Here is a 124,701-nt window from a genome sequence, read left to right on the forward strand (position 1 = left end):
TGTTAATACATGATTTCATGTCAATTGGTCACAACTCACAACTAAAGATTGTGATAATAGAAATACCCGTCGAAATTATTTTATAGAATTAAGTCTATCCATAAAAAGTGTTAATTGGTCCATTAACTAGTCCTCCTCCTAAAACCCTAATATCATATGTACATACCATTATAGGTGGAAAAGACAAGTTTTTCTATTCCAGATAATAACGGTTAGGGTTTATGACAAAATATCTTTGAGCAAATATAATATCTAAGCCTTGAAAATCAAGAAATTCTTTCGATTATCAATTAACTCAAGTCATGGTTGCTGCAAATTAGCTTTCACTAAAGAGAAATTCACAAATTCAACTTTACTAATGAGAAATTCATAAGTCTTATATATAATATTTTTTTATTTAAATATTATAATATCCTTCATATTTATCAGAGATTTTGAATTGAAACTAATAACAAATGCTATTTTACCCTTATATTATATTATGTATGTGCGACTTCAAATTAATTAATATCAAACACGATTAAGTCTTAATTGGTGGATATACAAAAAGCACTTTATCTTTTTTCACCCTCTATTCTCTCTTAGTACACATGTCCATTAATATGCTACATCCATTATAACCCTTTACAAGGCCTATCTATCACCCATTGTTACTAGTAGACCTACCTTTTTTGACAAAATATATTTCCAATTTCTAGAAGTTTTATACTCTTAGATGAACAGTTTATTAACAATATTTATAGCATATTACTTAATTACTTATTAAATCAAGACAGAATTAAAAAATTTAATTTTACTTCTATAATACGATCTTTGAAAGTTTACACAAATGTTGAAGAGACTAATTGATATGAACAAAGGACAAAATAATAAAGTTGGTCAATTTATTAATAATTTGTTAATTATCGTGTAAAATAAAAAATATCTATCTGATATGAGACGGAGAGTCTCTCTCTACTTCACAGTTTCTCTCTCTAACTCCCTGTCAAGCAGCTGTCACTATCTTTTCATTATCTGATCATCTTTTATCATTTTCATATCTTTATGTATCTTTCAATTATCAAATCATTGATCACTCTCTATTCCTCCAAAATTATATTATACTCCTATAATAATAATACCCCCATAAAGTTTTCCAAAGATTTTATTATTTTTTATATGGTTAAACTATGTATGGTTGCAACTTTCATCATCATGATATTGCAACAGTGGCACAAGAAAATTATCAAAAGCAATGTTTCCCCAAATTGAATTTATTAATATCTATATTACTATTTTTTACTATAATAAAAATAGCTATAAGCAATAATAAATATGTGCATTAATAAAAAGTGTTAAAATCTGTATTATTATTAGATTCATGCTATAAGCTTTAGTGACATTAACAAAGAGTACTAAAATATAATTATGACTGGTAATTGCTTCTAAAAAATATATTTGACGGCAATTACGCTATTGTCGTAGTAACGCTAAAGATCACTTTAGTATAGTATCTATAAGATAGCAGTGATGGAGCTACAGTGTACTCATGTTGTCCAAGTGGACAAATTACATTGTATATACAAGTAAAATGATATACTAAATAGTTAAATAACATAGTTTGGACACCCTTGAAGCAAAGAGGTGTTGTAGCCTAATGGTTTCTAGCGCATGGGGAAAGTTCAAGCTTTAGGGGGGTCGTGAGTTTGAGTCTTAACTTATTTTTAAACATGAATATTAAAATAAAATTTCTAACTCTGTCACGCTAAAATAACGATAAAATCTATATTATACTATTCTTTTCATATCTCACTTGTTGAATTTCACGAAATTTTTGTTGTTGTTGAATTAATTAGTTTGAATTTGTTGTTATGCTATCTTTTTGGCTTTATTAATGTAAGTATTTTAATATTTAATACCATAAAAAGGGTCTGTCAATTTTTTATATGGTCGTCCAACTAAGGTAATCCAAGGACCGTATTATTTTACTTTTATTATTTTTGTTTGTTTGTTTATCATTTGTCTCATTGTCTGCAAAAAAATAATTTTGAAAGTGATGACTTTTATATTAAAGATATATATAGAAGTCGTCTCTCCTTTAATAAATCAATGATTAACCAAATGAAAGAAAATAAATGTATTACGATATGGCCTTTCTGACCACGCAACCTGGGGTCTCTTTTTACAACTTTTTTTTTTAAAAAAATTGGGATATAAAAGTAAATAAAAGAAGGAATATATATTTAAATATAATTTGAAGTTTCAGTTTCACTTCGTTATTACACAATTTTCAATAGTTGGGTAGCTATATTTCCATTGTTTTATTTTAGTTGACTCATATATTAAAAATAAATATTTTATTTGATTTGTTAAATTTAGTAAATTAAGAAAATTTTATGATTTTTCTTATAGTAATCAAATTTAGAATTCTGAATTTTAGAAAAATTACATCTCTGATCAAAGTTTTTTTAAAAAAAAAGGTGTGTCAGGTCAACAAGGATCAAACATTATGAAACGGAGGGAGTAGAATTGAATTAAAGTTGCGCTCTTTTATCTACCGGATAATTGCTCTTAACATTAAATTTTGGATTAAAAATGCTCCTTATTTGGAAGAATTAATGATCAAAAACAAATATCAAAGTATCACATTTTTGTTAGTTTCCAACTCAAACTATTAGGTGAATGTTCACTTTTTCTATTTGAATTATCACCAAAAATATTTATCGAAACACATCTCAACTAATTATTGTTCTCTTTTCCTACCTGGAATATTATCGTGATCATTCTGGTCGGAAAAAGAAACAACTAATTGTTGGTGTGTGTTTTAATAAATAACTAGTGATAGTTTAAGTATGAAAAGTGAACACCTGATAGTTCAATTAGGAAACTCACGAAAACGTTGCAAAGTGAACACCTGATAGTTCAAGTATGAAACGTGAACACCTGATCGCGTAGAAATGAATTGGTCTAGAGGATTTCTACATAAATATATGATTTTACTATCGGATCATTGAATTGAACTAGGAAAGAGCATCATAAGGTGTGCGAGTTGCAAATATTTTTGGAAAATTTGAACTTTGATGAGGATTTACTTTGTACATGATATCAAAATCGAAACGGATTAATTCATGAGGATTAGAAGTAAGTAATTGGCTTTTGTTGATTGAAAATTGATGATAATCATGATGGTTAATGATGCTAAAAATTAGAGCTTTTAACCAAATAGTACCTGATTTTGGCAAAGTTGCTAAGATTATGAAGCCATTAATATTCTCATAATTGGATTGTAATTGGAATTTATTTTCACTGGAAACTAAAGGTAGAACCAATCTTGTTGGACACCAAAATCCTTTGTATTTGTGTAGCAAACGACCATCCCTTATGTGTTATTTTTGGATTTTGTATATGTAAAATTGAGAATCTCTTGTAAAAAGACCATAAAATTAAAAATAAATTTGTAATGAACTATACAAAATCGATCTCAGTCTTGATTGTTGGTCTTAGTTTTTAGTCCCTTAGAACTTTGTTTCTAATTTTATACTCCCTCCGTCTCTTTTTATATGTCATATTTTTACTTTGCACCTGCATTAAGAAATAATGTAACTTTACCCTTGTACCCCTATTATTTTTTTTTGGAACTCAAGTTTTCAATCAATGAATATGAATTAATTTAATTTATTTTGATTAATTAATTTAACCAATGAACATGAATCCTTTACTTAGCTTTCTAAAGTTGGTCAAATGTATATTTTCAAGGTTAATAACTCACAAGGGTAAAAAAGGAACAATATGATAATTTATGCATTGATTTTATAAAATGACAAGTATTATGAACCAACTATTTATAAAAGGGAAAAAGGACAAATATACCCTCGAACTATCGTAAATGGTATGTAGATACCCTCCGTTATACTTTTGGGACATTGGTGCCCCGGCCGTTCAAAAACTAGAGCATATATACCCTTTATAATAACAGACATACACATGTCACAATCCTATCCAACAACCCGACATTTATTAAATATCAGATCAATGGACAAGATTGTGTCACGTGTCCCTATATAGCCTTCCGTTAGAGTGAAGGGCATATATGCTCTAGTTTTTGGACGACAGGGGCACCAATGTACCAAAAGTATGACGGAGGGTATATGTATACCATATACGATAGTTTTGGGGTATATTTGTCCTTTTTCCCTTTATAAAAAGGGATGACATATAAATAGGGACGAAGGAAATTTTTATTTATTTTTAAAAAAAAAAACTAAAAATCCAAAGGGCCAGATTTTATTAATCAAAATAAGAGCAATATACATCAAATGATCAGGCCCAAGTCAGCAGGCTCAATCAATAAAGGAAGGAAAGAAAGAAAACAATAAACAAACAAATAAAGAGAAATTAGAAATGAAAATAATTAAAATCTGGAATTAACAGAACTAAAAGTGGAAAGAGGAAAGTGAAGAGTTGTCCTCTTCAAAACTTCATCCACATCTCCACCATCAATCCACCATTTCACCTCTAACCCGTCCGAAAGCTTGTTCTTCAAGAGGCGAAACTGCTCCAATCATAGACGGAGGAAGTATTTGCTTATAATTAAGAGATCTAAAAATAACACATAAAAATATAAAAAGAAAAAATATTTTATTATATTTAAAATAATAAATGGTCACAGAAGATCATTTCCTCGTTTAAGTTTTATGCCAAAATTGAAAACATCTAATAATTGGATTCAATTTTTTTTTAAAAAAGACAAAGACCCTCTAATTGTTTTGCAGACAAAAATCAATGATTGACCGGCCATTATAAAATGTTAGCAACAACTTCCTTGGAATTTACAATAATTTCTTTTTTTGTCTATAAGGACACAAATTACCACCTAGTCAATTTTATTCTATTTATTACGGTTGTTATTTTCATTTTATATTTTATAAAATTAATCTATTTAATTGGTATTTTAATAAATTGAATCACTTGTATTTTAGTTGAATGTATATGAATTTCAGTCTATTTTTATCTTATAAAAAGTATAAACAAATATGGACAAAATATGAATATTCATATACTAAACTCACTTTTTAGTAAATAGGGGAAAATCTTTTTTTTTTCTTAGGAAAAACATTTTTTGAATCAATAAAAACACACCAATGCATTCCCCATCCCACCCCCATCTCCACTTAACCCCACCTTGTAACTCCCACCTCCCACCTACCCTACCCCACCTCAAGTCAAGGATTGAGTATAGGGTCGGAGACTCGGAGTCGAGGTTGAGAATTAGGTTTTGAGTTGACATCAAGGACAAGAGTCCGATCGTGAGTCGAATTCGAGTCAAGTCAGGTCTAGGATCGAGGTCAGGTTAAGTCTTAGTTCGAGGTCGGATTCTAGTGAAGAGTTGAGTTCTGAGTAACAGTTAGGGTCATATATATATAGGATCCTGAGTTGGGGTTCCGAGGCGGAGCTGAGAGTTGGGTCCTGGGTCTAGATTTAGATATGTTCTTTAGTCGGGATCAGGTCTTAGGTGGGGTCCCAAGTTAGGAGTCGGGTCCCTGAATGATGTCGGGGTCAAATCTCAAATCGGGTCTGGGTGGATTAGGTGGTGAGATTGAAAGAGAGTTTTCAAAACTGTTTTTCTTACTTTAGGTAGGCAAGTCATTTTTCATAAATTTGTAATAGTTCATGACTTTATTATGACCACTCGATGAGGGGTGGATTACTGTTTGACTACGTATAGAGAAAAATAAAGTAGTTTTCTTTGTTGAAACTCAGAGAGAGAAATTTGATTTTACATTATATGATCTCACTAATTATGTAATTTCCTTAAGAAAAAGTGGACAAGATAAAGAAAAAATCAAAACTTTAAGTTTATGAATTTAGTATTTTAAAAAGATAACTCACTAGTTCTAGGTAAATTATCATACACAAGTGATTTCTATAATAGAAATACAGAGTTTCCACTAAATTATTGAATTTTATCAAATCTATAATTAGAATTTTAGCTCTACCTCAATACTGAGATAATGTATATTTCATTAAAGGGATACAATAAGAAGTTTTAGGATTTCAAATTGTAATTTAGGTACGCAACTACACATATATATCAAATGTGTAAAATGATTGATAGTAAGGTTTTGATATTTCTTCTAAAACTGTGTTTTTTAGACAAGTCTATGATTCCTGTCCATAAAAAAAAATGATTCCTGTCCATCCAATTTTTATGTGATCCTAAATATATCTATTTTAAAATTTGTTGTACATAAATAGCAAGTAGAAGGAACTATTGAAATAATAATTGAAAGTGTAATTTTCTTGCAGAAGACGTCGTATCAAAAACTTTGGATCTTGCCATTATTAATAAAAATGAATTTGAACTTGTCAAACTTGTGATAGTTATATAAAGCAGTAATGTATGATAGGGAGCTAGTAGGACTACTCATGATAAATACATTTTGGGATTTTTTTTGTGTGGTTGAACAAACCAACCACTCACCTTTTTGATGAGTGATTCACCTAACGTATCATGTGCACATCATCATCTTCAAAAATCAAAAGATTGTCAACTTAAAAACTTGACCGGGGAATATTGACTCAACTCATATTTGTCACAACCTAAGTTCATGACACGTATTGTCTGCTTTGGACCTAGGCCCACATGAATTTGTCTGTCAGATTAGGCCACATCAACCCTCAAATACCATGTGAACCCAAACTATGCCCCAAATACTATTTGTCCTTACAGATGAGGTGGACACATCTGTAGAGGTTTACTAGCCTAGAAGTTTGCTAGTCCGTTTAACTCATCCACATCAGCCCGCCCTGTGGCACGGTGTCACCTAACCCATGTTTTAGTTGATGCATATTGCACAAACTAATGTGTTTCCCATATATATGAATATTCATGAATTTTATCCTCTTATAAAGATTTATGTTACGTCACCCAAAAACTAATATTTTAGAAGTAACTTGATTTCAAACATGTTATCAGATTGATCATGTTATAACAATTTGTTTCTTTTCAAGACTTGAGTTTGTTAATTTTCCCTTAATCTTCAAATTCAAGATTGATTTCCTTAAATGCAACAAGGACAAACAAAACAAAACAAAACAAGTGTAATCCGGCAAGTGAGGTCTGGTGAGGGTAGTGTGTACGTAGACCTTATCCCTACATTAAGGAGCTACATGATCAATAGTAAACGTAGCAGCAAACACGTGACGCATTTAACTTCTTGCTTTAACAGAAAACTAGCACAACTTACATCTCTTATTTAGTAGATAATTCAACACTGCATAAAACTGAGATTCATGAGAAACTACAAGTTGTAGCAACTCTACAGAAACACTTTTAGGATGAACAAACGGTAAATATAGCAGAAGCTCTTGTTTCAACTCCTTGCTTTACAAAAAAACTAGTACAACTTCCATCTCTTATTATTAGATAATTTTACGCTGTAAAAAGCCAAAGATTGAGGCAGCATCAGTATAGCAACTCCACATACTCCTTAAATCTTAAGAGGTGAACAGGATGACCGGAGTTTGAAATGCATGCCCAGATTATGTACCATTCCTACTTAGAAAACTTCTCTCGATCATGTGGAGAGGAATAGTCGATATTTGGACCCTGGGGAATGATTCCAAAAGGATTGATGCCAGGATGGCTCCCATAGTAATGTTTTTTGATGTGTTCCATGTTGACAGTACTGCTCATGCCGGGTATTTGGAAAATATCTTTGGTGTAATTAAACAGATTTGGATATTCACGTAGTAACTTCTTATTGCACTTGAAGTGGACAGCATACACCTGTAATTATCAAACACCACTTGGATCAACACACGAAGAAAGGGATGAACGCCCAACATCAGTTAATTTGGCCACAGTAAAGTATTTGCCCCATGCTCATGCAGTCATAAAATTTATATTCAGAGACAAACTTCTCAACGCGTATTCTGAATGTTCTTTATAAACATTTTATAGAAAAGAGATCTGTTTTATTATGTTCTCTCTGTGGCGAAGTCATTAATCATACACGAGATGAGTGAGGTCCTTTGTCCCGTCTCATTGTCTCATTGTCATAACAAAGCTAGTCTCATTGTCTCAGACATAAAACTTAACAGGAAATAACTCAAACATAAAACTTGTCTTTCTCATACACAACACTAGTATCAATCTTCTATTTCAATCTCCCTATAGCATGCCATTCTTTTGAAAGACCGAGCCTAGATTTCTGAATTTTCAGCATAGATATTACAATTCCGTCTAATTTCACTTCACTTTCATCATTATTATAGAGCATATGCTTGCAGTGTATATGTTCTCACTTACTGCTCCGTACTACTTAGTTCCACCTTCTAATTGACCAATAGCAAGTATTGTCAATTTAACACTAAATAGCATTTACATGAAACTTCAATTTCTATATTATTGGTTAGCTCTTCCATAATTTGGATAAACAAGTATCGGCTCAACACAAGTCCCCGGTATAAACTAAGGGCTATGAGAAATCCATGGTTATCTCCATATGAATGATGAAACAATCCGACAACCTAACCTAAGGGTTTAAATGTTTTAGTCTAACACTAAGCCTTTAATTGAAGCTCTTAATTTTTTGGTTAGCTTACGAGTCAAAGGGAGCCTCTGACTTAGCTAGGTGAATTTATGTAATAATGAATTTATGTCTGGAAATCTTGAGTCCTCTCTTAGTGAATGCTAGACACAATTCCTAAGGAATGGGAGATCCTTTTTCAGACCACTGTAAAGGCCTATCGTTTAATCACTTTCCAAGACCTTACCATATGACTACTTGACAGATACATGTCTCGTCTTCTACAGCAGGGTTACAATGTGAGGTGATCAGTGATCTAGTGGTTTTTTTGATCATATAATGGACTTCCGAACGGTTCAGATTTTTGGGAAGGATGCACTGATGTGATTTGCTCATTATGAAGGGGATGACTTCCACACTAACAAATTTGGAAGTTGCAGTAGAAAGGAGGAATCCAAAGCTTTAGCATTTACAGTCCATGAGCATAAATTCAGAGGACTAATATATTGAAATCTTTTATTCTCTGTTTCCTTCTTGGTGGAAAGAATTGTTCTATCGAAGATTAATAATTTCATTACAGCTACTAATTCTTTTCAGACTAATGCAAGGGCAATACTATTTGAAGGCCTGTTTTCGAACAACTAGTGTGACTACTTGACAAACATCTGGCTACTCTTTCACAGATAAGTTGCAGTGATGAGAAGATTAACTGGTTTTAGTGATTAATTATCAATGCACTTCAGGGAGGGTAAGTCCTGAAGTAGCACACTATAAGGGGAAGACTGCCACATTAATAAATTTTGAAGTTGTAGGAAAAAGAAGTGTATGAAGCTTTAGCATTTTCAAACAACTCCAGGCTAAATTTGGAATGATTATTACTCCATCTTTCTGTAGTGTTGCTGTCTCTTCGAACATATCGGATTAAACTACATAGCTCATGCCAATTGATCACTAATGACAATGCAGTGATAATACCAGACACAAAACAATATGCATAAAAGCAATCTCCTTCCTTAATATCCCCTCCGAATTTTCCCTTTTGGTATATTTCTTGTTTTTTAATTCCAAAGGGTACCTGCTATCTCCCACCATAGGTACCGAGTAAACTCTGTCCACCAAAGCCCAGACAAATAGGAAGAAATCACCAAGCGGTTTTGCCCCCTCTGGGATTTGAACCTAAGACCTCGTGATTTTCAACCCACTATATTGACTACTAGACCACATCCTTGGATGCCTCCTTTGGTAATATTTCTAAGACAATAATTTAGTTTTGACCATAAGGGAACATTCACTTACCTCATCAAACCTAATCAGGGTGACAAACAAGCGAATATCTGCTTCAGTCACTTGATCTCCACATATGTATCTCTGCTTGCTCAGTATCTCCTCACATTTGTCCAAAGCTTTGTATACTTTTTGCACCGCCTGCAAGGACAGAAAGGTAATCACTTTTCCTCGGATAGAACTGATTGAAAGTCTTTAAGGTTTAAGATGTTTAGCAAATGGCTCCTTCGAGTTCTGTAGTCTCTTTGTGATTACCTCATCATAAGGCTCTTGCTTCTTTGCAAAACCACATTGATATACTCCATTGTTTATTCCATCATATATCCAGTCATTTGTTTCATTGATTTGGGATTGCAAATGAGGAGGATAAAGGTCCAAAGCTGCATTCTCAGCTATATCATTAAATTCACTATTAAACATGCGTATTATTTCTGCACTCTCATTGTTCACGACTGTCTTCAGTTTCTTATCCCAAAGAACCTATTAGAGAAAAACCAGACCATCAATCAACAAAAATATGAACAGAGCAAACAAATAAATTTACTAAAGATTCTAATTATTGATAAACAATACCGGAACGGTGTATTTCCCAGAATAGTTTGTACTTGCAAGTTCATACAGCTCCCTTATGCTTTTGGCTCCATTAATAGGATCAAGATCAGCTCCTGCTTCCTCAGTGCTTGATGAAGCAAAAACCCATCCCATGTGCTCATCGCTGTCCTTCGTCCTCTCCCAAATAGGTTTAACAGACTGCAAGCCAAACGCAAAGGAAAGAGATCGTTAGGGGTCCAAACTTGAGTCCAAGATACAAGTTCATTCAACTTCTTACTGTGAAATCAATGGCTTGGTCAAGGCCTTTAATCTTCAAGTAAGCCAGGCACCTTGATGCCCACGGGCAAGCATATGATATGTAGAGGTGGTACCTCCCAGATTCCACTGGAAAAACGGAGCTGGGGTCCCTTGAGACTATATTACGGAAGGTTGAAGCAGTTCTCTCAAAAGCACCCGTTGCTGACATCTCATCCAGAGCGGAACGAGCCATTCGTATACTTTGCTGGAAGTGACCAGTAAGTTCAGAGAGTTAGTATAATCACTCATCCTCTTTCACCAGAATCATAATTGAACATGATACTACATCTCAAGAAGATGTCATTTTTTCAACAAAACACGCGCTACGTTCACTAAAATATTTAGAGAAAATGTAAATGATGCAGTCAATATATCCAATTGAATAATACTAACATATGCACCATGTTCCTGTTTGTACAGAGAAATATACCTACTGTGTAGAAAATAGACAATACAGTTTCCGTTTCGTTATATTAGTTACAGCATTGCTTGTTGTATTTATCTTTTCTGTTTCGAAAAATTCCTTCTCATTCTTGCTCAGAGCCTCAGACACATTTCTTTGTTCATCACATGAACTAATAATCTGGCAAAACACTATAAATTCAGAATCCCAATTCCCTTTCTTATCCTTTTCTCTTTATGAGACCCTGCTCAAATTGCTGAAAAAGGGCACCAAGAAATTCGAGTTGATTTCTAAGATGGTCATTCAAATAATAGTTATTATCTTAGAAAAGGTAACTTTCTGAGATAATAAACTATAACTAGTGGCCATATGAGAAATCAACCTCAAGAAACTCAAAAACAGTAAACCCTACCAGACTCTTCACAAAATAAACAATCAGCTAAAGCTCTGAACCAAAATCACACGAGGAATCTTAGTAGCTTAGTTGATTGACTACCTGAACTTCCTCCTCGAGGGTTCGACTCCCCCATTTCCCCTTCCCCTACACACATTTTTTTTAAGTACCAGAATCACAAGTTATACAAAAGAACATAAAAATCCATTATTTCTTCATTTTTCTTGATCACCATACAAACCTATCTAAGACTAGTAAACCACAAACTCAAGAATTCCTTTAAGATCATGAATTAGCCATCTTGTATAAAAAGTTTCAAAAATCACAAAACCCTCAAACACAGAGAAGAAAAGCAGAAACACCCCCTTCCCCCATAACTCCAATCAACACATATTAAAGTGCATATAAACACATATACCCCATATGGGGGTAGCAGCTGGAAAAATGATAAGAACTGAAATGAACTTAATTTACCTTGAAAGAAAGCTGTTGGAATACACAAGTGTGCCTCAGTGTTTGTAGTTGGATTGATCTGTTTATAAAAGGAAAATTCATACTTATATATAGATGAAAAATGATCAAATAAAAATTGCAAAGTACTACCTGTTAGTCTATTTTATTGCTAATTATTGTTGATACTATGAATCTTGAAAATTGGCACTTTAGTCATGATCTTGTCTCTATACATTCATAGAGAGTAATAAGTGGGAAAATGTTATGTTGTTTTTGTTCTTTTTCTCTTGGTTGGTGACATAATTTCTAGTATTATTTTTTTCTCTTTTTGGACCAAGGATTGGAAATATTAATCTTTTGCCAAAATGGGTATTACTAATGCATTTTTTTCTCTTTTTGGACCAAGGATTGGAAATATTAATCTTTTGCCAAAATGGGTATTACTAGCATTTGAAGGTAGATTGTGGATCAAAATTTAAAAAATTTGGTCATAAAATTTTGATCAGATTTTGAAAATTTATCTTCAAAAATTTTCAAGTTGGTTTCCCATTTAGTGTGCATGAGAATCCGATTAAATTTAAATTTGTGCTGGAAAGCCTCACATCGACCATAAAATGATATGACTCCGTATTTTGAAATGCTTGAATCTATCATCTCCGATTAAGAATGAAGAGTATTTTGTTTCGCATATAAAATTTTATTTTGAGAAGTTATTTAATCATCTTTCGACTAATTTTGAAGAATGAGTAGACTTGACTTTGAAAGTTTTACTAGGGTGTTTTGAAATTCGTATTTTTAGTAAAAAAGAATTAATTTCTTAGCAAACTTGAAATCATAAATATATTTCTTTGTTTATTGAGTTTGGTCAAATTTGATGGCAAATTTAGTTGGTGATAATTAAATAAATAATGATGTGTGGCAAATGTATGATGACGTAATGGAGTATGTATTAAGTTAGACAAAAGCTATAGAATACCAAAGTTTTATTTTGCTTTATATGGCACATCATTAGTGATCACATGCTTTGTTTAATTACCACTATCATCTCATTTTGTCCTATAGTGTTTTAGTAATACATCGTTATATTGAGGATTTAGTAAAATAATATCTTATCTCACAAAAATAAGATAAATTTGTGTACAAGCATTCTCAAGTTCTCAGCCAATTTAATTAGCCTTCTTTACTATAGACATAAAGTCTTCTTATAGTTTTTTTGTATCGTCTAATTTATCTTGACCATGATTTGCAATTATTAACTTTCAGATGAAGCCTTTGATATTTTGTCCCAACAATATTTTCCCAAGTGAAGGTCAAAGATCAAGCCTCCTCTCGTCGAAAAAGTGATACATGGTGTTCTTAACAGTACCAAAAAGGAAGAATGAAATGAATAAAGATAAAACAATACAACATTCGTAAGGCAATGTAATGATACCTTTTATATACATTCCAAGTACCTTTTGCCTAACAATTTTCCCAGTATGATGATTGAGAGGCTCAACTAGTTTTGAATTTTTCATTTACGACATACAATTGATAGTCACCAATCTTGGTAAAATGCTTGTTCCCAAACTCGGTGAGAGACGGAGAAAGAACTTATGGTTGGATTGTCAGTTAAGAAATGGAGGCAAGATTGAGATCCATGATACCTAAATAGCTTGAACATGCTATGGATTGTTGGACTGGAGACGTTTCATGTGTTGACAAATGCGGTGGCAGTTTGATGTTGCCTGCAATGCATACCACCTCTGTCAACAAAAATGTGGTAATGTGCAATCTCAAGAATCTGCAATGACGACACCAGAGGACTTTCTCTAACCATGATCTTGCGGAAGAGGTTTATGCATCAAAATTTAAATGACGAGAAACCAAAACCACAATCTGTACAAGCAGCTATACGGTCCTGGATCTCCTTCCATTGCATATGAGTAGACAGCTTCATAGTGAGCTAGCCAACATCTTCGTACGTTAAAAAGAAGGGAAGTACTAATGTGATTGCTATTTGCTGTCAAATAACTGTACCCTAATCAATCTCTCCCGCTGTATAATAGTTTTTTGACAACTTTTGTCCTCATCTCCCAATCTTGTCTGAACAATGATTGTGTGAATATTAAAGGAAAAGAAAGATACCTGATTTTCCTACTGTGAACATTTCTGTAATTGTCAACTTCCTTTTAATATCAAGGGAGGTTTGTAAGAGCTTCTCTTTCAAGCACGTCATTGCTGTAAAGAATTCCATTCAACAACTTGCCCTGGAAAAGAATCTTCCTCAGCTTGGCCATTTGCGTCAACGCAAGATCTACAAGATAAAAAACAAATAGACATGACAAATCAGATTAGGACTGTTGGAGCTGGGTTTCATTTCTTTAAGCACAATCCAGTTGGGCAAAAATTGCAGCAGCATGGTATGTCCCACTTTTCTACATTTTATTGTTTACAATACAAGTTGGAGTATTCAGTATTAAGACTAATTTATTTTTTATCAACTGATTTTACTACTTCATTTCTCTTCACATTGACCTAAAAACTCAGCAGGCACTGCATCAAGCCATTTCAATTGTAAGTCTGTCAAGTTCAAACTAGGCAAAGGTGAAACAGAACGGTACACATCCTGGCACCAACACTCTAAATGAAAAACCGAGTGTAAGCTTGGCGAAGATAGTTCCACATATTGCTTTCAGATCTGATCCAGTGTTTTCACATCTTATCATACTGCTCACATTGTCTTAGTGTTTTTGGTTTTTCCAAGGAACTGTTCTAATGTGTAGCTGTAAATATTTAGCACCATCTTAGTGCTTCCCTCATTTTAATGAAATGTTACTACTGATAAGAGAAAAACATAGTTTAACCTAACTAACTATGGCTTTTTCTTGAAAAAACCAAAAACACGATTTCAGGAACATCAAATCGATTTAAGGGAAACAACACTATATCCAACAGTGTACACTGCAGAAGAGGGTCCTCTACAAACTACATTAGAATAACTAAATTATTAACATGACAATGCATAAGAAGGAAGAGTAGAGGTCACCATTCCACAGGCAGCTAGTTTCCACATAGCCCAAACAATAGAGACTTTTGAGAAAGCTACACGCTTCTGTTCAAATCAGTAAATTAACCCAGCGCTTGCTTCTTACTTTTGGCATTACCCAAATCAAGAAGTAGTGTGAGGGGACAGCTTTAATGCTCTATCTGCAAATATCAGCATTGCTGAATTACATGTACTGAAGATAAAAAAAATTAAGTGTTTGAAATGCCAAAGTAAAAGCGGAGTAGGTAAGGTTAAATCCCAATGTCATATTAAAAAGGTGAAAATGGTTTCTCCTGTATTTCTTTTCATAAGCATGCTCAATTAGAGTGAACACTGAACAGCACAAACTTGCTCAAAAATAAGATTTCTTTTGCTCCCTCCACCAAAATGACTTGGCATCCTTTCTAAATCAGTTAGTCCCAAATTACTTGACATCATTCTGTCAATGACTCAACACCAAATCTCCATAAAGTCAAGCTGATATAGACTAATATCCCTCTGTCCGAATGAATGATGTGACGTGAAGTAGGAGAGTCAACCGCCCAATATTCAAGTTGAATTTTTCATTTTTACGAACTAAAGATAGCATATGGAAAACCTAAATGAATAAAAAGTTTATATAGCTATAAAATCACAATAGAAGAACTCATATTGTATAAAAAAATAACAAACTACTTTTACTATATTAATTCGAATTTTCATTTGACATTTTTCCCAGGTGAACTCTAATTATTACTACATATATTCACGCAACTGAAAAATAACAATATGTTCAAAAAATCTGTTTCTCAAAAACATTGCGACAATGAAGTTAGATTATCAAATTGGATGGTAGATGAGTAGAGCATAATTTTAGTTTTCTTTTAGGTTTCCGTTGAAAAGATGATTCCACTAAGTAGTGTTCTGAAATTCCCATAAGAAACAAAAACATTTGAAGCCTTACAACAATTAGCAAAAGAATGCTACCAGTACCTTTTCTATCACAATAGCTTAGGAGAACCATTATTCAAGAAACACGCAATTTAAAAGATAGAAATGGTAACTAGAAGAATCAAGGAACTAAAATGATACCACATGATGGATGGTGGAAGGATCTTTTCATTATAGGCTCTCTAAATTCTTGCTGTTGTGTTGATTAAATCTAATCTGACATAGATTAGTGCAGAAAATTGATCCTCATTTATGGGAATTACAGAGAGATTCTAACCTTAAAGAGGATAAATCAATCATTTTAACTTGCTACTTGCACACCTGCCAAATAGCCTTTTGGTTGTTGTACAGTAAATCACAAGGTCACTCTACCGTAGATTCTCCTGGGTAAGTGAAAATCACAATTAATATGCTGAATATAAACAAAATCAATTCAAAATAAAAAGTTTTAGCATGAAAAGAGGCCAAAATAATTGCAATACTAATGCAAAGAGTGCAAGTAATTTGGCACCCACATAAAGCAAGGCACCCCAAGAATATGGACAGCAAAACAAGTGAAATAAAAAGCATACGGGTCTTACCAAAATCTTTTGTTATCCTCTCATTCATACTGGAGACAAGGTCATAGTTATTGCTTTCATAGCACGCCGACATAAATGCTGCAAGGGTTACTCGATCCACACTCTGCTGTTTGTCTAGCAGTTTATGGAAAAATAGAGCAGCTACATCCACATTCTTTTCACTGCAAAGCTTCCTGACTAGGGTAGATACGGTTCGAATCCAAAGTTTTTTTTCTAATCTATCTAAGAGGCCCATCGCGATGGTTGGTTCATTGTTCTTGCAATACTCATAAGCTACAGTCAGCCGTGTAACTTCACATGGGAGAATACCTTTATCAACCATTGAATTGTAAAGGTCTCTAGCCTCATCCAACTTTGACTCCTTACAAAGCCCACTAATCAAAGCACCATAAGTGAGGCTATCAGGTACACAACCATATTCTCCCATCCTCTGGAAGTACTTCTTGGCCATGGCCACATTTTTATCTCTACAATATCCACATATCATGGAAGTACAAGTCTCTTTGGTAGGTATCAAACCTAAAATTACAGCATCATCAAAGAGCTTTTCACTGTCTTTCATTTTCTTTTGCCTACACAAGGCAGCAATTAATGTGGTGTATGTATGCATATCAGGGCTGATACCAGCTTTAACCATCTTGCTGAAAAGAGCAAAAGCTTGTCCATTATCTCCTAGTTTGCAGCTCTGAGACATTAGAATGGTGTAAGTCACTAAATCTGGCGAAATTCCAATTTGCATACCTTTCTTCAGCATCTGATAAGCCTCTTGAACCCTTCCCTTTTTACACAGGCCATCAATGACCGCGTTATACGTAAAAATGCTTGGCGCCAAGCCTTTTTCATCCATCACACGCAATAATTTATATGCAACATCAAAGTTTCCTACTTTACAGTACCCATCAATGAGAGCAGTGTAGGTGTTGGCATTAGGGACCAACTCTTGTTCTTGCATTCTGCTCAGAAGCATCTCTGCTCGATTCAATTTTTCCTGTTTGCAGTATCCAGCTATCATGGCTGTATATGTATGCACATTAGGCTTGTAATTGTCACTCTTCACAAGTTTTAAGAATAGTCTAAAAGCCTTATCCATCCAGCCTTTCTTACAAAGACCATCAATCAATACAGTATGAGTGAAAACATTTGGTTTCAAACCTTTTCTAACCATTTCCTCTAACAACTCGAACGCATGCTTAATAATGCCTTTCTTACACAATCCATTTATCAAACACGTATAATTGATAACATTTGGAGCCAACCCCAATTCAATCAGTTTATTAAAAATCCACAACACTCTATTAACAGACCCCTTATCACAGAAAACACTCATTATTAAAGTGCAAGTCGCATTATCAACAAGAAACCCCCTTTCTAGCATTGCACTCAGCCACCTATCAGCCTCTACAACTCTTCCCATCCTGCAATAAGCAACAACCATAGACTCGAAACAAAATGAATCAGGACACACCCCTCTGTCACACATTTCACCAAACACCTTCTCTGCCATCTCAACATGCCCCATCTCAGTAGCAACACTAACAACAGAATTCAAACTCCCAGCATTCAAAACCAAACCTTGATTTTGCATCTCAAAAACCATATCTACAGCCTCCTTTAACATACCAACTTCACAAAAATTCCTCAACATAAAATGCATCACTTCATGGGTTCTCTCAAAGTTTCCATTTTTAATCAAATAAATAGCTAAAACAATATAAAGCCTCATAAAATGCCTGAATTTCACATACCCAATTGCCCAATAAAAGAAACTCAATGCCAGCATGGACCCTCCCTCATCTGCAAGAGAAGCAACAACAGTTATAGCCTGTTCTTGAGTCAAATACTCAGAATCTATAGGCAATTTCAACTTGGGATGTCTAGATTTGAAATGGGTATTTTCTTGAACTTTACAATATGATTCAGATACTAAAGAACAGACCCTTTTGACAACTGAATCAAAATCAGAAGACAATGGGTTTGTTGTAAAAGAACTGAATTGGGTATAGCGCCAAAAGGGGTTACTATTAAAGTTGAAGAAATGGTAAGGATGGGAGAAAAGGATGCCATTGAGGAGTGTGGTAGAAGCTGTAAAATGGTGAAGTCTGTAGAGACGATGAAATGTAAAGGAAATCATGAAAATTGCTTTACTTTGAGAGATTGTTGGAACAACAGATTCAAATTTCAATAGCGCAAATTAGATGTTGCAACGTTCGCTTCGCGCTGAGCATGCGCCGAAAATCGAGGACACAACAGGGCGCGATACATAGAGTGTTTGGATTTATTTATTGTTTCCACCGCGTCTCATAGCCACATTGGAGCTTGATTAAATTTGGATTAGTATTGGAAAGTCACACATTGCAGGTAAAACATCTCTTGATGGTTGTTTGTAGGGGTGTTTCACTGGACGGTTTGAATCGGTTATTGGTCAAAATTAAAACCAAACCCAAACCAACTTAATCGATTTTAAAATTATCAAAACCAAACCAAACCAAACCAAATATAGTATATATTTATCGGTTTCGATTCGGTTTGATTTGGTTATTCGGTTATTAGCTATAGACAAAAATAAAATAAACAATTCATTCAAAACGTGAAAAAAGTGACAACAATCCATTTAAAACGAAAATAGTTAGAATGACTGACATTAAAAAACTTTCAATAATTGAATTTACTATGAATAAAACTTCAAAATTCATTATTTTGTCCTAGAAGAAAAAGACAGTGATATTTTTAATCTTATAAATAATTGTCATAGACACACTCATATACATAAAACCAATAAAAAAAATATTCTCACCTTACACATTTTTTCTTTCATAAGTAAATTATAAATAAATTTTGATGAAAACACATATAAGATCTTTAAAGTTGTTTATAAAAATAATATATTATGTATGTATGATAATAAATATATGTATATAATTCGTCGGTTCGGTTTGGTTATTTCTTTGATTTTTTTCGAAAAAACCATAACCAATCCATATATTATCGATTTTCAAAAATCTAAAACCAAACCAAACCACACCTAATCCAAATAAAAATCAATTTATTTAATCAGCTTGGTTCAGTTTTTCGGTTTGAATCGATTTTTATCCAAATCGTGAACATCCCTAGTTGTTTGGATGATTGTTAGGTATTGTTTCATAATGTGTTGTATTGTATTGTAATTTCTAGGTATAACATGTCTTGTTTTAATGAATACAATATCCTAATAGATTGTATCGTTCTTTGTATTATATAATGTCACACGTATGGGACTTTCTGTCGTTACCTAATGATGGATTTAAACGATATGATACACTAAGATTTAAGTAATAATCAAAACATGCATAATAAGTGTCACCTTATAAATTCAACAAAAAATTAGTATTATGTTTTTATAACTATACCCTTATACTCCATCTATTTAATAATATTGATTTGACATGGCTTTGACTAAAGTAATATATTTTTGGAAAAATTGTATGAAATAACAAATTATTAATTCAAATTAAATGTTATACCATAATTTATTTCAATTATAATTTAAAATGTTCTTTGTATCTAATATACACGAAAGATATGAAATAACTCAACTATCGTATAATTTAGATATGTAATTATTAATATCAAAATAGCGCGCTTAGATGCGTTTTTCCATATCCCAAGATCAAAACATATCTAACTTTTAGCTTCTTAGATGTGTGATATTCTTTTGGGTTGGGCTGGGCGAAGTGCAGTATATAAATTGAAGTTGCCAAAATTCGCATATGAAGTTTAATAATACGAACTTTCAATATTTTTGCATAAAATTGTAGAATTATAAAAAAAAAGAAAAAAAATTAGATATCTGAACTTCAGTCATACACACTTTCGACATAAATATTTGAAGTTAAGTTTGTCTTTATATTATTTATAGTAGTAATAAGTTAGTTATATCACAAAATCTTTTATCAACTACTTACAATTTTTTGTTATATTAATCATAATATAACAAAACTTTGCATGTGAACTTTGAAAATTTTATGTTCGAGTACATGCATTGTATGAGTTAAAATGGTAATTATTAAACATGTCGGCCAATTTAGGTATTGATTTGTGAATAAAGAATACATTGATTCCTTAGATTAATATTACTAATTGACTATCCTATCTACACTACCCTAAGATTCTTGATTATTTTATATATTTTTTGATGGAAATGTTAGTAAATATTTTAGCCAAAAAGCTATATGGATTCCTAATGTTAAATTAAAAGTAACATCATTTTTTCTTCTCTGATTGTGATTTGTGACATAAATCATGGGATGCTTTAGGAGGGGTGGAAAATTGTCTTTATCTTGCAAAGATTATTCAGGCTCGTTAGTGCGCATATTGTAGTATTAGTCGTATCTTTGTATAGTTCTTATCATATGTTATTTATTGTGTTTTCAATTATCACATTATTTTGTTGTTGTTATTATTTCTGTTTCGTAGACTTTACACTGCTGTTCTTATTAATGGTTATGTTTTCTTCATTGTTTTCTTCTTCTTTTACTTGATTTTGATGCACTTGAGCCGATGATCTATCGGAAATAACTATTCTATTTCTACCTCCATGAGATAGTGGTAAGGTCTGCGTATACTCTACATTTTCTAGACTCAACTTAGTAGATTTCACCGGATATGTTGTATGTGTAATATTAATTGTTCTTATTTTATTCACGATGTTAATTAATTGCTTCACATTCTTATAATTTTATGATTTTTGTGACATAAAATTCATGGCATGATTTATTATAGATACCTTGCTATAACTATTGGTGTACGTGTACTGTTAATTGTTCTTATTGTATTCATGCTGTTAATTCGTGGCATTCTTATAATTTTAGGATTATATCCCGATAGAAGAAACCAAAAATGGTTTAATCGTCAAATTATTAGTACTTTCCTTCGATTTATAAATATTTTATGTGTTTAAATTTTATGCACCGATATTATAAAGATTGTTTATGCCATCAATGTAAATTAACGTGTTATAATAGGTTATTTAGTAGTATTGGTTACTAGTCTTTGCGTATTAAATGGTAGCCATCTATAATTACAATTAACTTAATAATGTCAGAATTATTTACGGCGCATACTACTTAACTCTATATTTGCAGTATATCATTATTATTTATTTATTATTAATACAAAAAACTCTCTTTTGTAAATTCATTCCTCGAATGATCATCTTTTCACTCATCATAAAAAAGGGATTTTTTTTCGATGTCTAAAGTCATCATAGAAAGTAAAAAGTCGTTACAAAAGTTATCTTTTATTGTCACAAATAAATAAATTAAAAGATCATCAAAAAAGTATACACAAAAGTGTTCACATGATTTAGTTTGAATACCTCTAATATTCTTTGTAATAATCTCTTGGAGGACGAAAACAATAACGGAGTTAGAATTTTTACTAAAACATTTAAAATATAAAAAATAGACATAGAAAAAGTCAAAAAGAATTTAATATCTATTAAATAGACATTACTTTTATTTAACACCCTGAGACTCTGCCGCTAGTTTAAGAGCTTTTATGCAATAAACAATTGAAGGTTATGATTGTTCTCCAAAGTGAAAAGTTCAACTTTTTTGGATTAGTGATAGATGGTCAAAATTAGGGAAAAATTAAGTGAAAATGGTGATTTAATCTTTAATACTAATTGACAATTGCCTCAGTAGAAAATAGAAATATGTGAGCAATATAATTAATTAATGCATGTTACCCCATGATTCAAGTGTGAAGATGACATTTCTCCTAGGATGGGGGAAACAAATTGTCAAAGATGTTGACAAAGAAATAATGACTATATATAAATAAGGCAAAATGAAAAAGAAAAAGGGTATCACATGCTTGCTTTAACACAGTGACATTCATCATTTTGTTTTATTTTTACACATTAAATTGATTTTTACTCAAAATTTTGGTTTATGTTTTAGTAGAAAATATGGAGTAACCCTTTATTGATTGAAAAAGAAAGATTATAGTTAATTTCTCAGATAATCACTCAACTAATAGTTATTATTTCAAAAAGTCATTTTCTTTATGAAGAAGTATGACTCGACAGGTTAAGTTGAAAGAGAGATATATGAGCCATATAATAGATAAAAAGGGACGATTGTTAAAACAAGTTTAAAGTTAGTCATGATAATATATGAAAAAAAATATGAGGATTTAATTCGAGATATTAAGGTAACATGTGGAGTAGTCTAGAAACCGTGTAAGTCTGTGTGAAATTTGTATACAATCAAGATATGTAGTCTGTAGAGTTTTTAACAATTAAGATGTCGATGATTCGAGCTTGGGAACGGAGAAATCTTACGTAGGGAACTCTAGCCCCTTTTACAAACTCTATGTGACACTAATATATAGATTAGTCGAACCAGTGAATTTTGAATACCAGATGAGGGGTTGGTGAAGGGAGTCAGTGGTAGACCACTTTTGAGTAAATTGTAAACAAATGTTCTTTAACAGATCCCAATGTTTTACCAGAATTGGTATAAATACTGGCACAAAATACATTAGAAGGTTGGTTAATTAAACAGACAGGGTCCAACTACTATTTCTTTAGTCATTATAGATGGAATAAAGAAAAAGAGGTAGTAACATGCATAACCATCATTGAACTAAAAGAAATCAATGATACAACAAAGGCGTAACACATAAACGTGCCCTTTAATTTGGCCTCATCAGGTATCTATGTCCACCAATTTTGAGTTTGCACAAGTAGACACTTAAACTTGTATATAGTTGAACAAATAGACATATGCGTTCTACTTGGCGTCCTACGTATCAATTCATGTCCTACACGACATCCTACGTAACTGCATAAAGTTGGAGGACATAGATGTCAACTTAAGCCAAATTAAAGGACATATTTATGTAGTATGCATAATGTCAACATGCTTTTCAATGTTTTCATTGTCTCCATCCAAAGAAAGAATATAAAAGTAATTTGAAGAATCCAACATATCTTCTAATTCCCTCTATATAAAGAGACCCCCTTTATCTCTATACTGACAAAGAAACCTAGAGACATGGATAATAAGTTTCATTTTTTTCATTATCTCCATTTCTTCTTGCTTCTATCTTCATCTTGCTTTTCACTTGTTGCCTTTTCTTGGATTCCATATAATGAAAACAAGAACTATGAAGGCTCCTCTGATCTTGTTAATCTTGAATACCATATGGGACCTGTTCTTTCTTCTCCTATAAAACTTTATGTAATATGGTATGGCCATTGGAACCCTTCTCATCAAGCCACAATTAGAGACTTCCTCAACTCCTTTTCATCTTCTTCTTATGCACCTCATCCTTCTGTAGCTGATTGGTGGCATACCGTTCGGCTTTACACAGATCAAACTGGGCAAAACATCTCAACTATTTCACTTTCTGGTGAATTCTTTGACTTTAAGTACTCACAAGGGAAGTACCTTAGCAGATTATCAATGCAATATGTGATCAAGAATGCAGTAAGATCATACCGTGAATCTATACCGTTGAATTATAAGAATGGAGTTTACTTAGTGTTAACATCTTATGATGTTCAAGTTCAAGAATTTTGTAGGGCTGTATGTGGTTTTCATTACTTTACATTTCCATCAATTCTTGGAGTGACAGTCCCTTATGCTTGGGTTGGTTATAGTGGGAAACAATGTCCTGGTTTTTGTGCTTATCCTTTTGCTTGGCCTAAGAATTCAGGGAAGCCACCACCAAACACAAGAAATGGAGGAAACAACTTAATGGGGGCGCCAAATGGTGATCCGGGGGTCGATGGAATGATCAGTGTGATAGCTCATGAGCTAGCTGAGGTCTCTAGTAACCCTCTTGTGAATGCTTGGTATGCTGGGGATAATCCTATTTCACCTACTGAGATTGCTGATTTGTGTTTGGGAGTTTATGGGACTGGTGCTGGTGGTGGATATGTTGGACAAGTTTATAAGGATTTTAGGGGGAATGGTTTCAATTTACATGGTGTGAAAGGGAGAAAGTTTCTTGTTCAATGGGTCTGGAATCCACTCAGGAGAAGATGCTTTGGTCCTAATGCCATGGATTAGGCAAATAGAAGGATGTTCTTCTTGTACAGAGTTGTTTTCAAGTTAAATTATGCCTGTTTAAGTATATCGCGTTATGTAATTTCTTTCGTTTCCCCTAATGTATGCTTCAGAAAATAATAGCGTTATTGTTTATTGTCATTGTGGCCTATGCATTAATTAGCAGGAAAGAATAATTTGGTGTACCTTAAAGTAAGTTTCAGTTGCTGGATATGCTTTTAGATATTCAATGCTGCAGTGTATATCAACAGTGACAAGAAAAGTATCAATATTACACAAGGCTAGCAATGAAAACTTGAAGATGACATGATGCAGTGCTTTTGACAAACAACTGCTTTATTTTTCAATGAAAATTATGAGTAATCACCTGTCAAATGTTCTGCTAATTACTGGAGTTAGATTACCATTTTACAATCTGTATACTGCATGCTTCTTTCATCATAACTTTCTCGAGTCCTGCTTTTGGAGATAATGAACTTGTTCAATAGAGGCAAAACAAGTTTAGGAAAATAATTTGCCTATGATGGAAATATAAAGGTGACTAGTTAACAAATAAACAAAACAGGCCTATTTGACATAACAAAGAGTGAACTTTCTGGCTTAAAATCCACACTTCAATGTTTAGCTTGTGACCAATTGAAGTCGTATCTTCTTGAGTCCCAAAAGAGCTTCTTTCACGTTGACTCTAGCGTCTCGCGACACTGAAGTGCAGCTTAAAGCCAGTTCCATGACAGAAATAAAGCATTGCATCTTTGCATTTAGAGGTTCTTCCTTTAGCCTTATCAAATCTGCATCAACAATTTGTGCAACTCCGGTAGGAAGTGAGTCGTTTACCCAATGTTTAGGGTCAAATCCCCAGTAAACATTTCATCACTAGGCTTCCTCCTTGTGAATGCTTCCATCATCACAATGCCAAAGCTGTACACGTCGCAACTTGTTGATACAAGTCCATCTTGTCCATACTCTACAATGACAAGTGAGAAATAATTAGTTCAAAGAACACAGATGAATCATTATGCAAGAAAGATAAAGGAAAGAGAAGAAGTTCTATGTACCTGGCGCGATGTATCCAATGGTTCCAATAGTCTTAGTTTGTCTAAAACTATCTTCTGCACCTAACAGTTTTGCAATCCCAAAATCACTTAAATGGCCAACCATGTTTTCATCTAGCAAAATGTTGCTAGGCTTCAAATCACAATGCACCACTGGCTCTGAATAACCGTTATGGAGATAGTCTAAAGCAGATGCTACATCGATCATTATGTCCAACCTCTGCAACATGTCTAAGAATAAGTCATGAGAGTGTAACCATTTGTCAAGGGTGCCATTTGGCATGTACTCCAATATTAAGGCCTTGAAGTTAGGGGTGGAACAAGAAGTTGTGACTTTTGTCAGGTTCTGATGGCGAAGGTTGCGTAAGATCTCACATTCTGCATCAAAGCTCTTGAATGCACCTTCAAGTTCCAGTTTGAATACCTTTACTGCGAATATCGTCCCATCCTTTACCCCTTTGTACACCTTGCTAAAACTCCCACTACCAAGCAAATTGTCCTCTCTGAATCCATTTGTTGCTTGTCGAAGTTCATAATGGGAAACTCTTTCATGGGCCCTCATGGATGATACTTCAGTTGATCCCAATGGTTCATTTCTTTTTCTTCTTCTTAAAATCAGAAATCCAACAGCTGATGCAACAATTACAGATGTTATTCCCAAAAGGCTATACAGAAACAAGTAAAGCACTCTTTTTCTCCTCGTCCTCCGATGAGATTTGCCTTGGCAAGGAGGCACTTGGAGCCTTGATGCACCACATAATGCATTATTAGACAGAAATGACTGATTGGTGAAGTTTGCAAAAGGTCCACCAGTTGGAATTTCTCCACTGAGTTCATTGAAGGAAACATTAAGGTATTTGAGGTACATAAGAGCTTCTGAGGACTTTGGTATTTCTCCAGACAAGTTGTTATAACTCAAATCCAAGAATTCCAAGCTCAACAACTTCCCAAAAGACTCTGGAATGGGGCCATCTAGTCTGTTGTGTGATAGAGGAAGTTCGATCATTTTCTGTAGACTTCCCATACTGCTAGGGATCATGCCTGAAAAGTTATTGTATGACAAATCAATGTAACTGATAGCCTTCAGATTTCCAATTTGAGGGGATAGAACACCAGAAAATGAATTTGATGTAGCAAGAAGTACCAATAGATCTTGAAGGCTCCACAGGCTCTCAGGTAAACTCGAGTTCAATCTGTTGGAAGATATATAAAGATTCCTCAAACTAGTAAGATTCCCCAAACACGATGGCAACGGACCTGAAATTTTGTTTTCCCTTAAACTCATGTCTCCTATATTTTGTAAATGACAAATTTCATCCGGTATGGTCCCGCTTATCATGTTACTTTGTATAAGAATCCTTTGAAACTTCTGCAAACCTTTAACAGTTTTTGGGATGAATCCTGTCAAGTCATTGGCAAATAGTGATATCGATGACACATTTGTTAGGTTTCCAATTTCTTCTGGGATAATGCCTCTGAGTTTGCACCTTGGTGCAGAAAATATTTGGAGAGAGCTCGAGAAATTACCAATAGAAACTGGAAGAATGCCGTTTAAGGGATTTGGTGCAATGACCAGTTCTCTTAGATTTCGACATCTTGTCAGTGAAGTCAGGAAAGTTAATTGTGAAGTGGGATTCTGATAGATCAACTTGTTATGGCCTATCTGTAGAACTTCAAGGAATTCCAAATTACCAAGGGAATCAGGAATGGAACCTGATAGGATATTGTTAGAAAGGTCTAGAACAGTGAGTCTTGAAGCATTGGAAATAGAAGCAGGGAAGACTCCAGTGAGATTATTTATTCCCAAATAAATTTCCTTGAGATTTGGTGTCCCTTGCCCTACATTTGACGGTAGACTCCCCGATAGCTGACAATCCACAATTATCAAGATTTGGAGGGTTGAAATGTTGAAAAGGCTTGCTGGAATTGAACCACTCAACCTGTTTTGATACAATCCAAATAGTTGGAGTCTTTGAAGATATCCAAACTCCCTTGGTATTTCACCTGCCAAATTAGGAAATAACACTCTAGTGACCGAAAAGCATGCAAAATACTGAATCCCATTTCTGATGCTTCAAGGAAAAAGATACGCGGGAAAGCACTTGCATGAAGTGTGCTAGATGAAACATAACATTACAATACCTTTCAAGTAGGTAAGCCCAAGTTGCAGACTTGTCAGCATAGTTAGGTTCCCGATCTCTGCTGGTATGGTTCCAGCGAAATCATTTACAGACAATGATAGTATTTGAAGTTTAGAGCAGTTCTGCAGATTTGGAGGAATCAAGCCATCAAATCGATTTCTTGAAAGCCTAAGATGCTCTAAATTTGGAAGATTGTCGCATACATTTCCCGGTAGTTTCCCATAAAGAATGTTATTTGTCAGGCCAATCTGTCTAAGCGATGACTGGTTAAACATAGTTGGTGGTATAGAGCTTGTAAGCTTATTATCTTGCAGGTCTATTGAATTCAGGCAACAAAGGCTACTGATTTCTTGAGGAATTTCTCCTGTAAGAAAATTCCCTCGAAGTCTTAAATTCTTTAGCTTTGTTATATTAAAAATAGACGGAGGGATATTACCAGATAATTGGTTAAACGAAAGGTACAAGGAATGAAGATTTGGTAACAGGCCGAAAAATGAGGGGATTGCACCAGTAAAGTTGTTGTTCATTGCATTGATCATTTTCAATCTCCTCAAATGAGCTAACTCCTCAGGCAAACTCCCATGGAAGTTATTGTTTCTGATATCGAGAGAAATGAGAAACGAGAGATTTCCAAGCTGTGGCGGAACCATTCCTTTAAGGTTCATACTAGAAAGATTTAAGGCAGTGATTCTTGGTGGCGAAGGCTACAAGTAACTCCAATCCAACTACAGACCGGGGTGGAAGTAGACCAGTCTCTTGCTAAAACACTATGAGGATTGTATAAAGATATTTGAGATTGCAAGGCAAGAAGTGCTGTTTGATCAGTAGTGATATTAACGATTGACGAACAAGTACTCATTTGCTGAAGAAGCAGAAGTACAACAGCAAGATGAATACAGCCTTTCTCCATGACAGAACGGTAAACAGATGACAATCCTAAGCTAACAAATGGAGAAAATATTCAGCTAACTGGAATCATGACGCCTTAATTGGCTTCAGTAATTGATACCTACCTTTGCAGGTGTGTAAGTAACTATACATTGTATTGGTTCACCTATGATCAAGACTTGTAGGGATATGATATTAATTGTAAACAAGCAACTTGACATTTTAACCCTGAGGGGTAGCTCAGCTGGTAAAGGCCTGGGACAAAGTCCTTCAGGTCGCCGGTTCGAGCCCCAGCAGGGCCACTGGAGGCATTACAAACCGGCCGCGTCTCCAGGGCCCCGTGGAACTAACCGTGGTGGACCCGCCTTGAAACAGCGGGACCCGGTGGGTACAGCTAGTCGGGTTCGCAAAGCGACGCCCGGAAACCACGGTAAAAAAAAAAAAAGAAAAAGCAACTTGACATTTGTTTCATCAATTTTCTCTGAAACCTAAAAGTCAATTCACACATTAGTTGAGTTACTAAGGTATGTCGGGATCGAAATAACAAGGCATCATGCGGAAGTTAACAATTGCAAAACCTTGAACGATGCTAAATTGGACAACAAAAAATAAACTAAAATATGCATAATCTTTTTGACAAATTGGCCTATATATGAGAAACTAATATAAGAGAAATCATAAAAACTATTAGGAGAATGATACCTCTCTAAACAAGACTCTTAAACTCTAAGGGGTCGTTTGGTGTGAGAGATAATACCAAATAGTCCCGGGATTAAATTATAGTACCGCTTATTTTGTTGTTTGGTTGGCAAGTTCGGGATAACTTATCCCGGGATTAATAATTAGTACCGGGATAAGTTATCCCTCTCCTTGGGTGGTATAGTAATCCCGAAATAACTTATCCCGGGATAAAATAGGTAAATGACAAAAATGTCTCTTTCAACCCTTTTGTTATATCACTTTTTACATTAATGAAGGGCATTTTTGTAAACAAATAAATTATTCTTAAAATTTATTATTTTGAATACAACAAATCAAACACTCAATAAAAAATAATCCCAACACAACTTATCCCATCATAACTAATCCCAACATAACTTATCCCATCATAATTCATTTTCAAACCAAACGACCCCTAAAAGACTACATTGTGGATGCTATTAAATGTGGTTAGAAAAAAGTGGTTGAAGATGATTGACAACTTTACTGTTTGAAAAAAAGACAATATATGTAGGCAATTTGCATCTAATATGATTCTTTCAACTTGGCTCCACCATCATAGCCAAGTTTAATTTTCTCATACTGAAGTTCAATTCCAAATATTACACTGCAGAAACAATACATGCATCATAAATCTTGTGTCATTTTATTAATGTTTGTACCTTATTCTTATGTAATCAAATGGACTTTATAATTGTTATTTTCCAATTATCTATGCCATTACTGTTTGAAAAAAGGCTCATTCATTCCATTAATTTTAAATTCGATTTTGCAAAACCATTTTTTTACGTCAACCAGACCCCAAACAACTTTTAACACTTCTCAATTCAGGTTTTAGATTAAATATATTATTTTTGCTTCTTCTTCCTCAAGAACACAAAAAGAACATCAACAACTCCCAAATTTCCAACTTCTTCTATTCTTCAATCACCTCAAATTTCGAAAGTACCTTCCCTCCGAGCTAGATACCAAAATTTAATATCCTTTGAGCTCAAATTTAACTAACTCAACAAGATCCACTTGAAATTTCTTCAAAGTTTCAAAATTTCAAGTAGAAATTTTCCCACAACTCCAAATTACTTAAAATTTTGAGCATAGACTCAAAAAACACTAGGGAACAAAAATCTAGTGTCAATAATAACAACAAAAACACCAATCAAAGAAGATTTTCGAAAGTTTGGACTGATTTCGTTTTTTTTAATATATATATTTTTAATCCGGGTGGATTTTTTAACTCAACAAATGATTTTACAATTTTGCCTTTTCTAATTTTTTTTTATTTTATTGACATGACCGAAATTTGAGGTGATTTCATGAAGGAATGAAAGAGTTAAAACGTTGAAAGTTCTTGATGTTCTTCATGTGTTCTTGAAGAAGATGAAACAAAAAGAGTACATTTGATCCAAAACCCCAATTGAAAAGTGTTAAAAGTTATTTGGGTGTTTGGTTGAAGTAAAAAGTGATTTTGCAAAATCGAAGTTAAAAAAAAAGCATGGATAAGCCTTTTTTTCAAACGACAATGACATAAATGCAGTGACGGATCCATGATTTGATGGTCGTGGGTGTTCAATTCCTTTAACATAAAGTTGCTAGTCAAGAATTTTTTTTTAATAGAAGCTTACTAATTATTTTTTTTAGTTTGTAAATGAAATACAAAGTAGGAAAATGGAAAAACTAGAAAGAAATATAAGAAAAAAATATGTGAAAAGATATAAAAAGAAGTCAAAAACTATGAAGAAGTTTCATTTTTGTGAACTTTTTTTAGGGGTTACGTAAGGATTCGAACACCCAATGTGAAGCTTCATGACCAACGAACCCACAAGACATTTTGTTTAACGGGTGCTGACGGATATTTTATATAACTTTTTCAGCATTTCTTATATAGATATATAAAGTTTTCATCGGGGTTAATGGGTGCTCGAGCACCCATAACTCAATACGGTCCGCTTTTGCATAAATGAGCCAAAATTTTAACGGAGAACATAAATATGAACGTTGCAAAGAAAAGAAAGAAAACCAAGATGGGAAGTACATTCACTTCAAGTATGCCCTCAAATGGAATCCGTAACTAGGGGTGACAATTTCAGCTCATATAAGTGAAATTGATCCATTTTTTCCATATTAAATTAAATAGATCACTCATATTTTCTCAAATGTGTAAATATAGACTTCAACCTATTTAAGCTCATACAAATATGGACAAAATGGGTAAACATGATAATCCATATATATCCATATATCACTCACTTATCATAAAAAATTCCTGATTGCACTATTTGTTTTTGAAAATAGAAATTAAAATATGGGGGGTGAGGTGGATTTTGAAATTTTTTTGGGTGTGGGTGGGAGTAGGGTTGGCAAAAAAAATAAATTAAAAAAATAAAGTTTTAAAAGATTTTTTTGGGGTTGGGGAGGTGGGGTAGGGTTGACAATTTTTTTTTTTATTAAATTTTTTTTTTTCGGGGGTGGAGAAGGGTAAAAAAATAAAACTTCTTTTTTTGGTAGGGGTTGAGGTATTAATAATTTTGCTTTGACTTAATATGTTTTGGCTTTAGGAGATTAAAGTGGATTACAACTATTTTATCCAAATCATATTTGACCAAATCCTTATTTACCTATATTTTATATAGGTGGATTGTGATCCAATCCATTTTAACTCAATCCATCTAATCCACCCATTTGCCACTCCTACTCGTAACGATACCAGTAACAGTTGACCCTGTTGAGTCTTAACCCAAAAAAAAACACTGCAACGAATAATGGAAGTGCTCAAAATGCAAGGCCACAAGTACTTATCAGAAAGACTAAGACTTAAATTTGAGGTTGAAGTTTTCCATGTAGGGTTGGACCCTAATGCCATTTTCTACTCTTCATTAAAAGAACTTGTCGAACTCGATATTGACACTCTCAGCCAAATAAATACTCCAGAGACTAACAACAGTATATTGGTATGAATTTGATTTCATTAAATAAATCATTGATTTGCCTCATCAATTCTTGTTTTAGTAAAAAGAGAGAAACCAATCTTCTATAGTTATGGGAAGAAGTTGCAATCTTCTCTTTGCTCTTTCGGTTTTCATTCTGCTCCATACTTCACTCTCTACTGTTCCAAATATTACTACTGATGAAGCTGCTCTTCTTGCCTTCAAATCTCACATTTCTTCTTCTGATCCTAACAACATCTTAGCAACCAACTGGTCTTCTTCCACCTCTGTTTGCACCTGGATTGGAATCACTTGCACCTCCCGACACCATCGAGTCGCAGCGTTAGACATTTCTAGCATGAAACTTCATGGTACCATTCCTCCACACCTTGGAAACCTCTCATTTCTTGTTTCCTTTGACATTAGTGACAACTCTTTCCGTGGAGATTTGCCACAAGAGTTGGCTCATTTGCAGAGGTTGAAACTGATTAATGTCACAAGCAATAACTTTACGGGTGCCATTCCATCATTTTTAAGTTTCTTACCTAACCTTCGAGACATGTACCTTTCGATGAACCAATTTTCAGGGGTAATTCCATCTTCCCTTTCAAATTTAACAAAGCTGAAAATGTTGAGGTTGAAGAGTAATTTTCTGGAAGGAGAGATCCCTCTAGAGCTCGGTGATCTTCGTTACATGACGTTCTTAGACCTGTCGTTTAATCAGCTCACAGGATCTATACCATCATCTATCTATAACATTTCTCGAATAGAAAAGATTGATCTCACCTACAATAATCTTACTGGTAAGCTTCCAACAACTATATGTGACCATCTTCCAAACTTGGAACAATTTGCCATCTCATTCAACTACCTAGATGGCATTATTCCACCAAACATAGAAAAATGCAGAAAGCTTCAACTCTTGTCATTGTCTGAAAATGATTTCACTGGAACGATACCAAGAGAGTTAGCCAACTTGACAGCTCTTACAGAATTATATCTTGGAGGACTGCACCTGGAAGGTACATATAGTATCATATTTCCTTAAAAATATATATTTTTTTAACTTTATATCTACAATTTTGTCTAGTCTGGTCTTGTATTATTAGTAATCATAATTGGGATCAAAGTACTAAATATACGTATGATTTCTTCTTGGTGCTATTTCATAAAATAATTCTGCTTAACAACTGCGGAGAGATTGTGATATCAGTTTCTATCTATCATTAATGATAGAATACCAAATAAACGAGGTGGCGTTATTCCACAAAACTTGGAAAAATGCAGAAAGCTTTCCTCGTTTTTTCTTTCCCACCAAATTGGTACTCATATATTTCCCCCTCTTGACAGGAGAGATACCAGCGGAGCTAGGTAATCTTAAGAAACTATGGTACTTGGGATTAGATATAAATAACTTTACTGGTTCCGTCCCGGCAAGCATTTTCAACATGTCATTATTGCAGATCCTATCACTTAGAGAAAACAGGCTTTCAGGTACTCTACCTTCAGATTTGGGTGGCGGAATGCCCAGCCTAGAAGAACTTTATTGTGGATCCAATAATCTGAGTGGTTTTATCTCTACCTCTATCTCAAATTCCTCAAGACTCAGAATACTTGACCTCACATTTAACAGTTTCACAGGTCCAATTCCTGAATCACTTGGTAACTTAAAATACCTTGAGTTTCTAAACTTGGGGAAGAATAATTTTGTCGGTGATTCAGCATTGAGCTTCCTGATATCTTTGACAAAATGTAGGAAACTAAAAGCTGTCAGTTTTGCATATAATCCATTGGATGGTGTTTTTCCGGCATCTGTTGGGAATTTCTCTGACTCTCTACAATCGTTTGAAGGACATAGTTGTAAATTGAAGGGCATCATTCCCGAAGAAATTGGTAATCTTACTAAAGTGACAAAGATGAATTTGTATAACAATGAGTTGACTGGAGATATTCCAAATACTGTACAAGGCATGCTGAACCTTCAAGAACTTTACTTACTTCACAACAAGTTAGTAGGAACCATACCAGATGTCATCTGCAATTTATATAATCTTGGAGCATTACATTTGTCAGGAAATCAAGTTTCTGGTTCCATACCGCCATGCTTAGGGAACGTTACCAGTTTGAGGTATCTTTCGCTAGCTAACAACAGGTTGAATTGGACCTTACCTGCAAACTTGGGGAGCCTTCAAGATCTCAAAGAATTCGATGTTTCGTCTAATTTATTAAGTGGGGAAATTCCTATGGAGATTGGAAATTTAAAGGTTGCAACACTAGTTGATCTGTCAGAAAATGATTTTAATGGTAAGATCCCTAGCACACTAGGGGGTCTGGATAGAATGCTTAGTCTTTCTCTAGCACATAATAAATTAGATGGGCCTATTCCAGATTCATTTGGCAAAATGCTGGCCTTAGAATTATTGGATTTGAGCAATAACAATCTAACCGGTGAAATTCCAAAGTCATTAGAAGCTCTCGTGTATCTCAAATACTTGAACTTCTCATTTAATGAACTCAGTGGAGAGATTCCCACGGGTGGTCCTTTTGCAAATGCCACAAGTCAATCTTTCTTGAAAAATTATGCCCTTTGTGGTGACTCTAAGTTTCATGTTTCACCATGCGTCATCAAATCTCCGAAGAAGTCAAAGAGAAAAAAGATAATCTTGGTTTTGTACATCCTTTTGGGAGTGGGTATGCTATTTCTTGCATTAGCCCTCGCATATGTATTTTTAAGATGGAGAAAGATAAAGAAGAATGCAGATAAAGCAGATGTCTTTCCAGTAAAAGGGAAACATGAAAGAATTTCTTACTATGAACTTGAACAAGCAACAGAAGGATTCGACAAAAGCAACTTGCTTGGTAGTGGGAGTTTCAGCAAGGTTTTCAAAGGGATACTTAAGGATGGTACTCTTTTGGCAGCAAAGGTATTCAATGTGCAATTGGAGGGTGCATTCAAAAGTTTTGATACAGAATGTGAGATGTTGCGCAACCTCCGCCATCGAAATCTTACAAAAGTCATCACCAGCTGCTCCAACCCTCACTTCAAATCCTTGGTATTAGAATATATGCCGAATGGGACACTTGAAAAATGGCTATACAATCACAACTTTTTCTTAGACATGTTGCAGAGATTAAGTATAATGATAGATGTTGCATCTGCAATAGACTATCTCCACAATGGCTATTCAACACCTGTGGTGCATTGTGACTTGAAACCAAGCAACATCTTGCTAGATCACGAAATGGTTGGTCATGTCAGCGATTTTGGCATTGCAAAATTGTTAGGTGCAGGGGAAGATTTTGTTCAAACAAGGACAATAGCAACCATTGGATATATTGCTCCAGGTATTGAAACTTTTACAGATTCCTCATGTTTTTAGAATACCTGAAATATTAATTCTTTCCCCATATATATGATCAGTTTTAGCATATTCCTTGATAATTAGGAAGCTTTTTTTAATATCATTTTCAACCATGATTGCAGAGTATGGACAAGATGGAATAGTATCCACAAGCTGCGATGTTTATAGTTTCGGTATCCTGATGATGGAGACGTTTACAAGAATCAGACCATGTGATGAAAGATTTACTGGAGAGTTGAGCATACGACGTTGGGTTAGTGATTCTTTTCCAAATGAGATTCATAAGGTGGTGGATGCTAATTTGGTACTGCTAGGGGATGAACGAATTGACACAAAGATGCAGTGTCTGTTGTCTATCATAGAGTTAGCTTTGAGCTGTACTTTAGCGACACCTGATGCAAGAATTAGTATGGAAGATTCTCTTTCAACACTTCAAACGATCAGGCTCCAGTTTGTCAATAGTCGCCACTAGGTGGAACTAGACCATCCGCTTATGATTGACGCTTAATTACCTAGGTCAATTCTGCTATTTAAGATGAATTCAGTTTTGTACTTCATATTATGTACTCTTTCGCTTTCAAAACATCACAGATTTCTTTCTACCATATGCTAGCTGGAATAATGGTGATTTTCTATCTACTAGAGTTTACAATTAGTCTAATTCTAATCCATAAAGCATTTCACATTGTTGGTGTAGATAACTTGAGTCCTTAAAAGGTTACATGCTCTCAAAAATAGGGGCAACTTTTTGTGTGTTAATTTTAATTTGGCAAATGGACTTGCTTCATCATACATAGATAGTATAAAGACATTTTTACTTTATTAGTCTATAAATGCAATACCACAACTAACCAGAAAGAATAGGATTTTCAGTCTCCAGGTTGACGTTTTCAAACGCGTTTAGTTAATAAGTGGAATTGGATTTCTTCTACTCATGATATAGACACCACAATTCACAAACAGTCAATAAGTGGAATTGTCTTCTCTTCCACTCAAGATAGAGACACAACCCACAACCAGTGCAGTGGAAATGAATTTCTTCCACTAAAGATAGAGACACCAGAGCTGTATGTAAATGAAGGAAATTGTAAGGTACTCTAACATTCTGGGAACATGTCTTGTACGTTTGACCTCTATTCAGTGGCGGAGCCACCTTAGAGTTAGGGGTTCATCTGAACCCCCTTCGGCAAAAAAATATATTATTTATATATGATTAAAATAATTTTTTAGGTATATATAGTAGATGTCGAACCCCTTTCGACTACTTCATGTGTCTATTTTTTCAGATTTTAAACTCTCTTATTACTTCATGGGTTTAAAGTTAAAATGACTAATAATTAAACCTCATTAAAAAGTGGAAAATGACAAGTTGTAACATCTAATCATGTATTTGTTGTAACTTTCGACCCAGGGTCCAACCCAAGAAAACATTTTTCAAAAATATTTTTTTTTTTAAAAAAATTGACCTGGTCACTGGGGAGGGGGTGACGGCGGAGGGTGGGGTAGGGGTTGGGGTGGCATAAGAAAGGAAATTTCTTAAAATTTAAAATAATTTTCAAAAATAATTTTTAATTTTTTTTATGGGGTGGCGCGGGGTAGGGGTGGAAAGGGAGGGGGTAGGGGTAGGGGTGGCGTAATAAGGGAAAAAATTTAAATTTGAAATATTTTCCAAAAATATATTTTTTTAAATTTGAAATATTTTTCAAAAACATTTTTATATAGAAAAGTAAAATTTGACGGGGGTGGATTGGGTGGGGGTTGCGTAAAAATGTTTGTTTTTAATTATTTTTTTTGAAATACTTCCCAAATATAATTTTTTTTTTTTAAAAAAATTTGACTGGGGTGGAGGGGGGAGTGGCGTAAAAAAAATAATTTGATATATTCAAAAGCATTTTTTTGGGGGGATGGGGTGGTAGGGGTTGGGTGAGGTAAAAAAAATCTTAAAAGTTGAAACATTTTTCAAAAATAATTTTAAAATTTAAAATTTTTTTGTTTGATTGGGGGGGGGGGGGGAGGGTTGGTTGTTTGGGGTAGGGATAAAAATATATTTGAAATTTAAAAAATAAGATAATTTAATTTTTTTTTGAATGGGGAGGGTTGGGGGTACGGGGTATGGATAGTGTAAGGAAAAAAAAAGGAGTTCATAACCTAAAAGTTAAGAACGTTATGCCTTAAGAAGTTCAAAACCTAAAAGTTCCTTCATAACTTAGTTCAGTTTCACAATCAGCAAAGTTATACCTTAACTTGTCTATACTAAAAACACTCCGAAAAAGGCTACATACGGCGAATGATACTTCTCAATTTTTCATGTCATAGAAATGGCAAAATTACCATGAATTCAGAATAGTCAAAGCAAAAGGAAAAAGAAAAGTATTGGAGGAGGAATTGTCAACAAACTAAAAGTAGAAAAGCAGAGAAATTTCCTCTTATCCATCCCCTTTGAACTATGAATTAATGGAGAATATTAATATTTTTTTCCATTGACTACTTTCACTAATACAACTTGTAGTACTGAAAATTGACACTCTTTAAGGATGTATTTGGTATGAAAATTTGAAATATTTTCAAAAACAATTTTTTCAACAATTTTTTTTTGAGGGTGGGTGCGTGGGTGGGTGGGGGGGTTGCGGTGTAGGGATGGGGTGACATAAAAATGAAATTCTAAACATGCCATATCCACAATTAAGCAAACATCCATTTTCCTATATTAGTAACAACTAAAATTCCAAAAGTTTTTATCTAACAAGTAACAACCCAAAAGAAAGGTCATTTGCTACTATTAATTACTATTAATTAATATGCTATTGTTATATTATAGTAAGAAAAGGAACTGAAAAAAAAGCACTTGAGTTATTGAATGGTAATCGGCTTATTTGAATGGTTGTGGACAAAAAACTCATAGAAATGTGCATTGATTTTGTATTGTTTCTTCTTTTATTTGTCTAGTGGTTAAGGTCGTAAGAATGATGTTGCATTATTTTATTTTATGCGTTCTTTGTAATTTCTATTTATTTTATATGACTATCTAATTGTAGTAAATTTATAATTTCTTTTAGTTCAAAACAGTAACATATTACTTTGTTGGAAGTCTATTGACTACTAACCAAAAGTTTCCTCTATGAAATCAATTATAGGTGTATATATATGCACACCTCTTTTATCTATATTATATTTAATAAAATTATTGATATATTATCGTCTTTAAGAATGAAGTAGAGTTTTGAAAAATGTTTTCCTTAATTTTTAAATAGAAGTCATTTTTGTTAAATTTGACCATCATACAACCAACAGTCAAGATATCAAACAAACAAAAAAAATGTCGTAAGTTGAAGGATACCAGAGGAGACTAACGATACTAGTAAACGTTGACACACTTAAATGGTGTGTTTGGTAGGAAGGAAAACATTTTCTGGAAAATGTTTTTTCAATTATCTCATGTTTGGTTGGCTTAAAAAGTTTGGAAAATGTTTTTCAAATCAGCTCATTTTCCTCAAATTTAAGGAAAATGACTCCCCTTCCAAAATTAAGGAAAACATTTTCCAAAACTCCCCCCTCCCCCCCACCCCCAGCAAGTCCACCCCTCCCCGCCACCCCCGTCAATTTTTTTTTAAATAGATTAATTTTAGGAAATATTTCAAATTAAATTTTTTTCCATTTTTTACACCATCCCCCCCCCCCCCCCCCCCCCCCCCGGTGCCATCCCCACCCTAGCCACCCCGTCATTTTTTTTTTAAAAGTTGTTTTTGAAAAATATTTCAAATTTCATTTTTTATGCCACCCCATCCAGGCCAGTCCCGTCAATTTTTTTTTTTTTTAAGAAACAACTGTTTTGGAAAATAATTCAAGTTTTAAAAAAAATCATTTTTTATGCCAACTCCCTCTACCCCGGTGCGCCACACCATAAAAAAAAATCAGTTCATTTTAAAAATTGTTTTTGAAACATATTTCAAATTAAAAAAAAAATTCATTTTTATGCCACCCCTACCCGCCTGCCTGCGCGACCCCGTCAATTTTTATTTTTTTAAAATTATTTTTGAAAAAAATTTTCCTCAGTCAAATCTCATGGTCGGATTTTGGAATGGTTATCAGGGTCTTGTCCTAGTTTGGGTGTCGGGATCGGGTCCTAGATCAATTATCGGGGTTGATTTTCGGAGCATAAATTATTTTTCTAAAGAGTATTTTTTAGTCTCAAGCCAAAAATAAAAGATATTTTTTGAAAAATATTTTTCATTCACCAACCAAACATTAAAAAATATTTTCCAGAAAATATTTTCTACTCACTAACCAAACATGAGAAAATAAATTAGAAATCCACTTGTTTTCCAAGAAAATATTTTCCAGGAAAACATTTTTCCTCCGTACCAAACACACCCTTAAGTCTTAACCCAAAAAAAACTAATGGTAGTACTCAAAATGCAAGGTGACCAGTACTTATCAGAAAGACCAAGACTTAAATTTGAGGTTGAAGTTACTTGCGCATCTCATTAAACACAAAAGACATTTTCCCTGTATTGTGCCATTTTCTATTCTTCACTAAAAGAACTTGTCGAACTAACTCGATGTTGACACTCTAAACCAAAATATACTCCATAGACTAATGTCAGTATATTGGTATTCGTATGAATTTGATATCAATCACGACTATATGAAAAGTCCACGTATGGTGAATAATGCCAAAGAAATATGACTTGAGAATTTCCATGGACTGGTTGAGTGGAGGAGACTGGACTGTAGACTCAGTCTCACTAATACAACTTGTAGTACTAAAAAAATTGACACTCCAATGAATTTGATATCATTAGATATACACATAATCTAAGATCATTTATTTGCCTCATCGATCAATTCTTGTTTTAGTAAAAAGAGAGATACCAATCTGCTATTAGTTATGGGAAGAAGTTGCAATCTTCTCTTTGCACTTGTGGTTTTCATTCTGCTCCATACTTCATTCTCTACTGTTCCAAATATTAGTACTGATGAAGCTGCTCTTCTTGCATTAAAATCTCAGAAATTATTTTCCTAATGAGTATTTTTTAGTCTCAAGCAAAAAATAAAAGATATTTTCTAAAAAATATTTTCATTCACCAACCAAACGTTAAAAAATATTTTCCAGAAAATACTTTCTACTCTCCAACCAAACATGAGAAAATAAGTTAGAAATCTACTTGTTTACCAAGAAAACATTTTCCTTCATACCAAACACACCCGTAGTCTTACAAATATTGTTGGGTTTTTGAAAGATGTGAATGGAAAATGAAGGGTTGCGACTTTTATGAAGAGTTGTGATTTTAATGAAAAGTTGTGACTTTTAGGAAAATTTGTGACTTTTAGAAAAGGTTGTGACCTTTCCGAAGGGTTGTAACTTTTCAAAGGGGTGTGACCTTTCCGATAAGGCACAATAAGCATCTGTTCACACTACCATTTGTTGTCTATAAATAGAGGGATTTCCTCTCATTTTAATACAACCAATTTTTTGGACTTCTTCTACTACTACTAAATCTAGTATTCGAAGTGTACTTTACTGCCGTTTAGTGGTTCACTGACACCGTGGTTTTAGGTACCGATACATCGGTGAGTAATAAGATTGTTCTATCCGAGGAGGATATATTCCATTAACCTCGGGTACTTGAGGGGAATAATTTCCTTAAGGAAAGATTGTGCATTCAGTGGGCTCAATTTTCTTCTTTAAGAAAAATATTTGGTATATTGTTTCTAATTAATGTGTTTCTGATTCTATTTTCTCTATTGGTTTTAATTTTCTAGTTCTGAAAATGCTCTTTAAACTTTGTTGTTTCTTATCAAATTCTTCAAAGTTTTTGTAAAAAGTATCTTAGAAATAAATGATGAACAACAATCTTAAGGAAATTATTATACTATTGGTAAGCACAGAAGTAAAACTAAAAGACAATATTGGAGGTGTTTTGTTATTAAACTAAAAGAAGAAGAAAAATACTACGTTCACATTTATGAAACAAGAACCTAACAAAGACAACATTGGAGGTGTTTTGTTGCTGCCAAACTCTATTGTGACTTTCTTCCATTCTCTCTTTACCAAACAAAACACATAGGTAAATAGACAATCTGATATACGATTTTGACTTTGTTTTACTTCCACATTTTCTTCCTGCCTACACTTATTGAATTTCTGGGCTCTTAAAGGATTATCTTGACAATTATTCATTGGGTAGTGAGTGGGTGGGATGCAAGTGACAGAAACTAGCAAAAGAAAATACTGTGACACTACGACAAATAAAGGATTAAGCGATAATAATATAATAACCGTTAAGTTATATTTAGCGGCAATAATAAATATGATATGTATAACCAACACTATATATAAACATTGCTTAAGGTGTTAGCAACTCTGAATGCAATGACATTAACTCAATTTCCGCTAAAAGGAAAATCTATTGCTTTTAAATATCTCTTTTGTTGTAGTATGAGTGGATTGTTGACCGAGTCTCACAAAGTCAACTTGGAGTACTAAAAATTGACACTCTTAGGACTCGTTTGGTAGGCGGTATTAAATAGAATAGTTCATGGATTAAAATTTAGTCCATCTAATACATTGTTTGGTTAGTTTATTTTATTTAATCCATGGATTGCTTATACACCATATGTGGTCTTATTTTATCCCTAGGAAATGGAGGGATAAGTAATCCAACGTTTGTTAAACCTTGGATAAGACCCCTGAATGACAAAACTACCCCTTTATTCATTTTCCTAAATTTCTTTGTAATTTGATTTTCTTTTTATTTATATTGAAATAATTATAAATGTTCTTTTTTATCCTCCAAATTCGTTTAGTGTAATTTAATTGGACAACAAAAAATATGCATAATCTTTTTGACAGATTGGCCTATATATGAGAAACTAATATAAGAGAAATCATAAATACTATTAGGAGAATGATATCCCTCTAAACAGAACTCTTAAATTCTAAAAGACTACATTGTGGATGTTGTTGTTCTGTGTACGAGAAGAAAAGTTCTTCTACCGTAGAAATCCAAAATTTCTCCAAAAGGACAGATATGGAAAAGTCCTTTACCGCCAAGAATCTTTTTTTTACCAAGAAACTTTTGTTATTGTCATTGTTGAAGCTAAAACAAGATACAGTGGAGGAGAAAGATCAATGGAAGAAAATATCTTCAAAAAATATGTGGGCTATGCATTAAATAGGAGAGAATAATTTGGTGATATAGAAAATTAAGGTATCGCAAAATATCAAAATCGAACTTTAAAATACCTAATCATATTGAATTATAATCATATATCATATCATATATCATATATCATATATAAAAGAGAATATTAGGCCCGCCTACGTGGCGCCACCACAAACTAGAATTTCCTTTTAATTTATTTATTTCCAAAACTAGCCTTCCCCTTTAATGAAAAGTTGTGACTTTAATGAAGAGTTGCGACTTGTATGAAGAGTTGCGACTTTTATGAAAAGTTGCGACTTTTATGAAAGGTTGTGACCTTTCCGAAAGGGTTGCAACTTTTCCAATATTTTGAACCTCTTCTTCTTCTTCACAATTAAATATTTGTGTACTTTGCTCCTGTTAAGTGACTCACTAACACCATTGCTTATGTTACAGATCATGGTATGTATTTTTACAGTCATTAATTTATGCTTATGTTATTAAGGATAAATGATAAGATGTAATAATTTTCATTTTCCTTTACATTATTAATGTTTGTTACTACGCAGTATGTAAGATAATATAGTGTTTTAGTTTTATTGACCGATAGGTTTTAAGTATTATTTTATAAATTTTGTGATATTAAATTTTCGCACAAAGCGCGGATAATTTTACTAGTGATATAATATTTTAAAATTTTTAATGAAAATTATCCAATTAAACTTTTCAATATCATACCAAGCCCACCCTTAGCGAATAATACTTATTAGAAAGACCAAGACCTAAATTTCAGGTTGACATCTCTAGCACATCTCATTAAAGGCAAAAGCCATTTTTTTCTGTAGGGTCACTAATGCCATTTTCTAGTCTTCTGTAAAAGAATTCATCGAACTCGAATATGGGCTGATCGAAAATGAGTTAGGTGAAATGGAGAAAATATCCAGCCCAATTCATATTTGGTAAGGAAAAAAATGGATAAGCCCAATGAATAATGTGAATATCCATTGTTTATTATTTAGTAAAGAAATGAACAACGCCTAGTTGAGAAGCCTAAATAAAAGTTATTATCAATTTTAAGGGGCCACCGATGAGTTTGACCTTATTAATTGGATGGACTTTGGTCTTGTATATTGCTACATGAGACATACATCCAATAAGTTTAACATATTAGAAAAAGTCAATAAAGGCTATTTGGACTTCAAAAGTCTTTTCAAGTGGGTCATTCACACGAATGATACTTCTCAATTTTTCATGTCATAGAAATGGGAAAATTTCCATGAATTTAGAATTGTCAAAGCAAAAGGAAAATAAAATTATTGGAGGAGGAACTGTCAACAAACTAGAAGTAGAGAAGCAGAGAAATTTCCTCTTATTTATCCATCTACTCATCCCCTTTGAACAATGAATGAATGGAGAATATTAGTAGTGTTGGCCAAACACATACACAACCCCTCAAATTTGCCCTCATTTTTCATTTTGGCACTTCAACTTAGCCTTGTTCCATTTTAACCCTTAAACTCCAATTTTTTCTATATCATTTAAACACTTTTTTATTTATTTATTTATTTATTTATTTTTCCCGCAAATTTACCACTAGATAGTGTCTAGTGGCCTTTTATTAAACATAAAAATATCAATAGAGATAAGTGCAAGCAAGGGGGGCTAGGCCTTACCTTACTAATCTTAATGAAGTGTCTACTACCTAACAAGCATGAAGAAAATAAGAGCTAGAGAGAACTAAGTATTTTCTGATCACCACAGAGTTTGTAATACACTGCATGATGATATTACAAATGAGGATGCTTAAATAATGTAAAAATATGTCAATCAAGAAGAAAGTTGAGTTACCAGCCTCAAACTTTCTATTGCAAACGCATGAATTAAAAAAGATTGATTGCCCATCAAAAGTAACTTGAAGTATTTTTCTCTTGTCTTCTTCTTCAAACCTATCCAACAACACTTGATAATTCATACTTTCTTTATGGATTTATTGGATCTTGTTGAACCTATTGATACTGTCAAATGGTTCTGCTTTGCCTGTCGCATCGGTAGGTGCCTTGGAACAAACTCCTCAGTCATTTTACCGTCCCAACTATGTTGCCTTCCATGTGTCTTCTTTTTGCTTCTGTTGCTTCCACTTCTTTGTTGCCTAGGTGATATATCTCCTTCCCTAGCCACTCTATCAAAGCACATGTCCAGCATATCTTCCTCATCTTCATCAAGAGAATCCTCGCCAAAATCAAGCATATTGTCTTCCTCATTTTCATCAAGAAATTCTCGCCCAATCAATTGTATTTGACACTAAGACCCTTGACTCATTCTTCTTTGCAATCACACATTTAGGCACAAATACGGGAGCTTCTGGACTTAATTTACTATTCAAAGTAGGTGGTGAGACCTGCTTTTCTTGGATCAAATCGTTATCATTCTCTGTTAACTTTACTTGCTGTCCAGTAGTCTTCGATAAAGCATCAAAGCTATTCGAACATAATAGGTCTCTTGAGGCATTACTAATATCTTGCCTCTTCTCACTATCAAAAAAATTTCCAGTCGCACCCTTTTCACTACATGGAGAATTATTTTGACTAGTCGGGGAAAGGCTCCGATTACTAGTTGATTTTTTTGTGCAACCAGTGTCCAATTTGTAGTTGCATTCTTGGTTTCAACTTGCAAAACATGCTGCCCAGAATTTTCAGCATCTTCAACATCAGATGTATCCATTAGTTTGTGTCCTGAATCCATTATTTTTTTGCCTGAACCAACTCGCGGCGCATCAACCCCAACTCTTGGTGTTCCCCTTTTGTTTTCGGTCGTTGTTTGAACACCAATATTACTTGTAACAACATCCATTGAGTGTGCACGATTTTGCTCAGAAGGGACATCAACCAACTGCCTATCTAATGAAGTAGCTTTACTTTGATTGATATCTACAACCTTTCTTTTTTCATTTAGTATTTCTCTCGCATCACCTTGATACTTTTCACTATCAATAGTACCTTTGTAGCAACTTCAATGGTATCATCAATTTGTTTGTTATTTTGATTTCTTTTTGAGATCAAACGACAACTATCTTCATCATGACCTTGGTGCTTACAATAATTGCAATACAAAGGTAGATTATCGTATACAATCTCCTGAAAAACTTCGATCAACTTACCAGATTTTCCATCTACAAACTGCAATCTTATACGATTTGGAAGCTTTTCCATTAGATCAAGTATAACCTTGACCCCAGCTGTGCTAGGTCTTGACTTGATTTGAGTAGCTTTATCTATAGCTATTGGTTTCCCAATTGCCGATGCTATAGACAACAAAGACTTCTTTGCAAACAAATCTGGAGATAAGTTTGGTAAAGAAATCCAAACCACAGCTAACGTCGTTCCTCCTTAGGATATATCCAATGGACCATGGAAAAACCCTACATTGGTGCTCTCTCCATTGTAGAGAAGATAATTAACTGAGCGAGATAATGCTAGTACATAATCTTCATATTGATCAATCTCAACAAAATTTGTCTTGGAGCAAGTAAGCCAATTAAACAATTGCCCTTGGTACCATGATGTTTCGGTAAAATTGACCTTAATACCTTCAAATCTGGCGCACCATGGGATAATTAAACACCACTGCTTGATGCAATCCCTCTTCAATCATAAAGTCTTGCCTTTCCTCCATTGAAAACGTGCTAGTAGGTTCTCCATGAATTATTTCAATTGGTTTTGCGATTGTTTTTGAGTTAATTAGGGCAGATTGTTTAGGATTTATAGTATTGGAATTGAAAAGGGTGGCGTATGTGGTGGTTTGGGGTGGTGGGCGGGCTGGACAGCCTCGAAAGAAGGCCGTCCAGTGGTCGTAGCAGCCATGAGAGCTGCGCAGCTGCTGGCTTAAAACCCTAGGTCAGCCGTCCTCTATTAATTTAAACACTTATACTAATTTTTATGATTTATTTTTATTTATGTTCAATTGTAATTTCTTATTTTAAAAAAATAGACATGTGCCTGTTAATTTTCGTAAAAAAATTAAACATTCACGAACGAACATAAAATTTTCAAAGAATAATTTTATTTGACACTTAATCAGTCAATCGTTGCTGGTTAAGAAACAAAAAAAAAGTACATTTAATCAAAAACTCCAATTGAAAAGTACTAAAAGTTTTTTGGAATCTTGTTAAGGTAAAAATTGATTTGGAAAACCAGAGTTAAAAAATAATGGCATGGATGAACCAAACTTTTTTTCTCTCAGAATTTCTTCTTTCACTTTCTTTTTTCGAAAATATTTTCTTGTTGTTACAAGTTGCCACTATTGACTTATCTAGCAAATTTAGTTTTTTCTTCACAAATTATTTCTTCGTTCATATATTCGTCCCCTTCTGCAAAGTCAATGGATTTCCTTTGGAAAAAAGAAGAAGATTAGGCAAAACACAAAACATACTTCTTTATCAAAACTATTCATGTTGACTAATGCGCCAACAGTTTATGTAATCAAATACTCCTTTAGTTTCTTCTTACTTGGCTCTTGTTGAGACTCTTTAAGTCTTAACCCAAAATATACTCCAAAAATTAATGACAGTACTCAAAATGCAAGGCCACAAGTACTTATCAGAAAGACCAAGACTTAAATTTGAGGTTGAAGTTTCTTGCACATCTCATTCAAGACAAAAGACATTTTCCCTGTAATGTTAATCGCTAATGCCATAGTCTATTCTTCACTAAAAGAACTTGTCGAACTAACTCGATATTGACACTCTAAACCAAAATATACTCCATAGACTAATTTGATATCATTAAATAAATCATCTAAGATCATTGATTTGCCTCGTCAATTCTTGTTTTAGTAAAAAGAGAGAAACCAATCTGCTATAGTTATGGGAAGAAGTTGCAATCTTCTCTTTGCACTTGTGGTTTTCATTCTGCTCCATACGTCACTCTCTACTCTTCCAAATATTACTACTGATGAAGCTGCTCTTCTTGCATTCAAATCTCACATTTCTTCTTCCGATCCTAACAACATCTTAGCAACCAACTGGTCTTCTTCCACCCCTGTTTGCTCCTGGATTGGAATCACTTGCACCTCCCGACACCATCGAGTCACAGCTTTAGACATTTCTAGTATGCAACTTCATGGTACCATTCCTCCACACCTTGGAAACCTCTCATTTCTGTTTCCCTCAATATTAGTAACAACAGATTCCATGGGAATTTTCCCCAAGAGTGGCTCATTTGCAGAGGTTGAAATTGATTGATGTCTCAAGCAATAACTTCACTGGTGCCATTCCATCATTTTTAAGTTTGCTAGTAGACCTTTGCATTTTGGGCCTGTATAGAAACCAATTTTCCGGAAAAATCCCATCTTCCCTTTCCAATCTAACAAAGCTGGAAGTGTTGAGAATAGCAGGAAATTTTCTCGAAGGATCCTTCGAGAACTTGGTGATCTTCATTACATGACTGATTTAAACCTGGAAGGTAACCATCTTACTGGCTCTATACCACCATCAATTTATAACATTACAACCATGCGAATCATTGCTCTTTCCAAAAATAATCTTACTGGTGAGCTTCCAACAACTATATGTGACCATCTTCCAAACTTGGAAGGGCTTTACCTCTCAGTAAACATCCTAGGTGGCATTATTCCACCAAACTTGGAAAAATGCAAAAGCTCAATTCTTGTCATTGTCTGTAAACGAGTTCACTGGAACTATACCAAGAGAGTTAGGCACATAACAAATCTTGCAAATTTACACCTTGGATTGCTGCACTTGGGAGGTAGTATTGCATCTCCTAGCAAGAATTTTTAATTTTTTTCTTTTTCACTTTTCCACCATTTAGTACTCATATATATATATATATATATATTTCCCCACTTGACAGGAGAGATACCAGTGGAGCTAGGTAATCTTAAGAAACTACAGATTCTGTCATTATCCGACTGTAAGCTTACTGGTTCCATCCCACAAGCATTTTCAACATGTCAGCGCTGCAGGCAGTCGTATTTGACGAAAACATGCTTTCAGGTAATCTACCAGCAGATTTAGGCAGTGGGATCCCCAGCCTAGAAATATTAGTTTGTGCAAAAACAATCTGAGTGGATTTATATCTGCTACTATCTCAAATGCTTCAGACTCAGTGCGATTGATCTTTCAATCAACAGTTTCACAGGTCCAATTCCTCAATCACTTGGTAACTTAGAAAACCTTGAGGTTTTGGGCCTGCAGATGAACAATTTTGTCAGCGATTCAGCATTGAGCTTCCTGACATCTTTGACTAACTGTAGGAAACTGAGAGAACTCACTTTTTGTTATAATCCCCTGGACAGTTTTTTCCCAGCATCAATTGGAATTTCTCTGATTCTCTGCAAATTTTCGAAGGATGTTACTGTAACTGAAAGGCCCCATTCCTGGAGAAATTGGTAATCTTACCGGTGCGATAAGGATAAATTTTTCACAAAATGATTTGACTGGACATATTCCAAAAACTATCCAAGGCATGCTGAACCTTCAAGAATTTTACCTAGAGAGCAACAAGATAGAAGGAATCATACCAGATTCTATCTGCAATTTAAAGAATCTTGGAGCATTATACTTGTCAGGTAATCAATTTTCTGGTCGCGTGCCACTTGCTTAGGAAAGTTACCAGTATGAGATATCTTTATCTAGCAGATAACATGCTTAATTCGAGTTTACCCGAAAGCTTGGGGAGCCTTCCTGATCTCATAGAGTTCAATTTTTCATCCAATTTATTGCATGGCAAAATTCCTATTGAGATTGGAAATTTAAAGGCTGCAACACTCATTGATCTGTCAAAAAATGATTTTTTTGGTATGATCCCTAGCACTCTAGAGGGTCTGGATAGATTGATTAGTCTTTCTCTAGCACATAATAAATTAGATGGGCCTATTCCAGATTCATTTAGAAAATGCTGGCCTTGGAATACTTGGATTTGTCCAGTAACAATCTTAGTGGTGAAATCCCGAAGTCATTAGAAGCTCTTGTGTATCTCAAATACTTGAACTTCTCATTTAATGAATTCAGTGGAGAAATTCCCACGGGTGGTCCTTTTGCAAATGCCACAGATCAATCTTTCTTGTCCAATTATGGGCTCTGTGGTGATTCTAAGTTTCATGTTTCACCATGTGTCATCAGATCTCCCAAGAGGTCAAGAAAAAAAAGGCAATATTGGTTTTGTACATCCTTTTGGAGTAGGTATGCTATTTTTGCATTAGTCGTCACATATGTATTTTTGAGATTGAGAAAGAAAAAAAGAATGCAGGTCAAGCTGATGTGTCTCTGATAAATATCATGAAAGATTTCCTATTATGAACTTGAACAAGCAACCGAAGGATTCAGCGAAAGCAACTTGCTTGGTAACGGGAGTTTCAGCAAGGTCTACAAAGGGATACTTAAGATGGTACTCTTTTGGCAGCAAAGGTATTCAATGTGCAATTGGGAGGTGCATTCAAAAGTTTTGATACAGAATGTGAGATGTTGCGCAATCTCCGCCACCGAAATTTGACCAAAGTTATCACCAGTTGCTCCAACCTTGATTTCAAAGCCTTAGTGTTGGAATACATGTCCAATGGGACACCTTGATAAATGGCTATACTCTCACAACTTGTTCTTGGATTTATTTCAAGATTAGATATAATGATAGATGTTGCATCTGCAATGGTCTATCTCCACAGTGGTTGTTCAAATCCTGTGGTGCATTGTGACTTAAAGCCAAGCAATGTCTTGCTGGATCAAGAAATGGTTGGCCATGTCAGTGATTTTGGCATTGCAAAATTGTTAGGTGCAGGGGAGACTTTTGTTCAAACAAGGACAATAGCAACCATTGGATAGATTGCTCCAGGTTTTTAAACTTTTACAGCTTCCTCATTTTTAGAATACCTGAAAAATATTACTTAATTATTTCCCCATATATATGATCAGTTTTCGTATATTCCTCGATAATTAGGAAGCTTTTTTTAATATCATTTCGACCATGATTGCAGAGTATGGACAAGATGGAATAGTATCCACGAGCTGTGATGTTTATAGTTTCGGCATCCTGATGATGGAAACGTTTACAAGAATCAGACCAGGTGATGAAAGATTTACTGGAGAGTTGAGCATACGACGTTGGGTAAGTGATTCTTTTCCAGATGAGATTCTTAAGGTGGTGGATGCTAATTTGGTACAGCTAGAGGATGAAAGAATTGACGCAAAGATGCAGTGTCTGTTGTCTATCATAGAGTTAGCTTTGAGCTGCACTTTGGTGACACCTGATGCAAGAATTAGTATGGAAGATTCTCTTTCAACACTTCAAAAGATCAGGCTCCAGTTTGTCAATAGTCGCCGCTAGGTGGAATTAGACCATCCTCTTATGATTGATGCTTGATTACCTATGTCAATTCCACTATTTAAGATGAATTCAGTTTTATACTTCATATTATGTATTCTTTCACTTTTCAAACCATCACAGATTTCTTTCAACCATATGGTAGCTGGAATGGTGATTTTCCATCTACTGCAGTTTACAATTAGTCTTTCTAAAAATTGACACTCTTAAGTCTTGACCAAAAAACACTCTGAAGACTAACAACACTATAGGGCCTCCAGGTTGCCTGTAGCATAGCCAATACCATTTTCCAGTCCACAATAATGCAGTAACTTGTTCTAAAATATAGTTTATGTTACACTAAGGATGAATAATTTGTAATTTGTACTCCTATCATCTAGATATCCTTTCATAATTTATACATCCTTCTATTTTAAAAAATATTTCAAATTTTAAAAAATCATTTGGAGTTAGAGATTATCATACAATGTGATAGTCGGAAAAAATCATGACTATACTTAAACACTATGAAAATCCCACATATGGTGAATAATGCCAAAGAAATATAACTTGAGAATTATCAGACTCAAAATTTCCATGGAAAAAATGTATGGAGGAGGAGACTGGACTGTTGATTTTGAAAAATATTTCAAATTTAAAAAAAAATCATCTTTTATCCCCCCCCTCCGCCAACGCCCCACCTAGGCCATTTCCGTAAAAAAAAAATTATTTTTGAGAAATATTTCAAATTTAAAAAATCTTCATTTTTTACGCTACCCTCCACCCCCTACCCCCGCCCCCCTCATGCTAGCCCCAATCTTTTTTTTTTTTTTTTAAATTGTTTTTGAACAATATTTCAAATTTTTAAAAAATTCATTTTTTATGCCACACCCTCCCCCCAATTATTTTTTTTTGAAATAAAAATTTGTGGGTCGAAAGTCTGGGTCAGATCTCAAGGTCGGATTTTGGAACGGTCATCAGGGTCTTGTCATAGTTTGGGTGTCGGGGTCAGATCCTAGATCAATTATAAGGAGATTCGTCAGTCCAGGCTGAAAATACATGGGTAGATTCTCGGGTCAGAAATTATTTTCCTAATGAGTATTTTTTAGTCTCAAGCAAAAAATAAAAGATATTTTCTGAAAAATATTTTTCATTCACCAACCAAACATGAGAAAATAAGTTAGAAATCTACTTGTTTTCCGAGAAAACATTTTCCTTCATACCAAACACACCCTCAGTCTTACAAATATTGAGATTTGTGACCTTTCCGAAGGATTGTAACTTTTCAAAGGGGTGTGACCTTTCCGATAAGGCACAATAAGCATCTGTTCACACTATCATTTGTTGTCTATAAATAGAGGGATTTCCTCTCATTTTAATACAACCAATTTTTTGGACTTCTTCTACTACTACTAAATCTAGTATTCTGAGTGGTTCACTAACACCGTGGTTTTAGGTACCGATACATCGGTGAGTAAGATCGTTCTATCCAGGAAGGATATATTCCATTAACCTCGAGTACTTGAGGGGAATAATTTCCTTAAGGGAAGACTGTGCATTCAATGGGCTCGATTTTCTTCTTTAAGAAAATATTTTGTATATTGTTTCTAATTAATGTGTTTCTGATTCTATTTTCTCTATTGGTTTTAATTTTCTAGTTCTGAAAATGCTCTTTAAACTTTGTTGTTTCTTATCAAATTCTTCAAAGTTTTTGTAAAAAGTATCTTAGAAATACATGATGAACAACAATCTTAAGGAAATTATTATACTATTGGTAAGCAAATAAGTAAAACGAAAAGACAATATTGGAGGTGTTTTGTTATTAAACTAAAAGAAGAAAAAAAATACTACGTTCATATTTATGAAACAAGAACCTAACAAAGACAATATTGGAGGTGTTTTGTTGCTGCCAAACGCTATTGTGACTTTCTTCCATTCTCTCTTTACCAAACAAAACACATAGGTAAATAGACAATCTGATATACGATTTTGACTTTGTTTTACTTCCACATTTTCTTCCTGCCTACACTTATTGAATTTTTGGGCTCTTAAAGGATTATCTTGACAATTATTCATTGGGTAGTGGGTGGGTGGGATGCAAGTGACAGAAACTAGCAAAAGAAAATACTGTGACACTACGACAAATAAAGGATTAAGCGATAATAATATAATAACCGTTAAGTTATATTTAGCGGCAATAATAAATATGATATGTATAACCAACACTATATATAAACATTGCTTAAGGTGTTAGCAACTCTGAATGCAATGACATTAACTCAATTTCCGCTAAAAGGAAAATCTATTGCTTTTAAATATCTCTTTTGTTGTAGTATGAGTGGATTGTTGACCGAGTCTCACAAAGTCAACTTGGAGTACTAAAAATTGACACTCTTAGGACTCGTTTGGTAGGCGGTATTAAATAGAATAGTTCATGGATTAAAATTTAGTCCATCTAATACATTGTTTGGTTAGTTTATTTTATTTAATCCATGGATTGCTTATACACCATATGTGGTCTTATTTTATCCCTAGGAAATGGAGGGATAAGTAATCCAACGTTTGTTAAACCTTGGATAAGACCCCTGAATGACAAAACTACCCCTTTATTCATTTTCCTAAATTTCTTTGTAATTTGATTTTCTTTTTATTTATATTGAAATAATTATAAATGTTCTTTTTTATCCTCCAAATTCGTTTAGTGTAATTTAATTGGACAACAAAAAATATGCATAATCTTTTTGACAGATTGGCCTATATATGAGAAACTAATATAAGAGAAATCATAAATACTATTAGGAGAATGATATCCCTCTAAACAGAACTCTTAAATTCTAAAAGACTACATTGTGGATGTTGTTGTTCTGTGTACGAGAAGAAAAGTTCTTCTACCGTAGAAATCCAAAATTTCTCCAAAAGGACAGATATGGAAAAGTCCTTTACCGCCAAGAATCTTTTTTTTACCAAGAAACTTTTGTTATTGTCATTGTTGAAGCTAAAACAAGATACAGTGGAGGAGAAAGATCAATGGAAGAAAATATCTTCAAAAAATATGTGGGCTATGCATTAAATAGGAGAGAATAATTTGGTGATATAGAAAATTAAGGTATCGCAAAATATCAAAATCGAACTTTAAAATACCTAATCATATTGAATTATAATCATATATCATATCATATATCATATATCATATATAAAAGAGAATATTAGGCCCGCCTACGTGGCGCCACCACAAACTAGAATTTCCTTTTAATTTATTTATTTCCAAAACTAGCCTTCCCCTTTAATGAAAAGTTGTGACTTTAATGAAGAGTTGCGACTTGTATGAAGAGTTGCGACTTTTATGAAAAGTTGCGACTTTTATGAAAGGTTGTGACCTTTCCGAAAGGGTTGCAACTTTTCCAATATTTTGAACCTCTTCTTCTTCTTCACAATTAAATATTTGTGTACTTTGCTCCTGTTAAGTGACTCACTAACACCATTGCTTATGTTACAGATCATGGTATGTATTTTTACAGTCATTAATTTATGCTTATGTTATTAAGGATAAATGATAAGATGTAATAATTTTCATTTTCCTTTACATTATTAATGTTTGTTACTACGCAGTATGTAAGATAATATAGTGTTTTAGTTTATTGACCGATAGGTTTTAAGTATTATTTTTATAAATTTTGTGATATTAAATTTCGCACAAAGCGCGGATAATTTTACTAGTGATATAATATTTTAAAATTTTTTAATGAAATTATCCAATTAAACTTTTCAATATCATACCAAGCCCACCCTTAGCGAATAATACTTATTAGAAAGACCAAGACCTAAATTTCAGGTTGACATCTCTAGCACATCTCATTAAAGGCAAAAGCCATTTTTTCTGTAGGTCACTAATGCCATTTTCTAGTCTTCTGTAAAAGAATTCATCGAACTCGAATATGGGCTGATCGAAAATGAGTTAGGTGAAATGGAGAAAATATCCAGCCCAATTCATATTTGGTAAGGAAAAAAATGGATAAGCCCAATGAATAATGTGAATATCCATTGTTTATTATTTAGTAAAGAAATGAACAACGCCTAGTTGAGAAGCCTAAATAAAAGTTATTATCAATTTTAAGGGGCCACCGATGAGTTTGACCTTATTAATTGGATGGACTTTGGTCTTGTATATTGCTACATGAGACATACATCCAATAAGTTTAACATATTAGAAAAAGTCAATAAAGGCTATTTGGACTTCAAAAGTCTTTTCAAGTGGGTCATTCACACGAATGATACTTCTCAATTTTTCATGTCATAGAAATGGGAAAATTTCCATGAATTTAGAATTGTCAAAGCAAAAGGAAAAATAAAATTATTGGAGGAGGAACTGTCAACAAACTAGAAGTAGAGAAGCAGAGAAATTTCCTCTTATTTATCCATCTACTCATCCCCTTTGAACAATGAATGAATGGAGAATATAGTAGTGTTGGCCAAACACATACACAACCCCTCAAATTTGCCCTCATTTTTCATTTTGGCACTTCAACTTAGCCTTGTTCCATTTTAACCCTTAAACTCCAATTTTTTCTATATCATTTAAACACTTTTTTATTTATTTATTTATTTATTTATTTTTCCCGCAAATTTACCACTAGATAGTGTCTAGTGGCCTTTTATTAAACATAAAAAATATCAATAGAGATAAGTGCAAGCAAGGGGGGCTAGGCCTTACCTTACTAATCTTAATGAAGTGTCTACTACCTAACAAGCATGAAGAAAATAAGAGCTAGAGAGAACTAAGTATTTTCTGATCACCACAGAGTTTGTAATACACTGCATGATGATATACAAATGAGGATGCTTAAATAAATGTAAAAATATGTCAATCAAGAAGAAAGTTGAGTTACCAGCTCAAACTTTCTATTGCAAACGCATGAATTAAAAAAGATTGATTGCCCATCAAAAGTAACTTGAAGTATTTTCTCTTGTCTTCTTCTTCAAACCTATCCAACAACACTTGATAATTCATACTTTCTTTATGGATTTATTGGATCTTGTTGAACCTATTGATACTGTCAAATGGTTCTGCTTTGCCTGTCGCATCGGTAGGTGCCTTGGAACAAACTCCTCAGTCATTTTACCGTCCCAACTATGTTGCCTTCCATGTGTCTTCTTTTTGCTTCTGTTGCTTCCACTTCTTTGTTGCTAGGTGATATATCTCCTTCCCTAGCCACTCTATCAAAGCACATGTCCAGCATATCTTCCTCATCTTCATCAAGAGAATCCTCGCCAAAATCAGCATATTGTCTTCCTCATTTTCATCAAGAAAATCCTCGCCCAATCAATTGTATTTGACACTAAGACCCTTGACTCATTCTTCTTTGCAATCACACATTTAGGCACAAATACGGGAGCTTCTGGACTTAATTTACTATTCAAAGTAGGTGGTGAGACCTGCTTTTCTTGGATCAAATCGTTATCATTCTCTGTTAACTTTACTTGCTGTCCAGTAGTCTTCGATAAAGCATCAAAGCTATTCGAACATAATAGGTCTCTTGAGGCATTACTAATATCTTGCCTCTTCTCACTATCAAAAAAATTTCCAGTCGCACCCTTTTCACTACATGGAGAATTATTTTGACTAGTCGGGGAAAGGCTCCGATTACTAGTTGATTTTTTTGTGCAACCAGTGTCCAATTTGTAGTTGCATTCTTGGGTTTCAACTTGCAAAACATGCTGCCCAGAATTTTCAGCATCTTCAACATCAGATGTATCCATTAGTTTGTGTCCTGAATCCATTATTTTTTTGCCTGAACCAACTCGCGGCGCATCAACCCCAACTCTTGGTGTTCCCCTTTTGTTTCGGTCGTTGTTTGAACACCAATATTACTTTGTAACAACATCCATTGAGTGTGCACGATTTTGCTCAGAAGGGACATCAACCAACTGCCTATCTAATGAAGTAGCTTTACTTTGATTGATATCTACAACCTTTCTTTTTTCATTTAGTATTTCTCTCGCATCACCTTGATACTTTTCACTATCAATAGTACCTTTTGTAGCAACTTCAATGGTATCATCAATTTGTTTGTTATTTTGATTTCTTTTTGAGATCAAACGACAACTATCTTCATCATGACCTTGGTGCTTACAATAATTGCAATACAAAGGTAGATTATCATATACAATCTCCTGAAAAACTCGATCAACTTACCAGATTTTCCATCACAAACTGCAATCTTATACGATTTGGAAGCTTTTCCATTAGATCAAGTATAACCTTGACCCTAGCTGTGCTAGGTCTTGACTTGATTTGAGTAGCTTTATCTATAGCTATTGGTTTCCCAACTGCCGATGCTATAGACAACAAAGACTTCTTTGCAAACAAATCTGGAGATAAGTTTGGTAAAGAAATCCAAACCACAGCTAACGTCGTTTCCTCCTTAGGATTATATCCAATGGACCATGGAAAAACCCTACATTGGTGCTCCTCTCCATTGTAGAGAAGATAATTAACTGAGCGAGATAATGCTAGTACATAATCTTCATATTGATCAAATCTCAACAAAATTTGTCTTGGAGCAAGTAAGCCAATTAAACAATTGCCCTTGGTACCAAGATGTTTCGGTAAAATTGACCTTAATCCTTCAAATCTGGCGCACCTGGGATAATTAAACACACTGCTTGATGCAATCCCTCTTCAATCATAAAGTCTTGCCTTTCCTCCATTGAAAACGTGCTAGTAGGTTCTCCATGAATTATTTCAATTGGTTTTGCGATTGTTTTTTGAGTTAATTAGGGCAGATTGTTTAGGATTTATAGTATTGGAATTGAAAAGGGTGGCGTATGTGGTGGTTTGGGGTGGTGGGGCGGGCTGGACAGCCTCGAAAGAAGGCCGTCCAGTGGTCGTAGCAGCCATGAGAGCTGCGCAGCTGCTGGCTTAAAACCCTAGGTCAGCCGTCCTCTATTAATTTAAACACTTATACTAATTTTTATGATTTATTTTTATTTATGTTCAATTGTAATTTCTTATTTTAAAAAAATAGACATGTGCCTGTTAATTTTCGTAAAAAAATTAAACATTCACGAACGAACATAAAATTTTCAAAGAATAATTTTATTTGACACTTAATCAGTCAATCGTTGCTGGTTAAGAAACAAAAAAAAAGTACATTTAATCAAAAACTCCAATTGAAAAGTACTAAAAGTTTTTTGGAATCTTGTTAAGGTAAAAATTGATTTGGAAAACCAGAGTTAAAAAATAATGGCATGGATGAACCAAACTTTTTTTCTCTCAGAATTTCTTCTTTCACTTTCTTTTTTCGAAAAATATTTTCTTGTTGTTACAAGTTGCCACTATTGACTTATCTAGCAAATTTAGTTTTTTCTTCACAAATTATTTCTTCGTTCATATATTCGTCCCCTTCTGCAAAGTCAATGGATTTCCTTTGGAAAAAAGAAGAAGATTAGGCAAAACACAAAACATACTTCTTTATCAAAACTATTCATGTTGACTAATGCGCCAACAGTTTATGTAATCAAATACTCCTTAGTTTCTTCTTACTTGGCTCTTGTTGAGACTCTTTAAGTCTTAACCCAAAAATACTCCAAAAATTAATGACAGTACTCAAAATGCAAGGCCACAAGTACTTATCAGAAAGACCAAGACTTAAATTTGAGGTTGAAGTTTCTTGCACATCTCATTCAAGACAAAAGACATTTTCCCTGTAATGTTAATCGCTAATGCCATAGTCTATTCTTCACTAAAAGAACTTGTCGAACTAACTCGATATTGACACTCTAAACCAAAATATACTCCATAGACTAATTTGATATCATTAAATAAATCATCTAAGATCATTGATTTGCCTCGTCAATTCTTGTTTTAGTAAAAAGAGAGAAACCAATCTGCTATAGTTATGGGAAGAAGTTGCAATCTTCTCTTTGCACTTGTGGTTTTCATTCTGCTCATTACGTCACTCTCTACTCTTCCAAATATTACTACTGATGAAGCTGCTCTTCTTGCATTCAAATCTCACATTTCTTCTTCCGATCCTAACAACATCTTAGCAACCAACTGGTCTTCTTCCACCCCTGTTTGCTCCTGGATTGGAATCACTTGCACCTCCCGACACCATCGAGTCACAGCTTTAGACATTTCTAGTATGCAACTTCATGGTACCATTCCTCCACACCTTGGAAACCTCTCATTTCTTGTTTCCCTCAATATTAGTAACAACAGATTCCATGGGAATTTTCCCCAAGAGTTGGCTCATTTGCAGAGGTTGAAATTGATTGATGTCTCAAGCAATAACTTCACTGGTGCCATTCCATCATTTTTAAGTTTGCTAGTAGACCTTTGCATTTTGGGCCTGTATAGAAACCAATTTTCCGGAAAAATCCCATCTTCCCTTTCCAATCTAACAAAGCTGGAAGTGTTGAGAATAGCAGGAAATTTTCTCGAAGGATCCTTCGAGAACTTGGTGATCTTCATTACATGACTGATTTAAACCTGGAAGGTAACCATCTTACTGGCTCTATACCACCATCAATTTATAACATTACAACCATGCGAATCATTGCTCTTTCCAAAAATAATCTTACTGGTGAGCTTCCAACAACTATATGTGACCATCTTCCAAACTTGGAAGGGCTTTACCTCTCAGTAAACATCCTAGGTGGCATTATTCCACCAAACTTGGAAAAATGCAAAAAGCTCAAATTCTTGTCATTGTCTGTAAACGAGTTCACTGGAACTATACCAAGAGAGTTAGGCAACATAACAAATCTTGCAAATTTACACCTTGGATTGCTGCACTTGGGAGGTAGTATTGCATCTCCTAGCAAGAATTTTTAATTTTTTTTTTTTCACTTTTCCACCAATTTAGTACTCATATATATATATATATATATATTTCCCCACTTGACAGGAGAGATACCAGTGGAGCTAGGTAATCTTAAGAAACTACAGATTCTGTCATTATCCGACTGTAAGCTTACTGGTTCCATCCCCACAAGCATTTTCAACATGTCAGCGCTGCAGGCAGTCGTATTTGACGAAAAATGCTTTCAGGTAATCTACCAGCAGATTTAGGCAGTGGGATCCCCAGCCTAGAAATATTAGTTTGTGCAAAAAACAATCTGAGTGGATTTATATCTGCTACTATCTCAAATGCTTCAAGACTCAGTGCGATTGATCTTTCAATCAACAGTTTCACAGGTCCAATTCCTCAATCACTTGGTAACTTAGAAAACCTTGAGGTTTTGGGCCTGCAGATGAACAATTTTGTCAGCGATTCAGCATTGAGCTTCCTGACATCTTTGACTAACTGTAGGAAACTGAGAGAACTCACTTTTTGTTATAATCCCCTGGACAGTTTTTTCCCAGCATCAATTGGAAATTTCTCTGATTCTCTGCAAATTTTCGAAGGATGTTACTGTAAACTGAAAGGCCCCATTCCTGGAGAAATTGGTAATCTTACCGGTGCGATAAGGATAAATTTTTCACAAAATGATTTGACTGGACATATTCCAAAAACTATCCAAGGCATGCTGAACCTTCAAGAATTTTACCTAGAGAGCAACAAGATAGAAGGAATCATACCAGATTCTATCTGCAATTTAAAGAATCTTGGAGCATTATACTTGTCAGGTAATCAATTTTCTGGTCGCGTGCCACCTTGCTTAGGAAAAGTTACCAGTATGAGATATCTTTATCTAGCAGATAACATGCTTAATTCGAGTTTACCCGAAAGCTTGGGGAGCCTTCCTGATCTCATAGAGTTCAATTTTTCATCCAATTTATTGCATGGCAAAATTCCTATTGAGATTGGAAATTTAAAGGCTGCAACACTCATTGATCTGTCAAAAAATGATTTTTTTGGTATGATCCCTAGCACTCTAGAGGGTCTGGATAGATTGATTAGTCTTTCTCTAGCACATAATAAATTAGATGGGCCTATTCCAGATTCATTTAGAAAAATGCTGGCCTTGGAATACTTGGATTTGTCCAGTAACAATCTTAGTGGTGAAATCCCGAAGTCATTAGAAGCTCTTGTGTATCTCAAATACTTGAACTTCTCATTTAATGAATTCAGTGGAGAAATTCCCACGGGTGGTCCTTTTGCAAATGCCACAGATCAATCTTTCTTGTCCAATTATGGGCTCTGTGGTGATTCTAAGTTTCATGTTTTCACCATGTGTCATCAGATCTCCCAAGAGGTCAAAGAAAAAAAAGGCAATATTGGTTTTGTACATCCTTTTGGGAGTAGGTATGCTATTTCTTGCATTAGTCGTCACATATGTATTTTTGAGATTGAGAAAGAAAAAAAGAATGCAGGTCAAGCTGATGTGTCTCTGATAAAATATCATGAAAGAATTTCCTATTATGAACTTGAACAAGCAACCGAAGGATTCAGCGAAAGCAACTTGCTTGGTAACGGGAGTTTCAGCAAGGTCTACAAAGGGATACTTAAGGATGGTACTCTTTTGGCAGCAAAGGTATTCAATGTGCAATTGGAGGGTGCATTCAAAAGTTTTGATACAGAATGTGAGATGTTGCGCAATCTCCGCCACCGAAATTTGACCAAAGTTATCACCAGTTGCTCCAACCTTGATTTCAAAGCCTTAGTGTTGGAATACATGTCCAATGGGACACTTGATAAATGGCTATACTCTCACAACTTGTTCTTGGATTTATTTCAGAGATTAGATATAATGATAGATGTTGCATCTGCAATGGTCTATCTCCACAGTGGTTGTTCAAATCCTGTGGTGCATTGTGACTTAAAGCCAAGCAATGTCTTGCTGGATCAAGAAATGGTTGGCCATGTCAGTGATTTTGGCATTGCAAAATTGTTAGGTGCAGGGGAGACTTTTGTTCAAACAAGGACAATAGCAACCATTGGATAGATTGCTCCAGGTTTTTAAACTTTTACAGCTTCCTCATGTTTTTAGAATACCTGAAAAATATTACTTAATTATTTCCCCATATATATGATCAGTTTTCGTATATTCCTCGATAATTAGGAAGCTTTTTTTAATATCATTTTCGACCATGATTGCAGAGTATGGACAAGATGGAATAGTATCCACGAGCTGTGATGTTTATAGTTTCGGCATCCTGATGATGGAAACGTTTACAAGAATCAGACCAGGTGATGAAAGATTTACTGGAGAGTTGAGCATACGACGTTGGGTAAGTGATTCTTTTCCAGATGAGATTCTTAAGGTGGTGGATGCTAATTTGGTACAGCTAGAGGATGAAAGAATTGACGCAAAGATGCAGTGTCTGTTGTCTATCATAGAGTTAGCTTTGAGCTGCACTTTGGTGACACCTGATGCAAGAATTAGTATGGAAGATTCTCTTTCAACACTTCAAAAGATCAGGCTCCAGTTTGTCAATAGTCGCCGCTAGGTGGAATTAGACCATCCTCTTATGATTGATGCTTGATTACCTATGTCAATTCCACTATTTAAGATGAATTCAGTTTTATACTTCATATTATGTATTCTTTCACTTTTCAAACCATCACAGATTTCTTTCAACCATATGGTAGCTGGAATGGTGATTTTCCATCTACTGCAGTTTACAATTAGTCTTTCTAAAAATTGACACTCTTAAGTCTTGACCAAAAAACACTCTGAAGACTAAACAACACTATAGGGCCTCCAGGTTGCCTGTAGCATAGCCAATACCATTTTCCAGTCCACAATAATGCAGTAACTTGTTCTAAAATATAGTTTATGTTACACTAAGGATGAATAATTTGTAATTTGTACTCCTATCATCTAGATATCCTTTCATAATTTATACATCCTTCTATTTTAAAAAAATATTTCAAATTTTAAAAAATCATTTGGAGTTAGAGATTATCATACAATGTGATAGTCGGAAAAAATCATGACTATACTTAAACACTATGAAAATCCCACATATGGTGAATAATGCCAAAGAAATATAACTTGAGAATTATCAGACTCAAAATTTCCATGGAAAAAATGTATGGAGGAGGAGACTGGACTGTTGATTTTGAAAAATATTTCAAATTTAAAAAAAAATCATCTTTTATCCCCCCCTCCGCCAACGCCCCACCTAGGCCATTTCCGTAAAAAAAAAAATTATTTTGAGAAATATTTCAAATTTAAAAAATCTTCATTTTTTACGCTACCCTCCACCCCCTACCCCCCGCCCCTCATGCTAGCCCCAATCTTTTTTTTTTTTTTTTTAAATTGTTTTTGAACAATATTTCAAATTTTTAAAAAATTCATTTTTTATGCCACACCCTCCCCCCAATTATTTTTTTTTGAAATAAAAATTTGTGGGTCGAAAGTCTGGGTCAGATCTCAAGGTCGGATTTTGGAACGGTCATCAGGGTCTTGTCATAGTTTGGGTGTCGGGGTCAGATCCTAGATCAATTATAAGGAGATTCGTCAGTCCAGGCTGAAAATACATGGGTAGATTCTCGGGTCCAGAAATTATTTTCCTAATGAGTATTTTTTTAGTCCCCTGCAAAAAATAAAAGATATTTTCTGAAAAATATTTTTCATTCACCAACCAAACATGAGAAAATAAGTTAGAAATCTACTTGTTTTTCCGAGAAAACATTTTCCTTCATACCAAACACACCCTCAGTCTTACAAATATTGAGATTTGTGACCTTTCCGAAGGATTGTAACTTTTCAAAGGGGTGTGACCTTTCCGATAAGGCACAATAAGCATCTGTTCACACTATCATTTGTTGTCTATAAATAGAGGGATTTCCTCTCATTTTAATACAACCAATTTTTTGGACTTCTTCTCACTACTACTAAATCTAGTATTCTGAGTGGTTCACTACACCGTGGTTTTAGGTACCGATACATCGGTGAGTAAGATCGTTCTATCCAGGAAGGATATATTCCATTAACCTCGAGTACTTGAGGGGAATAATTTCCTTAAGGGAAGACTGTGCATTCAATGGGCTCGATTTTTTTCTTAAAGAAAAATATTTTGTATATTGTTTCTAATTAATGTGTTTCTGATTCTATTTTCTTCTATTGGTTTTAATTTTCTAGTTCTGAAAATGCTCTTAAACTTTGTTGTTTCTTATCAAATCTTCAAAGTTTTTGTAAAAAGTATCTTAGAAATGACATGATGAACAACAATCTTAAGGGAAATTATTATACTATTGGTAAGCGAAATAAGTAAAACGAAAAGACAATATTGGAGGTGTTTTGTTATTAAACTAAAAGAAGAAAAAAAATACTACGTTTCATATTTATGAAACAAGAACCTAACAAAGACAATATTGGGAGGTGTTTTGTTGCTGCAAACGCTATTGTGACTTTCTTCCATTCTCTCTTTACCAAACAAATCCCATAGGTAATAGACAATCTGATATACGATTTTGACTTTGTTTTACTTCAATTTTCTTCCCTGCCTACACTTATTGAATTTTTGGGCTCTTAAAGATTATCTTGACAATTATTCATTGGGGTAGTGGTGGTGGATGCAAGTGACAGAAAATAGCAAAAGAAAATACTGTGACACTACGACAAATAAAGGATTAAGCGATAATAATATAATAACCGTTAAGTTATATTTAGCGCAAATAATTAAATATGATAATGTATAACCAATATATATAACAATTGCTTAAGGTGTTAGCAACTCTGAATGCAATGACATTAACTCAATTTCCGCTAAAAGGAAAATCTATTGCTTTTAAATATCTCTTTTGTTGTAGTATGAGTGGATTGTTGACCGAGTCTCACAAAGTCAACTTGGAGTACTAAAAATTGACACTCTTAGGACTCGTTTGGTAGGCGGTATTAAATAGAATAGTTCATGGATTAAAATTTAGTCCATCTAATACATTGTTTGGTTAGTTTATTTTATTTAATCCATGGATTGCTTATACACCATATGTGGTCTTATTTTATCCCTAGGAAATGGAGGGATAAGTAATCCAACGTTTGTTAAACCTTGGATAAGACCCCTGAATGACAAAACTACCCCTTTATTCATTTTCCTAAATTTCTTTGTAATTTGATTTTCTTTTTATTTATATTGAAATAATTATAAATGTTCTTTTTATCCTCCAAATTCGTTTAGTGTAATTTAATTGGACAACAAAAAATATGCATAATCTTTTTGACAGATTGGCCTATATATGAGAAACTAATATAAGAGAAATCATAAATACTATTAGGAGAATGATATCCCTCTAAACAGAACTCTTAAATTCTAAAAGACTACATTGTGGATGTTGTTGTTCTGTGTACGAGAAGAAAAGTTCTTCTACCGTAGAAATCCAAAATTTCTCCAAAAGGACAGATATGGAAAAGTCCTTTACCGCCAAGAATCTTTTTTTTACCAAGAAACTTTTGTTATTGTCATTGTTGAAGCTAAAACAAGATACAGTGGAGGAGAAAGATCAATGGAAGAAAATATCTTCAAAAAATATGTGGGCTATGCATTAAATAGGAGAGAATAATTTGGTGATATAGAAAATTAAGGTATCGCAAAATATCAAAATCGAACTTTAAAATACCTAATCATATTGAATTATAATCATATATCATATCATATATCATATATCATATATAAAAGAGAATATTAGGCCCGCCTACGTGGCGCCACCACAAACTAGAATTTCCTTTTAATTTATTTATTTCCAAAACTAGCCTTCCCCTTTAATGAAAAGTTGTGACTTTAATGAAGAGTTGCGACTTGTATGAAGAGTTGCGACTTTTATGAAAAGTTGCGACTTTTATGAAAGGTTGTGACCTTTCCGAAAGGGTTGCAACTTTTCCAATATTTTGAACCTCTTCTTCTTCTTCACAATTAAATATTTGTGTACTTTGCTCCTGTTAAGTGACTCACTAACACCATTGCTTATGTTACAGATCATGGTATGTATTTTTACAGTCATTAATTTATGCTTATGTTATTAAGGATAAATGATAAGATGTAATAATTTTCATTTTCCTTTACATTATTAATGTTTGTTACTACGCAGTATGTAAGATAATATAGTGTTTTAGTTTTATTGACCGATAGGTTTTAAGTATTATTTTATAAATTTTGTGATATTAAATTTTCGCACAAAGCGCGGATAATTTTACTAGTGATATAATATTTTAAAATTTTTTAATGAAAATTATCCAATTAAACTTTTCAATATCATACCAAGCCCACCCTTAGCGAATAATACTTATTAGAAAGACCAAGACCTAAATTTCAGGTTGACATCTCTAGCACATCTCATTAAAGGCAAAAGCCATTTTTTCTGTAGGGTCACTAATGCCATTTTCTAGTCTTCTGTAAAAGAATTCATCGAACTCGAATATGGGCTGATCGAAAATGAGTTAGGTGAAATGGAGAAAATATCCAGCCCAATTCATATTTGGTAAGGAAAAAAATGGATAAGCCCAATGAATAATGTGAATATCCATTGTTTATTATTTAGTAAAGAAATGAACAACGCCTAGTTGAGAAGCCTAAATAAAAGTTATTATCAATTTTAAGGGGCCACCGATGAGTTTGACCTTATTAATTGGATGGACTTTGGTCTTGTATATTGCTACATGAGACATACATCCAATAAGTTTAACATATTAGAAAAAGTCAATAAAGGCTATTTGGACTTCAAAAGTCTTTTCAAGTGGGTCATTCACACGAATGATACTTCTCAATTTTTCATGTCATAGAAATGGGAAAATTTCCATGAATTTAGAATTGTCAAAGCAAAAGGAAAAATAAAATTATTGGAGGAGGAACTGTCAACAAACTAGAAGTAGAGAAGCAGAGAAATTTCCTCTTATTTATCCATCTACTCATCCCCTTTGAACAATGAATGAATGGAGAATATTAGTAGTGTTGGCCAAACACATACACAACCCCTCAAATTTGCCCTCATTTTTCATTTTGGCACTTCAACTTAGCCTTGTTCCATTTTAACCCTTAAACTCCAATTTTTTCTATATCATTTAAACACTTTTTTATTTATTTATTTATTTATTTATTTTTCCCGCAAATTTACCACTAGATAGTGTCTAGTGGCCTTTTATTAAACATAAAAAATATCAATAGAGATAAGTGCAAGCAAGGGGGGCTAGGCCTTACCTTACTAATCTTAATGAAGTGTCTACTACCTAACAAGCATGAAGAAAATAAGAGCTAGAGAGAACTAAGTATTTTCTGATCACCACAGAGTTTGTAATACACTGCATGATGATATTACAAATGAGGATGCTTAAATAATGTAAAAATATGTCAATCAAGAAGAAAGTTGAGTTACCAGCCTCAAACTTTCTATTGCAAACGCATGAATTAAAAAAGATTGATTGCCCATCAAAAGTAACTTGAAGTATTTTTCTCTTGTCTTCTTCTTCAAACCTATCCAACAACACTTGATAATTCATACTTTCTTTATGGATTTATTGGATCTTGTTGAACCTATTGATACTGTCAAATGGTTCTGCTTTGCCTGTCGCATCGGTAGGTGCCTTGGAACAAACTCCTCAGTCATTTTACCGTCCCAACTATGTTGCCTTCCATGTGTCTTCTTTTTGCTTCTGTTGCTTCCACTTCTTTGTTGCCTAGGTGATATATCTCCTTCCCTAGCCACTCTATCAAAGCACATGTCCAGCATATCTTCCTCATCTTCATCAAGAGAATCCTCGCCAAAATCAAGCATATTGTCTTCCTCATTTTCATCAAGAAAATTCTCGCCCAAATCAATTGTATTTGACACTAAGACCCTTGACTCATTCTTCTTTGCAATCACACATTTAGGCACAAATACGGGAGCTTCTGGACTTAATTTACTATTCAAAGTAGGTGGTGAGACCTGCTTTTCTTGGATCAAATCGTTATCATTCTCTGTTAACTTTACTTGCTGTCCAGTAGTCTTCGATAAAGCATCAAAGCTATTCGAACATAATAGGTCTCTTGAGGCATTACTAATATCTTGCCTCTTCTCACTATCAAAAAAATTTCCAGTCGCACCCTTTTCACTACATGGAGAATTATTTTGACTAGTCGGGGAAAGGCTCCGATTACTAGTTGATTTTTTTTGTGCAACCAGTGTCCAATTTGTAGTTGCATTCTTGGTTTCAACTTGCAAAACATGCTGCCCAGAATTTTCAGCATCTTCAACATCAGATGTATCCATTAGTTTGTGTCCTGAATCCATTATTTTTTTGCCTGAACCAACTCGCGGCGCATCAACCCCAACTCTTGGTGTTCCCCTTTTGTTTTCGGTCGTTGTTTGAACACCAATATTACTTGTAACAACATCCATTGAGTGTGCACGATTTTGCTCAGAAGGGACATCAACCAACTGCCTATCTAATGAAGTAGCTTTACTTTGATTGATATCTACAACCTTTCTTTTTTCATTTAGTATTTCTCTCGCATCACCTTGATACTTTTCACTATCAATAGTACCTTTTGTAGCAACTTCAATGGTATCATCAATTTGTTTGTTATTTTGATTTCTTTTTGAGATCAAACGACAACTATCTTCATCATGACCTTGGTGCTTACAATAATTGCAATACAAAGGTAGATTATCGTATACAATCTCCTGAAAAACTTCGATCAACTTACCAGATTTTCCATCTACAAACTGCAATCTTATACGATTTGGAAGCTTTTCCATTAGATCAAGTATAACCTTGACCCCAGCTGTGCTAGGTCTTGACTTGATTTGAGTAGCTTTATCTATAGCTATTGGTTTCCCAATTGCCGATGCTATAGACAACAAAGACTTCTTTGCAAACAAATCTGGAGATAAGTTTGGTAAAGAAATCCAAACCACAGCTAACGTCGTTTCCTCCTTAGGATTATATCCAATGGACCATGGAAAAACCCTACATTGGTGCTCCTCTCCATTGTAGAGAAGATAATTAACTGAGCGAGATAATGCTAGTACATAATCTTCATATTGATCAAATCTCAACAAAATTTGTCTTGGAGCAAGTAAGCCAATTAAACAATTGCCCTTGGTACCATGATGTTTCGGTAAAATTGACCTTAATACCTTCAAATCTGGCGCACCATGGGATAATTTAAACACCACTGCTTGATGCAATCCCTCTTCAATCATAAAGTCTTGCCTTTCCTCCATTGAAAACGTGCTAGTAGGTTCTCCATGAATTATTTCAATTGGTTTTGCGATTGTTTTTGAGTTAATTAGGGCAGATTGTTTAGGATTTATAGTATTGGAATTGAAAAGGGTGGCGTATGTGGTGGTTTGGGGTGGTGGGGCGGGCTGGACAGCCTCGAAAGAAGGCCGTCCAGTGGTCGTAGCAGCCATGAGAGCTGCGCAGCTGCTGGCTTAAAACCCTAGGTCAGCCGTCCTCTATTAATTTAAACACTTATACTAATTTTTATGATTTATTTTTATTTATGTTCAATTGTAATTTCTTATTTTAAAAAAATAGACATGTGCCTGTTAATTTTCGTAAAAAAATTAAACATTCACGAACGAACATAAAATTTTCAAAGAATAATTTTATTTGACACTTAATCAGTCAATCGTTGCTGGTTAAGAAACAAAAAAAAAGTACATTTAATCAAAAACTCCAATTGAAAAGTACTAAAAGTTTTTTGGAATCTTGTTAAGGTAAAAATTGATTTGGAAAACCAGAGTTAAAAAATAATGGCATGGATGAACCAAACTTTTTTTCTCTCAGAATTTCTTCTTTCACTTTCTTTTTTCGAAAAATATTTTCTTGTTGTTACAAGTTGCCACTATTGACTTATCTAGCAAATTTAGTTTTTTCTTCACAAATTATTTCTTCGTTCATATATTCGTCCCCTTCTGCAAAGTCAATGGATTTCCTTTGGAAAAAAGAAGAAGATTAGGCAAAACACAAAACATACTTCTTTATCAAAACTATTCATGTTGACTAATGCGCCAACAGTTTATGTAATCAAATACTCCTTTAGTTTCTTCTTACTTGGCTCTTGTTGAGACTCTTTAAGTCTTAACCCAAAATATACTCCAAAAATTAATGACAGTACTCAAAATGCAAGGCCACAAGTACTTATCAGAAAGACCAAGACTTAAATTTGAGGTTGAAGTTTCTTGCACATCTCATTCAAGACAAAAGACATTTTCCCTGTAATGTTAATCGCTAATGCCATAGTCTATTCTTCACTAAAAGAACTTGTCGAACTAACTCGATATTGACACTCTAAACCAAAATATACTCCATAGACTAATTTGATATCATTAAATAAATCATCTAAGATCATTGATTTGCCTCGTCAATTCTTGTTTTAGTAAAAAGAGAGAAACCAATCTGCTATAGTTATGGGAAGAAGTTGCAATCTTCTCTTTGCACTTGTGGTTTTCATTCTGCTCCATACGTCACTCTCTACTCTTCCAAATATTACTACTGATGAAGCTGCTCTTCTTGCATTCAAATCTCACATTTCTTCTTCCGATCCTAACAACATCTTAGCAACCAACTGGTCTTCTTCCACCCCTGTTTGCTCCTGGATTGGAATCACTTGCACCTCCCGACACCATCGAGTCACAGCTTTAGACATTTCTAGTATGCAACTTCATGGTACCATTCCTCCACACCTTGGAAACCTCTCATTTCTTGTTTCCCTCAATATTAGTAACAACAGATTCCATGGGAATTTTCCCCAAGAGTTGGCTCATTTGCAGAGGTTGAAATTGATTGATGTCTCAAGCAATAACTTCACTGGTGCCATTCCATCATTTTTAAGTTTGCTAGTAGACCTTTGCATTTTGGGCCTGTATAGAAACCAATTTTCCGGAAAAATCCCATCTTCCCTTTCCAATCTAACAAAGCTGGAAGTGTTGAGAATAGCAGGAAATTTTCTCGAAGGATCCTTCGAGAACTTGGTGATCTTCATTACATGACTGATTTAAACCTGGAAGGTAACCATCTTACTGGCTCTATACCACCATCAATTTATAACATTACAACCATGCGAATCATTGCTCTTTCCAAAAATAATCTTACTGGTGAGCTTCCAACAACTATATGTGACCATCTTCCAAACTTGGAAGGGCTTTACCTCTCAGTAAACATCCTAGGTGGCATTATTCCACCAAACTTGGAAAAATGCAAAAAGCTCAAATTCTTGTCATTGTCTGTAAACGAGTTCACTGGAACTATACCAAGAGAGTTAGGCAACATAACAAATCTTGCAAATTTACACCTTGGATTGCTGCACTTGGGAGGTAGTATTGCATCTCCTAGCAAGAATTTTTAATTTTTTTCTTTTTCACTTTTCCACCAATTTAGTACTCATATATATATATATATATATATTTCCCCACTTGACAGGAGAGATACCAGTGGAGCTAGGTAATCTTAAGAAACTACAGATTCTGTCATTATCCGACTGTAAGCTTACTGGTTCCATCCCCACAAGCATTTTCAACATGTCAGCGCTGCAGGCAGTCGTATTTGACGAAAACATGCTTTCAGGTAATCTACCAGCAGATTTAGGCAGTGGGATCCCCAGCCTAGAAATATTAGTTTGTGCAAAAAACAATCTGAGTGGATTTATATCTGCTACTATCTCAAATGCTTCAAGACTCAGTGCGATTGATCTTTCAATCAACAGTTTCACAGGTCCAATTCCTCAATCACTTGGTAACTTAGAAAACCTTGAGGTTTTGGGCCTGCAGATGAACAATTTTGTCAGCGATTCAGCATTGAGCTTCCTGACATCTTTGACTAACTGTAGGAAACTGAGAGAACTCACTTTTTGTTATAATCCCCTGGACAGTTTTTTCCCAGCATCAATTGGAAATTTCTCTGATTCTCTGCAAATTTTCGAAGGATGTTACTGTAAACTGAAAGGCCCCATTCCTGGAGAAATTGGTAATCTTACCGGTGCGATAAGGATAAATTTTTCACAAAATGATTTGACTGGACATATTCCAAAAACTATCCAAGGCATGCTGAACCTTCAAGAATTTTACCTAGAGAGCAACAAGATAGAAGGAATCATACCAGATTCTATCTGCAATTTAAAGAATCTTGGAGCATTATACTTGTCAGGTAATCAATTTTCTGGTCGCGTGCCACCTTGCTTAGGAAAAGTTACCAGTATGAGATATCTTTATCTAGCAGATAACATGCTTAATTCGAGTTTACCCGAAAGCTTGGGGAGCCTTCCTGATCTCATAGAGTTCAATTTTTCATCCAATTTATTGCATGGCAAAATTCCTATTGAGATTGGAAATTTAAAGGCTGCAACACTCATTGATCTGTCAAAAAATGATTTTTTTGGTATGATCCCTAGCACTCTAGAGGGTCTGGATAGATTGATTAGTCTTTCTCTAGCACATAATAAATTAGATGGGCCTATTCCAGATTCATTTAGAAAAATGCTGGCCTTGGAATACTTGGATTTGTCCAGTAACAATCTTAGTGGTGAAATCCCGAAGTCATTAGAAGCTCTTGTGTATCTCAAATACTTGAACTTCTCATTTAATGAATTCAGTGGAGAAATTCCCACGGGTGGTCCTTTTGCAAATGCCACAGATCAATCTTTCTTGTCCAATTATGGGCTCTGTGGTGATTCTAAGTTTCATGTTTCACCATGTGTCATCAGATCTCCCAAGAGGTCAAAGAAAAAAAAGGCAATATTGGTTTTGTACATCCTTTTGGGAGTAGGTATGCTATTTCTTGCATTAGTCGTCACATATGTATTTTTGAGATTGAGAAAGAAAAAAAAGAATGCAGGTCAAGCTGATGTGTCTCTGATAAAATATCATGAAAGAATTTCCTATTATGAACTTGAACAAGCAACCGAAGGATTCAGCGAAAGCAACTTGCTTGGTAACGGGAGTTTCAGCAAGGTCTACAAAGGGATACTTAAGGATGGTACTCTTTTGGCAGCAAAGGTATTCAATGTGCAATTGGAGGGTGCATTCAAAAGTTTTGATACAGAATGTGAGATGTTGCGCAATCTCCGCCACCGAAATTTGACCAAAGTTATCACCAGTTGCTCCAACCTTGATTTCAAAGCCTTAGTGTTGGAATACATGTCCAATGGGACACTTGATAAATGGCTATACTCTCACAACTTGTTCTTGGATTTATTTCAGAGATTAGATATAATGATAGATGTTGCATCTGCAATGGTCTATCTCCACAGTGGTTGTTCAAATCCTGTGGTGCATTGTGACTTAAAGCCAAGCAATGTCTTGCTGGATCAAGAAATGGTTGGCCATGTCAGTGATTTTGGCATTGCAAAATTGTTAGGTGCAGGGGAGACTTTTGTTCAAACAAGGACAATAGCAACCATTGGATAGATTGCTCCAGGTTTTTAAACTTTTACAGCTTCCTCATGTTTTTAGAATACCTGAAAAATATTACTTAATTATTTCCCCATATATATGATCAGTTTTCGTATATTCCTCGATAATTAGGAAGCTTTTTTTAATATCATTTTCGACCATGATTGCAGAGTATGGACAAGATGGAATAGTATCCACGAGCTGTGATGTTTATAGTTTCGGCATCCTGATGATGGAAACGTTTACAAGAATCAGACCAGGTGATGAAAGATTTACTGGAGAGTTGAGCATACGACGTTGGGTAAGTGATTCTTTTCCAGATGAGATTCTTAAGGTGGTGGATGCTAATTTGGTACAGCTAGAGGATGAAAGAATTGACGCAAAGATGCAGTGTCTGTTGTCTATCATAGAGTTAGCTTTGAGCTGCACTTTGGTGACACCTGATGCAAGAATTAGTATGGAAGATTCTCTTTCAACACTTCAAAAGATCAGGCTCCAGTTTGTCAATAGTCGCCGCTAGGTGGAATTAGACCATCCTCTTATGATTGATGCTTGATTACCTATGTCAATTCCACTATTTAAGATGAATTCAGTTTTATACTTCATATTATGTATTCTTTCACTTTTCAAACCATCACAGATTTCTTTCAACCATATGGTAGCTGGAATGGTGATTTTCCATCTACTGCAGTTTACAATTAGTCTTTCTAAAAATTGACACTCTTAAGTCTTGACCAAAAAACACTCTGAAGACTAAACAACACTATAGGGCCTCCAGGTTGCCTGTAGCATAGCCAATACCATTTTCCAGTCCACAATAATGCAGTAACTTGTTCTAAAATATAGTTTATGTTACACTAAGGATGAATAATTTGTAATTTGTACTCCTATCATCTAGATATCCTTTCATAATTTATACATCCTTCTATTTTAAAAAAATATTTCAAATTTTAAAAAATCATTTGGAGTTAGAGATTATCATACAATGTGATAGTCGGAAAAAATCATGACTATACTTAAACACTATGAAAATCCCACATATGGTGAATAATGCCAAAGAAATATAACTTGAGAATTATCAGACTCAAAATTTCCATGGAAAAAATGTATGGAGGAGGAGACTGGACTGTTGATTTTGAAAAATATTTCAAATTTAAAAAAAAATCATCTTTTATCCCCCCCCTCCGCCAACGCCCCACCTAGGCCATTTCCGTAAAAAAAAAAATTATTTTTGAGAAATATTTCAAATTTAAAAAATCTTCATTTTTTACGCTACCCTCCACCCCCTACCCCCGCCCCCCCTCATGCTAGCCCCAATCTTTTTTTTTTTTTTTTTAAATTGTTTTTGAACAATATTTCAAATTTTTAAAAAATTCATTTTTTATGCCACACCCTCCCCCCAATTATTTTTTTTTTGAAATAAAAATTTGTGGGTCGAAAGTCTGGGTCAGATCTCAAGGTCGGATTTTGGAACGGTCATCAGGGTCTTGTCATAGTTTGGGTGTCGGGGTCAGATCCTAGATCAATTATAAGGAGATTCGTCAGTCCAGGCTGAAAATACATGGGTAGATTCTCGGGTCAGAAATTATTTTCCTAATGAGTATTTTTTAGTCTCAAGCAAAAAATAAAAGATATTTTCTGAAAAATATTTTTCATTCACCAACCAAACATGAGAAAATAAGTTAGAAATCTACTTGTTTTCCGAGAAAACATTTTCCTTCATACCAAACACACCCTCAGTCTTACAAATATTGAGATTTGTGACCTTTCCGAAGGATTGTAACTTTTCAAAGGGGTGTGACCTTTCCGATAAGGCACAATAAGCATCTGTTCACACTATCATTTGTTGTCTATAAATAGAGGGATTTCCTCTCATTTTAATACAACCAATTTTTTGGACTTCTTCTACTACTACTAAATCTAGTATTCTGAGTGGTTCACTAACACCGTGGTTTTAGGTACCGATACATCGGTGAGTAAGATCGTTCTATCCAGGAAGGATATATTCCATTAACCTCGAGTACTTGAGGGGAATAATTTCCTTAAGGGAAGACTGTGCATTCAATGGGCTCGATTTTCTTCTTTAAGAAAAATATTTTGTATATTGTTTCTAATTAATGTGTTTCTGATTCTATTTTCTCTATTGGTTTTAATTTTCTAGTTCTGAAAATGCTCTTTAAACTTTGTTGTTTCTTATCAAATTCTTCAAAGTTTTTGTAAAAAGTATCTTAGAAATACATGATGAACAACAATCTTAAGGAAATTATTATACTATTGGTAAGCAAATAAGTAAAACGAAAAGACAATATTGGAGGTGTTTTGTTATTAAACTAAAAGAAGAAAAAAAATACTACGTTCATATTTATGAAACAAGAACCTAACAAAGACAATATTGGAGGTGTTTTGTTGCTGCCAAACGCTATTGTGACTTTCTTCCATTCTCTCTTTACCAAACAAAACACATAGGTAAATAGACAATCTGATATACGATTTTGACTTTGTTTTACTTCCACATTTTCTTCCTGCCTACACTTATTGAATTTTTGGGCTCTTAAAGGATTATCTTGACAATTATTCATTGGGTAGTGGGTGGGTGGGATGCAAGTGACAGAAACTAGCAAAAGAAAATACTGTGACACTACGACAAATAAAGGATTAAGCGATAATAATATAATAACCGTTAAGTTATATTTAGCGGCAATAATAAATATGATATGTATAACCAACACTATATATAAACATTGCTTAAGTTGTTAGCAACTCTGAATGCAATGACATTAACTCAATTTCCGCTAAAAGGAAAATCTATTGCTTTTAAATATCTCTTTTGATGTAGTATGAGTGGATTGTTGACCGAGTCTCACAAAGTCAACTTGGAGTACTAAAAATTGACACTCTTAGGACTCGTTTAGTAGGCGGTATTAAATAGAATAGTCCATGGATTAACATTTAGTCCATCTAATACATTGTTTGGTTAGTTTATTTTATTTAATCCATGGATTGCTTATACACCATATGTGGTCTTATTTTATCCCTAGGAAATGGAGGGATAAGTAATCCAACGTTTGTTAAACCTTGGATAAGACCCCTGAATGACAAAACTATCCCTTTATTCATTTTTTCCTAAATTTCTTTGTAATTTAATTTTCTTTTTATTTATATTGAAATAATTATAAATGTTCTTTTTTATCCTCCAAATTCGTTTAGTGTAATTTAATTGGACAACAAAAAATATGCATAATCTTTTTGACAGATTGGCCTATATATGAGAAACTAATATAAGAGAAATCATAAATACTATTAGGAGAATGATATCCCTCTAAGCAAGACTCTTAAATTCTAAAAGACTACATTGTGAATGTTGTTGTTCTGTGTACGAGAAGAAAAGTTCTTCTACCGTAGAAATCCAAAATTTCTCCAAAAGGACAGATATGGAAAAGTCCTTTACCGCCAAGAATCTTTTTTTTACCGAGAAACTTTTGTTATTGTCATTGTTGAAGCTAAAACAAGATACAGTGGAGGAGAAAGAGTCAATGGAAGAAAATATCTTCAAAAAATATGTGGGCTATGCATTAAGTAGGAGAGAATAATTTGGTGATATAGAAAATTAACGTATCGCAAAAAATCAAAAGCGAACTTTAAAATACCTTAACCATATTGAATTATAATCATATATCATATATGAAATATCATATATAAAAAAGAATATTAGGCCCGCCTACGTGGCGCCACCACAAACTAAAATTTCCTTTTAATTTATTTATTTCCAAAACTAGCCTTCCCCTTTCATGAAAAGTTGCGACTTTTATGAAAAGTTGCGACTTTAATGAAGAGTTGCGCTTGTATGAAGAGTTGCGACTTTTATGAAAAGTTGCGACTTTTATGAAAGGTTATGACCTTTCCGAAGGGGTTGCAACTTTTCCAATATTTTGAACTGTCACGACCCAAAAATGGACGTGATGGCACTCGTCTTAACCCACCAAGACAAGTCAGCCTAAAACTCAACCATTACAATAAAATGCGGAAATTTTATAATAAACTCAAATATACCCCCAAAATCTGGTTGTCACGTGTACAAGCCTCTAAAGTATTACAATTGATTCAAAAGAACAACACAAGTCTCATATGACATTGTTTCTAGAGTAGAACAAGATCATAAACAGGAGTAAGAAGGTCTGTTGAGTTGACAAACAGCTACCTCACAAATCTCCAAGAAGCCTCGGAAAAGAAGAGAATAACAAGTACCACAAAAATCCAGGCTCGTAACCTACACAAATTTGTAGAAGCAAGGGGTGAGTACCAAACCACACGGTACTCAGCAAGTAAACCTCTAAACACGAGCTAAGGGGATAGAATACAAGTACTCCTTACACCCCAACCGAACCTTCACAACTACAATCTGTATAAAACCAACCCAACCTAACAATTCACAATTTACAAAGCACATAGCTCAACACAACACTCTAACAATTACATATCCTCAACAACAACAATAGTTTCATATCCTCAATAACAACACTCTAACAATTGCATATCTTCAACAACAAGCTCAATATTCATTAGTCACAAGTTCCATAGAAAGGCACTTACAAGATCAGCAACATACAAGATCAAGTTCACCAATAATAAAGAAGTGTAATGCAATGAAATGCAATGTCAAGTATAGTGATGCATGTCTGACCTAGTGATACACACCCGCTGTCTCTCAGTCCGGGACCCATGGGGGACATATCTGTCCATGCATCCATCGCGGCGCGCGATACGACCCTCGATAATAGTAACCATTGCGGCGCGCGATACGTCCCTCGAAATATAGTATCCGTCGCGGCGCGCGACACGTCCCTCGAAATATAGTATCCATCGCGGCGCGCGATACGTCCCTCGAAATAGTACATCCTCTTTATTTTCTTATTCTTTCTCAATGCACATAACACTTGTCACAACCATGTCTCAGAACAATACAAATGACATGTTCACACAAATAATAAGGAGATGGCCATTTTTATAACATTGCACAATTCACAACAAGACAATCAGGATACAACATCAACAATGATTCAACAAGCCTTTCAAACAATTCTCAACACATCACACAAACAATTGATCACATTGCCTTTTATTATCCCTTTTTCATCATTAGAATTAATCAATGTGGACAAGTCAACCCATCACCAAGCCTCGTTACCCTAAACACATATTACAAGGAAATACATGAATTCCATACACTTAACAAGGGTTTAGAAATCCACTTGCCTTAATTAATTGAACAATCACTCCGGGTCTCAAGTCTTCCCATCTCGTTGAACTTCCAATTCAAAGCAATCTATTCAAGTAAATAATCACAGTAAGATTTTGAAACTAACAACACTCATATTACTATAGGTTTAGCCTAGACCCAAAAACTCACCAAATTTATAATCAAGTTCCTAAGTTTCAAGCCTAGGGTTAAGTTTCAACTTCTTTCCAATATCATAAATCTAAGGGTATTCACATAATATCATATATCTAACACTTAATGACATGTACCAATATATCAAAACTTGAATCATAATTTTGTATTAATAAGAAAACCAACGAAACAATGACATCAATTACACTAGGAAACCACTGTTTCAAACCTCAATTTGATATACCCTATATTCCTAACTATTAATTCCATCATGTCATCCAATCATGGCCTCAACCCTTCCAAAATTTGATTGGCCAACACCTAAAACACCTACTTCCTTCATTTACATTAAAATCTTGAATATATATATATGACCTGCCAATTCTTTATTCCAAAAACCCCCTTTCAATTTAACGCCAGCATAATATTATTATATACATATATATATGTAGCATTTAATGAAAGCATAAGCACTATAAAGAGCAATTAATGCATGCGTAGAGAAATTGAAACTTCAGTTGAAGTTTTACCTAAAGCGGTTCGTAATTGGCAATGTTGTAACCCTTCGTCCGTTCCTTCTTTCTTTTGTTTATTTCTTTTCTGAATTAATTAGTACTAAAAGTGATAAATTTTAGGATACCCACTTATTTTATTATATATGGGTCAAATAGTATAGGGTCTTAAATAAGTTATCACTTTAGTCCATTAATTATCGATTAAGTCAATTATCTACAATTACGCATCAATTAATTAACTATAGTTAAAAGAATAGTTTAAAATTCTTAAACCAACTTTACTTATTGATTATAAATTACTCGGAAAAAAACTATTGGGAGGGGCAAAACGGTAATTTTGTAAAAAATTCTAAAAATGACTTTCCGGGTCATTACATGAACCTCTTCTTCTTCTTCACAATTAAATATTTGTGTACTTTGCTCCTGTTAAGTGACTCACTAACACCATTGCTTATGTTACAGATCATGGTATGTATTTTTACAGTCATTAATTTATGCTTATGTTATTAAGGATAAATGATAAGATGTAATAATTTTCATTTTCCTTTACATTATTAATGTTTGTTACTACGCAGTATGTAAGATAATATAGTGTTTTAGTTTTAATGACTGATAGATTTTAAGTATTATTTTATAAATTTTGTGATATTAAATTCCCACGCGAAGCGCGGATAATTTTACTAGTGATATAATATTTTAAAAACCTTTAATGAAAATTATCCAATTAAACTTTTCAATATCGTACCAAGCCCACCCTTAGCGAATAGTACTTATTAGAAAGACCAAGACCTAAATTTCAGGTTGACATTTCTAGCACATCTCATTAAAGGCAAAAGCCATTTTCTCTGTAGGGTCACTAATGCCATTTTCTAGTCTTCTGTAAAAGAATTCATCGAACTCGAATATGGGCTGATCGAAAATGAGTTAGGTGAAATGGATAAGCCCAATGAATAATGTGAATATCCATTGTTTATTATTTAGTAAAGAAATGAACAACGCCTAGTTGAGAAGCCTAAATAAAAGTTATTATCAATTTTAAGGGGCCACCGATGAGTTTGACCTTATTAATTGGATGGACTTTGATCTTGTATATTGCTACATGAGACATACATCCAATAAGTTTAACATATTAGAAAAAGTCAATAAAGGCTATTTAGACTTCAAAAGTCTTTTCAAATGGGTCATTCACACGAATGATACTTCTCAATTTTTCATGTCATAGAAATGGCAAAATTTCCATGAATTTAGAATTGCCAAAGCAAAAGGAAAAATAAAATTATTGGAGGAGGAACTGTCAACAAACTAAAAGTAGAGAAGCAGAGAAATTTCCTCTTATTTATCCATCCACTCATCCCCTTTGAACAATGAATGAATGGAGAATATTAGTAGTGTTGGCCAAACACATACACAACCCCTCAAATTTGCCCTCATTTTTCATTTTGGCACTCCAACTTAGCCTTGTTCCATTTTAACCCTTAAACTCCAATTTTTTCTATACCATTTAAACACTTATACTAATTTTTATGATTTATTTTTATTTATATTCTTCAATTGTAATTTCTTATTTTTAAAAAATAGACGTGTGCCTGTTAATTTTCGTAAAAAAATTAAACATTCACGAACGAACATAAAAATTTTCAAACAATAATTTTATTTTTTGATATTTTTCTGTATTTTTGCATGAAAATAAATTGACAAAAGTTCTTTGATTTTCTTTCTTAAACATTCAATTAAATTAAATAACACTACTTATTTATTTTTTCTTATCATCTAGGCTATGTAAATTTAACACAGATACTCACTTTTAATTTTTAATATAAATCAATACAAATAAAAAAATCCATCTTCAAAAAGACTCGATTGACTTTGTTAATAACACTACTAAAAAAAGACTAACACTACTAAACAATGTTAAAACTCGACTGACTTTGTTAGGTTGTCAGTGATTTTAAAGAAAGAAAACCAACACAATTTCGTCGGTTATTTTTCACGCAAATATACATAACACTCTTAAAAAGAAATTAATATTATTTTTTAAAAAGAATTTTTTTTTGTTAATTTTTAATTTTTTAACTAAAATTAACTGACACATGTCGATTTTAAATAAGAAGTTGCAAATGAAGAATATATATAAAAATAAAGAAATCATAAAAATAGTATTTCGTGTTAAAATGGTACATAAAAAATGGAGTTTAAGGGTTAAAATGGAACAAGACAAAGACAAAGTGTCAAAATGAAAAATGTGGTCAAGTTAGATGGGTTGTATATGTGTTTGGCCAGTAGTGTTTATTTCCATCGACTACTTTCACTAATACAACTTGTAGTACTGAAAATTGACAGTCTTTAAGGGTGTGTTTGGTATGAAAATTTGAAATATTTTCAGAAACAATTTTTTTTAACCCCTTGCGGTGGATGGGGGGGGCGGGGATGAGGTGACATAAAAAAATGAAATTCTAAACATGCAATATCTACAATTAAGCAAACATCCGATTTCTTATGTTAGTAACACCTAAAATTCCAAAAGTTTTTATCTAACAAGCAACAACCCAAAAGAAACGTCATTTGCTACTATTAATTACTCTATTAATTAATATGCTATTGTTATATTATAGTAAGAAAAGGAATCGAAAAAAAAAACACTTGACATTTCCCAAGATAGCTATATAATGTAGTTTGAGGAAGGTTTTACATCACTCCATCAAATTAGAATTTGCATCATGTAGGTAAAAAGTGAGAAAACATTTTCCCTTCTCAAGTTGTGTTTTTACATCTTATAGTTTTAGGTTTTTAAAATATGCATTCTGAGAGAGAAATAAAAATGATCATGGATTTTATCATCCTACAAAAACACTAGGATGATAGAATGGATTGTAAGGGATACTTTTAATACTCATGTTTATTATATTATTTGGTATTTTGTGTTATTGTCTTATAAATAGCTAGAGACATTGTAACACTTTGTAGAAGTGATCTCATTCTTTTAAGTATGTTTTCTATGCTTGTTATATTCATGATTTGGTTTGACTAGAAGAATAAGAAGACTATTGAATGATGATTAGCTTAAGCGATTGAATGTTGACAAGAAATCAAAAGATTATGCATTATTTTTGTATTTTCTTCTTCTATTTTTAATTATGAAGATAGCAAAAATGATGCATTTATTTTCCATATGTTCTCTCTTTATTTTGTATTTTATATGAATTTGTTTTTAATTTATAATATTTTTTTAGTTAAAAATGATAATTTATGACTTTGCTGGATAGTGTCATTTTTTTCATGATTTTTGAAGTACAAATCCTTCTTTGTAAGCTTTAAGTAGCACTAAAATTACTTTTCTATTATTGTAGAATAATAAATATGCCATTAACAATTCATTCATATTCCTTAATGTAAAACTTAATGGTCTTTATTTTAGTTACTCCCACAACTTAATCGTCCTCCGATGAGATTTGCCTTGGCAAGGAGGAACTTGGAACCTTGATATACCGCATAATGCATTATTAGACAGAAATGACTGATTGGTGAAGTTTGCAAAAGGTCCACCAGTTGGAATTTCTCCGCTGAGTTTATTGAAGGAAACATTAAGGTATTTGAGGTACTCAAGAGCTTCTAAGGACTTTGGTATTCCGCCAGTCAGATTGTTATAACTCAAATCCAAGAATTCCAAGCTTAACATTTTCCCAAAAGACTCTGGAATGGGGCCCATCTATTCTGTTGTCTGATAGAGATAAAGTAATTAACTTCTGTAGACTTCCCATAGTGGTAGGGATCATGCCTGAAAAGTCATTGTACGACAAATCAATGTCTATGACATTCTTCAGGTTTCCTATTTGGGGAGATAGAACATCAGAAAATGAATTTGATGCTGCATCGAGTTCCAATAGTTCTTGAAGGTTCCATAGGGTCTCAGGTAAGCTGGAGTTCAACTTGTTTGAAGCTAGATATAGATTTCTCAAAGTAGTAACATTCCCCAAACAGGATGGCAAGGGACCTGAAATTTTATTTCTCCCTACAATCAGGTCTCCTAGATTCTGCAAGTAGCAAATTTCATCTGGTATAGTCCCACTTATCATGTTACTTTGTATAAGAATCCTTTGAAGCTTCTGCAAACCCCTAACAGTTTTCGGGATGAATCCTGTCAAGTCATTGGCAAATAGTGATATCGATAACACATTTGTTAGGTTTCCAATTTCTTCTGGGATAATGCCTCTGAGTTTGCACCCTGGTGCAGAAAAGATTTGGAGAGTGCTTGAGAAATTACCGATAGAAGCTGGAAGAATGCCGTTTAAGGGATTTCGTGCAATGACCAGTTCTCTTAGATTTCGACATCTTGTCAGTGACGTCAGGAAAGTTAATTGTGAAGAGGGATTCTGATAGATCAACTTGTTAAGGCCTATCTGTAGAACTTCAAGGAATTACAAATTACCAAGGGAATCAGGAATGGAACCGGAGAGGATGTTGTTAGAAAGGTCTAGAACAGTGAGTCTTGAAGCATTGGAAATAAAAGCAGGGAAGACTCCAGTGAGATTATTTATTCCTAAATAAATTTCCTTGAGATTTGGTGTCCCTTGCCCTACATTTGACGGTAGACTCCCCGATAACTGACAATCCACAATTGTCAAGATTTGGAGGGTTGAAATGTTGAAAAGGCTTGCTGGAATTGAACCACTCAGCCTGTTTTGATACAATCCAAATACTTCGAGTCTTTGAAGATATCCAAGCTCCCTTGGTATTTCACCTGTCAAATTAGGAAGAAAACACACAAGTTATTAAATTGCTGAATCCAATTTCCGACGCTTGGAGGAAAAAACATATGCTTTATAAATCACTTGCAAATATTTCTAGATGAAACATAACATTACAATACCTTTCAAGTAGGTAAGCCCAAGTTGCAGACTTGTCAGCATAGTTAGGTTCCCGATCTCTGCTGGTATGGTTCCAGCGAAATCATTTACAGACAATGATAGTATTTGAAGTTTAGAGCAGTTCTGCAGATTTGGAGGAATCAAGCCATCAAATCGATTTCTTGAAAGCCTAAGATGCTCTAAATTTGGAAGATTGTCGCATACATTTCCCGGTAGTTTCCCATAAAGAATGTTATTTGTCAGGCCAATCTGTCTAAGCGATGACTGGTTAAACATAGTTGGTGGTATCGAGCCTGTAAGCTTATTATCTTGCAGGTCTATTGAATTCAGGCAACAAAGGCTACTGATTTCTTGAGGAATTTCTCCTGTAAGAAAATTCCCTCGAAGTCTTAAATTCTTTAGCTTTGTTATATTAAAAATAGACGGAGGGATATTACCAGATAATTGGTTAAACGAAAGGTACAAGGAATGAAGATTTGGTAACAGGCTGAAAAATGAGGGGATTGCACCAGTAAAGTTGTTGTTCATTGCATTGATCATTTTCAATCTCCTCAAATGAGCTAACTCCTCAGGCAAACTCCCATGGAAGTTATTGTTTCTGATATCGAGAGAAATGAGAAACGAGAGATTTCCAAGCTGTGGCGGAACCATTCCTTTAAGGTTCATACTAGAAAGATTTAAGGCAGTGATTCTTTGGTGGCGAAGGCTACAAGTAACTCCAATCCAACAACAGACCGGGGTGGAAGTAGACCAGTCTCTTGCTAAAACACTATGAGGATTGTATAAAGATATTTGAGATTGCAAGGCAAGAAGTGCTGTTTGATCAGTAGTGATATTAACGATTGACGAACAAGTACTCATTTGCTGAAGAAGCAGAAGTACAACAGCAAGATGAATACAGCCTTTCTCCATGACAGAACGGTAAACAGATGACAATCCTAAGCTAACAAATGGAGAAAATATTCAGCTAACTGGAATCATGACGCCTTAATTGGCTTCAGTAATTGATACCTACCTTTGCAGGTGTGTAAGTAACTATACATTGTATTGGTTCACCTATGATCAGGACTTGTAGGGATATGATGTTAATTGTCAACAAGCAACTTGACATTTGTTTCATCAATTTTCTCTGAAACCTAAAAGTCAATTCACACATTAGTTGAGTTACTATGGTATGTTTGGATCGAAATAATAAGGCATCATGCGGAAGCAAAACCTTGAACGACGGTAAATTGGACAACAAAAAATAAAGGGAAAATGCATAAGTACCCCAAGCCTATACCCGAAATCCCAGAGACACACCTAACCTTTACTAAGGTCCTATTACCCCCCGAACTTATTTTATATGTAATATTCTACCCCTTTTTGGCCTACGTGGCACTGTCTTGTGGGCCCAGCGCATGTTGACATTTTTTTTGAGGATAGTGCCACGTAGGCCGAAAAGGGGTAGAATATTATAGATAAATTAAGTTTGGGGGGGGGGGGGGGGGTAATAGGACCTTAGTAAAGGTTAGGTGTGTCTCTGAGATTTCGGGCATAGGCTGGGGGTACTTATGCATTTTCCCAAAAATAAACTAAAATTGCATAATCTTTTTGACAAATTGGCCTATATTTGAGAAACTAATATAAGAGAAATCATAAAAACTATTAGGACAATGATATCCCTCTAAATAAGACTCTTAAATTTTAAAAGACTACATTGTGGATGTTGTTGTTCTGTGTACGAGAAGAAAAGTTCTTCTACTGTAGAAATCCAAAATTTCTCCAAAAGGACAGATATGGAAAAGTCCTTTACCGCCAAGAATCTTTTTTTTTTTTACCAAGAAACTTTTGTTATTGTCATTGTTGAAGCTAAAACAAGATACAGTGGAGGAGACAGAGTCGATGGAAGACAATATCTTCAAAAAATATGTGGGCTATGCATTAAGTAGGAGAGAATAATTTGGTGACATAGAAAATTAACTTATCGCAAAATATCAAAATTTAACTTTAAAATACCTAACCATATTGAATTATAATCATATATCATATATCATATTATATCATGTATAAAAGAGAATATTAGGCCCGTCTATGTGGCGTCACCACAAACTAGAATTTCCTTTTAATTTTTCATTTATCATATATAAAAGAGAATATTAGGCCCGCCTATGTGGCGCCACCACAAACTAGAATTTCCTTTTAATTTATTTATTTCCAAAACTAGTCTTCCTCTTTCATGAAAAGTTGTGACTTTTATGAAAAGTTGCGACTTTTTTGAAGAGTTGCGACTTTTATGAAGAGTTGCGACTTTTATGAAAAGTTGCGACTTTTATGAAAGGTTGTGACCTTTCCGAAGGGGTTGCAACTTTTCCAATATTTTGAACCTCTTCTTCTTCTTCACAATTAAATATTTGTGTACTTTGCTCCTGTTGAGTGACTCACTAACACCATTGCTTATGTTACAGATCATGGTATGTATTTTTACAGTCATTAATTTATGCTTATGTTATTAAGGATAAATGATAAGATGTAATAATTTTCATTTTCCTTTACATTATTAATGTTTGTTACTACGCAGTATGTAAGATAATATAGTGTTTTAGTTTTAATGATTGATAGATTTTAAGTATTATTTTATAAATTTTGTGATATTAAATTCCCACGCGAAGCACGGATAATTTTACTAGTGATATAATATTTTAAAAACCTTTAATGAAAATTATCCAATTAAACTTTTCAATATCGTACCAAGCCCACCCTTAGCGAATAGTACTTATTAGAAAGACCAAGACCTAAATTTCAGGTTGACATTTCTAGCACATCTCATTAAAGGCAAAAGCCATTTTCTCTGTAGGGTCACTAATGCCATTTTCTAGTCTTCTGTAAAAGAATTCATCGAACTCGAATATGGGCTGATTGAAAATGAGTTAGGTGAAATGGAGAAAATATCCAGCCCAAGTCATATTTGATAAGGAAAAAAATGGATAAGCCCAATGAATAATGTGAATATCCATTGTTTATTATTACGTAAAGAAATGAACAAAGCCTAGTTGAGAAGCCTAAATAAAAGTTATTATCAATTTTAAGGGGTCACCGATGAGTTTGACCTTATTAATTGGATGGACTTTGATCTTGTATATTGCTACATGAGACATACATTCGATAAGTTTAACATATTAGAAAAAGTCAATAAAGGCTATTTGGACTTCAAAAGTCTTTTCAAATGGGTCATTCATGTTTTACTCGAAAAATATAAATAAAAGAAAAATGATTGAGTTTTTCAAAAAATTGATTAAACTTATGATTTAAGAGAAATTGAATTTCCAAAAGAACAGAGTCGCCACTTAAATTTTAGTAAAAATCAAGAAAAAACTTTAAGGTTTTCAAAAGATTTAAACAGACAAAATCAATTGGAAATAAAAGGGTTTGAAGTTTAATGTACATTCCGAGAAGGTGTTAGGCCTTCGAAATGCCCGCTAACTTGCGGTTGACCGGCGATTTAACTAAAAATGATTTTGACTAATTTTAAAAATTTAACTAAGTAAAAAAAACTCATAACGACTTTGACTAATTTTGAAATTTTAATTAAGTAAAAGAACTCATTTATTTTAACTAATTTTTGAAATTTTAACTAAGTAAAAGAACTCATTTATTTTAACTTATTTTCTTTATTACTATTAGGGATAAAGTTCTAAAAAAATATCCCAACTTTGGTCGAATTTGCTATTGCGATACTAAACTTTCATGAGGACCTATTACCTCCCTAGACTATTTAATACCGTATTTTAAACATATATATTTGTCCACGTGGACATAAAAAATAATGCAAAATTATAAATAGTAATGTGTTCACGTGGGCACATAGATACCTTTAAAATACACTATTAAATAGTTTAGGGGGTAAAAAATATGGTATTAAATAGTCTAGGGAGGTATAGGTCCTCATGAAAGTTTAGTATCGCAACAGTAAATCCGACCAAAGTTGGGATATTTTTCAGACCCTTATCCCTTACTATTACTATTTTTATCATTTTATTTATCTTAAGGGGGAATGAACTAAAGGGAAATTTTCTAAATGGGGATAGCTTAAATGACAGGACTAATAAAAAAAAAATAGAGCAAAATACAAGTATTTTTAATTCGGACATGATAAAAGTTGAAATGACTATCCATGAGAATTTAATTAAATTAAACCATAATCAAGTAAATGGTTAGTCAACATAATAAACAAATAAAGAGGAACAAAGGGAAAACATATTGTTGGCCCAAATTCCTAAATCTGCAAAAAAAAAAACAAAATAATAATTCATTGGGCTTTTGGCCCCCTTTCTCATCTTCATTGGTCATGATATACACCAAGTGTATATTCGAGGTATACACCATGTATGCCACCGATTCTCGGACTCCCGGACCTGTAATTTTATTTTAACTATACATTCCCGCATTTTCCGCTTGCATTTTTCACGTTTTTGCCCTGTATGTGATATTTTTTGACTGTATATTGGTGTATACAGCAGGTATATCAGCCTGTTTTCGACTTTTCCGAAGCCTGAAAATTTAATTTCCAGTGTTATCTTGTTGCTTTCAACCTGTACACCAGTTCCACAGATTGCTACGGGGGCTGAATCGAAAGGAAAGAAGGATTTGGGGCCTTCATGGCCCATCCGAAATGCAAAGTAGAAAAGTGGAGTCCAAATTGGACCCGAGCGGAGTTCATATACAATAGGGAAGAGAAGAAATATATTAGTGAATCTAAACCTTAATGCCTTGAGCAAAATAATACATTTAAGGGATTAGAATACCAACTCAAACAAATAAGTAAAACCAACAGGAAAGAAGATCACGTGCAAACTAATATATTAAGGCCTTAGGTAAACAAGCAATAGTTTTGTTATGAAAAGAAAATAATAGTGAGAAGACTACTACCTTTCCACTGCTCAATGAACTCAAATGGTAAGGAAAAGAATGAACTTATGTTTTCATGATGAAAAAAAAAAAAAACTAGTCACAGGCTTCTTATAGTAGTGAGTATATATTCCACGGCATCGATAAGGTAGCAAACGATGATAGCAACTAAAGGAAACACCACAAATGACACATAAGTCTTACCCTTTCAAGACTTAGCATGATTCGAAGATGAGAAAAGGAAGAAATACAAACAACCGAACTTGCTTTGAATAGCAAAAAATGGAACGGACCAAACTGACCCAAGTTAACATCCCAACAATTCATCAGCTCATTTTATATATATATATATTTTTTTTTTATTTTTTTTTTTATTTTATTTTTTATAACCAAGTCAGACTGAGGCGGACTTAAGATAAATCGACTCAACATGAGGGGTGATGGAGACTAAACGGTTATCACTATCGCGAAGGAGATTTTAAAGTGGTAAGTAGATGATATATGAACCATATTTTTACTTCATTGAACACGGATGGAACAAGCACCATACAAGAGAAGAAATAAAACTATTCAACCTACACGATTCATGCTAGCTAAACGAATGAAATAACCATTGCCTAACATATTATAAAAACCAGCATTATAGATTCAGAAAATTCACATTCACACTAACCCGCAGCCAACCAACAAGGTTAACAGCGAGACGATAAGGAAATAGAAAGGCAAGCAACTCAGAATCACATTGAGTCAGCCAAACTTCTAACCAAACGAACTAGAAAATTTAAATAAATAAAGAAAAAAAAAATGCCACTGATTTCGAACATAAGAGCAAATTGAGATTATTTTTCAAATTTCAGCATTCACATAGCTTATAACTTTCAAGCAGTGAACAACCTACAACTTAAGAACTAAATGACACGAGCAGAAATATAGTTTACCTTTCTGAGTGCAGCAAACAGGACAACAACGAGCAGAGCAGCGAGGAAAAACTTTCACCACTGAAATGGGATTCCAAATACTCCGGCGAACCCCGACGATTCGATAAAGAAAAAATCGAACTCAAAGAAAAACTCAGGTTCTTTTGAAGCTATTTGAGAATACTTTTGTTCAGCTATCAACTCTCCATTTGCTAACTTCTCAAATCCCTTTTTATGAACTATAATTCTCTATATTTTTGTCTCAGTAAAGAATCACCTCTGTCCCCGTTTCAACAGTGAATAACAAAACAATTATATAGAAGGAAAATTTTGGGATTGAAAAAGGCGGAAAATCGGGTAGATTTTTGGACGAATTCCAAATTCAAAAATTGAATTCCTTCATCAATTCAGACAAACACCTTTTCCTTGAGGTTTTGGCTCATTCCGAAAGGGGAAAAGAAGACAGAGGTGTGCCTGCTGCCTGCTGCGATTGTACTAATCGAAAGGGACGTTGGAATTGGATGTTAATGTTGGGGGGACTTTCTGGGTTTCTTCGTGAATATTGAAGGAAACATTGGGGCTGAATGTTGTTGTTAACGTGGGTTTGGGCCGGGTTAAAGGGGGAACTGGGCTGGGAATGGATTATTTGTTGTAGTGTTGTTTGGGCTGTTTTCTGCTGGGAGTGGAACGCTGGATTTTGGAAGAAAAAGGGGGTGGGGTCGGTTGGTGCTGCTGTACGTGTATATTTGCTCGGCATTTGGTTGAATGGGTATTGTTGTATTATTGTGTGTATGGACGGTCTAGGAGTGTTGTTGGAGTGTATGAATATTGCATGTGCTGGGAGTGTTGGGTTTTGAGAAAAGGCCCAAAATTTGGTCCTTAAAAAAATGAATAAGCTAGAATTGGATTTAGACTTTGGCCATACGAATCTAAATTATAGCTAAATGTAGTCAAACTTAGTTGATTAGAAGAAGTTCGACTAGTAATTAAATAAGACAAATCAATATTAATTAATTAACGAGCTTCTTAATCTTAACTAAATAAAATAATTAACTCAATTATAAACTAATTAATTTAACAATATAAACGACTAAATAACTAAATATTTAAATAAAGCTAAAACCCTTTTGAAACAATTTTCGAACATTCATAAAATAAACTAATTAGACACATAATTGTATAATAATTAACTTAATTATAGACTAATTAACTCGAAATATAAGCTATTAATTAATTTAAACTAAATAGCCAAATATTTAAATAAAACTAAAATCCTTTTAAGACAATTTCCAAACATTCATAAAATATGCTAATTAGACACATAATTATAAAAATATCACATTCATTATTTTAAAATTTATAAAAATGACAAAACTACTTAAAATGACTTGAAAATTATTTTGAATTTCATAAAGCCAATTATATCAAATCATTTAGAATTTAGGAACCTCGATGATTAATTTATATTGTGGAGGTTCAAAATTGGGTTTCAACAATTCACACAAATGATACTTGTCAATTTTTCATGTCATAGAAATGGCAAAATTTCCATGAATTCAGAATTGTCAAACCAAAAGCAAAAGCAAAAGCAAATATAAAATTATTGGAGGAGGAACTATCAACAAACTAAAAGTAGAGAAGCAGAGAATCCTCTTATTTATCCATCCTCTCATCCCCTTTGAACTATGAATGAATGGAGAATATTAGTAGTGTTGGCCAAACACATACACAACCCCTCAAACTTGCTCTCATTTTTCATTTTGGCACTTCAACTTAGCCATGTTCCATTTTAACTCTTTAACTCCATTTTTTCTATACCATTTAAACACTTATACTAATTTTTATGATTTGTTTTTATTTATGTTCTTCAATTGCAATTTTTTATTTTAAAAAAATAGACGTGTGCCTGTTAATTTTCGTAAATTATCCTCGGATACTTGAGGGGAATAATTTCCTTAAGGGGAGACTGTGCATTCAGTGGGTTCAATTTTCTTCTTTAAGAAAAATATTTTGTATATTGTTTCTAATTTGTTTTTGATTCTATTTTCTCTATTGGTTTTAATTTTCTAGTTCTGGAAATGCTCTTTAAACTTTGTTTTTTCTTATCAAGTTCTTCAAAGTTTTTGTTCTAAGTATCTTAGAAATACAGGATGAACAACAATCTTAAGGAAATTATTATACTATTGGTAAGCAAAGAAGTAAAACTAAAGGACAATATTGGAGGTGTTTTGTTATTAAACTAAAAGAAGAAAAAAAATACTACGTTCATATTTCTGAAACAAGAATGTAACAAAGACAATATTGGAGGTGTTTTGTTTACTTATGCAAAAATCAAATTTCTCTTTGGATAGAACAATTAAGTAGACATAGAAAAAATGATTGTTATAAGGAACTTACCTTTTAGAGATTGTAATATGAAGATTAATAATTACTGGATTAGTTGAGCATTTACTTCTATTAGCGGATGTTTATATAATTTTGTATTAAACATAGAATATAGCGGATGTTTTTTAATTTCTTGTTAAAGATAGTAAAATGAAGTAAATATTTTTTTAATAATTGGAATGAAAAAATAAATAAATCCGTCGCAAGGCGCTGACATTCCTGCGCCTTGCAAGGCACATGGCGGCTGAGCCTTACAAGGCGCATGGAATTCCGCGCCTTGCGCGGCTATCCTAATTTAAACGGTGTCAAATTCACAGCTAGAAGTTGCCTTTTTGGTTCAATAATCAATTTTGTTGCTCTTTTGGAAATTTTGGCAATTTTTTTTACCCTTTCGGCTCCGAACTCCCTTTAAGAGCCCAAAAATTCAATAAGTGTAGGCAGGAAGAAAATGTGGAAGTAAAACAAAGTCAAAATAAAAAACGATTTTGACTTTGTTTTACTTCCACATTTTCTTCCTGCCTACACTTATTGAATTTTTGGGCTCTTAAAGGATTATCTTGACAATTATTCATTGGGTAGTGGGTGGGTGGGGATGCAAGTGACAGAAACTAGCAAAAAGAAAATACTGTGACACTACAACAAATATATGATTTACCGATAATAATATAATAACCGTTATGTTATATTTAGCGGCAATAATAAATATGATATGTATAACCAGTACTATATATAACTTTGAATGTAATGACATTAACTCAATTTCCGCTAAAGAAAAAATCTATTGCCTTTACATATCTCTTTTGTTGTAGTATGGGTGGATTGTTGACTGAGTCTCACAAAGTCAACTTGTAGTACTAAAAACTGACACTCTTAAGTCTTAATCATAAAACACTCTAGATACTAACTAGTGTACATTGATATGACAATTATTCAATTGCAACATGTATCAACTCTACATGTTTCTCCATCTCCCATTTTCTTTAGTTCATGCAAAAGGAAAAATTTAAAGGAAAAGAAAGAAAATGAGAAGGAAGGCGTTAAAAAAAAAATCTGCTCAACTAAAGAAACAAAACTTGAAGGAAATGGAAATCATTTGTTACCTTTATATAGTGTTTTTTTTTTCTATATTTTTAATGACGTGGCCGAAATTTGATGTGATTTCATGAAGAATTGAAGAAGTTGGAAATTTGAGAGTTCTTGATGTTCTTTATGTGTTGTTCTTCTTGAGGAAGAAGAAACAAAAAACGTACATTTAATCAAAAACTCCAATTGAAAAGTACTAAAAGTAGTTTGGAATCTTGTTAAGGTAAAAATTGATTTGGAAAACCAGAGTTAAAAAATAATGGCATGGATGAACCAAACTTTTTTCCTCTCGGAATTTCTTCTTTCACTTTCTTTTTTCGAAAAATATTTTCTTGTTCTTACAAGTTGCCACTATTGACTTATCTAGCAAATTTAGTTTTTTCATCACAAATTATTTCTTCGTTCATATATTGGTCCCCTTCTACAAAGTCAATGAATTTCATTTGGAAAAAAGAAGAAGATTAGGCAAAACACAAAACATACTTCTTTATCAAAACTATTCATGTTGACTAATGCGCCAAGAGTTTACGTAATCAAAGTAGTAAATACTCCTTTAGTTTCTTCTTACTTGGCTCTTGTTGAGACTCTTTAAGTCTTAACCCAAAATATACTCCAAAACTAATGGCAGTACTCAAAATGCAAGGCCACAAGTACTTATCCGAAAGACCAAGACTTAAATTTGAGGTTGAAGTTTCTTGCACAACTCATTCAAGACAAAAGACATTTTCCCTGTATTGTTAATCACTAATGCCATAATCTATTCTTCACTAAAAGAACTTGTCGAACTTGATATTGACACTCTAAACCAAAATATACTCCATAGACTAATTTGATATCATTAAATAAAGAGTTAATAACTTTGATGATCACTCAACTATCAATTCTTTTCATAGAAAGTCACTCAACTTTCATTTTCAACTCAAAAGTCACTCAACTATGACTTCTTTGCACAGAAAGTCACTCAACCTATTTAATTGTTTTTTTTTCATTATAATTTGCTGACATGAAATTTTAATTTTTAACCAAAATTTTAAGGACTAAATATATATCCATTTAAACCATTTAATGACCCGCTCCATTTAACCCGACCCGCTAAAAATATAATATTGAACTTTTTATTTTACCATTAATTCCCTAAAGAATTGATAGTTGAGTGACTATCAAAGTTATTAACTCTTAAATAAATCATCTAAGATCATTGATTTGCCTCATCAATTCTTGTTTTAGTAAAAAGAGAGAAACCAATCTGCTATAGTTATGGGAAGAAGTTGCAATCTTCTCTTTGCACTTGTGGTTTTCATTTTGCTCCATACTTCACTCTCTACTCTTCCAAACATTATTACTGATGAAGCTTCTCTTCTTGCCTTCAAATCTCACATTTCTTCTTCTGATCCTAACAACATTTTAGCAACCAACTGGTCTTCTTCCACCCCTGTTTGCTCCTGGATTGGAATCACTTGCACCTCCCGACACCATCGAGTCGCAGCTTTAGACATTTCTAGTATGCAACTTCATGGTACCATTCCTCCACACCTTGGAAACCTCTCATTTCTTGTTTCCCTCAACATTAGTAACAACAGATTCCATGGGAATTTGCCCCAAGAGTTGGCTCATTTGCAGAGGTTGAAATTGATTGATGTCACAAGCAATAACTTCACTGGTGCCATTCCATCATTTTTAAGTTTGCTAGTAGACCTTCACATTTTGCGCCTGTCGAGCAACCAATTTTCAGGAAATATCCCATCTTCCCTTTCCAATCTAACAAAGCTGGAAGTGTTGAAAATACAGGGAAATCTTCTCAAAGGAGAGATCCCTCGAGAACTTGGTGATCTTCACTACATGACTGTTTTAAACCTGGACAGTAACCATCTTACAGGCTCTATACCACCATCAATTTATAACATTACAACCATGCGAATCATTGGTCTCACCAACAATAATCTTACTGGTGAGCTTCCAACAACTATATGTGACCATCTTCCAAACTTGGAAGGGCTTTACCTCTCAAGAAATTACCTCGATGGCGTTATTCCACCAACCTTGGAGAAATGCAGAAAGCTTCAAATCCTGTCATTGTCTATCAATGAGTTCAGTGGAACTGTACCAAGAGAGTTAGCCAACTTAACATCTCTTACTGGATTATATCTTGGAGGACAACACTTAGGAGGTATGTAACGGCCCGTATTTCTCAACACAATATTAATGTATATTACACTTACTGAATCCAAATTACAACTAAGAATTGGAGCAACAAAGTAATAGTGAACAATACTAATTGGAGCAACAAAGCTTCAACATAATTGGCATAGGACTCTTCTTTCTAAAACCTGCTAATTGGGCCTGGATTCCAAATAAAACTCTCTAACATTTTACTCGGCACCAATAATCCCAATTGAATCAGTCTCCTTCGCCAATTCTATCTGATAGGCCCTTACGAATCCACGGTTCACAACACAGTAGTACTACATTTACTTGCTATAAATATGGATTTTTCTTCGTTTTTTTCTCTTCCACCAAATGTTACTCATACATTTTTTCCATGCTCTTTAAACTATCTTAATTTTCTAGTTTTGAAAATGCTCTTTAAACTTTGTTGTTTCTTATCAAGTTCTTCAAAGTTTTTGTTCTAAGTATCTTAGGAATACAAGATGAACAACAATCTTAAGGAAATTATTATACTATTGGTAAGCAAAGAAGTAAAACTAAAAGATAATATTGGAGGTGTTTTGTTATTAAACTAAAAGAAGAAAAAAATACTACGTTCATATTTATGAAACAAGAATGTAACAAAGACAATATTGGAGGTGTTTTGTTTACTGATGCAAAAATCAAATTTCTCTTTGGATAGAACAAGTAAGTAGACATAGAAAAAATGATTGTTATAAGGAACTTAACTTTTAGAGATTGTAATATGAGGATTAATAATTACTGGATTAGTTGTGCATTTACTTCTATTAGCAGATGTTTATATAATTTGTATTAAACATAGAATATAGCGGATGTTTTTTAACAAGATAGTAAAATGAAGTAAATTTTTTTTTTAATAATTGGAATGAAAAAAATAAATAAAATCCGCCGCAAGGCACATGGCGGCTGAGCCTTACAAGGCTCATGGAATTGCGCGGCTACCCTAATTTAAACGGTGTCAAATTCACAGTTAGAAAGTTGCCCTTTTGGTTCAATAATCAATTTTGTTGCTCTTTTGGAATTTTTGGCAAATTTTCTTACCCTTTCGACTCTGAACTCCCTTTAAGAGCCCAAAAATTCAATAAGTGTAGGAAGGAAGAAAATGTGGAAGTAAAACAAAGTCAAAATCGATTTTGACTTTGTTTTACTTCCACATTTTCTTCCTGCCTACACTTATTGAATTTTTGGGCTCTTAAAGGATTATCTTGACAATTATTCATTGGGTAGTGGGTGGGTGGGATGCAACTGACAGAAACTAGCAAAAAGAAAATACTGTGACACTACAACAAACAAAGGATTTGGCGATAATAATATAATAACAGTTATGTTATATCTAGCGGCAATAATAAGTATGATATGTATAACCAGCACTATATTAACCCTAGATGCAATGACATTAAATCAATTTCCGCTAAAAGGACAATCTATTGCCTTTAAATATCTCGTTTGTTATAGTATGAGTGGATTGTTGACCGAGTCTCACAAAGTCAACTTGTAGTACTAAAAATTAACACTCTTAAGTCTTAATCATAAAACACTCTAGACACTAACTAGTGTACAATGCTATCCAATGAATTTTGATATCATTAGATATATATAGATCATTGACTTGCCACACCAATTCTTGTTTTAGGAAAAAGAGAAACCTGTCAGTTATAGTTATGGGAAGAAGTTGCGATCTTCTCTTCGCTCTTGCGGTTTTCATTCTGCTAATTCATGTCCATACATATGTGTCTACTGTTCCAAACATTAGTAATGATGAAGCTGCTCTTCTTGCCTTCAAATCTCACATTTCTTATAGTCCTAACAACATCTTAGCAACCAACTGGTCTTCTTCCAGTCCTGTTTGCACGTGGATTGGAATCACTTGCAACTCCCGCAACCATCGAGTCAAAACTTTAGACATTTATAGCATGCAACTTCACGGTACCATTCCTCCACACCTTGGAAACCTCTCATTTCTCGTCTCCCTCGACATAAGTGACAACACTTCCTATGGAGAATTGCCAGAAGAGTTGGCTCATTTGCAGAGGTTGAAACTGATTAATGTCACAAGCAATAACTTCACTGGTGTCATTCCATCATTTTTAAGTTTGTTACCTAACCTTCGAATAGTTCTCCTTTCAGACAACCAGTTTTTTGGGGAAGTTCCATCTTCCCTTTCTAATATAACAAAGCTGCAAGTGTTGGGCATAAAGGGAAATTTTCTAGTTGGAGAGATCCCTCGAGAGCTCGGTGATCTTCGTTACATGACTTTCTTATATCTGTGACTCAACCAGCTGACTGGCTCTATACCACCATCAATATTTAACATTACAACCATGCAAGTCATTGCTCTGGCCAACAACAATCTAACTGGTGAGCTTCCAATGACTATATGTGACCATCTTCCAAACTTGGTAGGGCTTTACCTCTCAAGAAATTACCTTGATGGCGTTATTCCACCAACCTTGGAGAAATGCAGAAATCTTCAAATCCTGGAATTGTCTATCAATGAGTTCAGTGGAACTGTACCAAGAGAGTTAGCCAACTTAACATCTCTTACAGGATTGTATCTTGGAGAACAACACTTAGGAGGTATGTAACAACCTGTATTTCTCAACACAATTATTAATGTATATTACACTTACTGAATCCAAATTACAACTAAGAATTGGAGCAACAAACTAATAGTGAACAATATTAATTGGAGCCAAAGCTTCAATATAATTAACATAGAACTCTTCTTTCTAACGCCTGCTAATTGGGCCTGGATCCCAAATAAAACTCTCCAACATTTTACTCGGCACCAGTAATCCCAACTGAATCAGGCCCCTTCACCAATTTTATGTAATAGGCCCTTACGAATCCATGGTTCACAACACGGTAGTACTATATTTACTCTTACATTTTTTCCATTGACAGGAGAGATACCAGAGGAGCTAGGTAATCTGAAGAACCTACAAGTGCTGTCATTATACCACAGTGAGTTTACTGGTTCAGTCCCTGCAAGCATTTTCAACATGTCAGCACTACAGAACTTAGCACTTGAAGCAAACAGTCTTTCAGGTACTCTACCTTCAGAATTAGGCCGTGGGATGCCCAACATAGAAAAATTTAACTGTGCAGATAATTATATGAGTGGTTTTATCCCTGCTTCTATCTCAAATTTTACAAGACTCAATGGACTTGATCTCGGAATCAATAGTTTCACAGGTCCAATTCCTGAATCACTTGGTAACTTAGAATACCTTGAGCTTCTGGACTTGGCGGCAAATTATTTTTCCAGCGATTCGACATTGAGCTTCCTTGTGTCTTTGACAAACTATAGGAAACTAAGAGTAATTAGATTTGGTTGGAATCCACTAGATGGGGTTTTTCCTGCATCAGTTGGGAATTTCTCTGACTCGCTGCAAATTTTTGATGGATCGAATTGTAAAATGAAGGGAACCATTCCAGAAGAAATTGGTAATCTTACTATGGTGGCAATAATGAATCTGGTTAATAATGAGTTCACTGGTCATATTCCAAATACCATCCAAGGCTTGCCGAACCTTCAAGAACTTAACTTAGGTGGCAACAAGTTAGTAGGAACCATACCTGATGCTATCTACAATTTAAAGAATCTTGGATTAGTAGATTTGTCACAAAATCAGTTTTCTGGTTCTATACCGCCATGCTTAGGGAATGTTACCAGTTTAAGGTATCTTTATCTAGCTAACAACAGGCTGAACTGGACCTTACCTTCAAGCTTGGGGAGCCTTCGAGATCTCATAGAATTCAATGTTTCCTCAAATTTATTAAGTGGGAAAGTTCCTATTGAGATTGGAAATTTAAAGGTTGCAACACTAGTTGATCTGTCAAAAAATGAATTTAATGGTAAGATCCCTAGCACACTAGGGGGTCTGGATAGAATGCTTAGTCTTTCTCTAGCACATAATAAATTATATGGGCCTATTCCAGATTCATTTGGCAAAATGCTGGCCTTGGAATTCTTGGATTTGAGCAATAACAATCTAACCGGTGAAATTCCAAAGTCATTAGAAGCTCTCGTGTATCTCAAATACTTGAACTTTTCATTTAATGAACTCAGTGGAGAGATTCCCACAGGTGGTCCTTTTGCAAATGCGACAGGTCAATCTTTCTTGTCCAATTATGCACTCTGTGGTGATTCTAAGTTTCATGTTTCACCATGCGTCATCAAATCTCCCAAGAGATCAAAGAGAAAAAAGATAATCTTGGTTTTGTACATCCTTTTGGGAGTGGGTATGCTATTTCTTGCATTAGCCCTCGCATATGTATTTTTAAGATGGAGAAAGATAAAGAAGAATGCAGATCAAGCAGATGTCTTTCCGGTAAAAGGGAAACATGAAAGAATTTCTTACTATGAACTTGAACAAGCAACAGAAGGATTCGACGAAAGCAACTTGCTTGGTAGTGGGAGTTTCAGCAAGGTTTTCAAAGGGATACTTAAGGATGGTACTCTTTTGGCAGCAAAGGTATTCAATGTGCAATTGGAGGGTGCATTCAAAAGTTTTGATACAGAATGTGAGATGTTGCGCAACCTCCGCCATCGAAATCTTACAAAAGTGATCACCAGCTGCTCCAACCCTCACTTCAAATCCTTGGTATTAGAATACATGCCGAATGGGACACTTGAAAAATGGCTATACAATCACAACTTATTCTTAGACATGTTGCAGAGATTAAGTATAATGATAGATGTTGCATCTGCAATAGACTATCTCCACAATGGCTATTCAACTCCTGTGGTGCATTGTGACTTGAAACCAAGCAATGTCTTGCTAGATCACGAAATGGTTGGTCATGTCAGCGATTTTGGCATTGCAAAATTGTTAGGTGCAGGGGAAGATTTTGTTCAAACAAGGACAATAGCAACCATTGGATATATTGCTCCAGGTATTGTAACTTCTATAGCTTCCTCATATCCTTAGAATGCCCAAAACAATTATAGATTGGTACTCAGTATTAGTATGTTCATTGGTAACTAGGAAGTTTTTTTGTGATTATCTTTTACCATGATTGCAGAATATGGACAAGATGGAATAGTTTCCACAAGCTGTGATGTTTATAGTTTTGGCATCGTGATGATGGAGACGTTCACAAGAAGGAGACCAAGTGATGAAATATTTACCGGAGAAATGAATATACGATGTTGGATTAATGATTCTTTTCCGAGTGGTATTCATAAGGTGGTGGATTCTAATTTGATACAGCCAGGGGATGAACAAATCGATGCAAAGATGCATTGTTTGTCATCTATCATGAAATTAGCTTTGAGTTGCACTGTAGTGACACCTGATGCAAGAATTAGCATGGAAGATGCTCTTTCAACACTCGAAAAGATCAGACTCCAGTTTGTCAATAGTCTCCGCTAGGTAGAATTAGACTGTTGTGTTTTACTGAGTGTGAAAAATTAAGGTGAAAGTTCAGGTAGTCAGCCAACTAAGTTACTAAGGTTCCCGAATAGTAATATGTTTTACTGAGTGTGAAAAATTAAAGCAGTTATTTCTTGTTGACTACCATTTATTACAGAATTGAGTTAAATATGACGTTATTATCAGATGAATTTAGCAATACACATGACATGAAAAATCACATTTAGGCCGCAATTTTTTTCGAGCACATAATTTTTCTTTGATAGATCGATATTTCTATCATGATCTATATAAAATTTTAAATAATAAATTTAATATAGTGTTCAGATTTTTTCCAAATCTGTATAAATTTCAAATAATATTTTAATAGAATACTCAGATTTTAGTATCATCATTAATTCAAGAAAAGAAGTTACTCGACATAATTTTGAAATACAGAGATTTATCGATTGGATTTTTGTCATATCTAGTCAAATCCTACCAAGAGATTATTAGTTATTTTCTTATTTTGGTGTTTAATATCTACAGAAAATCATTTAGAATTCGCAATTATTTGAGAAAATAAGTTACTCGGCGTAATTTTGAAATAGAGAGAAGTGTCTGTTGGAGTTTTGTCATATCCAGTCAAGTCCTACTAAGTAATTATTAGTTATTTTTCCTATTTTAGTGTATAATATCTACAAAAAATTCATCCAAATATGTAATGTACATAAATTAAAATGACAAGTGTCTCATTATATAAGTAAGACAACAATGGAAAACTTTATATATTTTTATATACACTGATAAACGTGGATAAATCTCCAAACAGTTACATGGATAGTGATAATCAAGATTATCTTTATTCCTCTACTAGACCATGGGCCAATAAATTTGATTTTGGTGAAGAAGTAGAGTTGTCAAAAATATTTGATATGCCTAAAGAGCAGCATTTGAACACCAACATTATTCCTAGCACCTCAGAATTACCTAATGTTGTTCCTACGAACACCACCAACATCTCTAGTCATTCACCAATGGATAAGAATTCTTCGAGAATAACTTATCCTATTACTCTTGATGACGATGATGACTATTCATTATCGTACATATATTCCATGGGGTTGAAAAATGAAGAAAATACTAAAACCTTAATACCTATACCTATTGTTATGGAGAAACAAGGTGAAACTACAAATGACATGATCCTTCAACAACTTCTACCAAAAATCCCAATTTTGGAGAAACTCGAAAGAGAGTCGTCCTTGAAATCAAACTTCACCACTAATCAGCCTTTGAGAATTATTTCAATTGATTCTTGGAAAGAGCAAAAAAATAATAAGACTAATGACATGATCCTCCAACGTCCGATGTCACATATTCTAACTCTGGAGAAACTAGAAAGTCATTTGATCAAGTCTAAGTTGATGGTTGGTCAAGAAAATGGGATTAGCAGTGGTGGCTATGGAGTTTTGAGTTCCTTGGATAATGAATTCCCACAAAATACAAGGTTTATTTTCCTTTCCCCCCTTTCCCAATATATATATATATATTATTGATGATATGCTAATTATTTTGTTTTCATTTGGATATTTTCTAACTTCTCTTTCAATTCTTAGATGTAAGTAAACTTTGTTATTGTCATTTTGGTTTAGCAGTAGCAATGGAGGTCCTATAAGAAGGTCACCTAATAATAGGACAAGTTCAAGATACCAACCCTTTGGGAAAGAAATGGATCCAAACAATCAAGGATCATCAGATAGGCACATGCTAATTTCTCTCTTTTACTCTCCAAATTATCATTAATATATTAATTAGTAATGCTCAATCTAACTCATCTCATCTTGTTAATAATATTTTTCAGGGTTGGTCAAAACAGTTCAAAGTCGATCTTCAACAGACCACAAAATTTTAATGAATATACTCAACATTATGGCTATTCCAATGAAGCGATTACGTTGAGAAGCTTGAACAGTGGGAATGGAAATAAAGATGGAGTTCCTGGTCAGTTATAACAGTCTTGTTGTGTTAGAATGTATGCTCCACTAACAGTCAATGGACCAGGTCCTTTGACACTATAAGAATAGTAACTGAAATAGATGCAGAAAGTAAATGGCTGAAAGTAAAATCTGCACAATGATTTTACGTGGAAACCCTCTTGCTCAAGGGAGGTGAAAACAACGACCTGTCCTCACAAGATTTTCAACCCAAACTCCATTTCACTCAAACGGAGCAACGATTCAGATTATAACTGCTTGCAACCTAGGATTTTACCTCTAAATCCCTTCCCCCTCAATGTAGCAACTCTTACTACAAAGAGAGTAATTAAGCAATAACACTATTGCCCACTAAGCTACCTACCTCTAGATAACTTAGAATTTGACTAAGCAATAACCACGCTGTCACGCCCCGAGCCTACACCCTGGGCGGGACTGGCACTCGGAGACCATTTCTGGCCCCAAACAAACCCTTGGCCTGACTTACGTAACTCAGCGGAAGACTTAACTCAATGAAACAGTCTCAAATAATAACTTAAAGAATAATAAGTTGGCCAAAATGGCACTTAAGTCTTAAACAACATTTGAAAGATAAAGAAAGACATCTGAACTAATAACTATCTGACTGTCTATGAAGCCTCTAAAATACTGAGATGGATGTTGGGACAAACCCCACAACATCCTAATAAATGAAAGACAGAAAGCGAATAAAAGAGTCCTCCGAAATGCAAGGAGGCTCACCACTGACTTTGAGCTGCTCAACTGGATCAACGAGGTACTGGATGTTGATCCTGGTTACCTGCGTCTGCATCATAATAAGATGCAAGCCAATTGGCATCAGTACATTGAATGTACGAGTATGCGAGTTGGAATGCTAAACCACACATAGGCTAGAAGGAATCTGAAAGAAACTGAATAACTTACCTGGCTCACTCAACTCAACCTAACTAACTCATTTCAATATAAAGCAAGTGCAATATAAAGAAAAGCTGCTTAAAACATGTTATAAACTCTGTGTGTATGCAATGATACAATAAATCTGAGATGTATGTAAAAATACAAATGAACTGATGTATATAAAAATACAATAACTGTTGTGGGAGTTTGTTTCTCTAACCGACAACCATCACATAAGAGCTATAATGATGATACATCGATCAACCTCACGCTGCCAGAGCATTCTATACCTCGCCAAAGGTACAAAATCTGAACTGCCTAATGGATCCACTAGTCTATCTTAAAAAGGATTCATCTAAAAAGTATGATCCGTTTCTACCCATGGTGGCTATATGGTTCTATGAGGGCTGTGGGTTCTTTAAACGCTCCCTCAAGTCGGTGCTCAATACTATTCCCAAAATATACTAGCTCTTATGTCTTTAAAACATACTTCTTCTGTGATTTGAGATTAGTGCTCAAAAACTTAGCTCAAAGGCTATCTTGGAAATCTCAGTTCCTCTGCTTGCTTCATTTAGAAAGCTATTACTCTTTTCTGAAAACTAGCCCGAAGGCTCTTTAATAATCTCAGTTTCCATTCTTATTTAAATGTGAAAACATTTTAAATCTCTTTGGGAATACTCAGTCCCCATATACTTTTGAAGAAATGAACTTCAAACTTTACTCTTTACTCTTTACTCAACTTGAACTTTAAGTCATAAAACAAAGTTAAAACATTTAGAAAATACTTTTGGAAAACTCTAAGGACTCATCTTGACTTGACTCTTACTTCTCTTGACTTTGATCTTAACTTTCTTCGAATTGGATTATGGATTCAAGGTTCATGATCTCATGTTTATGGATGATTTCATGATGTTTAGATGTATTTTAGAATGTTAGAATCGACTAGGAAACATAGGTACATCACTTAGTACGAGAAGGTGGGGAATGAATGGGGAGAACTGGCGTCCCTGGCACTCTGAGAGGTGTGGGGCGCCAGGGCCCAAACCTCAGAGAGCTGGTTGGGGCGCTCTGGCTGGGGCGACGCGCCAGAGGCCAAACCTCAGAGAACATTTTGGGGCGCGCTGAGAGGCGCGACGCCCCAACCCCTGTACCCAGGTGTTCTCGACTTTTCTCCTCCGTTTTTCATCTTTAAACCCTCCAAACTTCCATGATACTTTCCCCAAACCCCTAGGATCAATTGTACCCTCAATATACAACCAATATAACTTGCAAAACAACCCGGAAACATGAATCAATTCAACACTAGGCATTCAACAATCAACCCACAAGAATTCAACAATGTTCTTCAAGAACTTCACTTTCTTAACATTCAAACAACTTCAATTTCGCTGAATTGAAACAAGTTAGTGTGTGGGTGAACTTACCCAACACGAAAGAAATCTCACATACCTTAATAGGGATCACCCCCGACGAATTCCACTCGCAAAGCCTGAAAGTTCTTGGCGATTTCTTGATTTCTCTCCTCTTTTCTCTTGTTTCTTATCCTCTCCAAGCCCTAGCGTAAATTCTAATTTATTTTAAACTGAATAAAGTCTTGTTTTACCCCAATTAATTCCTAAAATCAAATTAGGAAATTAATTAGACAAAAGACTACTTTGCCCCTCCTTAAATCCGGATTGGGACTTTCCTCAATCCAACAGCCCAACTTCCGAAAGTCATATCTCACTCATACGATGTCAAAATCGTGCAATCTCGGCGGCGTTGGAAAGATATCTCCAAGGGATTTCCAAAAATATCAAGATATGCTCCTAAATCCTCCTGAGCTAGGAGTTATGGCAGTTTGAAAATGGCCAAAACTCACTTTGTTAACTTAGACAAAATTTCCAAATTTCCTTATTCTTTCCAAAAATCAATATTTTCATATTTTAAACTCTTTATAGTCGTTTCTAGGTGAGAGATGTTACACACGCTGCCCACTAAACTATCCCATCTAGATGACTTAAAATTTTTACTAAGCAACAATCATGTTGCCCACTAAACCACCTACCACTAGATGACTTAGAATTTTGACTAAGCATCAACAATGCTGCCCACTAAATCAATTGACCTTAACTGACTTAGACTTTTGGTAGAACAAAACAAAGATCTAATTCCTTTATAACATAGGAATAGATTTACAATGTAAGCACATAAGACACAAAGCTCAAGATACAACAAAGACTCTTCAGCACTTTATCAGGTCCCTTTGTTGAGCATGAGCAATGTTCTTCCTAATAGATGGATTCTTCTTTTGAGCTTTTGAATTTTCTGAAATCTAAAACTTTGTTTGCCAAAACTTGAGTTTGTGTTTTTGGTGAGGAGACTATCTAAAACACACACAAACTCCTTGAGACGACCTTATTGGCTGAAAGCTTGTTGTTCAGAAAAGTTGTTCACCTACCACATCAGAGGTGGCAACTTTTCTGATGGCTGTCTTGTCACCTTTTCATATCGCAGTCTTACAAGGACCAGGTCCCTTGCAATGTTCTTTGGGAGTTCCCGTTGGACAAACACCTTCGTCTATTCTGATTGGTTAGTACGATGACGCCTCACCAACCACTAACTGGCAGGACAACTTTACAGTTGTATCCCATTATGCATCTGATGGAGAGAACTCTGCCAGGGACCAGGTCCCTGCATTTGTGAGACATTGAAACAGAAAATCTTTTCCGCTATTCCTATTGGTGCAGTACACTATATTTTTCACCTACCACCTGACATGACAACTTTACAGTTGTACCCCATTTGAATCTGGATGAGAGCACTCTGCTAGGACCAGGTCCCTACATTTGTGAGGATCATCAAAACACCTAGAATATAACATCTTCCCCCTTTTTGATGATTACACACAAATATTCCTCACACTGAGTTTATTCATTCATTTCCCCTGCCAGTAGTCTTAATAACAAGGATCTGGTTCCTTGTTAGATCCCTAAGTTTGTTAAATCATCAAAACTTAATATCAGTTCCAAACTAACATTTTCCCCCTTTTTGATGATAACTGACTTATTCACCAGTTCCCTCTATCAACAAGAACTCTTCAGGTAACTAGATTTTCATCATCCCCGAAGTTTGTCAAATCATCAAAACATCAAAATAGCATTTCCTCCCTTTTTGATGATGACAAAAAATTTCAACTTCTTCCCCCTATCGACATGAACATGTCCTCTTCAAGTAGCACTTATTCCCCCTAACTACATGACCATGTCCTCTTCAAGTAGCACTTCTTCCCCCTATCGACATGACCATGTCATCATTTATTACCATCATCATTTATTACGATCATTGATCTCATACCCTAACAATCTTCCCCCTTTTGACATAACAAAAAAAGCTAAAGCAGTAAACCAAGTTTCCAGAAATATAGTTCAAGCAAGTTCATGGCCACTTGGGCAACACTTAGCATGAGTAAAAATGCATAAAGTAATGAGACAAGTTAGTAGAAACAAGGCATTTTTCATTCATAAATAAAAGATCAGAAATCAAAGCATTGCAAATATTATTACGAATGAGAATCAAGGAAATACTCACTGAGTTTCGACAGAAAAGAGGAATGAAGACTGACATTGGGAATTTATGGAGAAAGGGGATGACTTAGGAGCAAGGGATGGAAATAATAGAATTAGTAGAACATATCCCTTAGCATGGTTTGTTAGAAGCCTCTCTTAAAGTTTAGCATGCTTTGCTGCCATATTTTTTTTTCCAACTTGGTCCCTATGATTGTTCCTCCAGAAGCTAAGCCTTTAAAAAAACTATTTAGTATTCCTGTTAGCAGGAGCAACTGCCATAGCTTCCATATCAAGCCTGAGTTTCTCATGACAAAAGATTAGTAAGATTAAACTTACTTAAGGCCTCCGAGATGAATAGATAAATAATTGAGGAACTATTTCATCTTATTTTTTCATTTCAGACACCCTCCTATTTAACATACTTTGAGTTCTCAGACTATCAACCTTTTCCTTTTTAATTATCATCTTTTCCACCTTCTTCTTTTTGCTTATTGGACCTGGTCCCTCTTCACACTCAAAAATTTCTTAATTGAAAATTCTCCAGTAGGAACAAAGGGTTTAAGCATTTGAAGTGTTTTTGAGAGAGGAGAAAAGAAGGTTTTGAGTATTTCTGAATTTTGGAAGGGAATTTGAGTTTTCTCCGGATATGGAAAGACATATGGAGTACAAGGGAAGTGGAAGGGTGTATCATGTGGAGGCAAGTGCCATCTTGGTATTCAAAAGATAGCACAACGATCGGATACCTGAATGACAGACATGTGGCAATTGCAACGATTCTCAAGCATAATTCAAAATGCAATGTTAAGAGTGCTAACCTTCGAGAACGGACCGGGTCCCTCTTTGTAAGTTGAACGTTATTGCCTAGATCTGTCCTGACCTCCCTTTTCCTTTAGCCCTTTTGCCATGTGTGTATACCTACAAAAGGTATGAGACTGAATTTGCTAAAACATACATAACTGAAAAGCAAGGATACATGTTCCCTTTGCATAGTCATGAAAGAGTTGATTGCTTCAGGCAGGATCCGTTTAAGAAGGTTTCAGCATTCCCAACTTCAGCTTGATTATCTCAGTTAAGGCTGGGAACCGGATCGGGTTATACCGGTACCGGTCTGGTACCGGTACCGGTCTGGTACCGGTACCGGTCTGGTACCATTTCGGTTCGGTAGTCTTCGGGACAGAATGGGACACCGTGAATCGGTACACGGGACGGAACGGTATCACGATTGATACCGGTGTACCGGTACCGGTTTATTCCGATTCCGGTCTGTTTCGTTCCGGTCCGATTCCGATTAATTATTTTTTATTAATTAATTTATATTTTATATTATAATTTTATTTATTTATATATATATAAAGTCTTCCCAAGGGCAACTTTTCAGCAAAGGCTAGAAAGCCTGCTGCCTGCTGCTCGCCTGCCCCTACCGACCTATCCCATCCCCAGACCCCATTCTCCCAATGGAAATATTTCCAACAACTATATTTTCCAATTCCATCACATAATCACAAATTCTAAAAACTATATATACTCCCTCTCTTTATATTTTTAATCACAAATTACGTATTTACAATATTTAACAATTAAGAATCATCAATTTCTCTCAATTCTCAATCTTTCTCAAAGCTTCATACTTTCAATATTCAAGTTTCAAATTCCAATCATATTATTTTGTAATTGTGAAGATTAAAATAATCGTTTGGTGAATTTTGGAGTAGGAATCTTCTTCAAACTTCAAGTTTCGACATCAATTTTTCAATTTTCGGTTATAATCATTTGTTCTTTACACAAACGTTTGGTAACTTCGTTCCACTCTCTAATCTTATATTTATTTTTTGTATTTATTATTTGTAAGTTGTTCTTGTTAAATTTCGTATTTCATAATTTATAATTTTATATCATGGAGTCTTCTACAAAAAGTTGAGGTAAAAAAGGTATTGTACACGGAGTAAAAAATATGTTTACAAAAAATAAGAACGGTTCTTGTTCTTCCAAATCTAATTTTCCTCTTGTTAGAATGAATACTAATGAATTTACTCATGTGAATGAAACTAGTTTTTCTCCTCCCGGTCCTATATAAATTAATTCGGATACTCCTATAATTTCCGAAGAGGTTTATGAAAGATATTATGGTAATTATCAAGAAAATGAAGAAGTAGAAACTGATGAAGAAGATTTAGATGATACACCGACTAGTCCCGACCTCAATAGTACTGAAGTTCCACCTCAGGAGGACAATCCTCCTGTTGGAACTAGTCGTCCCCCTATTGTTCAACTAGAGGTAAGACAAGGTACAACGTACTTTAAAATCAACTGTGTGGAAATTTTGTTATTTGAATGAAGAAAAAACTTTTAGTATATGTAATATTTGTAAACAACATTTTAAATATACATTTGGTGGGAGTGGAGGTTCAACGGGGGGATTAAAAAAACATTACATTAATAAGCATAGTAAAGAGTGGTTTGCATATATATCTTCTCTTGATGTTTGTGAAGATTCTAGCGTTGAAACATCGGCTAGAGGGTCAAATATGGTTCAAGGTGAATTAAATACTTCGAACCCAAGTGGTCCCCTTACACATCGAACCTATAATAAGGATTGTGATCGTGATCGTGAAAATTTTGCTAAAATGGTTGTTGTTTGTGGTTTACCTTTTAGTTTTGGAGAACATCTGGGTTTTATTGCATATATTCATGATACATATAATCCTAGTTTTAAAGGTTTATCAAAAAGCATGGTAAAAAGAGATATTTTTGAATTTCAAGAAAAACATTGTCAATATTTGCGTGCCTATTTTAAAATAATGGATTGTAGAGTTGTTATTACTACTGATATTGGTCGTAGTCCTAATGGTTTTGATTATTTAATTGTTACTGCGCATTGGACTGATTATAATTGGAATTTACAAAAATGAATTATTGGTTATAAAATTTGTCAAAAGAAAAAAACTAGAATGTATATTGCCACTACTGTGTTGGAAATTTTAGATTTTTTCGGTCTTTGTGATAAAGTCATTAGTATTACTTTAGATAACTTTTCTGCTAATTTAAATGCTAATAATATGCTAGAACCTAGACTTGGTCCTATTAGTAAATATGCCTTTCATGTTAGATGTGTTGTGCATATTTAAATTTGGTTGTTAGTGACGGTGTGAAATTATTTGAAAATAGTTGTGATAAAGTTGATAATGCTTGTTTTTATATTTTTCATATGCATAGTAGTAGTAGAATTAATCAATTTAAAGAGCTTTGTAATGCATGTAAACTTCCATTTAGAAAAGTTCTGAAGCATGTAAAAACTAGATGGAATTCCTTTTATGATATGCTTGAAGTTGCTTATACATATAGAGAACCTATTACTATGCAATTTGATAGTCATAATGCTTATCCTGAATTTAAACTTAATGATAGTGATTGGGATGAAGTAAATGAAGTTAGAATATTTTTGAAATCATTTTATGATGCGACTAAATATATTTCTGGAATGTATTATCCTACTATTTCTGAAATTTTAATACATATATGTGAGATTTCATATCTCTTTTCTGAATATAAAACAAATGAATTATTTACCAGTGCTATTGAAGTTATGATTACAAAATTTAAGAAATATTTTTTTCTATCCTTCAAATTTATTTAACTGCAATTCTTTTCAACCTGAATATAAAGAATATGGTGCAAAAGCTTTAGTTGAATGCATTTATCAAAATTTAGATATTAAACTAGAAGAAAAACCTGATTTGGTAACATGTCAAAATAGTAGAAAATTACTTGCTAAAGAAATATATGATAAATATTGTTCCTTAGATAATGTTGAAAATCCTCCAATGTCTATGCCTCAAGTAGGTGCCCATGGTAGAGTAAAACATAAACTTGGTCTTGACTCTACTAATAAATGTGAATTTGTTAAATATCTTGAACATGGTTTAGATAATATTACAAACGATGAAGGTATACCACAACTACTGAACTGGTGGAGGGCTCGTGGAACTCAATTTCCAAAACTTAGTAGGATGGTGAAGGACGTGCTTGCAATTCAAGGATCATCAGTAGCTTCGGAGGCAGCTTTCAGCGCGGCAAGATTTCAAATTGGAGACCACAAATATTCGTTAGCAGAAGACAGTTTGGAGATATCGATGTTGTTTAGAGATTGGATAAATGCTTAGCGGAGAAATCAAGGACTTCCAAAGTTAAAGTCAATTTGAACTTTTCATAGATTCAACCATTGGATGTGGTAGTGACGATGGCACGGAACTTCAAGACCATCAACGAGCTTTACCAAGACCAATAGTTGATTGCGGTCAATCTATAGCTGAGTTAGAGAAGGGATTTACGGGACTATACAACTAGTAGTATTACATTCGAGGCTTAGTTGAAACAGAACCCTTCCTAGAAAGTGGCTGCGTAAACTATGCACTCTACTAATAGTTGTAAATTGTAATTTATAATACAAATTTAAATAAATTGGATTGATATTTTTTAATTTGTGACTTTGTGTCATTGTTTTATCCTTATTTTTATTTAATTTTTTAAAATTACAACTTAAGTTATTTAAATTACAAGTTGTAAATATAACTTATAAGTTATAACATATTAATAAGTAATAACTTATAAACTTCAAAATATTCAAATCTTGAACACTTAAGCTCAAAAACAATTTTTAAAAAAAACCTTATTAAACTTAACTTGCAAACTTAATAAACTTCAAAAGATTCAAATCTTGAAAACTTAATCTCAAAAACATTTATTTTAAAAAAAATAAATTATTAAACTTAACTTGCAAACTTAATAAGTGAAAATTTAAAAAAAATATCTTTAAAATAAACTCAAGTAAAATTACATTATAAATTTGAAAAATATTAATTTAAACTTAGAAAAATAAAAAAACATTCATATTTTCATATTTCAAAAAATTAAAATAATTGAATTTTTTTTAATCATTTTTTGAAATATCTAGATGTGTCGTCCCGTTTATCCCATCCCATTCCATTTCGGTCCGTTCCGGTTCCATCCCGCTATATAGTGGGACGGGACGGAACCGAGTATCCATCCAGTTAATTCCTGTCCAGTTCATTTCGGTACCGGTCAACCCATCCTGTTCCGGTCAGGTACTGGTTCATTCCGGTCCGGTGGTTCCGTTCCGGTCCGGCGCCCAGTCTTAAATTCTCAGTCATGTCTTCTAAGAGCTTCAAGTTGCTGCTTGATCCATAAGAGTTTACCACATCAAGCTGCACTTGCTACATTCTTTGCCTCAGTTGTTGAAAGAGTAATTAAATCTTGCCTTTTAGTTCCCATGAGTGAGATATCAACCTAGAACATAAGCCATTCATGAGGTACTCTTTCTATCAACTAGATATCCAGCATAATCAATAACATTTGGTTCCTCCAAGTCAAAAAGTCTCCTGATGGTCATAATAGAACCAGGTCCCTGTCTTCTTCAAATGTCTTAGGATTCTCTGAGCATCTTTCAAATGTTATTGTGTTGGACAACCATGGAATCTTGCATAAATCCTAACACTTGCATCATTTATATCTGGAACATATCTATCAGCATCCAGCATCGAGTTGGTCCCCATGTGAGTATTAGTTGACTTGGCTTCCATAATATGAAACTTCTTCAGTAGCTTCTCTTAGCTGGAACCATGTCCCTGTTCTTGAAAAATTGGTCCTTGCTTAGGACTTTGGTGAAGATTGTGGATTTCGTCAAGGGGTGAGCCCTATGAGGTATGTGAGACTTTCATGGCGTTGGGTGATGTGAGGCAAAAAATACATATTTTTAATCATTATTTCCTCACATTTATTATTTATATTTGTCTTTTTTTTAATATGAATTTTATGAATTGTGTTAAATGGTATATTTTATTTGTAAGATTAAATTGGTGAAAAAATGAAGAAGTTTGGAGCTAAAACGAATTAAAGATGGAAGGTTGAAGAAGGAAATCAAGCAGACAGCTTAATGAAAATAAGTTAATATAATATTAATATAATTTATTTGCGAATAAAGAAAGAACTTACCTGCTGGTCCAAGTGTCAGACAGCAACGTCAAAAGAAGTTACACACACAAAATTGGAAGCTACGTGTTAAATGGTATATGACAGTTCTGGCAGCGTGGGCAAGATGTTGTATCACCACTTAGGCTTATAGTGATGGTTGTCGGTTAGAGAAACCCCCACAATATTACATTACTTTATTTATATGAGTAAGTTGAGTTATTATTGCATTTTCTTTAACAAACTGAGTTGATTTCTACTGTTTTAAAAAAGCTTTCTATATATTGCATGTGTATTATTGCTTTATATTGAGTTAAGTTATTAATGAGTTGACTAAAGCCAAGGTAAGTGTTCCTTTAAGATTCTTTTCAAGCTTACGTTATGTTTTAGTATTCCCCTCGCATACTCGTACATTCAATGTATTGATGTCTTTTGTCCTGCATCATTTTATGATGCAGACACAGCAAACCAGGATCAGCATCCAGCGCATCGTTGATCCAGTTGAGCTTTAGAGTTGTTGGTGAGGCTCTTTGCTTCCGAAGGATTTTCTTTTTTATTACTTTATCATTTATAGTTTATTAGGATGTCGTGGGTCTTGTCCCGACGTCCATCTCAGATATTAGAGGCTTCATAAACAATAGTTGATGTTAGTTCTTGAGTCTTCCCATTTCCTATTTTAATGATTGAGACTTGAGTTCTATTTTGGCTAGTGAATGTTCTTTATACATTCTAAGTTATTTATTGAGCAGTTCAGTTTGCTTTTTAAAGTATTTTATCATGAATAAGTTTTTCTCTAAGAGTTAAGTCAGGCCAAGGCTTCCATTGGGGCCATCAATGGTTCTCAAGTGCCAGTCCTGCCCAGGGTGTAGGATCGGGGTGTGACAAACTTGGTATCAGAGCACAGAGTTTAAAAGTCCAAGAGAGTCTATGAAGTCGTGTCTGTAGAGTCCTAGTTATCGGTGTGAAGCACGCCACATCTATAATTAGGAGGCTGCGACACTTAGGAAATTATCTTACTTCTTTCACACTCATTTTGTGCGTTAGAGTTTGATCTCTAAAATTTTTGTTCTAATTTGTTATTGCACGTGTTTTCAGTTAATCATGCCTCCACGAAGAGCTTTCTGAGGTCATGCACGTTGCCGATGTTGAGCGAGTTGAACTAGCTGCATATCAACTGAAGAATGTTGCTAGGACTTGGTTTGATCAGTGGAAGAAGGGTAGAGCTGAGGGAGCATCACCTGCGAGTTGGGCTTGTTTTGAGGAGGCTTTTTTGGGGCGTTTCTTTCCCCGAAAACTGAAAGAGACCAAGGTATGAAAGTTTCTCACCCTTAAGCAAGATTCATTAAGTGTTCATGAGTATGGGTTCAAGTTCACCCAACTATCTTGTTATGCTCCGAAGATGGTTATGGATATGAGGAGTAGAATGTGTTTGTTTGTTGTTGGGCTGTCTTATTTGTCAAGTAAGGAAGGTAAGGCTGCAATGCTAATAGGTGACATGGATATAACAAGGTTGATGGTCTATGTGCAACAGGTTGAGGAAGAGAAGTTGAGGGATAGGGAGGAATTCAAAAATAAGAAGGCTAAGACGTCAGGGAATGAGTCAGGACAACAAAGAAATAATGCGAACCGGTCTTGTTTCCAACAAAAGCAAAAGGGACCTGCTCCATCATCTGCTAGTGCACCTACACCCAGAAACAAATGTGAGTACAATAGTCAAAATTCACAGCACTTCAAGGCTAGACCTACCCAATCTCAGGGTACTGTGGCACAATGAGGTAATTGGGCTCCTGTATGTGCTAAGTGTGGTAGAACCCGCGATGGCTCCACAGGTTGTTTCAAGTGTGGACAAGATGGTCACTTCATGAAAAAGTGCCCTAAGAACCGCCAAGGAAATGGAAATCAGGGCAATAGAGCCCAATATTCATCAGTTACTCCACCAGACAGGGTTGCACCTAAAGGAGCTACTTCCGGTACTGGCAGAGGAGCAAACCACCTTTATGCGATCACAAGTCGTCAAGAGCAAGAAAATTCTCCAGATGTTGTCACTGGTATGATCAAAGTCTTTACTCTTGATGTTTATGCTTTGCTAGACCCAGGAGCAAGTTTATCTTTTGTGACTCCTTATGTTGCAAATAATTTTGATGTTCTTCCTGAGAAACTTTGTGAACCCTTTTGTGTTTCTACACCTATTGGGGAGTCTATTCTAGCTGAGCGAGTATATCGTGATTGTGTCATTTCCATCAATCACAAGAACAAGTACCATGGCTGATTTAGTTGAGTTAGACATGGTAGATTTCGATGTCATTCTTGGTATGGACTGGCTTCATGCCTGTTATGCCTCCATTGATTGTAGAACTCGAGTTGTTAGGTTCCAGATTCCTAATGAGCCAGTTATAGAGTGGAATAACAGTTCAGCAGTGCCTAAGAGTCATTTCATTTCATACCTTAAGGAGAGAAAGTTAGTTTCCAAGGGGTGTGTCTATCACTTAGTTTGAGTTAAAGACTCTAGTGTTGAGATACCTCATATGGAGTCAGTTTCAGTAGTAAAAGAGTTTCCATAAGTCTTTCCTGATGATCTTCCCGGAGTCCCTCCTGAGAGAGAAATAGACTTTGGCATAGACATTCTTCCAGATACTCGTCATATATCTATTCCGCCATATAGAATGGCATAACAGAGTTGAAAGAGCTAAAAGAACAATTGAAAGATCTCCTAGATAAAGGCTTTATTCGACCAAGTGTCTCACCTTGAGGCGTTCCGGTCTTATTTGTGAGAAAGAAAGATGGTTCCTTTAAGATGTGTATAGATTACCGCCAGTTGAACAAGGTTCCATCAAGAATAAGTATCCTCTTCCGAGAATTGATGATCTGTTTGATCAACTTCAAGGTGCTACTTGTTTCTCTAAGATAGACCTTAGACCAGGCTACCATCAGTTGAGGGTAAGGGAATGTGATATTCCAAAGACAACATTCAGGACCCGTTATGGTCATTATGAGTCCTAGTCATGTCCTTTGGTTTGACCAATGCGCTTGCAGCATTCATGGACCTTATGAATAGAGTATTCAAGCTTTATTTAGATATGTTTGTTATTGTGTTCATTGATGACATACTAATCTATTTAAGGAGTGAAGAAGATCATGCTAGTCATCTCAGAATAGTTCCCCAAACTTTAAAGGATGGAGAGTTATATGCCAAGTTCTCTAAGTGTGAGTTTTAGCTTTAGTCTATGGCATTCTTAGGCCACATTGTGTCTAGAGAGGGAATTAAAGTTGATACTCAGACTTAGGCCAACTGATATTAGGAGTTTCTTAGGTTTGGCTGGATATTATAGAAGGTTAGGGGTTCTCGTCTATTTCGTGTCCTTTGACCAAGTTGACTAAAAAATAGTGAAGTTTCAATGGTTTGAAGCTTGCGAGAAAAGCTTTCAGAAATTGAAAAAGAGGTTGACTACTGCCCCAATATTGACCTTACCAGAAGGTACGCAAGGCTTTGTTGTGTATTGTGATGCGTCTAAAGTTGGTTTGGGTTGCGTGCTAATGCAGAATGGAAAAGTTATAGCTTATGCCTCCAGACAGTTGAAAGTTCATGAAAAGAACTACCCAACCCATGATCTAGAGTTGGCTGCCGTAGTATTTGCTTTGAAAATATGGCGCCATTATCTTTATGGTGTGTATGTGGATGTGTTCACCGATCACAAGAGTCTTCAGTATGTGTTTACTCAGAAAGAACTTAATCTCAGACAAATGATGTGGTTAGAATTACTCAAGGATTATGACATGATTATTATTTACCACCCAGGTAAGGCTAATGTTGTTGCTGATGCATTGAGCAGGTTATCTATGGGTAGTACCGCCCATTTTGAAGAATATAAGAAAGAGCTAGCAAAAGATGTGCATAGACTTGCACGCTTGGAAACCCGACTAATAGATTCCACAGAAGGAGGAATAGTGGTGATGAATGGGGCTGAATCATCCTTAGTGTCAGAAGTGAAAGAGAAACAAGACCAAGACCCTATTTTGCTTGAATTGAAGGCAAATGTTCATAAGCAAAAAGTATTGGCTTTTGAACAAGGGGGAAATGGTGTATTGAGGTATCAAGGTAGGTTGTGTGTACCAAGAGTGGATGAACTCTAAGAGAGGATCATGGAGGAAGCTCATAGCTCCAGATATTCTACCCATCTGGGTTCCACAAAAATGTATCGTGATTTGAGAGAAGTTTATTGGTGGAGTAGTATGAAGAAAGGCATTGCAGAGTTTGTTGCTAAGTGCCCAAATTGCCAACAAGTTGAAAGTTCATGAAAAGAACTACCCAACCCATGATCTAGAGTTGGCTGCCGTAGTATTTGCTTTGAAAATATGGCGCCATTATCTTTATGGTGTGTATGTGGATGTGTTCACCGATCACAAGAGTCTTCAGTATGTGTTTACTCAGAAAGAACTTAATCTCAGACAAATGATGTGGTTAGAATTACTCAAGGATTATGACATGATTATTATTTACCACCCAGGTAAGGCTAATGTTGTTGCTGATGCATTGAGCAGGTTATCTATGGGTAGTACCGCCCATTTTGAAGAATATAAGAAAGAGCTAGCAAAAGATGTGCATAGACTTGCACGCTTGGAAACCCGACTAATAGATTCCACAGAAGGAGGAATAGTGGTGATGAATGGGGCTGAATCATCCTTAGTGTCAGAAGTGAAAGAGAAACAAGACCAAGACCCTATTTTGCTTGAATTGAAGGCAAATGTTCATAAGCAAAAAGTATTGGCTTTTGAACAAGGGGGAAATGGTGTATTGAGGTATCAAGGTAGGTTGTGTGTACCAAGAGTGGATGAACTCTAAGAGAGGATCATGGAGGAAGCTCATAGCTCCAGATATTCTACCCATCTGGGTTCCACAAAAATGTATCGTGATTTGAGAGAAGTTTATTGGTGGAGTAGTATGAAGAAAGGCATTGCAGAGTTTGTTGCTAAGTGCCCAAATTGCCAACAAGTTAAAGTAAAACATCAAAGGCCCGATGGTTTGGCTCAAAATATAGAACTTCCGGGATGAAAGTGAGAGATGATAAACATGGACTTCATCACAGGTTTGCCAAGGTCTCACATGCAGCATGATTTTGTTTGGGTGATTGTTGATATAATGACAAAATCATCCTACTTTTTGCTGGTAAAGACTACCCATTCAGCAAAAGATTATGGTAAGTTGTATATTCAAGAGGTGGTAAGACTTCATGGGGTTCCGATATTCATTATTTCAAACAGAGGTGTGCAATTTACTGCATAGTTTTGGAAATCATTCCAAAAAGGCATGGGTTTAAAGGTGAACTTAAGTACTGCCTTTCACCTTCAGACAGATGGGCAAGCAGAGCGTACTATTCAGACTTTAGAAGACATGTTGAGGGCCTGTGTGATTGATTTCAAAGGTAATTGGGATGATCACCTACCCCTTATTGAATTTTCTTACAACAATAACTACCACTCTCGCATCCAAATGGCTCCTTATGAAGCTCTTTATGGGAGAAGATGCAGATCTCCTATTGGATGGTTTGAAGTTGGTGAAGCTGGGTTGATAGGACCAAATTTATTTCATCAAGCTATGGAGAAGGTGAAAGTGATTCAAGAAAGGTTGAAAACAGCGCAAAGTTGTCAGCAATCCTGCACTGATGTTAGGAGAAGGGAGTTAGAGTTTGAAGTAGATGATTGGGTATACTTGAAAGTTTCACCCATGAAGGGTGTTATGAGATTTGGTAAGAAGGAAAAGCTTAGTCTCCGGTATATTAGTCCTTACAGAATATCCAAAAGGGTTGGTAATGTAGCTTATGAGTTAGAGCTACCCAAAGAGTTAGCAGCGGTTCATCCGGTATTTCATATTTCCATGTTAAAGAAGTGCATGGGAGATCCTTCACTTATCATACCAACTAAAGATATTGGGATCAAGGATAGCTTATCTTATGAGGAGATTCTGGTTCAGATTCTAGATCGTCAAGTTCGCAAGTTGAGGACTAAGGAAGTAGCATCAGTCAAAGTTCTTTAGAGGAACTAGTTTGTTGAGGAAGCTACTTGGAAAGCTGAAGAAGATATGAAGAGGATGTATCCACATCTCTTTGAGACTGGAGAAATTCCAGATCAAGGTACTAATTCTCTTCATAGTACTCTTTAATTCATAAGTTGGCATGTTGTATTTGCATTGCTTGTTGGGTGTTTGAACTGAATGTTAGATGTTACACCCTTAGCCTACTAAGAGTAATCTCATTCGAAGACGAATGTTATCTCGCTATTTTGAAAGAACTAGAAAGAGTTAGAATTGACAATAGTCATTTTAGGAAAGAATGAAAATCTGGAAAATTGGTTAAGTTATGTTAACTATGGGGTTTTGGTAAACTTCAAACGACCATAACTCCTACCTTAGGATGAATTAGGTGTTGCTTCTAGAGATCATAGGAAATATCTTGGAATAATCTTTCCAACACCACAGAGTTTGCGCGATTTCGAGTTCGTATGAGTAAGATATGCCCATTTGAAGTTGGGTTGTTTAAATAAGAAAAATCTAAATCGGATTTTGGAAGGGTATTTTGGTTTTTACAATATCCAATTAAATTAATTCTTTTTTGGTAATTACTTAGGGGTCTAAACTAAACTTGGTCAGTTTACGCTTTGGAAAATTGAGTTAGGGTTTTAGAGAAGAGGAAAGAAGAGGAGAAAAGAGGAGAAGAAGCAGGAATCGTCAAATTCTCGAAGCTAAGATTGTGGATTTCGTCAAGGGGTGATCCCTACGAGGTATGTGAGACTTTCAAAGCATTGGGTTTGTTCACCCACGAACCAATCATGTTTAGTTCAGCGAAATTCATTCTAAAAAGGTTTAAACTTTGATGTTCTTAATATGTATTCTTGAATTTGCCTTCGTTCTTGAATTGGGCTGAGACTGAGGAGCTTTAGAGATTAAAACGTTGATTTTAAGAGTTGTTTATGAATAGATCCTTAGGTACATATGTTGGGTATGTGAATCTAAAGAGAATTTGACAAGAATAGTCGAGTTTAGGCGATTTGGGGTTAGAAAACGAAGAAGGAACAAGTCAGGCAAATCTGGGTACCAGGTCCGTGACGCGGACCTGTTCCTCAGAATTGACAATTTTTCTCCTCGCGTCGTGGAGCGGTCACGGACCGTTCTGCCTCAAATTTTATTTTCGTGACCAAATATTTAAATGCATCTCCGCGTTGCGGACTAGCTTCCAGACAGTGATTTCTTGATCTTTTCTCATGTTTAACTACCTAAAATCACTCCTAAACATCATGAGATCATTCCTATCACAAATTAAAATCCTTGAATCCATAATTCAATTCAAGGAAAGTAAAGAGTAAAATAAAGAGAAGTTCATAAAGTTTTCCAAAAGTCTTTTACAAACATTTTAACTTTGTTTTAAGACTTAAGCTTTGAGTTGAGTAAAGTGTAAGAGCAAAGTTCATTTCTTCAAAGATTATACGGGAACTAAGTATTCCCAAGAGTTAAAAGAATGTTTTTACATTTGAGCAAGAAAGTGAACATCGATTCCAAAAGAGCTTTTAAGCTAAATTTTGAGTATATATCTCAAACCAAAGAAAGAAGTTTTGTTTTTAAAACATATGAGCTAAGTACATTTTTGGGAGTAGTATTGAGCACCGATATGGGGATGCGAGTTCATAATAACTCAAATCTCCATAAACCATGTAGACATCATGGGTAGTAAAGGATCATACTATTTAGATGATTCCTTAGGCGCTTTTTAGCATAGACTAGTGGATCCACTTAGTTAAGGCGTTCTATATGACGGCAAAGTATAGGACAGTTCTGGCAGCGTGGGCAAGACGTTGTATCACCACTTAGGCTCATAGTGGTGGTTGTCGGTTAGAGAAACTCCCACAGTATTACATTACTTTATTATATGAGTAAGTTGAGTTATTATTGCATTTTCTTTAACAAACTGAGTTGCTTTCTACTATTTTAAAAAGCTTTTGATATATTGCATGTGTATTATTGCTTTATATTGAGTTAAGTTATTCATGAGTTGAGTAAAGCCAAGGTAAGTGTTCCTTTCATATTCTTTTCAAGCTTACGTTATGTTTTAGTATTCCCCTCGCATACTCGTACATTCAATGTACTCATGCCTTTTGGCCTGCATCATTTTATGATGCAGACACAAGAAACCAGGGTCAGCATCCAGCGCATCGTTAATTCAATTGAGCTTTAGAGTTGTTGGTGAGCCTCATTGCTTCCGGAGGATCCCTTTTTCATTACTTTATCATTTTAATTCATTAGAATGTCGTGGGTTTTGTCCCGACGTCCATCTCAGCTATTAGAGGCTTCATAGACAGTAGTTGATGTTAGTTCTTGAGTCTTCCCATTTCTTGTTTTAATGATTGAGACTTGAGTGCCATTTTGGATAGTGAATGTTCTTTATAGATTCTAAGTTATTTATTGAGCAGTTCAGTTTACTTTTTAAAGTATTTTATCATGAGTAAGTCTTCCACTAAGATTTAAGCTAGGCCAAGGGTTCGCTTGGGGCCAGCAATGGTTCTCTAATGCCAGTCCTACCCAGGGTGTAGGCTCGGGGCGTGATAGTCACATGCTTCACTCCTTTGGGATCCATTTGGGTTTGGGTTACTTTCCCATATCCAGTTCTATCATATTGAACTAAATATATCCCCATTTTGTTCATCATTTCATGTTCACAATTTCAAGAAACAAATGAAAATATTCTTAAAATCCATTATAATAAAAGGAGGGAACACAAATTCCGCAAGTGATATTCTAAATTGATTGTCTCCTCCTCATCCCAAATCCCATCGCACACCCAAATTCAGAAATTAAGCTCAATGGATTAATCTTTAACATTTTTTAGCATTAGACTCATTTATTTTTAAAGTTGTAAGTTCATATTAACTGTCTGTTGTAAATTTAGTGAATTCTTACGGGAAAATGCATTAGTACCCCCCCAACCTATGCCCGAAATCTCAGAGACACACTTATACTATACTAAGGTCCTAGTACCTCCCTGAACTTATTTTATAAATAATTTTCTACCCCTTTTCGGCCTACGTGGCACTATCCTTGAAAAATTGTCAACACGCGCTGCGCCCACAAGATAGTGCCACATAGGCCGAAAAGGGGTAGAAAATTATTTATAAAATACGTTCGGGGGGGGGGGGGGAGGGGGGTAATAGGACCTTAGTATAGTATAAGTGTGTATCTGAGATTTCGGGCATAGGTTGGGGGGGTACTTGTGCATTTTCCCGAATTCTTACACATAATTTATGCACCACTTCAAAATTATTGAGTTCACACAAATTTATACTCTACATCGAAGAATTCATATGAACTCGGGTTATAAGGATGGATCCAACCCTACTGTCCACCCCGTCTCATAATATTTACTTAAACTATCCATAAACTTATCAAACATAATTTTTGTTTTAAATCACTTATTTTTCAAGAAAATATTTTCTTACATACCGAACACACACCCATAGAGTAAATTATGGAGGAGGATATACCAACCTGGGGTGCAAGAAATTTCCTTTTTTTGGAGCTATCAAAGCCATGAACAAATATTATTCTATAATTGGATTTTTCCTTAGCAACACCTCTCTCTTTGTAAGCTAAGTTTCTTCCATCACTTAATCTCAATTTTTTTAACACATTTTGATAGAAAAACTTTTGAAAAAGAAAAAAGAGGATGTTAAATTTAGTTGTGTATATGTTCTTCTATCTTGGAACCTTTATATATATAAATACTCACATTTTTATAGGAAAAAAAAACAAAACAAAATATAATAAAATACTTTTTGGTCAACCACTTATATGAGATTTAATTATCGTGCAACTCAATCAAAATCAAAATTTTAAAATATTATGTACACCATTTTCTTGGCTGGCATCAAAATTAATTTTCTTATAAAACATACTAAACATATGGGTATAGCCATACTAGAACGGCTCTAGTGGCCCTTACCTCGTTAATCGTTATATAGCATAAAAGAAAGGAGGAACTATCAAAAATAATTATAATTTGGTCTTAGTTAGAGATCTATAATTATAGCCCATACTAGAACGGCTCTAGCGGCCCTTACCTTGTTATATAGCATAAAAGAAAGGAAGAACTATCAAAAATAATTATAGTTTGGTCTTGGTTAGAGATCTATAATTATAGCCCATACAAGAATGGCTCTAGTGGCCCTTACCTCGTTATATAGTATAAAAGAAAGGAGGAACTATAAAAAATAATTATAGTTTGGTCTTAGTTAGATTTGTATAATTATAGTTTGATTAATTACCATTTGTAGCTACATATTAGAAGAAGAAGCGATATCTAGGAGAGATTGGCAAAAGGCGAGAGAAATACAATTATTTTGTATATCTAATCAATATTTATATCGATAAATACAATTGTATAAAAATGTAGCTACATGTTCAAAGGAGGAAGGAGACGAGCGAAATTGGGAGAGGGAGGAGAGAAGCAAGATATATATAATTGATTTATATATCAATCGATAATCGTATCACGAATACACTTGATACAATTGATTTGTGTCAATGAATACAATTGTATCTGTTATATTTGTTGATACAAATCATTTGTAGGAATGATTAATTGATTTTTTTTTAGGAAATTATTCCTTTTGCACCTATTAGTGATTATAAATTTTAGAGGCTTCGCCTCATTTTTACACAGTGAAAAAAACAAAACAAAAAAAGATAGAAACTAATTGTCGTATGATTTAGTGCTTGTTTGGATTAACTCTTTTTTTTATAAGTATTTCTTTACTTTTAAACATTTTTTTTTATTGTGGAGGTGTTTGGAAAGGTTAAAACGTGTTTTTAAGCATTTACTTTTAGGTCAAAAAAGTTTTAAAATAAGTCAAAAATAGAGTATCATCTACTTATGACTTTTAACTTTTGACTTGTATATTACTTTTTATAAGTCCATCCAAACATGCCTTACTTCGTTTATTAAATTTTCTGAACTTCTACATTTTTCAATTGTTAATAGGGAAAATTGTATGAAATAGCAAACTATTAATTCAAATGAAATGTTATAGCCATAGTTTATTTTAATTGTAATTCGCAGCAAACATCCCCTTTTTTTTCCATCATTTTCGGTATACAATTAGCCATTTTCGGTATACAATTAACCATTTTATACATTTCGATATAAAATGCGTTTGTGTTTGTATAAAGCGAGAGAAAAGTGTATATACAAATACATATATTTTCGTCTTATACACTTATAATTATACAAATACAGATCTCATTATACAAATTACAATGTATAAATGAATTAATACAAAACTGAACAATTTGTATAAAATTGGATGTTTGTAGCGAATTATACAAATCAAAAGCTCCATAGTAAACATAAAATT

General features: G+C 34.3%; 8 protein-coding genes and 2 pseudogenes across 13 annotated transcripts; 6 read left to right on the plus strand and 4 right to left on the minus strand.

Moving 5' to 3' along the window:
* Positions 1-7,213: 7,213 nt before the first annotated feature.
* LOC125836303 (uncharacterized) lies at positions 7,214-12,188 on the minus strand. 2 transcript variants are annotated; one of them, XM_049515489.1, is made up of 7 exons: positions 12,044-12,188; positions 11,915-11,972; positions 10,624-10,848; positions 10,368-10,544; positions 10,050-10,274; positions 9,807-9,935; positions 7,214-7,768 (listed from the first exon to the last, which is right to left on the minus strand). In XM_049515489.1, the coding sequence occupies exons 3-7, from the start codon at positions 10,834-10,836 to the stop codon at positions 7,535-7,537; spliced, it is 978 nt and encodes a 325-aa protein (XP_049371446.1). In that variant the 5' UTR covers positions 10,837-10,848; positions 11,915-11,972; positions 12,044-12,188; the 3' UTR covers positions 7,214-7,534. The 2 variants fall into 2 exon arrangements, with proteins under 2 accessions (XP_049371446.1, XP_049371445.1); XM_049515488.1 differs by having other exon boundaries at positions 11,915-11,996; positions 12,044-12,149.
* Positions 12,189-14,451: 2,263 nt separating this feature from the next.
* Positions 14,452-18,656, minus strand: LOC125836297 (pentatricopeptide repeat-containing protein At4g19890). 3 transcript variants are annotated; one of them, XR_007443453.1, is made up of 3 exons: positions 16,433-18,656; positions 16,129-16,234; positions 14,452-15,082 (listed from the first exon to the last, which is right to left on the minus strand). XR_007443453.1 is itself a non-coding variant. In XM_049515476.1 (3 exons), exons 1-3 carry the CDS (start codon positions 18,561-18,563, stop codon positions 14,997-14,999), a joined length of 2,166 nt encoding a protein of 721 aa, XP_049371433.1. In that variant the 5' UTR covers positions 18,564-18,656; the 3' UTR covers positions 14,976-14,996. The 3 variants fall into 3 exon arrangements, 2 of the variants coding, with proteins under 2 accessions (XP_049371432.1, XP_049371433.1); XM_049515476.1 differs by lacking the exon at positions 16,129-16,234 and having other exon boundaries at positions 14,976-15,004; positions 15,056-15,082; XM_049515475.1 differs by lacking the exon at positions 16,129-16,234 and having other exon boundaries at positions 14,961-15,082.
* A 4,763-nt stretch (positions 18,657-23,419) lies between these two features.
* LOC125836306 (protein EXORDIUM-like 7) lies at positions 23,420-24,619 on the plus strand. The gene has a single exon (XM_049515491.1). The coding sequence runs from the start codon at positions 23,470-23,472 to the stop codon at positions 24,487-24,489; it is 1,020 nt and encodes a 339-aa protein (XP_049371448.1). The 5' UTR covers positions 23,420-23,469; the 3' UTR covers positions 24,490-24,619.
* Positions 24,620-25,270: 651 nt separating this feature from the next.
* LOC125836312 (probable LRR receptor-like serine/threonine-protein kinase At3g47570) lies at positions 25,271-25,976 on the minus strand. Its single transcript, XM_049515496.1, has 2 exons — positions 25,542-25,976; positions 25,271-25,450 (listed from the first exon to the last, which is right to left on the minus strand). Exons 1-2 carry the CDS (start codon positions 25,819-25,821, stop codon positions 25,317-25,319), a joined length of 414 nt encoding a protein of 137 aa, XP_049371453.1. The 5' UTR covers positions 25,822-25,976; the 3' UTR covers positions 25,271-25,316.
* Positions 25,878-28,589, minus strand: LOC125836409 (LRR receptor-like serine/threonine-protein kinase GSO2). Its single transcript, XM_049515579.1, has 4 exons — positions 28,413-28,589; positions 27,681-28,314; positions 25,963-27,542; positions 25,878-25,916 (listed from the first exon to the last, which is right to left on the minus strand). The coding sequence occupies exons 1-4, from the start codon at positions 28,587-28,589 to the stop codon at positions 25,878-25,880; spliced, it is 2,430 nt and encodes an 809-aa protein (XP_049371536.1).
* Positions 28,590-32,323: 3,734 nt separating this feature from the next.
* Positions 32,324-34,320, plus strand: LOC125836411 (probable leucine-rich repeat receptor-like protein kinase At1g35710). Its single transcript, XM_049515580.1, has 3 exons — positions 32,324-33,233; positions 33,562-34,172; positions 34,285-34,320. The coding sequence occupies exons 1-3, from the start codon at positions 32,324-32,326 to the stop codon at positions 34,318-34,320; spliced, it is 1,557 nt and encodes a 518-aa protein (XP_049371537.1).
* A 170-nt stretch (positions 34,321-34,490) lies between these two features.
* On the plus strand, positions 34,491-100,972 carry LOC125836302 (receptor kinase-like protein Xa21). Of its 3 annotated transcripts, XM_049515487.1 has the most exons (4): positions 49,639-49,868; positions 61,231-61,256; positions 99,757-100,422; positions 100,552-100,972. In XM_049515487.1, exons 3-4 carry the CDS (start codon positions 99,771-99,773, stop codon positions 100,899-100,901), a joined length of 1,002 nt encoding a protein of 333 aa, XP_049371444.1. In that variant the 5' UTR covers positions 49,639-49,868; positions 61,231-61,256; positions 99,757-99,770; the 3' UTR covers positions 100,902-100,972. The 3 variants fall into 3 exon arrangements, with proteins under 3 accessions (XP_049371442.1, XP_049371444.1, XP_049371441.1); XM_049515485.1 differs by lacking the exons at positions 49,639-49,868; positions 61,231-61,256 and adding an exon at positions 34,491-34,770 and having other exon boundaries at positions 99,637-100,422; XM_049515484.1 differs by lacking the exons at positions 49,639-49,868; positions 61,231-61,256 and adding an exon at positions 71,844-72,645.
* LOC125836307 (probable LRR receptor-like serine/threonine-protein kinase At3g47570) lies at positions 34,897-73,843 on the plus strand (annotated as a pseudogene).
* LOC125836309 (receptor kinase-like protein Xa21) lies at positions 35,082-51,082 on the plus strand. Its single transcript, XM_049515492.1, has 3 exons — positions 35,082-35,556; positions 35,696-35,859; positions 50,869-51,082. The coding sequence occupies exons 1-3, from the start codon at positions 35,190-35,192 to the stop codon at positions 51,052-51,054; spliced, it is 717 nt and encodes a 238-aa protein (XP_049371449.1). The 5' UTR covers positions 35,082-35,189; the 3' UTR covers positions 51,055-51,082.
* On the plus strand, positions 60,454-62,449 carry LOC125836305 (probable LRR receptor-like serine/threonine-protein kinase At3g47570; annotated as a pseudogene).
* Positions 100,973-124,701: the final 23,729 nt, after the last annotated feature.

The sequence above is a fragment of the Solanum verrucosum genome, unplaced genomic scaffold (genome assembly GCF_900185275.1).
Source record: "Solanum verrucosum unplaced genomic scaffold, falcon-dt-bn FXZP01000278.1, whole genome shotgun sequence".
NCBI classification, from domain to species: Eukaryota; Viridiplantae; Streptophyta; class Magnoliopsida; order Solanales; family Solanaceae; genus Solanum; species Solanum verrucosum.

Excerpts from the sequence above, each read along its gene's own strand:
- LOC125836303 (XM_049515488.1), bottom strand. The coding sequence starts at position 11,995 with ATGAATTTTCCTTTTATAAACAGATCAATCCAACTACAAACACTGAGG. Across the intron at positions 10,545-10,623 it reads ACCAAGCCATTGATTTCACA|TCTGTTAAACCTATTTGGGA; the intron begins GTAAGAAGTTGA and ends TTTGGCTTGCAG. Across the intron at positions 7,769-9,806 it reads CCCTGATTAGGTTTGATGAG|GTGTATGCTGTCCACTTCAA; the intron begins GTAAGTGAATGT and ends TGATAATTACAG.
- LOC125836297 (XM_049515475.1), bottom strand. The coding sequence starts at position 18,563 with ATGATTTCCTTTACATTTCATCGTCTCTACAGACTTCACCATTTTACA. Across the intron at positions 15,083-16,432 it reads GAGGATAACAAAAGATTTTG|ATAGAGCATTAAAGCTGTCC; the intron begins GTAAGACCCGTA and ends TGATATTTGCAG.
- LOC125836306 (XM_049515491.1), top strand. The coding sequence starts at position 23,470 with ATGGATAATAAGTTTCATTTTTTTCATTATCTCCATTTCTTCTTGCTT.
- LOC125836312 (XM_049515496.1), bottom strand. The coding sequence starts at position 25,821 with ATGCCAAATGGCACCCTTGACAAATGGTTACACTCTCATGACTTATTC. Across the intron at positions 25,451-25,541 it reads CATTGGATACATCGCGCCAG|AGTATGGACAAGATGGACTT; the intron begins GTACATAGAACT and ends TTGTCATTGTAG.
- LOC125836409 (XM_049515579.1), bottom strand. The coding sequence starts at position 28,589 with ATGGAGAAAGGCTGTATTCATCTTGCTGTTGTACTTCTGCTTCTTCAG. Across the intron at positions 28,315-28,412 it reads ACTGGTCTACTTCCACCCCG|CTTGGAAATCTCTCGTTTCT; the intron begins GTCTGTAGTTGG and ends GTTCCGCCACAG. Across the intron at positions 25,917-25,962 it reads GGACGATATTCGCAGTAAAG|AATGTGAGATCTTACGCAAC; the intron begins GTATTCAAACTG and ends GCTTTGATGCAG.
- LOC125836411 (XM_049515580.1), top strand. The coding sequence starts at position 32,324 with ATGGGAAGAAGTTGCAATCTTCTCTTTGCTCTTTCGGTTTTCATTCTG. Across the intron at positions 33,234-33,561 it reads TGGAGGACTGCACCTGGAAG|GAGAGATACCAGCGGAGCTA; the intron begins GTACATATAGTA and ends CCCTCTTGACAG. Across the intron at positions 34,173-34,284 it reads CTGGAGATATTCCAAATACT|GAAATCAAGTTTCTGGTTCC; the intron begins GTACAAGGCATG and ends TACATTTGTCAG.
- LOC125836309 (XM_049515492.1), top strand. The coding sequence starts at position 35,190 with ATGTTGCGCAACCTCCGCCATCGAAATCTTACAAAAGTCATCACCAGC. Across the intron at positions 35,557-35,695 it reads CATTGGATATATTGCTCCAG|AGTATGGACAAGATGGAATA; the intron begins GTATTGAAACTT and ends CCATGATTGCAG. Across the intron at positions 35,860-50,868 it reads TTCCAAATGAGATTCATAAG|GTGGTGGATGCTAATTTGGT; the intron begins GTGGTGGATGCT and ends GAGATTCTTAAG.
- LOC125836302 (XM_049515484.1), top strand. The coding sequence starts at position 71,949 with ATGCTGAACCTTCAAGAATTTTACCTAGAGAGCAACAAGATAGAAGGA. Across the intron at positions 72,646-99,756 it reads GAAAAAAAAGGCAATATTGG|TTTTGGGAGTGGGTATGCTA; the intron begins TTTTGTACATCC and ends TTTTGTACATCC. Across the intron at positions 100,423-100,551 it reads CATTGGATATATTGCTCCAG|AATATGGACAAGATGGAATA; the intron begins GTATTGTAACTT and ends CCATGATTGCAG.